This window comes from Watersipora subatra, chromosome 1 (genome assembly GCF_963576615.1).
Source record: "Watersipora subatra chromosome 1, tzWatSuba1.1, whole genome shotgun sequence".
Taxonomy (NCBI): domain Eukaryota; kingdom Metazoa; phylum Bryozoa; class Gymnolaemata; order Cheilostomatida; family Watersiporidae; genus Watersipora; species Watersipora subatra.
The window spans coordinates 24,719,391-24,841,286 of record NC_088708.1 but is presented as its reverse complement, the minus strand read 5'-3'; the positions used below and the strand labels follow the sequence as shown (position 1 = coordinate 24,841,286).

At 38.2% G+C, this 121,896-nt stretch overlaps 9 protein-coding genes across 11 annotated transcripts in view; 4 read left to right on the top strand and 5 right to left on the bottom strand.

The window, feature by feature from the left end:
* Nucleotides 1-322: 322 nt before the first annotated feature.
* LOC137392386 (uncharacterized) lies at nucleotides 323-7,167 on the top strand. Of its 3 annotated transcripts, none has more exons than XM_068079004.1 (6): nucleotides 323-405; nucleotides 2,864-3,180; nucleotides 3,317-3,596; nucleotides 3,957-4,098; nucleotides 4,244-4,392; nucleotides 6,638-7,167. In XM_068079004.1, the coding sequence occupies exons 2-6, from the start codon at nucleotides 2,877-2,879 to the stop codon at nucleotides 6,780-6,782; spliced, it is 1,020 nt and encodes a 339-aa protein (XP_067935105.1). In that variant the 5' UTR covers nucleotides 323-405; nucleotides 2,864-2,876; the 3' UTR covers nucleotides 6,783-7,167. The 3 variants fall into 3 exon arrangements, with proteins under 3 accessions (XP_067935105.1, XP_067935107.1, XP_067935106.1); XM_068079006.1 differs by having other exon boundaries at nucleotides 4,244-4,388; nucleotides 6,638-6,773; XM_068079005.1 differs by lacking the exon at nucleotides 323-405 and having other exon boundaries at nucleotides 2,649-3,180.
* A 150-nt stretch (nucleotides 7,168-7,317) lies between these two features.
* Nucleotides 7,318-19,626, bottom strand: LOC137392370 (uncharacterized). The gene is made up of 3 exons (XM_068079003.1): nucleotides 19,604-19,626; nucleotides 10,630-10,876; nucleotides 7,318-10,523 (listed from the first exon to the last, which is right to left on the bottom strand). The coding sequence occupies exons 2-3, from the start codon at nucleotides 10,789-10,791 to the stop codon at nucleotides 7,518-7,520; spliced, it is 3,168 nt and encodes a 1,055-aa protein (XP_067935104.1). The 5' UTR covers nucleotides 10,792-10,876; nucleotides 19,604-19,626; the 3' UTR covers nucleotides 7,318-7,517.
* A 239-nt stretch (nucleotides 19,627-19,865) lies between these two features.
* Nucleotides 19,866-22,992, top strand: LOC137385822 (bifunctional arginine demethylase and lysyl-hydroxylase psr-1-like). The gene is made up of 5 exons (XM_068072392.1): nucleotides 19,866-20,016; nucleotides 20,826-21,479; nucleotides 21,759-21,894; nucleotides 22,467-22,596; nucleotides 22,680-22,992. Exons 2-5 carry the CDS (start codon nucleotides 20,860-20,862, stop codon nucleotides 22,763-22,765), a joined length of 972 nt encoding a protein of 323 aa, XP_067928493.1. The 5' UTR covers nucleotides 19,866-20,016; nucleotides 20,826-20,859; the 3' UTR covers nucleotides 22,766-22,992.
* A 622-nt stretch (nucleotides 22,993-23,614) lies between these two features.
* On the bottom strand, nucleotides 23,615-35,216 carry LOC137385823 (ubiquitin domain-containing protein UBFD1-like). The gene is made up of 7 exons (XM_068072393.1): nucleotides 35,106-35,216; nucleotides 29,269-29,649; nucleotides 29,032-29,067; nucleotides 28,696-28,880; nucleotides 26,334-26,508; nucleotides 24,475-24,557; nucleotides 23,615-23,919 (listed from the first exon to the last, which is right to left on the bottom strand). Exons 2-7 carry the CDS (start codon nucleotides 29,645-29,647, stop codon nucleotides 23,809-23,811), a joined length of 969 nt encoding a protein of 322 aa, XP_067928494.1. The 5' UTR covers nucleotides 29,648-29,649; nucleotides 35,106-35,216; the 3' UTR covers nucleotides 23,615-23,808.
* A 368-nt stretch (nucleotides 35,217-35,584) lies between these two features.
* LOC137401231 (BUD13 homolog) lies at nucleotides 35,585-43,177 on the bottom strand. The gene is made up of 6 exons (XM_068087643.1): nucleotides 42,944-43,177; nucleotides 41,677-41,843; nucleotides 38,917-39,518; nucleotides 37,861-38,003; nucleotides 36,637-36,815; nucleotides 35,585-36,227 (listed from the first exon to the last, which is right to left on the bottom strand). Exons 1-6 carry the CDS (start codon nucleotides 43,057-43,059, stop codon nucleotides 36,052-36,054), a joined length of 1,383 nt encoding a protein of 460 aa, XP_067943744.1. The 5' UTR covers nucleotides 43,060-43,177; the 3' UTR covers nucleotides 35,585-36,051.
* A 183-nt stretch (nucleotides 43,178-43,360) lies between these two features.
* On the top strand, nucleotides 43,361-59,502 carry LOC137398671 (adenine phosphoribosyltransferase-like). Its single transcript, XM_068084858.1, has 5 exons — nucleotides 43,361-43,578; nucleotides 56,352-56,445; nucleotides 56,753-56,984; nucleotides 57,203-57,281; nucleotides 59,273-59,502. The coding sequence occupies exons 2-5, from the start codon at nucleotides 56,360-56,362 to the stop codon at nucleotides 59,407-59,409; spliced, it is 534 nt and encodes a 177-aa protein (XP_067940959.1). The 5' UTR covers nucleotides 43,361-43,578; nucleotides 56,352-56,359; the 3' UTR covers nucleotides 59,410-59,502.
* On the bottom strand, nucleotides 59,463-66,939 carry LOC137385492 (uncharacterized). The gene is made up of 7 exons (XM_068071965.1): nucleotides 66,651-66,939; nucleotides 63,276-63,360; nucleotides 62,483-63,116; nucleotides 62,117-62,252; nucleotides 61,568-61,659; nucleotides 60,250-60,290; nucleotides 59,463-59,613 (listed from the first exon to the last, which is right to left on the bottom strand). Exons 1-7 carry the CDS (start codon nucleotides 66,937-66,939, stop codon nucleotides 59,463-59,465), a joined length of 1,428 nt encoding a protein of 475 aa, XP_067928066.1.
* Nucleotides 66,940-89,441: 22,502 nt separating this feature from the next.
* On the bottom strand, nucleotides 89,442-117,908 carry LOC137408460 (DNA damage-binding protein 1-like). Its single transcript, XM_068095001.1, has 23 exons — nucleotides 117,774-117,908; nucleotides 111,682-111,830; nucleotides 110,768-111,048; nucleotides 109,638-109,976; nucleotides 108,578-108,689; nucleotides 106,830-106,913; nucleotides 106,338-106,515; nucleotides 105,815-105,929; nucleotides 104,793-104,901; nucleotides 102,708-102,883; nucleotides 101,381-101,538; nucleotides 101,194-101,301; nucleotides 100,425-100,632; nucleotides 98,795-99,029; nucleotides 98,030-98,129; nucleotides 97,762-97,926; nucleotides 97,498-97,607; nucleotides 95,518-95,643; nucleotides 93,773-93,927; nucleotides 93,009-93,181; nucleotides 92,603-92,705; nucleotides 90,451-90,577; nucleotides 89,442-90,166 (listed from the first exon to the last, which is right to left on the bottom strand). The coding sequence occupies exons 1-23, from the start codon at nucleotides 117,832-117,834 to the stop codon at nucleotides 90,083-90,085; spliced, it is 3,456 nt and encodes a 1,151-aa protein (XP_067951102.1). The 5' UTR covers nucleotides 117,835-117,908; the 3' UTR covers nucleotides 89,442-90,082.
* Nucleotides 117,909-118,276: 368 nt separating this feature from the next.
* Nucleotides 118,277-121,896, top strand: part of LOC137385483 (serine/arginine repetitive matrix protein 2-like) — a 35,588-nt gene continuing 31,968 nt past the window's right edge. Inside the window, exons 1-3 of the mRNA XM_068071954.1 lie at nucleotides 118,277-118,370; nucleotides 119,392-119,491; nucleotides 120,475-120,569. Of these exons, the coding sequence (XP_067928055.1) occupies nucleotides 119,434-119,491; nucleotides 120,475-120,569 (153 nt within the window). The 5' untranslated portion in view covers nucleotides 118,277-118,370; nucleotides 119,392-119,433. The remainder of the gene's footprint in view (nucleotides 118,371-119,391; nucleotides 119,492-120,474; nucleotides 120,570-121,896) is intronic.

The window sequence follows — 121,896 nt, the reverse complement described above, 5'->3', positions numbered from 1 at the left end:
TAATAAAAATTTACTTCAGTATGTAACCTATCAATAAAAGTCACTCTTAAAAACTTGACGGTATTTCTATGACTGGCGCAAATAAATTTACCAACGGAAATTTGTGTGTTTACGGTTGCTGTTTGGATCATAGAGTGGTTCCCATCATATAAATGGTTTGGATATTCTGTGAAATGATAAGTTCTTGTTAGCTCTTGGTATCGAAACCTCGGATTTATTAAAACCATCGTCTGCATAACATTCTTTAGAATATTTCTAGGACTCTGAGGCTACATATATGCATTCACTCCTAGCGATTAGAATACGTATCCTTCATCGGTTATAGCTGGTCCTTCACAGTTTCATTTTAGGGAAGAGGCAGATAAAACTTTATCAGGTTATGTGAGACGTGTGCTTAGTTTTGAAGTGAGTAGTTGAAGATTTAACCATTTCAATTATAAGGGCCATCGCAAAACGATTTTGCGGCATTTGTCTAAAAGTAGTAATCCTAAATAAGTATTTGAATAACTTGTGCTTGGACAATTAGCACGGTTTATAGAAGCACAATTATATAGCACAAGTTATAAAAACACTACTTAATAATTTGATAATAATTAGATTAAAACCACTAAAGATCTTTAAATAGACTAGCTTACAATTGAGCATCTTATGTTTAGTTCTACGTTGACTTGTTTTATTGCAAACGAGAGCTTTCTCTTACTGCTCTATGTTTTAATTATGTGAGCAGGTTTAGGTAATAAACTATCTAGGTATTGTGCTAACTGATTGATGAAACTTGCTACCCTGCAGCTGCTATAGATACCGAGTTTACAACAGTATTATTACTCTGCACAAAAACACTGATAAATAAACGTCTGAATTTTTTATGTATTTCACAGTGTACCCAGGGCTTTCCTCTCCATTTTATATAAGACCTTTTTAAATCGTATGCCATCCTTTGAAGTGGTTGACTGCATTTTTATTAGACAAAATTTTATATTTGCTTCACTATAGTTTTTTTCTAAGGGATACAAGCCTTAAATTTTTTTAGATATAGGGCAACTTCTTTAACATTCAAACATTGTATTTGAAGGCATTGCAACAGTTTTGGATGAACATTGTTTGAATCGCAGTACTTTTAGCATTTGCAATCTTGCTTGACATCTGAATTAAGTGTCAATAATCAGGAAAGCAGAATGTTAACAGTAATAGGATTAACAGTAAGCATTAACAGTGATAGGCTTAACAGTTAACGTTAATTATGTGGTACCCCTGAAAAGAGATGTCAAGAAAAAGCTAACACAGAGCTAAAAGCTATACCATTTTGTGAAAGATTATTAGTTAAACTGCAGGATGTTGCTACAGCAATTTAAGCTAGTATTGGCTTAGATCTTAGATTGTATACAAGGTAATATGGAGATGAAGGGCTTGTGTAACGGCATATTGAATCTTGCTAAAAGTGCGAAACCTCATTAGTAAAAGACCTTAGGGTGAAAGTTAGTAGTAGTAGATAATAGTTAGTAGATAATATGTACTCTGCACTCTTTGACCTTTTTTGCTAAAACAATAGGCATCACTGTCTAGACTTTGCTATCTACCAGTAATAAAGACCCAACCTTCTTTAAGTTGTGAAAGCTGATTGATTTGGTGGACACTCAAGCAGTACAGAACCATGATTGTGACAGAAAAGCATGTCAAAGTTCAGCAGTATTTATAATATATTTTTTGTTTTCGTTGCATTGTTTTCATTATTTGATTCAAGCACTATCCACCTTACATTAATATGAACCTTTGCCTTTTAATTTCACGGATGTTTGTAAGCTGTTTTTTAGTTATGACAAGAGCCCACATTATGTGTATGCCTGCATTAACTAAATGAGAACAATCAGTCCAGATTGCAAGGTCATCTAGTCAAAGTATTTTTTTCCATTGTCATGCTTATTCATATTAAAGGTTGACTTGCAACAAAATTCACAATACAGTTATTTGATACCAAAAAATTCACTCTGTTGTGTTGTGGGTGCAAAATATGTGAAAATGTGATTACAAGCTCTTAAAAGCTAAAAAACGAACAGTTAATTGCAGCCACGCGAGACCGCCGTAGTTTGGATTCTCTTTCCAAAACTGCTCAAATGAGACGTAGTTGTTACAGGATGGTTTCTGTCTACGCTTTCATGCAACCTCATTCGTCGAAATATTTTCACAGACATACTTCACGCATTCAATAAAACCAGGTCTATTGTTCTTAAACATCTGTTTTATCGTCATTGTAATGCTGTCACTTTTACCACTGATATCTTATAACTTACCGTAAAAATTCGTTAAACTTTTTAGCCTTAGCTCGAAGGAGTACATATCATTGTCTGATAATCATGATGAGCCTGTTGGTCAACTGTGATAATCGAAAAGTGCTGCAAAAATTATTTGCGAAGTAGTGGGTCACATGATCAGATTACGACTTGACGATTAGACCAAGCCGAAACAAAACTGTAAAGTAGCGAGCATCTATATTTGATACGGGATCTTCGGTAAAACCCGAAGGGTTTGCCATAAACTAGTGCTACGATAAGTTAATATTGAGCTTTTTATTGGCCTTTGAATTCACGTGAGAACATCACGTGACAAGACAATAACCAAACTGTAATGACTACGTCAGAGAAATAAACAGATTCCAATCTACGGCGGCTTTTCGTTTTTGAGCTTTTAAGAGCTTGTAATCACATTTCCACGCATTTGGCACCTACAACACAACAGAGTAAGACATGGTGAATCTTTTGATACCAAATAACTGTAATGTGAATTTTGTTGCAAGTCAACCTTTAAAGGCATTTCTTTGAAAATATACCTTTTACCTGTATGCACTTTCATTTACTCAATACTTCAGCCTTCACTATAAGATGACAACAAATGCGGTTCCTGTCACAAACAGTCATAAGGTAGAGGAGATCAGAGATATCATCACCTGCCCTATTTGTCTTGAGGTGCTAGAGAATCCAAGAGTGCTGTCGTGTTCACACACTTATTGTTTTATGTGCCTCGTGGCACTCATTGAGGAAGGCTCGATTGGCCCTACCAGGTGCCCTCAGTGCAGAGCCTACTCAATTCCTTCCCAGGAATCTCTCCAGCAGCTGCCACAAAATTCATTTGCTAAGCAAATCGCTGACCTTATTCGAGAGCAGGATGGTGTGCTGAATGTAACAGGTACGGCTCATCTACTATGCCAAGGGCTCACCTTTCTTTTTGTGGCAAGCTACAGATCTGTACGCTTTATTACTCTAAGCAGATACGGTCTTTTATTTTGAAACAGTCATCTAAAGTTGGCGTGGACACATTGTAGAAGAAGACAGTGAAGAAATCTATGTAGGAGACTCTGTACCTCCGGTTGAACTTGAAATAGACAAAAGGTCAAAGGGGAGCAGATTTGCTATCAATGTACTAAAAGGGGCTGCGACATTGGCAACGGCAGGTTTAGGTGGATTATATTTTCATGCTCAAGCGAAAAAGAAGAAAAGAGAACGCCAGGCTCTGCTGGCTGAAAATCCATTTGAGAACTTTGTCTGTGGGGGTTGTAATACCCGACAGTTCTACTCAGAAAACGAGCTGCGATATAAGTGTGGGTAAGTCTATGCATCTAAAGAATGTAATATTTTTCGTGCAAAACAGTCTGTATTGAGGCGCTTTCGGCAAAACTTTGGGTCTTCTCTGGCTCCTCGTCACTTTTGAAGCAAATGTTGAAAAGACTCATCTAATTTTTGATTTTTTAATAGTTTTATTTTTGCTTCAAAAGTTCATTAGCTCATGTTTTGTTTCTGTCAACCAATACCATTGATGGGTGTATTTTTTTACATTTATATGCTCGGTACTAGAGTTTGACACAAGGTAAAACATCATAAAACAATCTGAAAAAGAAAAAGGTATTAAGGGAAGCAATACTTTAGCTACAATGTATTGCTACTATAATTCTAAAATGATTTTAGATTATGTGAAGACTTTAGTCTGTGTGAACCATGTGCGCTTGAGTGTTCTGCACGAGTTCACCCGCAGGATCATATATTTGTGAAACTCAAATTTCGGCAAAATCGCCGTCTTCCTCCCGGTTGTCTACTCAAATTTAGAAAGGTGAGGCTTTCTCTTGTCCTTTTTTATGTTAATTATTTTACTTCCTTAGTAGCCATTGGTTACAAATAAAAAACAAACTTGATTTGATGAGACATGCCCAATAACTAGAGAGAGTAAATAACATAATGTTCATCGATTGCACTAGACGCGTGACATGAGCGATGAGATAGACTTCAGCACGATTATACACAGTAGAGCCTACTACCATACGCCCGAAGCAATCGAGTGGACTGATGCTATTTCCTGTTCTTTTTGTGGAGAGTCTCCAATAACAGGCATTAGATACAAATGTGGGTGAGTATGTTAGCCTTGATTGATTTTACTAAAAAAACTAGCTGTCATTACAGATGATATGCAGACTTGACTGACCACCTAGACCAGGGGTCAGCAACCCGCGGCTCTGGAGCTGCATGCGGGTCTTTCACCCTCTCACTGCGGCTCCCTCTGACTTAGGATTTTTCCCGTTTTTTTACTACATGCTGAGTAATTAATAAAAATATAAAAGTTTTATCACTAGATTTTGTAACATAATTTAGAAAATTGTAATTATGGTGATAAATCAAACATTGTCGCTTGGTATGTGTCATTATTTATGCGCCAATAAAAACACCAAAATTACACCAGCCAGCAGGATACTTCTTGAATTTTTATGCCCCAGGTAGGCAAACTATGTCGAATACTAAGGAAAGAAGTGACAAAGGAAAATAGAACATTCAAGCCTGCGGGGTAGGATTTGTTTGCTTTAACTGCTGATGAGTCTGGTTCACTAGTTTGCTTAATATGTAAATTGAAATTTGCAAACAGAAAGTCAAATGTCGCAAGACACTTTCAGAATAAACACACAGCCTTTGCTCAAAATTATCCAGAAATATCGAGAAAAAGGCCATTTCGGAAGTATGTGTAAGACTAATTTGAGCAAAAATTGCTGCATGAATGATATTTGCTGCAGTTAAAATGTAAGTTCAGCGTTTTGTTAAAAGGACTGAATTAAACATGAAGTTGCTATTTTTCTTGAAAGTAACCTTATGAACAACGTAATATTTTCTCGTTATGATCAAGTTATTATTAGCTGTTTTATTGTTTTTTGCAAAAATGTAATTTTTTTCTCAGCAGGTAAATCATTATACATGCCACACCTTTTTGTTTTATGCTGTAAACATGGTATAAAAGCAGTAAAAGCTAAACAAAAATTTTACATGTAGTATTTATGTATTTTTTAATTTAAAATATTGAAGGGGTTTGTGGCTTCTCCCATTGCGTTCTTTCCTGCGGAAAATGGGTCCTAATGGCTTTTTGAGTGGAAAAGGTTGCAGACCCTTGACCTAGACAGTGTTACCTGATATTTTGTTAGGGCAGCTGCACCAATGCTTCAGGCTTGTGGGTTTTATCTGTTAGAATTATCAAAGCACGATTCTTCCCATGGACTATTTTGGGAACAGTTTTGAAAATCTTCTTACATAAAGGACATGAAAGCATTTTTAACCTCACAAGCACGATTTCATCAAATTCATATGAAAAAGGATAAAAATTCAGGATCTTTTACCCAATAACTAGCTAAACCGCTAACTATAATTAACTGCTAAAATTTTCCAACAATCAGAAGAGTCAACTTGGCTACTTTTTCATAATATTGCTGGTTGTCGTAGTTCAACCTGCAATCATTGAATCATCCATAGCAAAATAATTTTAGAAATTTTTCTGTTGATTTGGAATTTTATATATTTTTGTTTAATTATTTCTTGTTTAGAATAATTCGAGTTGATAAACATGTATGAAAGTTCTGTACACTTGAATAAACTATTTATAAATAGATTCGGAGTTGTCTTCTTTGCATATTCATGACAGCTAACCTAGCCAGAGTGATTATGTCCTAAAGTTCTGTATTCAGCAATACACTAAATCATTGTTTTTCTAAGAGCCTAGTTAATTCATTTCACTCAATTTTGATCTCTAATTTGCTGTACTGATTTTATCAGCTTGAAATAACTGATTTGATAATATCAATTTATTATTACATAATTTAAGGATACCGTTTTGAAATGGTTATTCAAAACTTTACTTCTGTTAATGTTGATTGTCATTAAGCAAGTATATTGATGATGCTATAGTGTCAGGGAATTATCTGCATGCATGTAGAAGAGATGAAAGCTCACCATGGCCATGATTCCCGACCAGTAATAAATATGATACTATGCAAGTTGATCTGTACACTGCAGATACATCTGCAATTACACTACAGATACGCTGCAAATTTGAACGTACATATACATTTTACATTATATGTGGTTAGAGTTCTTTGCAGCAAACATAGCTCCCCTGGAAAACAGTTATGTATATTTCTACAAGTTAATCATGTTTGCATTTGAGCTAAAATGATGAGCCTTTGAAGATACGACTAGCCTCACAGAGAATTCCGCCTGCCTGTAAATATGGGCCTACTATTTTTCAGTATACACTAACTATAGCATTATTCATTGCAAGATCACTACGGTACTACATTCTGTGGTTTTAACACAATCTTTCATTTCATTGGTCAAAGGATGTGCAAGGATTACGACTTGTGTGAAAGATGTGAAGTGCACTCGGAGAATATACATGACAGGAGTCACGTCTTCCTTGTCCTCAAGCATAAAGTCAAAGTAAACATTATTTCTGAACCTCTAGTGAAAGCCCTCCTTTACTGACAGTCTTACGATCAAGAAAAACGCCGTGCAGTTTATGTATGTTCTGCTCATAAACAACTTGTCTATGCTACTTGAACAGCTTTTTCTAGGTTGTTGTGCTGCTCTTGATTTTAGAGTACAATCTGCTTTTTCTCATGCATTTACGCATATGGTGTAATCATGTGTTTTATGCTGCATAGCCTGTGTGCGTATGATATAGCCATATGTATGTGGTATAGTCATGTACTTTATATGTATTGGGTAGAGCGTGTGCATAGGATATAATCATGTGTGGTATAGTCATAAATTTATACTGTAGTAATATGCAAGTGGTATGGCTGTGTGTATATTGGTAATCATGGACTTTATGAGAGAATGATTATGTATGGTAGTCCTGTGCTATAGCCGTGTGCATATGGTATAGTCAGGTGTATATGGTATAGTTGTCAGTGACACCACTATCATTTACAATGACATCACTTTTGTTCTAAATCCATTTTGTCTTCAGTTTTGCAGCGACCAAAATGTTTTACTTTGTATTAAAACGGAGAGACACTCACATTTGAGCTGTGATATATTTTTTGATTAATATATGATATAAAAATAAAATTTTTATGCATGAATAAAACCTCCAAATACATACAGTTATAAAAAACCAAAGTTTATGTTGGTGTCTCCAGCTCAAGCATTGTCAATTTGACATTATAAATCTAAGTAACAGGTTGAAGTGGGAATGTGTAGCTTGCCACTGTCCGATCAGTTTTCTATTGCTGCCTGGCAAAGACCGGCCATCACATCACGCAGTTGCTCGTACTGTGTGATGATTGCATGCTCTGCATCTGCTCCATAGACTCTTTTAAGCATCGTTACGGCCTGATTTGCCAATTCAAAAGCCTGAGCATCCTGCCCTTGCATGGCTGCCACCTCAGATTTTATGTGAAATATTTCAGCCAATTCAGGCCGTACACAGTCTTGTCCATATAGTTGGTATAGGCCTGACAGTGCTGTATCGAGATGACTCTCGGCAGACCTGGTCTCATAGAAAGACAAATAAACTTTCGCCAACAATATCTGAGAAACTAAAACATCTGGATGAGGCTTTTCTTTTCCTCGGGCTTCAAGCGCCCCGTCAAGACATTGAAGCGCGATGCTCCGCGCTTGTTTTGTCTCACCAAGGTCGAGACAAATCTGTGCATTCAATCGTTTTGCTCTCAAAATCTGTGGGTGACTCTCTTTCGATTTTTTATCAACAATTTCTCGCAATGATTGTATGGCTTGCTCAAGGTATGTTTTAGCTTGTGTGATTGCATCTAGCTGCTGGCTTCTAGGCATTTGAATGGCCTGTTGTTGAATAAGCCGTGCATGAGTTACTTTCACTAATGCAGCCCGGAGTACAAATTTTTCTGTTATTGAGCTTTCCATGACAGTCAAGCATGATCTGATATGTTCTAATGAGCTCTCTGGTTCACCTCTTTCCAAATGAACTTCAGCGAGTGAGTGGTGACATGCTAGAAGAGCAAATGGCGTACTTTGGCCACTTCTAATTAAAATGTCTAACGATTTTTCGCAGAACTGTTGGGCTTCGGCATATTTTGCACGCATCATTGCAAGAGTGCCCAGGTGAAGAAAGATAGAGGACATATCACTCACAGCAGCCGAGGCTCCAAATGCATCTTTATAGATCTCATACGCAGATCGCAAGCAATTTTCTGCTTGCTCAAATTCAGCAAACTCCAAGTGGTACAGACCGAAACTCACCTTGAAGTCAGCGACCACCAGATTCTGCGTTGATAAGTCTTTCATTTTATGCTGCAAGTAAAGAAAACTGTATGTCAGATTCTGGAATGAATTTCGAACCTTGTGGTATCTACCTTGATGATATCGAACCGAGTCTGCAAGAAATCTGTTGTTGATGCATCCAAATAGGACAATGTCTGTTTGCTCTTTAGTTGGTTTCCATTCAGCAAGACTTAGCAGAAGTCGGGGAATATCTTTTTTTTTGCCCAAGCCAAATAGATGTTTAATACGGCCACCTGCTCCATCAAACTCTTTACGAGAGTCGTCATATCGCTCCATCATCACTAGGCACTGGCCTATGGCTGCTTGGAAAGATGCCAGCTTTATGCAATCATTGTTTCCTAGTTTTTCCATGTTACAAAGCTGTTGAAAGAAACCAATGGCTTTGTCAAATTGGCCATCATGGAATAGTAGATACGCTACAAGCTTGACAGCGTACTCACAATTCTCTCCTACTGCATACACAAATTTCAAGGCATCATCCGTTGCGCATTCGTCTCGCAAAGCTCTTTGAATACAGCGTAATCCTCCCTTGTGGTCTCCACAAATATAGTGCAGTCTCGCTTGATATAAGAAATCATCATTTGTCGTTTGCAGACTTTGTAAGACCAGCTGAAGATATTCTAAATTGGCCGGTTGGCTTACCCTCTCTTTCAGGGAATTGATGATCTTCTGCTTGATGGGGGTTAGCTTGCAGGTCATGGAAATGTAGAGTTTTTTTGGAGCATAGAATCTGTCATTTGCTACTTGAGCATCATACATCGGGTGAAATGTAATTGTCTCTTTTTGCTTACCTGTATGAAGGTAAGCAGAAGTTCGTATCCAGATTGCCGACGTGAGTATAAATTGCAGAGATGCTAGCAAATCTGCACTTATGAAGCTTCGCTTGTGTAGCTCTAGGAACACATCCCAAGCAGAATGTTCATCAAGATTTAATACTATCTTCAAATCATGTGCTAAGATGGTTGGATAACGAAAGATATTTGCTTTGATTGCAAGTGTTCGCATATCTACTTGCAAATCTTCTGGACGAAAGTCTTCGCTGTATTTTTCAATGTCTCCTACTAAAGTTAGCAGATTTTTTTCCAAACATCGATTCTCATTGTTGACTTTCTTCTTTTGGTCTAAGAACTCCTGAATCAATTTTTTTCCAGCAATGCTATGATGTACACACTCTATTGCTGACAGCAAGTCTGCTAGGCTTCCTATTCCTGGAGCGCTTGGTGGTGCTGTTAGACTTTGACGATATCTGTCAACAAGTTCACCCACAGTGAGCATCAAAGTTTCCTCGGTCAGGCCATTTCCTGTCGGGATGTTACCAGCTTTTGGTGTAAGACCATCTATCCTGAAGCCACACGGCCCTGTGTCCTCGAATCCTTGGAGCTCCGTAATGTGGTAATATTTTAGTGTTGTCTCCCCTAAATTGGACATTCTGAAGTATGTATCAACAGCTATCTGCTCAAAGTATTTTTGATGAGAGCTATTCTCAATTAGAAAAGCGTATTCAAGGTCCGAATATGGAGTAGCTTCCCCTCTAGCTATTGAGCCTAACGCAATAATTGCATAGTCACATGGCAATGGCCCCTTCGCAATGCCAACGATTTTTTCACTGCTGTCACATATAAGTTTAGCGAATTCAATCATTTTCGCAGTACAGACTTTACTTTCCTTTTGCACGCCATTGGCGAAGCGTGCTTCCAATTGCTTGTTTTTATCTCCAAAGAGCGAATCCATGTTAATAGATTCTATTTCAGTTCCACAACCTTGGAATCTGTTTTGACAGTCAGTTCTTATTTCCGTAATACGGCTCCTATGTTCAGCCTTCATTTCTCTCCATTTTTCAATGGTTTTCAAGGGATGTTTTCCCCCGTGCCAATATTGCTCCAACAAAAAGAGTTGATTTTCAAGGATAGGAATTTCTTGTGATGAGCAGCGAGCTAGACAAGAGTTGATCAATCCGTGGGCCTGAAATAGTAAATTTTCTATAAACAATTTGTCTGGTAGATAGTCTTGGCTAAGTTAACTGCTTAGGGTAACGCAATACTAAGTGATGTGTTATCAGACAACCAACCTTAACATACGGAAGCCATCTTTTTTCTGCTCCATGGTTACTGTGTATTGCAGTTCGTTTGTAACTTTGCGCCAGACTTCTCAAATGCTTTAGCTGTTTGTTGATATCCTCCAGTCCATATTTTTTGATATCGTCATCAAACAGTTTTCTATTGAACTCCATAATATTACTGCGTTTCCTGTTGTGTGCTGGTTGTGATGTGATGGACTCCCTTTTCTTTAGCTAGTTCATTCACGCTTCAGTGCTCCTGTAAAACTAAAGAAGTAATGCAACCATGAAAAGATCTTTGAAAAAGAGTTTACTATTGTTAGATTAACAAGTTGACTACATTTGATTGTATTAAGCAATTGTCTAAATCACCTCAATAGCATATTTTTGAACTTTGTGTAACAGTCAAATTTTCTGCTCCAAGTCACACATCGATACGGCAATGCTGATACATAACTCAATCTCTCTTTAAATCAACTCTAGACTGTTTCAATAGAGCATATATGCTGACACACCCAAGTGGGCTGCATTGAGTGAGTGCACATTCTTCCTTTATTATTAGACCAAAAAGCCTGAGCCGAATGTAGAAAGTTTAAATATGCAGTATGTTTTGCCTGTTGACAAAAACTGAAATCTACTGTAAACGGTTGTTTATATTTAAACAAACTATAGTTTGTCACATATTTTAAGTAACCCTTGGCCAAGATCGCATTTACTGTATGTATAGCAGTATAAATTCTAAATATTTCGGTTTACTGAATCAGTAACAAATCCCTGCTGCATTTGTGAAAACGAGATCAAGCAAAGGTAACTAAAAATCACTACACCACTGATTTTAAAATATTTGTGCATTTAAATATTCCAATATACTGGCTAGCAAACAAGAAGGGCAATTTCTTGGATCACTGGCAAGCTTTACAAGTTCTACAAGTGCATTATGATATTGGAGTTGTCTGTTCGCCATTGACACGGTCCATCAGCAAAGGCTCCACACTCCTTCAAAATGCATCTTTTGCGTCGCAAACTCGTTGGAGGTGCGTCGTTTCAAAACGAACAATGGTTCACTTCGGTAAGAAGGAAAACCAATGCAAATTGATTTGCTGATATAGTTTGTTCGCGAGTACTGCGGGCATTGAAAAAGGGTTTGTTTTCATCATCTCGAGTTGAGTAACTTTTCTTCATTTTCAAAGCCAACCGATTTCACGGCTGGCTTTTGGACGACGAATGGGTTTCACACAAACAACTAAATGTTACTATATATATATATATATTTCTCAAAGTTTGTATGTGTATTATGTGTCTGTGTATGTCCAGCTTAATCTACTAAAATCTTGGAAATTAAAATTACGCATTATGATGGATCTGAACTCACGGATAATGCAACCGCTAGTTTTCAACCTACTAAGCCATGCAAGGCGTATTGAAAGGCACCATCATATACGGTATACCGTATGCACATGCTAAATGACAAATTATTTGAAGCTCTATTAATACTATGAAACATGATGCTTTTTCGTGTTTTATTGAACTTCTATTTTCGGTTTTTTGTAAGGTTTGATTGTTATATTTGCGCTCAAGGCCAATTCTTCTCACACGGACGATTGTGTTATCTCCGTGGGAAAAGTCTTGATATTCTCTACCCGTGAAGTCAGACAAAGACACTATGATATCTCATTTTTACATTTGTACCGGTATCGAGAGGTACCAGTGTCGTCGTATTCAAAGTTTTGATGAGTAGTTTCTTGTGGAACAGTAACCTTTTTATACACACACGCACACCTCTATGCAAGAATTGTTATTATTAATTCAACATATTCAGGATTTTTATTTTGTTTTCTCAGTTTGTATTAATTGTATCATTACCGAATCATCTTCTATTGTAATCATAGCAACACAGACTCAATTTAGCTATTACTTGCTAATTATTTCACATTTACCTCTAAATCCTTTTATAGTCGTTTTATTTTTTTAAAATTTACATGCATTTGAACTGCACAAAATATTTTACTCATATTATGAAGTTTGAAAGTTACAGTTGTTTGTCATAGTTTGAAAACCTGTACAGTTGCTTTTATTTTCTCTCTTGATTCATTTCAACTACTCAAAACACTTTTCTCATAATTTGTAGTTTGAAAGTTAGAATGGAAAATGTTGTTATAAGTTAAATACAAATAAATTTTCTGTCCAAAGACTTTTTTATTACCCGAACAATGCCGGGTTGTACAGCTAGTATATATATATACTAGCTGTACTACCCGGCTTTGCCCGGGTAATAAAAAAGTCTTTAAACAGAAAATGGATTTGTATTTAACATAAAACAACATTTGCCATTCTAACTTTCAAATTACCTACTATGAGAAAAGTGTTTTGGGTAGTTGAAATAAATTAAGAGAGAAAATATAAACAGCTGTAACGGTTTTCCAACTTTGTCAAACAACTTTTAAACTTCATATCATGAGAAAAATGTTTTGTTCAGGTCCAATAAATTAAAAAAATAAAACGACTTTGAAAAGGTTCAGATGTAAATGTGAAATAATTAGCAAGTAATAGCTCAATTAGGTTGGTTTTGCTACAATTACAATAAAAGATGATTCGGTAATGATACAATTAATACGAACTAAGAAAAAGAAATAAAAATCCTGAGTATGTAGAATTAATAATAACAATTCTTGCTATCCATCAAAACTTTGAATACGATGATACTGGTACCTCTCGATACCAGTAAAAATGTAAAAATGTGATATTATACTGTCTTTGTCTGACCGAACGAAGAGATAATGTCGAGGTTCTTCCTATGGAGCCAATATAATTGTCTGCGTGAGAAGAATTGGCCTTGACCGCAGATATAGTAATTGAACCACACGAAAAATATTTCTTAACAAGAGCATCATAACGCGTGGCCACATTGGTAAAATAATCAGCCTGCGCTATGGCCAGAATGACACACATATCCACATACTTTAAGAAATACCCTAGGACACTTATGTATTCGTGTCATCTAACTTTCGCGTTTTCGTGGAGTCATCCTCTCGCGAAAATTTCATGAGCAAAACTAAACTATCATAACGAACGAGCGAAAACGCGAAATTAAATAGCTTTGTTCATTGATATTCACAATAAAATCGTCATATTAGAAATGCAGGCAATTTTCGTGTGTGGTTGGCTCATTCGGCGATTTCTGCTAAACCCATTATAGCTAATACACCGACTGAGCAGCATGGCAAAGCAAATTAAGATAACAAGTTTTTTTGTAAAAGCCAAGACAAATGAGGAAGATGATGATATTAGTTTAGTCACTGAATTTGTAACTGATGAGGATGAAAGTCTGGTAGGGAAAGTCATAAAATTGAATAATAATTATTGTAGTGATGAATTTTATTACCAACCAAAAACAATAACAACCCGGAGCCATGGCCACCGCGTGCTATAAATACTTGAGATCTAATATTGGTACCACATCAGTCACGGCGGCAGGGACCTTGACGTCATTGATAGTCCAAGAAACGAATGGCAGCAAGCGATCAAATCGCATTATCGATTTCGCCCACACATTTTTACCTGCGGTTCACAAATACAAACTAGTCCCAAATTGAAAAAAAATTCGTACTAGTGAACTGGACCTGAGGAATCTAATTATGTTTGTTCCACTGCATTTATTTCCACATCACTATATTTTCGCACTCATCAGAGCTGCGAAATTAAGTTGCAGCGAAATTTTACTCTGATTGCTACTCACGAAACTAAATACTAGCTAAATAAGTGTCCTAGGGTATATATATATATATCTATATATATATATATAGATATATAAGTGCTCCCAACAAGGCAACTCCAAACAAAGATCTATCACACTAGAAACGATGCTAGATGCAGACTGTGCAAAGATGCACCTGAGATCATCCAACATATCATCAGTGGATGCAAGCACCTAGCCGGAAACGCATACACTGAGCAACATAATCATGTTGCAGGTGTTGCGTACAGAAGTCTATGTGATGAGCATGGCCTTAATAAACCACAACATTAGTGGAAAGCTCCTGGTAAGGCCAATGAAAATGATCCTAAGATCCTTTGGGACTTCTACATCCAGACTGACAAGCATGTCCTAGCAAACCAACCAGATATAGTGGTTGTGGACAAGGAGAACAAGAAAGCTACTATAATAGATATAACAGTACCCCATGACTACAATATAGCCAGCAAAAAAAGTGGAGAATTATCTTCTTGGAGAAAAGATTGAAAAATTCTGGTATGTAAAAACAACTGTTATTCCAGTAGTCATTGGGGCACTGGGCGCAATAACACCCGTGCATAAAATGTGGCTTGCCCAGATACCGGCAGCAATCAACTCAAGTGAGTTGCAGAAAGTGCGCTATTGGTAACATCGAACATTGTGAGGAAGTGCTCAAACTCCTAGGTCTCTAGTAGGAGACCCGAGTTAGCGCAGAAATTCACACCCATATGGATTAATCGAGGTGAGGAAACAATTATATATATACAATTGTTTCCTCACCCCGATTTATTAAAATCACTTGAAAATTTATTTGTATTCAACATATATCAAGATTTGCAATTCTAACTTTCAAACTACAAATTATGAGAAGTGTTTTGGGTAGTTGAAATAAATTAAGAGAGAAAATAAAAGCAACTGTACAGGTTTTCAAACTATGTCAAACCACTGTAAATTTCAAACTTCATATTATGAGCAAAATATTTTGTGCAGTTCAAATACATGTAAATTAAAAAAAAAATAAAACGACTATAAACTGGTTTAGATGTAAATGTGAAATAATTAGCAAGTAATAGCTAAATTAAGTCTGCGTTGCTATGATTACAATATATATATATATATTTATAAGAATAGTTGTGTATGATCCGAGCCAAGGTGAAAGATTGAGATAACAGATCGTTTTCAATGGGTCTTTAACTCAAGACACTCACATCTGCACAAATCGACCCATACATGCCAACTCTCACACATTGGGCGTGAGACTCACGCAATCACCCCAAAGAAAAAAGGAAAATGCGTGAGATTTTTGCCCCAATTTCCAAAATTTTATATATGCTATCATTGATACATGAATTGCCCCAAAATTAAATCTCACGCATTGCCCCACTCTTGGGTTGGCAGGTCTGAATCGACCTCATTACCGTTTTTAAAAATAACTATGCAGATACTTATTTTCTGTGATTTATCGACACGCTTGACTATATCTGTATCTCTCTCGAGCTAGACTGCTAGATAAATATTACACACAAAGAAATATATGTTTGTAACAGCTCTCTGACAGATACAGATTGCAACTGTTCATAAAACATTTCAAACGTTTTTTTTGTAATTTAATCTATCAAAGTATTTTGCTTCTCTAGTTTCAATTATGTTATGAACTTGACGTTTCTGAGTTCTGGATCTGGATGATGTTTAGTCCCTAGAGCCTCATGAGAAGCAAGAAAGGGACCCTCCGATCGCTAGGTCTTTTTTTTTTGTTTTTTTTGTTTTGTTAGTCCGCTACAATCTCCCCAGTGTGGATCTCCCGAGATGTCCTGAGGATGAATCCCTGCAAAAACTGACCAGAGTCACAGGAGAGGGCGTTTAGATTGTTAGAACGTGTGGTCATGTAGTGAGTAGATGCGTTCATTTCGGTCAGTGTGTCATGGATGGATGGAAACGTATCTTTGTTTGATACGATATTAATGTACAAAGACAATCTCTGTTGCTGTCTTCTGTGTTTTAAGGACTTTAAGCCACACATGAATTTTTCTTCTGAGACAGACACCTCTCTGCCTTTAATATTTTTAATGAACCTCACAGCTTTATTTTGTATGCGTTCCAGCATGTCGAAATGCGTGGCTGTATGAGGGTCCCAGACCTCGGCTGCGTATTCAAGAACAGGTCGACACAGCTGCTTATAAGCAATCAATTTCACTGCGACTGGGGCATCACTAATAGTATTTTTTAACAATCCAAGGATGCGTGATGCTTTCATACAAATATATTCAATATGTGTATTCCACTTGTTGTCTTTTGAAAGGTACACACCAAGGTATTTTACAGTGTCACATGTGATTAAAGGAGTGTTCCCGAGAAGGTAATTTATGGGGTATTTGTCTGTAAGCGATGTTTTCCCGAATGAAACAATAGTGCTCTTTTTGGCGTTAAATAACATACCATTGGACTGTCCGCATTGAAATAGGTTATCGAGGTCAGTTTGTAATAGTGTCATGTCGTTTGAGTTTGTAATAGGGTGATATACTAGAGTATCATCGGCAAAGAGGCGTATAGAACTATTGGTAACACAGTCAACTATATCATTTATAAACAAAATGAACAGAGTAGGGCCTAGTACGCTCCCCTGCGGGACTCCTGATGTGACCTGTACTGGATCCGACATCCCACCTCCTACCAAAACTCGCTGAGACCTACCTTGGAGGAAGGATGCTATCCAACGTATAAGTATGGGATTTATACCGAAGCCTATAAGCTTAGTTAGGAGTTTGCTATGATTTACTACATCGAACGCTTTAGAGAAATCTAAAATGGCTGCGTGTACAATGGATCCGAAGTCATTAAATTTGAGTATGTCATGGTTTACTGTTATCAGTTGGGTACAACACGAGAGACTTTCTCTGAAGCCATGCTGGTTTGAGGAAATTTTGTTTGTAAGCTGCGCATTTAGCTGGTGAACGATTATATGTTCCAATAATTTACAGCATATACAAGTTAGAGAAATGGGGCGATAATTGGATGGTGAAGTTCGACTACCTTGTTTATAAATAGGAGTCACGTGGACAATTTTCCATTCTTCGGGCAAGGTACCTGTTTGAAGTTAATAATCAAATATGCTCGTCAAAATAGCGGCTGTTCCTTTGGGGTCAAGAGTGAGTTGATTTTTTCCAATCTTGTCTGGGCCTGCGGCCTTACCAGTTTTCAGGTTATCTATTAATTTTAATACTCCATTGGTTGAGATCGAAATATTTTGGGGATCGGCAATAAATGGCAGTGTAGGTAGAGGGGAAGGTTTCGAGAAGACGCTCTGAAAAAAGAATTTAGTATATTAGCAGTTTCATAATCATTTTCAGTCAATACTCCATTGTCTTGTTTCACCGACACAATTTTGTTTGCATTTCCTTTGAATTCTTTTATATATCTATTGAAGGGTTTGGTGTCACCCTCTACCAGTGGATTGTATAGTCTATTGGTCATGTAGTCTTTTTTGAGGTTTTTAAATAACTTTTTGTTACTTCGACGTAGTTGTTTGTATTTATTAAGTAATTCACTGTCTCCTTTTTTCTTATACAAGGAGTATAACTTACGTTGCTTGTTGCATGCACGCTTTGCAGATTTATTAAACCAGAGTGGTTCGTTCGGCCTTTTAGGCTGTCTTTGTCTGGTAGGAACATGATCATTTATTGCATTATGTAAGCCAAGTTTAAAAATGTTCCAAACGTTGTCTATGGTACCTCCAATGCCTATACACTCCGTTACCCGTTTTTGAATTTCAGCTAGTGACTTCTCAAAATTGGGCAAGTCAACTTGCTTGAACAGTCTAATAGGAGGTAGGTCTACATTGTTTTGAAGTTCCGCTGTCTGCGAAGTGGATATGTTTATTTCGATCATATAGTGGTCACTAAGACCAGGCTGTATGACGCTTGTATTCGTTATTCGGTAAGACAGGTCTGTACATACTAAGTCTAATGTGTTTCCAGCCACATGAGTGGGATCAGTTATTAGCTGGTCAAGTTGTAAGTCAAACAAATTGTCAAGGAAGTCTTTGTAGTGGGACCGGTTTGCCCCAACTATAACTTTTTGTTTCCAGTCTATGGCTGGTAAATTGAAATCACCAACGACTAGTAATTTGTCTGCTGGGTATGTTTGTTTGAGCTTATGTATGTGAGAGAAAAGATCATCAATACTGTTTTTGGTAGGAGGTCGGTAGTAACATAATAAAGTACAAAATTGTTTTTCATGTATTTGGAAGGCAATTGATACTACTTCTGCATCAACAGTTGTGGCAACGATTTTGTGAGATATATCAGTTTTCACAGCTATGAGAACTCCGCCCCCTTGATCATCTCTATCCCTTCTGTAAATTACCTTATCACTTGGAAGGAAAAGTTGATTATTTAAAAATGATTTATCTATGTGTGTTTCAGTGATACATATATCATATTCTGAAGAAAGAGCTTGGATTTCGGTGAGCTTTCCTTTTATAGATCGGGAATTCACAGAAAGGAGTCTGATTTGATCTGATAACTTTAATTCTTGGGGCCTGTCTTTATTATTTTGCTGTTGAAAATCTTGTAATTGTTTTCCGGGTCCTGATCTTTCTGCTCCCTTAACTCCTTTCTTAGAAGGAAATCCCTCTCTTGCTCTTCTTTATTCAAATCAAGGCGAGCAAAAACTCCAGTTATTTTTTGGGCATTGATTCTTTTCAATAAGTCCCATTTCTGAGTTTCAGAAGACAAGCACACTCTAATAGGTCTGAATTTGCTCTCTTTTTTAACACCTAAACGGGTGGTGTTTGACTTTGACACCTCCACGTTGAGACTCGCCGATCTAAGGAGGTCGGAGAGTCTCTCGATAGATTCCTCGAGAGTAGTGTCCTTATCCTCTTCCACTCCAAAAATAATGACATTTTTAGCACGGAATTCGCTGGTGATTTCGGTTTTGAGAGATTGCATTTGAACTTCTTGTACTCTTAACTGATTGTTTAGCACACTTGTAGACTGGTCGACTTTTTGGACTATCTGGGCATACGTTTGTTCGTGTTTTTGAGACTGCGTTTGAAACTGCTCTCTAACTTGGGTTTCAATGTTTTCCATTCTAGAGTCAAGCGACTCGACAATTCTAAGAATAGACTCTTCTATTCTTAGAAGAGTCTATTCTAAGAATAGAGTTACAACATATAACCATGTATATAGCTGTACAAACGTTAAATCTATCATAAATCTTTGCTGAACAAGCGTACTGGAAAATCCAACCAACCTCCATAGCTCAGTGTCGTATAGTTTCACAAACTTTTCTTTGTGAAAGTTTTGTGAAACTATACGGCTCTGCCATAGCTCTTACATGTACTTCCTGCTGAGTTATTATAAGAGACATACAGAGATGTAGCCAAGGCTACGTCAACTTGAAGGGCTCGTCATTGTTTAGCATAGAGCTATTCCTATATCGATAAAAACGTCATGCTTCACTCTATAAATGATGCTAGCCTTAATGTTCTTAGTCTATTTATTTCTGTAATAAAAAGAGTAACATTTAGCGTTGGATGGGAAGCGATAAGACGTTCACTTACTTTTGTGATTGTAACCATTCTAAGGGGTTGGAAGTTTTAAAACCCTAAATATAATAAAAGCTGATTGGACGACATCTTTCCTTTCACGCTGATATATTGACCAGTACGTGTCCTTACGGAGTTTAGCTTTGATATTCATCAAACATTTTGCACTTGTTTATACTCGATTCGATTGTCGCGGATACATCTTACTAAGATAGAATAGTTACAGTATATTTTGAACGATATTTTACACGCATTGTTTGATTTTAGTTTTGCTCAGTTTTTGTTGACAATTAAAACATTAAGACCTAGTCTGAGTCTAATTTAGCTATTTGACGTGGCACAACTTTATGTTGCTTAGTACCGAAGATAAATGTGCTGTAACTTTCTCACAGTGTGTCTGTAGATGAACTTCTCACTTTGTTAGATTTTAACTAAGACTGTAGAATGGCTGTAAGCAGTTTAAGCAAAATAGCTTCTGAAGAAAGCAGTCTTTCTGTTTTCAACGCCTATCAAATCTTTTTCGTAACTAGTTTTTAGCAAACATAATTTCTGCGAAGACTAGCTATAATATAAGCACTCGCACTTCTTGTGATAGGGCTCAAGGCGGGCCAGTAAGCTGCACATTATTGAGTTGCTGGTTATTACTGTTTTGTTGAGTTGCTGGTTATTACTGTTTTAGGCTGCTTTTATTGTGGTTATCGTATGCACAAAGTTAGCATTAATTTTTTCCTAACATTTATTTTGTGAATAACTAAATGATGTCATGTGCCTAACTATTAAGTTGCTAAGAGCATGCTAAGCAATTTGACTTTCTTGTTAATATTTCAATAGCATCATTGTAGTGAAAACTAATGATGACCCTTGAAAATGTCAATTGAAAAATCAGTGTTAAAAATATGATCACTTAATATTGATTCATTTTCACAGGTACTTTTTCTGCTGTTTCTCTGACTGAGTCCCAATGGGGAGTTCAGCTACTCAAAAAAGATTAATATCAAAGATAAACTCAGTCTACCAAAAAGCATTAGATGATGGTTTCATGGATGCCAAAGTTCTAGAAATCTTGCTCGCCTCAAATCTCAAGAAACATGTTGAAAATGATGCATCTATGCGAAGAACAAGAAGTCGCTTTTTTTGTTGTTCCGTATCAGTTGCAGTGATTGCTATGATGGCGACGACATATTACATGACACTGGACCCCAGGTGCATTATAGCTAACAATCTTGTGCTTCAAGAGTTAGCTAGACCCGCAGTAAGCTGTGATGTATGCAAGGACATGTTCCAAGTGCCTACTGTAAACGGAGATACATTTACCCGAGAGGAATTTTTAAAGGATTACGCATATAATGGCATTCCTTTGCTGGTCAAGGGAGGTGCTAACAACTGGACAGCTCTTCAAGTATTCAGCTATAATTATTTGAAAGATTTGTTTGTGAATACAGAAGGAGCTCTTGAAGCTGTTGAGTTTGACTGCCAGTTTTTTCCTTACAAAACTAAGTTTTTAACATTGGCAGAAGTGTTCGCTATGTCGGAGGCGCAAAGTCGAATTGATGAAGGCGAAGAGCAATGGTATGTTGGCTGGTAAGTTAGTTATCTTTCATATCATGCTTTCTCTGTGTATCAAGTGAAAAGTTGATTTTCACCTCTATTTTACGCAATAATAGCCTAATGTTGGCTACCCATATTTTATAGAGTGAAGACCTCAAATTGGTCTCCTTTTTATCGAGTAGGAATTGCTAGCTAGTTTGCAACAAACCGTGCAACTGCTAGATTGCATAGCTTAATCTTCATCCAGCACATCTGTTAAACAATGATTTGCTGAACAATGATGTGTGATTACATCTAATTTATGTCTAACAGGAGCAACTGCAATCCTGATGTTACAAAGCAACTTCGCAAGCATTACAAGCGCCCTGAATTTTTGCCCGACAATTCAGAGTCTAGTAATCTTGACTGGCTGTTTATGGGTGGATTTGGCGGAGGAGCTAATGTACATGTAAGTAATAAGAACGACTTCCAAGCTCTTCAATGACTACTGCTAGTTAAACTTTAGTAACAACCAAAGATTAGACTGCTGTTTTTTCATGTAACACGAATGCAAAGCCTAATTCGTAGACTATTGCTTTTAATACAAAAGCGCCCTAACAACGCGCTTACCCTTTTCATCAGTAGAGCTAATAATTATGCGGGTAGCTTGCTGTGGATTCTTGTTATTTATGTTAAGAGGTTGCCAGCACATTCCTTTTGCAATGGCGCTACGGACCATGATTTGGTTACACGTATAATGTAAGTGCCATTTGTCATCTACATACAGCCCTAGCCAACTGTTTTAATTGAGCAATGCTTAATATAGGATTTATTTGGTTATCCAACCTTTTATTATGGTCCTGCAATACTCAAGTGGGGGCTATTGATATCTTAACATCTGTTTCCTCCCTGGCTTAGGACTGATGATCGTATCACTGAATTTTTTTGCCATTCCGCTCCTAAGCTGTGGGTTGTTTTAGTATAAAATGTATTGGACCTTTACCTTAAGGCAATTTCATAGCTTGCACCGCCTCTTTGTAGATAGACTATGTGCAGAGGCCATCATGGCAAGCAATGATTGCTGGAAAGAAATCCTGGAGTCTTATTCCATCACCAGAGTGTGACTCTGTGTGCAAACCACTAAATGCAACCATGGAGAAGGGAGACATTAGTAAGTCATTCATTTTATTTATGTATATATTGTACCCCCCAGTTTTTATTAAACAAGTGATTCATCATTGTCTCTTCTTACAGTTTTAGTGGACACGAACATGTGGTATCACTCTACGTACATACATCCTGGAGAAGTGAGTATCACCATCGGTTCCGAGTATGACTAACTTGCAAGGCTGACAACCTGAACTGGGTGCATTTGAATATTCATATTTACTATGGACTATGACAACAAACCCAATTTATATATTTTGTTATTACATTTTTAACTGACTTGTTCTTATAATGCTGTTTTTCAATTATATGTATTTTGTGCTAAGGTTATGGTTGGATTATTTTACAAGCTGTAAATCAAGTGCTACTATATATGCCTATAAAAGGTAATACTATCTGATCTGGATCTGCGCAACAGCCTCAAGTATTACACAACAGGATGTAATACTTACCGGTACATGAGTTGTTGACAACCAATGATGTGACATTTACCAATGCTCATACGATTCTCCACATACAAGACTATATCTCTGCGTTGCTTTGTATAAATATATATTAGTGCTTGATACTACTAAGTTTTTTTTACAAGTGACAGTCTAGGTTCATCTACCAGCTCTTAATATATGTTGATGTTAACAAGTGTCAATTCAGACAAAACTATCATACAACAAATAAAAGGAGCACTCAAGGAAAGTAACCTTCCTGTTTTTTATAAGTCGAACATACTAACATTACAGATTGCAAAAAAGCTTATAGACCTCTAAATCTTTCTTGGCAGGGATGTTTCCATAGTAACTAGAGCACTCATTCCATCAGATAAGTACTTGCTTCCTTAATGTCAATAACTTGCCATCATCAATGCTAATTTGAGTTAGGACGTTCATTCTTGGCAAGTTGATCTAATTATGGGCATGACTATTCCCTCATGTGACCATACCATGTATGTAACTGCCTAGACGTGTTATGTGGTGTAAGACCAATGGTACTTCATGCTGGTGTTATGTGGTAAGACCAATGGTACCTCATGCTGGTAGCTAAATACGATGTTTATTAAATGTTTCATGCATACAATGCCTATATGTGCCACCTGGAGCGCAAAGTACTTGTATGTGCTAGCTCTACAAATGCAAATAAATACACCATTTAATGCTGGCCTCCAACCATAAATGCTTTACTCGCTCAGCTAAACGGGCAGCAGCGCAGTTTACCAGTCTTGCTAAAACTCTCCCCATTTTCCTAGGGCTGTGTCCTTGATTGCATTTATGTACTGAGCGGGCACCCAGTATATCCAGTATTTTGAGGCTTCAGTAGAACCCAGTTGGATGCCCTGGAATATGACAGGCATAATTAGCATAACCCAACAAAGGCAATTATTATGAATGTACAAAATCTATCTATTAGTACAACTATAATAATTGGGATACAGTTCAACCTTAGCTTCCAATCACTTGTACATACAAACTTTTTGACACAGTAAGTAAAATCTGAGAAAATAACGGTCTCGAAGTGTGAATAAAATTTCAACGTTTCCAGGTTTTCGCCCATTACAATGTTGTAAATAAAATGGTAAAAAACTAAAAACAAAGTGCAACACCAACAAAATTTGTGAATATATGGGAGGAGGTTATGGCAAATACAACACATCTTTGGTATTGAAATAACTACCACTACTTCTTCAATCAATGCGATGCATATGTTAACAAACAGTATTTAAATAAACAATTATAGCTAAAATGGTAAATAAATTGGCATATAATCAGAAAACTCTAGTTTTAAATATCTGGGAAAAGCTCTGGATGTTAAAATAGAATACCTCAATCACATAGCAAGGACAACCTGTTACACACTTTGTTAGACTAAAAATATAGCAAACATCCCATACCATGATGTGGTAGTCCTCATGGCCTTCTATAGGCTGAGACACAATATCTTTTATAGATGGCATCTTAATTTTCTGTGTCCTCTCTACAACAGATGCAACACATTCATTCAGGATGACAAACAGCCTCTAGCCAGCCAGGAAAAATATTACAGTTGAAGAATGTGTGAACGCGCCACACAAATCATCGGGCTCTACAAAAACTCATGCAAACCATATAACTTTTTTATATATCAAGACAGAATTAACCCTTGCAACATAAGAGCCAGTAAGCTACCATCTGCATTTTCCATAGCAGGGTTGGCGCAGTATAAATCCAGCGGTTCAAACCAGCCGAAAAACTGGTTTTTTACGATTTTTTTCATTATTTCTTGTGAAAAACAATATTTTAATATATGTAATAAAAATATAGATTTTCTCCTAGTAATTCCTGTGCGATAGAAATGCAATTCTATGTAATTATCAGCGGTGGAAGTTCATTTAGCACATAGTAGTACAAATCATAGCATAACAACGAATTAGTGAATTTCATTTTCAATTGCTTTTATCAAGTAATATAATGATGCCTTTACTGATGAAATGTGAAAACCATGAGAAATGTATTAATACCATCATCGTCTCTAATAATGAACGAAAACTTTTGAGTCTGGCCAGTGAAAGAGGATTGCTTATAATTAGAAATTAAAACAATAAAATTCTTTTGGGCAAAAGCTTCAGGTTTGCAAACTAATATTTCATTTAGTGGGCACAAGCCAAAGTAGTTGGATTGTTAGAATTCAGTTTAACAAGTTTTTTGTGTTTTGAAATGTTGTGTCTTGAATTTCCAACATGCCTCGCAAACAAGATCCCGTTTGGCAGTTTTTCACTCGAACTGCAGGAGGCAAAGGTTTTAAGGCAAAATTTAAAAAGTGTGCTGTCATAACGCAAGGCCATGATAGACTTAAAGTACACGTAGCAAAATGTCCAAGTGTTCTTCACTACCACACAATTAATCACTAAGATTAAAATTCCTACTTGTACATAAAGCTGTATACAGCTTTATGTACAAGTAGAAATTTTTACTTGTACATAATTCTACTTACAACTAGTACAAATTTCTACTTGTACATAAAGCTGTATACAGGTTTATGTACAAGTAGAATTTTCTACTTGTACATAATTCTACTTACAACTAGTACAAATTCCTACTTGTACATAAAGCTGTATACAGCTTTATGTACAAGTAGGAATTTTGAAAATGAAATTCACTAATTCATTGTTGTGCTATGATTTGTGCTACTATGTGCTAACTGAACGAACATACATGCAATATATTCACTTTATATCATAAGATTTCTGACCATATTTAACAGATGGTTCCACATATGTATGTTCAATACTCAATTATGCAGCTATATTAAATGATGTTAATTAGACTTGAAATTGCAAAAACCTTGGTCAAATTATATAAACCTTAAAAAAATGTTTAAACCAGAAAACCTGGTTTATTCAGTTTTTTGAAAAAGAACTGATTTTTTCCAACCCTATTCCAAGTGGTTCTGTGAAGATAGAAAACACAATGGGCACAAGAAGTCTAAAGACCTAGATATAACAAAAGTAGATATAACAAAAGAAAATCACTTGGCACAGTATTTAATTGAACAGCATGCATGGGTACAATACAAGAACAACTAACCCTTTAAAAACTAAGGTAATATCTTATGTATGATACATGAATTACTTCGACGACAAGCATCACGACAAGCAACGAGAGATCACCATGACTCCTGAAACAGCTTTCACAGAATTATTACTGGTACAAGTTAGCAAAAAGAGAAAAGCCACATATCCTAGTTAGAGTCAAGAGAAGCCAATTCCACTACCTTTGGTGCCTATCCACAACTCATCAGAATCGAGCTTGAATGTCAGCCTCGTTTTGCCTCCATACTTGTTGTACATGCCCGAAAGAGGTGTGTTAGGAAGGGGTAGGGCTGCTCCCTTTATGCCAACCGCAACGTCTTCAGGTTTTCCATGTTTATCGAGTACCTTTTTATGTACCTGCAAAAAGCTTTCCAGGTTATACCCTCCAAGCGATAGTGATGACAAGGGTCAGGTCGATGCTCTAGTAAACAGCCGAATACAAATCTCTTTCAACAAATCATAGTAATGGAAAACATCAGATTTTTGTCAACAGAAGTTACGTACACCACATGAATATACAGGATTTTAATTTCCATTACTTTAAAGACTGACTTGCAACAAAATTCACATTACAGTTATTTGGCAGAAAAAGATTCATCATGTTTTTCTTTGCTGTGTTGTAGGTGCCAAATATGTGGAAATGTGATTACAAGCTCTTAAAAGCTCAAAAACAAACAGTTAATCGCCGACATCACGAAAATGCCATACGTTGAAACCCCTCTCCAAAAAGGTTCAAATGGGACGTAGTTGAACATGATGTGCTTCTGTTTACACTTTCATGCAACCTCATTCGTCGAAATATTTTCACAAATATACTTCACGCATTCAATAAAACCATGTCTATTGTCCTTACACGCCTATTTCATCATCACCGTTGTAATCCTGTCCCTTTGAGCACTGATACCTTAAAACCTAGCCTAAAAATTAATTAAATTTTTAACCTTAGCTCGAAAAAGTGCAATCATTCTCTGATAAACATGAGGAGCCTGTGGGTCACCTGGGATGGTCGAATAATGCTGCAAAAATTGTTCGCGCCATTTGGCAGAAAGTATGTGTCACATGATTAGATTACGACTAAATTATTAGACCATGCTGAAATGAAACTGTAAAGTAGCATCTATATTTGATAAGGGCTTTCTGGTAGAATCAGAAGTTTTTGTCATAAACTAGTGCTACGAGACATTTTATATTGAGCTTTTTATTGGCCTTTCATTTCACGTGATAACATCACGTGTCAAAACAATAACCATGTCGAGTTGAGTACGTCATCGAAATAGAGGGATTCGAACCTACGGCATTTTCGTGAAGGCTGCGATTAACTGTTAGTTTTTGAGCTTTTAAGAGCTTGTAATCACATTTCCTGATATTTTGCACCTACAACACAACAGAGTAAGACATGGTGAACCTTTTGATACCAAATAACTGTAATGTGAATTTTGTTGCAAGTCAAACTATAAAGTGAGAGACTGATATGCAAATTAAAACCCAGTTGTCTAACAAGTTGTAAAAATGTAATAGCACTAATGGTACAATGATCACCTTCAAATTCAATGAAACAACAATGATTGCCGAGCCATATCATTATTTGCAATCGAATAGAATTCTTGTGTGACCCTTTTTGTATCCAAACTCTTCAACTGTCTCCGTTATAAATATTATCGCCCCTTTTTCAATCTTTGATCTAATATTTAATGGATATTACGGTGGACATATAATACCTAATGGATATTATTTGGATGTTAGTTTCTCTTAACAGTGAAAAGTATTTCAAACGCTAAATGAAATAAATGGCAAACCATTTATTTCATTTTGTTGACCAGCTGTTGCATTTTTTATTTTATGATTCTGTATGGTGTAATTTAGAAAACGCTTGTTTATAAGGATGTAATTTTCAATAAAGTAATAAATAAAGATTACTTCCTTTTTTACAATGAGGTCTAGCCAAAACACTGATTACCTTGAGTAAAGCAACACGAGGCTATGAATGGCATCACCTTGAAGATAATTACATTGTCAAGTGTTACGACAACTTGTCTTGATGTAGAATCATCCATAGATACACAGCATTGCATCCAGAGACCAAATGTTTGCTCAACATACCCAAGTCAAATAATAGCAACATCGATAGTTAACATGCATCTTCAAGCATAGTTCTTGTACGCCAGCAATCTCAGCAGGTTAGGCACTATTTTGAAAATCGTTAGGAGACAGGATACGCAAACTTAATTGAGATATGCTTCCTTTGGAGCATGTGGGTGATAATAACGTGCTAGTTATAAAAAAGTATTGATATTTATGACTGACTTACAAATTACTGAATGGCTAATGCCATGAGACTGCACCCAATTTGTTCTGATCAAGTCACTTGGATAGCTAAACACTCAATGCAACATAAATAAGACAACTCCTACTATAAATATTCAGCTACAAAAAAGTACAGTATTTGTAAGGCAAACTGGTCTATGGTGGTATAATATGTGGAGACTGATATTTAAAGTAAAAAATTGTGTATTTGCTTATTAAATTTGTATGCAGGTGACTTACAGTTTGTTTACAAAGTGGTTCTTTGCTTGTAGCAGTTGCTGTGCCTGCACCAGAACTGTTGGCAGCCTTTATATCAGGGGTTGCGACCTTTAGCAAATCATCCATAGTTGACCCGATGACCATAAACTTGTTGGCTGACTTACTAACCTTTAATTGTTTCAAGGTTTGGGTGTCTTGTGTTGAACCTAAGAGACGTATGCACTGCAGTATGGAAGCGAAGCAGTAGAAACCATCGTATCAAGACTTCGCAGGCTTTTGGATAGCCAAGTGCAATAACTATAATTGAACAGTGCCATGCAAAAGAATGGTGTAAACAGCCATATGCCCATCACTTACCCTTGTACATTACTTTTTGTGTAGCAACAGGCACACCTGTAACAACATAAATACATTCTTAAAATCCTGACTTCCATTACCATCTTACTAATAAAGAAAACTAATATTATTAATTCACAAACACAGCATGCAAGAGTCTAACATAAAATATATAAAAGAAATATGAGCTGTAACTTTGAAAAAAAACAAGAAATTACAAATTTCAAACCAAAATAATGGCAACTACAGTATTCTTACCCGTCAGCTTTTCAATATCGCATTTAAGCTCTAATATTGTGCAGTTAATGTCAATGAAATGGTCATATTTTTTTTTGTTGTAAATTATTTTTATATTGATTGGCTCGCGAGGAGGACGTTCTACTGTGGGCACAGTTGCATCACTTGTAGGCTGTAGATTTGGTTGTGAAAGCCCAGCAGGTGTGTCAGTTTGTTCACTCGTGACAGGCGTAACCTCCGCTGCTACCGCTATCTCAGCTGAGCTCGTGTCTATTATCTCTGACGGCGAGTCTGTGACAGCAGTCTCCATGTTTTTAGATGCATCTTCTCTTTTCTCGACGAATTCTTTATCTCCACTACTTTTATTTTCCTCATCACTGTTCATGTTTTGGTCTTCCATGTCTATGAGAGTAAAGATGTATGGGAATAATATATCCGTACAGATACTAATGATTTTGGACATGTCAAACATACGGTTTACTACAAAATGGTCAACTCAGATGGGTATGAATTCAGCCCATCCTAGAATCTTGATAAATCAGCAATCTAGATGTTCAATATAGAAAATACAATGAAAACTCTTAGAATACTCATAGTAGTACCTCTGGTCTTGTTTGTACCAACACCACGCTCTCGCCAACTAGCATTTATTAGCTCCCAATCAACTTACAAGATAGCTCATCCAAGATTTTATGAAATGAAGCGGAAAATAGTTTCCCAATGACAGCTTGTTAGTTCCTTATATGCCAAGCATAGCTTTAATAGCTGGTAAATTCTAAGCTTTTACGAAACCTTAGCTACCTAGGGAAAATAAAAGTAGCTTTAGTCGTCTTCCACAGAATTGTAAATGAATTACTCTAAAGTATGTATAATATGGTAATATTAATAAAACGTGTTAAGCAGGATTTCACTCAACTAATTGTAAGAATTCAACAAGGAACCTCAGTTCTACTTCAATAATATACGTTTAACTATGAGCTAGTAACAGTATTAACTCAACATGCTCGTGCTTTCAAACCATTCACACAGATCTAACTTTAAAATGATCCTCTGCTTTTTAATCACCTAATTTTTTGACAATAGTATTGTTTACATAAGTAGGCATTGCTAGCGTTAGTGTGACATCACTGCGCTTTACGTATTACACCAAAACATATAGAACTGCACATACACTACCCCAAGTAATAGCATGTAACAATTGGGTAGCGCACATACAGAGAATGGATGTTCCAAATTATGGATATACACGTAGCTACTTATGAAAAAACACCTCGATCTGTGCTGAGTAGATATTAACTCGCACCATTCAAATAATGCAAAGAAAAATAGCATCAATATAAAGCTAAGACCTGATGTGTACGCAACAAACAGCAGCTATCCAGCAACAGCAGGTGACATGACTAATTTTGAGAGCAGTCATCACAGTTGTTACGATTCCAAGCAGCCAATCATATAGCACCATATAGCAGCAGTCATATAGTACCATATAGCAGCAGTCATATAGTACCATATAGCAGCAGTCATATAGTACCATATAGCACCAGTCATATAATATCATATAGCACCAGTCATATAGTACCATATAACACCAGTCATATAGTACCATATAGCACCAGCCATGTAGTACCATATAACACCAGTCATATAGTACCATATAGCACCAGTCATATAGTACCATATAGCACCAGTCACACAAGAGCAAGGAAGTAGACACCCGACTGTTTCTGTAAATGTTTCTTAAGCGAAATTAGATACCAGGAATTCGATTGGGTGAAAAACTACAACAAATGATGATTAACCAATTCATAGTAAGCTTTAAATGTACAGGGCAGACTGGCACTAGTTAACTGTAAGCAAGGCAGTAGGAGTTGTACACTCATGATAACCATTGATATTACCAAACCATAGCTATTTTTAAGCAAGGAATACTCGGACAGTTAAAGACTCACCAACACTACACAGTGTGAACAGTGGGTCCGTGTTGTTTTATTAGCACTCAAAGAAAAAGTGGCAAGAGGTTTTTAAAAGTTTTATAAACCAATGACTTTTTTATTTACTGAAATATGTCAGCTCAAACTGTCTCCTTTACCCTATCTGTATGCTATGATGCATTCAAGCACTGGAGACCATGCATTTTGACAATTGTCTACATAATAGGTTTTAGAAGCCAAAAAATGTATATAGAAAAATTTTAAAATCAGGTTGCTTTCACAGAACAGCTAAAATGGAGAAATTCTACCTTTTTATTTACAAAATACATGGCCATTATGTTCCATAAAAAACAATAAAAATAACGCATGAAGAGTTATGCGGTGCCAACTTTAAAAATCTTCTAAAATGTAGTCGAGTGACATAACCGGAGCTACAGACGCGCTGGTTAAAAACACCCAAATGTGATCGGCATCACCATAGTAATCACAGACAGTGTTCCACGAAGACATCGAATACAGAAAAGCTGTTAGAGCACATCTACCCAGAACAATTGGAAAAAATTTCATGAGTTCATTACTCCAAATTAAAAACATAGTTGCAATTGTGTAGACGATATTTTTTAAAGAGAAGGATCGTTTAGTATATTTACAAACGATGGTCAGCAAGAATGTGATGAGGCATTGTACTACCAGACTGAAGTATTCATTTGCTGCTTCCTTAACTCCCTATTTAAGGCTAAATTTCAGCCTAGCAATTTACATGCTCTGTTGTGAAAGAGCCTATAGTCAGAAGTCTTGCTACCACACTACTGTTTCTAATACAAATCCAAATTAAAAAAACAGAGTATCGATTTGGTTGATACATTTTGCAACTTGAACTGATTTGTTACATTAAATGCATATATGACAATTGAATAATCATTCACAAGTAAATCTGACCCTATTTTCTAAATACTGTTTGCATTATGTCTGCCACCATGTTTACACTGAAGTTGAAGATATACATAATAATATGCTTTTTGGAGCATAACATTTTTACTATAACCAAAACTACGTCAAACCTTGATTTTCGACAATAATTCGTTACAGAAGGCTGTTTACAACGTGATTTGTTCAAAATCTGAAACTGATTATCCAAGTCGAGAAAACAACTTTTTCAAGCATTTTTTCCACTATTTTTTATCATAAACAGAACGCACATGTAAAAAGAAAGCAGGTAATATGTAATATGATTGTCTCACAAAAAATTATTAATACACTAGACTAGGTTGGGTAATGTACTGTACCCCTGTATCTGTAGCAACTCATACCCCAGCCTCGGTTGCTCGGTCTTGTATACTGTATACCATAATAAAAATGGGTAGAAATAGACCTTGTTTTATTTTGATAAAAGATTTACTATGATCATGAAACAAACAGATATTTTACTTTTACCAAGTTTAACGTAAACATTAAAATAGCAAAGGCTAGCCTATGCTAAAAAATTCAATGAAAGAATAGAGTAACGCACCCTAGTAAAGATTGTGTTAAATAAAAAGAGGACAACAGAAACATTTGTGTTTTATTTTTATCAAATGTAACATAAAAAAATTAAAGATTCCTTAAAGGTTGACTTGCAACAAAATTCACATTGCAGTTATTTGGTATCAAAAGATTCACCATGTCTTACTCTGTTGTGTTGTAGGTGTCAAATACGTGGAAATGTGATTACCAGCTCTTAAAAGCTCAAGAACGAAAAGCCGCCGTAGATTGGAATCTGTTTATTTATCTGACGTAGTCATTCCAGTTTGGTTATCGTCTTGTCACGTATGTTCTCACGTGAGTTGAAAGGCCAATAAAAAGCTTAATGTAAAACTTATCGTAGCACTAGTTTATGACAAACACTTCGGGTTTTACCGAAGACCCAGTATCAAATATAGATGCTTGCTACTTTACAGTTTTCTTTCGGCATTATTCAATCGTCAAGTCGTAATCTGATCACGTGACTCAATACTTCGCAAATAATTTTTGCAGCTCTTTCCGATTATCACCGGTAACCAACAGGCTCGTCATGATTATCAGACCATGATATATACTCCTTCGAGGTAAGGTTAAAAAGTTTAACGATTTTTTACGGTAAGTTATTAGATACCAGTGCTAAAAGTGACAGCATTACAATGACGATAAAATAGACGCGTAAAAACAATAGACATGGTTTTATTGAACGCGTGAAGTATATTTGTAAAAATATTTCGACTAATGAGGTTGCATGAAAGTGTAAACAGAAACCATCCTGTAACAACTACGTCCTATTTGAGCCATTTTGGAAAGCGAATCCAAACTACGGCGGTCTCGTGTGGCTGCGATTAACTGTTCGTTTTTAGCTTTTAAGAGTTTGTAATCACATTTCCATATATTTTGCACCTACAACACAACAAAGTAAGACATGGTGAATCTTATGATACCAAATAACTGTAATGTGAATTTTGTTGCAAGTCAACCTTTAAGGTTGATCAAAAGCTGAATTTTGGGTCAAAGCCGGGGTATAAAAATCTCAAATTTTCCTGTCAAAAAGGTTCCGGTCTAAAATTGTTCAAAATCTAAGGTCAGACTGTATCCAATGATAAATTTTCATGTTGGTAAGCTTGATTATTCGATGAATGTACTTGTACAAACATGTATGATAATCCAGCCAACGAAAAATGGAAACATCATGAATGTTCAGCATTTTGTTAACAACATACTCCCTTTTCTATATTAGATCAGATAAACTCGGGTTGCAAACAAATGTTCAATTTATAGCGCATTTATTTTACCAAAATTAAAATAGCTAATCTTTCCTTTTACCACGCGGTTTCCAAATGGGAAAACCATGTGTAACAGAACTTCTTGAGACTAGCACATTCACTTCAGTTTATGAGAATTCGGTAGTGTATGCCGATTAGTATTTTATTCCTAATTTAAACAGTGCTCAGATATAAAACTGAAGTATTACCTGAACGCCGATGAAATAAGTAGCAAATAGCAAGAAATGATATCGGTAGTTTGTCATCCTTGATAAATGATGCATTGCAATTCAGGGTAACATAGTTTTGCTGTAGACCATAACCATGTTTAATCCTTTGGTAATTAATCTTCAGTTGGCAAAAATTCAAAGCTTATGTGCAAGTAATTACTGGCTATCACCCAATTGTACATTCATTTCGAGTGTTAAATTATCTGAAAAAATGTTATATAAACTAGTCATTTTAGAGAAAACAGATTCTTTTCGTGATAAACCAACTAGAGATAGGTAATAGGTATCGGTCTATGATCTGACAACCATTACAATTGCTTTAAATATCACAAACTTGGGGGAGTCTGAACTTATGATACTACAGGTTAAATGAAAATAAATCTATCTCCCTGCCCAAATGACATATTGCCAGATATCTATAGTTTTAATTATGACAGTATTAGAAGTTTGAGCTTATAGATACAACTTATTTACATTCATTTATTAAACCCTTAATATTACAATGGAATGCTATCATCTTTTAATTAATAAGGCTTATATGGCACCAGCAATGATTTTAACAAATTGCAATATGAATTTTGCATAGGTATCCCGTTCTTTCCTTAAAAAGTAGATCTATATTCGTTTTCTAGACATTATCCCAAACTATCAGCGTACTAAGGCCCATTCGGTTATTCCACATATTTTAGCAAACTGTAGCAATACTCAAAATAATGCTGAACTTGCAAATGAGTCAGCTCAATAATTTCCTCAACATTTCAACTGTTTTTTCAATATCACCAAGTTCTTTTTTATGTTGACATGCGCATTGTTTAGATTTTAATAAATAAATGCCTACTCCAATACGTAACTGATTTGATTGCCACCATAAAATGGCAAAAATTAATTCTATAAAACTTTTAATTAAACGTTACATTAATGATAATCCACACCTTTATACTGTTTTGTTATAGCACTTTTGAACGACACGTCCCTAAAAGCAATGAAAAATGTCCACAAAAACTTTGCTCGCTTTCCTCGGAAAGACTAAAAATGGAAAACTCTTTAAACCATATGACCTTGACCATGCAAAATGCTTCCAACGTATCTGTGGCGAGTGCCAACCCAAACAGTCGTTTTATTAAATCAGATATCCCTATAGGAACTGCTTACTCAATGTATAAATTTTTACAAAGGTGCACAACTCCGAGTTATTCATCATAAGTTTGTTGCAACCGCATCGCCTTAGCCATGTTATATGGTGCCAGTGGTATGTACGTGTACACTACGAAATTTAAATTTTATAACTCTAGAAGTTTTAAAGTGAAACATATGAAAGCCTAGCAGCTTGATTCTATTGCACAGAATTTTAAATAATTTAAAAAACCTTCAAATTATGGCGTGAAGTCAGCATAATTTTATATTTGGACAGCCTAATTATCAGCTAACTATACAGGCAACTGATTTACAACCCTACATGAAACATATTTTATAAACTGAACTGCCATTATATCCTAGTACAACAACTTAAGTGATCAGTTGCATGTACAAATATATATAATGCTACGTTTGTAACTAAAAAATCAGAAAGACAAAGAAACATAAAATGTTGAACTGTACATGTATGTGCATGCAGTTACACAGCAGACATTTGTATTCAGCGTATACCACATAATATAGGAATTACCGTAATTACATACTGTCCTATAATTGTTGAGTATAAAATACTTGAGCTTTGTACAAAACAAACTACTAAGAGATAAGACGATAGAAAGAAAATCATGTACAACAATCATCATCCTAAGCATACAACTATACCTTGCGAGGAAAAAGAGGTACATGTATAAACCTTGAACATTTCTTATAGACAGATTGAAACATATCTGCCATGCCAAGGCCCTACATATCTTCTGTACTCCATTTATATGCATCTGCACCAACAGCTTTTTTGCTGGATATTGACTGGAAATATTTCTTTTCAAAGCCATTTCCCCGGTCAACACCATCCCATCGGTAACCTGGCTTGATACCAAAACGATTTGGTTCAGGAGCAGGACCTTTGTACTGCGGGTATTCTGTATAACAAGAGCCAATGATCTCGGTGAGGACTATGCCCTAGACCAATACATTAGCTTACTAAGGCTAGCAAAGATGATTGAGGTAGATCACAGCCTGATCTACCTCAGCAAACTGAGGTAGATCATCTAGTGAGAATCAACAGAACTTTCATTGACTCCTACATGTTAATATAACTGCACTTTCATCCACTTTCAAATTCTAATATTGCTGCACTTTCACTGACCCTACATTGCTGCACTTCAATCCACCCCTACATACTAACATATGTAACTGCAACTTCATACACCCTACATGCTAACATCACTGCACTTTCATCCAGTCCAACATACTAACATAATTACACTTTTATCAACCCCTACATGCTAATAACTGCACTTTTATCCACCCTTATGCTCTAATACTTACTGGGCCCTTTGCGTTTAGATTCTTTCTGTTTGATAAACTTAAGCATTGGATCACCCTCTCTGTCCAACTGTTTTAGATGTGTATCCAAGTCAGCATCATCTCGAGCTCGAGCCAAAGGCTTGCTCATCTCATGCACCATATCCGCAACTCGCTCTTGCTCGGCAGCACCCTGAGCAACACTGCAATAAGAAAACCTTCAATCACCCGAGTAACTTCAACTAATGGCAGCATCCTCAACCTAGTAGACATGATACTACCTGAGCCTGTCCGAGTTATCTTGTATTACTCTCCAAACTGGTGTACATTCATTATAGGCTAATAATGTTTTAGGAACTCATGGTTTCTGAAGCAGCAAAGGCACCGTACAGTATATAAAATAAATAAACTGGATTGGGTCTTATGACAGATCTTCAACTAACTGACCTGATGGTAACAAGTTGGCATGAACAAACAAGATTCCTGCTACACTCGTGTATATGCTAGAAGCAAAAAAAATTCAGCTCATATTGGTCTAAGATATTGTTACAAAAAGTTATAAAATAAAAAAACTGACTTGGTCCAATAAACTTAGCTGAAACAACTAAATTCATTTTAAAAGAACCTGCTAGAAGTGTCGAACTATCAATTGTTCACTGCACCCGCACGTGTATAGCAAAAACAACCAGATAAAGCATATAATTTGTTTTATCCACTTTAGAATAACATTCCAAAACTCAGCTTTGCCTTCCTCTAACCCTTCCTCTCCATCTTCCCTTTCACACTACCTCCCTCTCACACTACCTCTCTCTCACACTTCCTCGCTCTCGCACCACCTCGCTCTCACACTACCTCCCTCTCACACTACCTCGTTCTCACACTACCTCCCTCTCACACTACCTCCCTCTCACACTACCTCCCTCTCACACTACCGCCCTCTCTGTCACACTACCTCGCTCACATTACCTCGCTCTCACACTACCTTGCTCTCACACTACCTCGCTCTCACACTACCACCCTCTCTGTCACACTACCTCCCTCTCTCTCCCTCCCTTTGAACCTCCTCTTCCCTCTCACCCTCCCTATCTCTTTCTTCGTCCCTCTCACCCTTCCTTCCCCTTTCTCTCACCCTACCTCATGCCCTCTCTCTCCATCCTCCCCTCATTCTACCTCTCACGCTCTCTCCCCTCTGTTTCTCCTCGCTCTTTCTCTCTACTCAGTTCCTTGCTATATGTGTCAGTTCTTTACCCTCTGCCCCAGTTGTCATATTTTTTCTTCCATTCTGCCTCCTTCACATCAGATGCCTCCTTTTCTGCCTTCAAGTCTCGCTTCTTTCCAGATTTGTCTCTAAATACTGCCTCAGCATTCCTGCCTAACTTCTCATCACCAATCTGACATAAAACAGTGCATGAAGAAAAAATGCTTTCGCTAAAAACCATGTTTTATAAGCCTTGTAAACACTGAAAACCTTCTTGGTTTTCATAAAATAAATTGGTTGGTAAATTTAATCAATAAGATTAAAAGCCAGTAAAATATATTCCCATATTGTCTATGCCACCGACCATCATACTCCAATTGACCATCTTTAACAGCACTTAGTTCTATTTCATTCCATGTTTTATTCTTCAAATACTATTAGAAAACGCTGTCCGCTGTAAATCCGACTAGATCGCGATCACTATCTAAACATTTCCCATATCGCTAAATAAAGAACGGCAAAGTAAAGGATTCCAATTTACATTTTGTTGGACAGCCATGATTGAACGACACATTTAACTCAAAGTGAGCAGCGTAATGCAAGGTGAAGCAAACATAGTAACAAAATTTGTAGCTTGTTCACTAAACGCTCAACCAAATTCTGACTAGAATGTCTGTTTGAGCCAGTGTTCGTGTCCATGTAAATTCTGTGAGCGCCATGAAAATATTATATAGCAAGTTATACGTTTCTTTTCCAAAGAGAGTTATATAAAAAAAGGAGACAGTCCAGAGCTGATATATAAAGTTGCTAAAAAGGTGTTCAGTGAGCGAATCATGAATTTTCTAACAAGACTGGCACTCTAGTAGCATGTGAATGTCAGCTAACAAGAGTGATGGTCAGTGAGTTATTAGTTGGAAGATGCCTTATATGTAAAAGAGATTACGTTCAAGTTTCGGAGCCTTTTTTACATTTACAAACTTATTTGCATGATAAAAAGCACATCTTGTGAATGCCACGGATCATATTACACTAAAATGGGAAAAAGCTACTGCGAAAATTCTTACGCTACTAATTATTATGATTTTATGCAGTAAACTTATACTAACCTTGTTGAACATCTCTATCTCCTTTAGTTTTAACTTTTCAGCTTCTTTTTTCATTTCCTGAGCAGAAGAGAGGCCAGCAGTTTTACCAGAAAGAGTCTTTTTTGCAGAAGTATCGAGTGCTCCATTTTTGTGTGAGGATTTATCATGAATATTTCTCTTCCTCCTTGGAGGTGAACTATCAGAGCCATGTCTCCTTCTCCTAAGTGGTGAGGTGTCAGAGTCGTGTCTCCTTCTCCTAGGTGGTGATGTATCAGAGTCGTGTCCCTTTCTCCTAGGTGGTGATGTATCAGAGTCGTGTCTCTTTCTCCTAGGTGGTGATGTATCAGAGCCGTGTCTCCTCCTAGGTGGTGAAGTGTCAGAGTCGTGTCTCTTTCTCCTAGGTGGTGAAGTGTCAGAGTCGTGTCTCTTTTTCCTAAGTGGTGACGTGTCAGAGTCATGTCTCTTTCTCCTAGGCGGTGAAGTGTCAGAGTCATGTCTCCTTCTCCTAGATGGTGATGTGTCAGAGTCATGTCTCCTTCTCCCAGGTGGTGATGTGTCAGAGTCGTGTCTCTTTCTTCTAGGTGGTGATGTTTCCAAGGGCTCCACTGATTGTGAATTTTCATCTAAACCACCAATCGAAATAATGAAAATCTGTTTGAATATAAAATTGCTTCTGAATTACTGTAATGTTGATAATATCACAATTGAGTAAACTCATCAACTCAATTTAGTATTTTCATATACAGTGCAACCTCGGTTCTCGAACGCAATCCGTTCCAGAAGGTTGGTCGAAAACCGAGTTGTTCGAGATCCGAAACAGGTTTTCCCATTAGAATTAATATATATAAGTTTTAATCCGTTCCAACACCCTGAATGTTTACCTTTTTAGTATTTTACACATTATTTTATGCATGATATTGCACATTAAAATGCTGACCAACACATAAAAAGCAATGTATATCTCAGAAAATGTTAAGCAAAATGGCAAAGACACAAATAACATAAACATAAATGTAACCCAGGCTAATCGTACGTTCGCGTTGTCGTAATCTTCCATACGAAAGATTACGTTAACATAAACGTGTACAAATAAAAGAAAAGGATAAAGAAAAGAATTATGAATAGGATTTTTTACTCGGCTACAGGATGTTCTTTTCTCTTAAAATATCTATCCAATGACACTTGCTTATGCCTTCTTTTTAGCACTTTTCGGAAGTGGTTCATAATAGTGTCGTTAAAGTCATTGATGACTCTGGTGGCTGCAGCTTTATCTGGGTGGTGGAGTTCAACGAAATTCTGTAACTCGGCCCATTTGCTACACATTTGTTTAATCTCGGACAATGCGACAACAGTTGGTCACAGAGGGAGCAATCTACACCTGTACGCCGCTCAGCATCCCACCCTCATGCGTTGTACCGGCGTTCGAACTCCGATTTTTGTTCGAACTACGAAGCAAGAATTTCTTGAATTTTTTGTTCGGACTCCGATTTGTTCAACTGCGAGTCGTTCGAAAACCGAGGTTCCACTGTACAGTTACAAATCAAGTAGGCTTTCAATCACAACTAATTGTCACACAGTCTGCAGTACATCATTTTTTAAGTTTGTAAGCAGCAAGTAATCTGAAAAAAAGTTAATATAAAAGTACAATAAAAATATTAACATATAGAACTTAAAATGCAACGAGAAAAACTGCTTTAATAATTTTCTGCTGATTTGTTTGACCAAACTACAATCTTAAGTAATGGAGTTTATATCTTAGACAAAAACGATAGGGGTGTTGAAATGTCATTTCAGTAGGTGCCCTTCTTCGCAATGATTATATTCCCTACAAAAACTATACTTGTTCTAAGAATGATTCACCTTTTCCGAGCCAACGTTTATTACAAACGTGCTAAATCTATTGCTTGAGAAATTGCTACAAGATAAGTTGCACAATAATTCCAGGTTATATGGCTGTACTGTACGCACTCGCAAAGTTATATGGCTGTACTGTATGCACTTGCAAAGTAAATCCTGTCATGAGTGAAGCACTTCTGCAAACTAATGTTTCAGTGTCAAATGACTTGAATGAGTAAGCTCATCTATGATTGCCATGAGTACTCGAGTAGGTCACAGAGCTATTACTTAGGGAATGTGATGAAACTGAAACTGCTTGATCGTTATAAAGAAAGCAACTCCAAAATACCTAGTCATGCATAACTTGTGCTCAGCTCTGCTTACCCAGCTTATTTTCTAGCCTTATTGAAGTGATTACCTACAGAAAAGAAACTGGCAATTCTTTAACACATTAATACTTTGAAGAGAAAGATCCGAAAAGGATAAAACTCCAACAACAAGAACATTTGCAATCCATAAATCAAAGGCAGCGCATGACGATAGCTGTAATATAAATTATGCGTGAGTAGAAACGCTTACAGAGGCAATGCCTTCTAGACTTCCTTTCTAGCAAAGCATTTACAAACTGTTATATAAACAAACTAAACTACTATTGACTAATTCTGAAGGAAGGGAATAAATACTATCAAATGATACTATAAATACCACAAGTGTGTATCATAAAAGCCTTACTAAGCATAATACACAGCGTGTGCTTTACACTGGTCTAGTCACAAAATAAAGACATGTATGATAGACAACGAGAATAAATTGAAGCAATCCAAAATAGCTGTGTAACTGTGCTGACAAGAAACCAATTAATTTAATGTCTTTCGTCAAGGCTACTCTTTAGTATCGTCTTAATTTATAAAATAATTTTTTTTATCCCAAAATACTAAAACAAACCTCCAACTACTTTTTTCCATTTATCCGTTGACAAATAGACTTCCATCTGTTTGACTGAATCAGGGCGGTCATCAATAATTTCTGCAATGATTGGATTTTCTTCCTCTGCATCATCATTTCCTGCTCCAATCTTACTGAGGTCTAAATCTTCATCAACAATCTTGAAACTAATTATAAAGAGTAAGAATAGTTTATTAAACAAACTTGGAAGATGATAACCAAATGTGAGACAATACTCCGTAGATATGATTGTCAAAATACAACTGTACCAAAAATAACTCTATGATAATGTTCCGCTCAAATATGTTTGGCCAATTAAAGTAACAAAAATATGGCATTAGATTTCTTGTTGCTTGAGATTACCTTGCATATCCTGAATAGGCCTACCTATTCAAGGTATGCAAGCAAGAATAATTGTAAACATATAAAACGTTTGCCTGAATCACTGCAGTCAAAAGCTGAAATGCTTTTATTACAATTACAATAAGAGAGTTTAAAGTTCGTTGCAAGTTGTTGATTGAAGAATTTAGATTGTTTATTTTAGCTCTTTATAATGTAAGGTTCACTCAACATACAGAAGTACAGTACTGTAAACAGAAAATAAGCAATATTACAAGCACCGCTAGTGATTGCACATAACCCAAGTAAGCTAGCAGACAGGTTATCAATAGGCAATATAACAGAACAGCAGTTGCCAAGCAAGCCTTATAAAGCATTCAGAATGGTTTACATCGCAGTAAAGATAGTATAAGATATAACCCTAGTTTCTACATGCACTGAGCTGTAAGGTTAATTTAATACTTACCTAAACATCTTATAAGGCAGCCAAAAGGAGTATGATACTTGCAACCGTGATGTATTACACTAGGTGAAGGATGTGAGCAGTGACCACAATGTGAGTCAACTGGTCTATGGGTAGGTCAATAAGTGAGAATTTTCAATGATTATACTTGCTTACTATTACTCCAGCGTAACTACAATACCGCTCTGTATACAAAAATCGTTTCATCACCCGGTTAACTTTAATGGATGGTAATGTCTACTCAAGTCTCTTACCAGAGACCTAAGAGTTTGAGCCTCAGATCTTAGCCGTTCCCAATAGCGTGCTGTTTTGCAACTCACCTGCATTGTTGTCACCGGTATTTGAGCAAGCCAAATTTGATGTACAGGTGTTATTGCACCCAATTCCTACCGAAATTACAGTTGTACTTACATGCAAGCACTTTTCAATCTGTTCGATATATTATACAATTTAGTAAAAACTTACCCTGCACCAGCTTTGATTTTTTTAATTTTCCTGCGCTTTTTCTTTGTAGTCTTTTCTTCATCTGGATCTGCAGCCATATAACGTTTGAGATACTCTGCTTTTGACATTTCGGTCATTGTAGCTGAACAAAAAATATTTATTTTCCAACAACCAATACAAAAACTTAGCACCAAACTAGTTTAACAGCTCTGAGATATATTTTTCATTAAGCTTGACAAGAAAAAACGCAATAAAACGAATTGGCTCGGCATGTAACAACTATCGATAATGCAGTACACGGAAAAAATCGTAACTTTATCCTTGACATAACCGCTTTCTTTACTCGAGCACTAATCTAACCCCACGAATCGTAGCGCAACATTTAGTCTATTTTACGGTCAAGTCCTTGTTTCTAGATTGGCGAAAAAGGTCGAAAGGTCGATTTTGCGGAAATTCGATTGCAAATAAACTGTTATTAAACTTTGATCTATTGTTAAATATGTAGAATGACCGATGTAGATTTGTGTTCAATATTACTGACACTCATCTCCCAATCCAACGACCTACTTTTGCCTCGTATCTCTAATTGTTAACCATCTTTATTATATTAATGCTATATATGCTAAATGGCCAAGAGTTCACACATTCAAGCAAAAGTAAGCGAACAGGCAAAACAGAACCAAGTAAAAATCACGGATGATTGGTTTGACAGCAGTGCATGATTTACAATAAGCGATAAGTCTGTGATAAATAGAAACAATATGCATGTTGGATAGAATGATTAATTATGATAATAAATGTACATGCTATGCTGATACCTAGTAATGTGCAAAACCATTACATTGCTGTTGATATCAAAATCGATATTAATGCAACTGACATAAATCGACCAACATGAAGGTCTGCCAGTCGTGTAGGTGGCCTTCTGGCTCTGTTTGGATGTGCTTCTGCCTCCATTTTCACCCGGTCATCACCTCCACTAGAATCATTACTATCATATCCATCACCCTGTAGATCAAACTTTTCATGTAGCTCATATTGACTGACCATGTTGTCTATAGATATATTGACTCTACCATCAGCAGCATCACGATCAGTCTGCAACACTTTGGTGTACACACCGGCTAGTCCCAAATCAGCCTTGTGCCTAGTGACTCCATCTTTCTCAAGCACCTTATGTGACACAAGCTTCATGACTGCTTCTTGCCTCCATTTTGTGCCACATTTTGCCCTGTCAGGCTTTACTCAAACCCATCCACGGCCCAGTAGGGGTAAGTTTTTTGTTTTGTTTTATTGTGGCAGGTTCTCCTTTTCAACTTCAGCTGGCATACAAAGGTGGCTGCAGCTGGGATGATGTTGGCGGAGTTTGGAGTGTTGTTATACCAGAACACCATGTCTTCAGGAAACTTCCCTGTCCTTGCTACAATCTGCATTTTTGTTTTATGGTTTCTTTCCGCAATACCATTGTGGGAATGTTTGCATGCACAATATAATAACAGAGAAACAGCTCAGTTCTGGATTTACAGCGCCTAAAACATTGTCTATAATCACACAGCAGCTCTTGGTGTGGAGCTCTTTTAAAGAATATTCTGTGCAGGCGTTTGATTGCCTGGTTTGCACTCTCATTACTCACCGCCAACCAGATTTCAGGCCTACTTAGTTTACAGTCATATATGGTTTACCATTGATAACAACTACATCTGCTGTTATTCTCTGCCAACTTAGATCTACATCTAATTGCCCATACTTCTAAGAAACTGGTGTGAAGTCTACCTGCCTGCACACCTAGCAAGACTTGACCATTTTTAAAACAACCTCCTGGTCTACTTGTAACTGCATCCTGTCTATAATGTGCATTGCTCACTCTACTGCTAAGTGATGCTTGTCTTGTAGTTCAGTAAGAGCTTTTTGTTCCTCTCTGGTTCATAGTACAGCAACCTTGTCATCATCTCCAGTTTTTCGTGAGAGCATCGGATTTATTTTGCTGTGATGGAACCAGCTTAATCGACAGTACTAGTCTATAGTACTTCAATCAACCGACTACCAATTTCTAATCTCTTTATGATGACCATTCCATTTAGCCTACTGACCTTTGGTGTCTTCGTGTCCTCCAAAATTGAGCGGAGCTAACCACAAACACTTGCTGAATTTGTTGATAACTGTACCTCCATCACTTTCCACTTCAGTGCAAGGCTCACTCCCTTGGTGGTTGCTTCGAGCTTTGCTACATTGATGTAAGTCTTCAACTAGATGGCCTTTCAACTGCAGACAACAATAAATTGACAAACTACTGGCATCAGACTACACTTTGCCAGTTTTGCCATTCTCAACTTCCCACACACCCTCACTAAATCCTCATTGGCCACTTTCTGCACCACCTCATTGATAATATGCTGTGCATAGTCTGATATTTTCTCATCCCAGGCAGCATTTGCAGTCTTAACAAAATTACAGGTAGTCCTCAGCCAGCCAGTCACAGCGTAGTGTCCAGCTACCTTATCACACACTGAGAACAGTTCCCTTTTGGCCATATTTTCTAGTAGTACAGAAATCTCCATCTTGGCCCCACATAAACTTCCCATTGCTTGGATCGCTCTCTGTCGACCCTAGTCACTAAACCATATTTACGAAGATGCTAATTAACTCTTACCACACTTTCATTTACCCATGCATCATCCAGTGGTTCTTCTACATCATGGTTATCAGTTCCCTTTTGACCTCAGCATCATGTGACAGTACTGATAATTTTTGACAATCTTTGAAGCATCATTTAATCCCAACCCTATTCTCGGCATCGCATACAGCTGGCCTTCATAATTCAGTTTGAAAGCACTGGAGATCTTTGCTGACATCGACTTACTTGAAAGTTTGGCTTCCTCAAATCTTACACCGAGGCAACTGTACCTTACCTTCTGCATTCACAGCTTTCTCCTGACGCACTGTTATACCTTGCTTGGGCTTACTTTGAACATGACTGTTCAGTTCGTGTCTATCATAGTCTATCATAAGGCGAACTTTCATGACCTTATTTGGCTGGCTGACAGCCCTCAATGGGATAAAACCATCAATATCTTTATGGATATGCCTATCAAATGACTCACACCATCCATCAGCCGCCCATTGATCCAGCTCAGTTCATATTCATTTTTGCGTTCTTTTGGCACTGCATACTGCGCACACTTGTTGCTCAATAGGGATTCACAATCCTGCCACATTCACTCTACTGCCCATCTCTACATCTAATCTTGATGTCCATCAAAATCTGCCTGAAAGTCACCATTCTTTATATTAATCTGTGGACCTTCATTATTCGTAACACACTTGCGGTGCAGTGCTTACTGTAATGTTTACAAGTGAAGAAGCGATCTTTAGTAATTGCTTTAAACGTGTATTATGTTCAAAGGCATGTTAGCTATACAAGCTCACCGTGACAAGTAACAGTATGCAGCAAATCGTGCAAGTGTTAAAGGTAGGAAAAGGATGAGTCAACAAAGACTACTAAAAGAAACTGACTAACTAGATAAGAATATATGACACTCCTCGCACACAAGTTATGAGCTTATGGTTGGTATAGCTCAGGTGCTTTCTTAACACGAAGAGGGTATCGTCTATCAGGTATCAAATTACTGTCAGGCTGACCAGAGGGCTTTTTATCCAGGTCAGCCGATGCAAGTATAGCACTAGATATGCTAGTTGCTGACATTTGAATTTGAAGTTGGTTTGAATGCCTTTTCCAAAGTCCTTTGTCAGTAGAAATCATAAAGATTGTAGAACACACTTTAAAAACTACTTGACCTGGAATCCATTTAGGGCTAGATGATTAGTTGTGAGCGTACATTAAAGAATCTACGGCGAATTGTTAAGTATTTGAGATGGTCGTGTTCTTAGGTACATGAGCAACATTATTTTTTGGATTTAGCAGGAGAGTAGGCATCTTGGTTGTCGCCCATGCAACATTTCAGGAGTTTTCTAGTTAAGGCATGAATGAGGGAGCATTCTGTAGGTAGCAAATGCAAAATGTACACTGTCCTTTGGCTGAATTCCTTCCACGCAGTTCTTTTCTACTGCTTTCTTGAATGTTTGTACAAAGGAGAAAAGATGCTTACTAAAGGCTCATAATCCGTTAGTAAAATAAACTTCCTTTCGTAGAGCAATTGACAGAACTGTACTACCATATATCATGGAGGGTGCTTCCCGCTTTATCTGTGAGTATCCTTTCTGAGAATCAGTGAGAGTCTTGGATGCATAGGCTATTGGTGTTTCATTGTTAACATTGGTGTCCTGCAATTTGAGTACAGCACCCACTCCATAAAAAGATGCATCAGTTGCAAGTACTAATGTTGTAGTTTGTTCATAAATGTGTTAGGTGAGTGTCACCTACAACATCATTTTTTAGTTGGATGAACGCTTGCTGGTATGAGTCACTCCAGACATATGGTACGTTGCCTCTAAGTAAATAGTACATTGGTGCTGCTTTGTCTGCCATATTAGGAATAAATCAACCATAGTAGGTTATTTTTCCTTAGAATGTTTTAAACTGCTGAGCATCTTGAGGCACGTGTAGCTGTTTAAGGGCAACGATATATTAAACAGAAGGTTGTTTACCTTGCTTGTCAATAGCAGGACTTAAGTTCTCCACGGGGTTTTGGAAAAATTGACATTTGTCAAGCCGTGCACAAAAACCGTGTTCCTGCAGTTTTGCTAATACCCGCTTTAGGTTATCCCAATGTTCTTTCTCTGTGCTTTCAGTTATGATGAGATAATCGAGATAGGCAGCTACACCAGGAAGTTCTTGAGTCAAAGCATCCGTACACTTCTGAAATTGTGCTGGACTTGAGGCAACTCCAAAGCACATAGTCTCATATTTGTAAAGACCAAATGGAGTGTTGATGACACACAGGTTCTTGGAAGCATCAACTAGCTTTAGTTGTACTTGTAGATATGCATCAGCAAGATCCAACTTGGTAAAATACACACCCCTTCGAAGTGTTTCCATTAAGTTACCGAACTGTGGCAAAGGATGCTGTTCTACAGATGTATTTTGATTGATTTGTTTGAAATCGCCACAGATTCTTACTCTACCAGATGGTTTAGATACAACGACTATGGCGCAGCCCAGTCACTGAAGTTGACACGTTTTAGAACACCTTCTGAGACTAGACGGTCTAACTCATCTTTAGTCGCTTGTTGTTTTGAGTAAGGTATGACACGTGGCTCAGAAAAGGTAGGCTCAGCTCCTTCTTTCAGATGAATGGAAATTTCATGTGATTTGTAACGGTCTATACCAGATTTGAAGATGTCAGGAAACTGTTTTGAGATTGACTCAATGAGTGATTTGAGAGCTTAGTGTGTGCCAGTGTTTGAAATAACATGTGCAACAGAGGAAAGACCTTGCTGAGATAACTCAAACTCATCACTCCAGTCGAGTCCAAAAAGGTTTATGCTTTGGTCAGAGTCAACGACAAGTAAACGCAAGTTTTTATAGAGTTTGACCAACATCTACATCAACAAAGCATTGTCCTTTTACGTTGGTAGCGGTGTTGCCATAGGCATGAAGTGACATTTTTTAGGGTTGATATGAAGGAGAACCTAGCTGTTGATACCCTTTTAACCCTACCATTGATCAAGTAGCGTGTATGTCCCATTAAAACTTAGCCTGTGTGCTATTTACAGTGACGTTTTTCCAAATTTGTTTGTCTTTGCGCTCATGGGTGTCAGAGATTTGGAAAACATTGCTTGTTTCATCGATTACATCATTAGAATTGTAACCGTTACTTGTATTAGTCTTTCTTAGATGATTTCTTGCACGCCGAACTAATATGTTCGAGGCCTTGCCAGAATTTGCATTGCTTGTTGCAATGCAGACACTGTTTTCGGTCATGCTGTATGAAACACTGTGGGCAAGATTTGAGTTTAGATGTCTTGCCTATTTCTGGCGTAGTCTTACCAACAATTATATGTCATTGTGTATATTACGCTCTAGGGTTAGGGTGTTTACCCTAGTATGACGGCGCCATTTCATGAATGGTTGGTTCCACTACTGTCTTACCTTTCACCACTCTGTCAGAATCTCATGTAGTAATGAAAGTGGAAGCTTTTATAAGCACATTTTGAAAATTTGGATTTGCATCTAACAGACATTAACATCTTATATCAGCGTGAGGGGTCTCTTTTAGTATGACATTTCTAATCTGTTAGTTGACATAGCTTTCGCCACATCCTGTATTTTTCCAAATACAATGACGGTTATGGGCGATGCTTTGCGGATCAGCTGCCCAATCTGAGTAGGACTGAGTGGCTTCATTCTGCAGTTATAAAATTCATATCTAGCTGCTGGTACATGTTTCTTCACCAGCCAAGTGTTCACTGAGCTTTGTGATAAGCTCATCAAACCCTTTTGTTGTTGTGTCATTTTGCCCGTACCGCTTTGTTAGTAATTCGTAGGTTTCTGCACCAAACCATGACAACAAACATGCACGTTGCTGAGTACTGTTCGTTATGTTGTGTACAGTAAAGTGTTGTCTAAGGTGCTGTAAGTACTGTACCCAAGATTCCTTTTTTCTACAGTAGTCATCAAACCTAGGTACATTTACAGATGATGGTGCTGCAGTTGATGGTGCTGCAGTTGATTGTGCCGTTTGGTTCGTAGCAAGATGTCCAAGAATCACTGTAAACTGTTCCATCTGTGCCTTTTGTTGTACTTGCATTTCTGCCATCGATTATTTAAAGGTTGACGTGCAACAAAATTCACATTACAGTTATTTGATATCAAAAGATTCACCATGTCTTACTCTGCTGTGTTGTAAGTGCAAAATATGTGGAAATGTGATTATAAGCTCCTACAAACGCAAAAACGAACAGTTAATCGCCGCCATCACAAAACTGCCGTAGATTAAAATCTCTTTCCAAAACGGCTCAAATGGGACGTAGTTGTACAAGATGGTTTCTGTTTACACTTTCATGCCAGCTCATTCGTCGAAATATTTTCACAAATATACTTCACGCATTCAATAAAACCATGTCTATTGTTCTTTCGCGTCTGTTTTATTGTCATTGTAATGCTGTCACTTTTAGCAGTGATATCTTATAACTTACCGTAAAAGTTCGTTTAATTTTTTAACCTTAACTCGAAGGAGTATATATCATTGTCTGATAATCATGACAAGCCTGTTGGTCACCTGTGATTATCAAAAAGTGCTGCAGAAATTATTTGCGAAGTATTGGATCACGTGATCAGATTACGACTAGACGATTAGACCAACTCGAAAGAAAACTGTAAAGTAGCAAGCATCTATATTTGATATGGGGTCTTCGGTAAAATCCGAAGTGTTTGTCATAAACTATTGCTACGAGAAGTTTTATATTGAGTCATTTATTGGCCTTTCAATCCACGTGAAAACATCACGTGCCAAAACAATAACCAAATGTAATGACGCCGTCAAAGAAATAAACTGATTCCAATCTACAGTGGCTTTTCATTTTTGAGCTTTTAAGAGCTTGTTATCACATTTCCCATATTTTGCACCTACAACTACAACACAGCAGAGTAAGACATGGTGAATCTTTTGATACCAAATAACTGTAATGTGAATTTTGTTGCAAGTCAACCTTTAACATTCTCTGCCATGGTTGTCTTTAATAACTATGATAATCCCAGTTCTGACACCAACTGTTACGTTTCCAAGTGAAGAGCCGATCTTTAGTGATTGCTTTAAAGGTGTATTGTGTTCAAAGACATGTTACCTATACATGCTCAACATGACAAGTCAAAGTATGCAGCAAATCATGCAGGTGTCAAAGGTAGGACAAGGATGAGTCAATAACAACAATGACTACTAGAAGAAAAACAGCAATTGACCGAATTGCAAACTATTTGCAATTAACTACATAGGAATATATGACACTTACCACCCCAAAGATGCCATTGTTTTTGCTAGTGCAGTCTCCTTCTAGCCACCTTACAATGTCCATCCCTAGGATGACATCAGCACTACTAACCAGCCCTGGTGCAACCAAACAAGAATCGCACACCAACACCCCATCAACCTGTAAATCCACAGGTGCTTTCCCTTAACATTCTATCTTCTCACCATTCTACATAGTCATTACTTGTTTTGGCCCCCTTGGCCTCTTTTCACTTTTGATGCAAACAGTCCGGCTAAAAGCATTCCATTGACAGCTGGAATTCACCAGTACTCTTAATGACAGATTACAACATGGATTGTTTTTACAAATGAATGGAAAACCTTCTGCTACTAATTGCTCTTTGCACCCATTGCTCTTCTGAACCCATTGCCCTTTTGCACAACAGTAGCAGAAGAGCACCCATTGCTCTTCTGCTACTGTTGTGCTGAAGAAGCACCCATTGCTAATGCTTCTCTCTGCTCTTTTTTCTTCCTTGTTTGGGCAGTTCCTTGCAATGTGTGTGCTGTCAATGTATCAAAGCATTTCTTCATGTCTCTCGCATGGTTTGGTCTACGTGTTAACCGGGGGCACTCATGGGCTAAGAGCACGTATGAGCCACATGCAAAACAGTCATACTTTTGTTTGTTATAACCAGCTGCACAAGACAGGTCTGTGTTTGTTTTGAACGCATAACTCATCTCATACTCTTGAAACCAGCTCATCTAGTCCTAATTTCTTTACTGCAGTCACTGATTTTAGTTGATCGAAACCATCCGACAACAGACCTGCCATAAATGCGCATTTATCACGGGCTCTGGTGAGTTCGATCCCATCAGGGTTTCCAGCTTTCGTAAGTCAACTAAATAGACATCAACAGTCTTTCTGTCTTGCAAGATTCCCCTTTGAAAATGCTCATAAGCTACTTAGCAGTTCATGGCAAATGCCAACAGTAACGCTGCTTTCATTGTCTCATAATCATCCTTCTCTTCATCGCTTAATTGTTTACAAATAGCGAAGGATATCTTAAAACTATTCAAAGGTTACTTGAAAGCGGCAAACAGTGGCAGGAAGGATTTAAGCTCACTTGCTTTTTGCAAGTTTGCAACGAGTTCAAGTTTTTTGAGCCATTCAGCAAAATCTTTTCACTTGATGTCCTCACATTTGCTAATATCTAAAAGTTTTACTGCGGCTACTATAATTTTACTAGAGCCGAAATAGCTTGTAGATTTTTGTTCTAAATTACTGTCACTTATTTTTTAATCCATTGACCTCCTTTTGCCTCACATCTGCTTTGAAATAAACAACTTTATTATATCAATGTTATATGTTAACTGGCCAAATGTTCACGCAAGCAAGAGTAAGCAAACAGTCAAAAAGCGTACAACAGAACCACATATTATTACCTTGGCAGTAGTGTGTGATTGACAATAAACGATAGTATGCGACAAATACAATTAATATGTGTAGCATAGAATGATTAACCGTGATAACAAATGTACATGCTGCGCTGCTACATAGTAATGTGCAAAACCCCACAACCATCATCTAGTCATTTTTAATCATTCATTGATGAAGATCAAAACATTGCGTTCTGCCACGATTAGAAGCAGTTCCTAATCGATATGACAACAATTCATCTGCCCTTAAAGATGTGATTGCATCAAATTTTAGTTGAATTTAACAAAAAATATTGGTTTTTTTCTATCGGTTGTTTTGTTGTTTTAGGCAATCTCATTGTCAAAATATTCAAAGATTAATTCGACAAACGCTAAAAAAAAGATGTGCCCAGACTCACCAAAAATGATGTATATAGTAAAACAGTCTGTCTCTATTCCTCGTATTCACATCGGCTATTGCGATAAAAGTCTAGTCCTACGTGGCTCTATTGGCATATACATGTATGTTCTCTGTATTTGCTAATGATTGCTAGGATATAATTTTAAATCTAGTTGCGGATACATTATTATAAACGTCTCAAATATCTCAATTATAGGAGATTAAAAATTTGTCACATTATTTTCCTCTAAATTCTGTGTAAACATTTGAGTACCGACAACGATTCTGCCAGTCTACGGTAATTAGGTCGTCGAGTTAACTTATTTTATTGCGGCCTTTGTATCAGCGGAGTTCTCAGTTGCTACCCACACCGAAAACTAGATACTAAATAAAATAAGTAAGCCGCATATTTGAGAAAAGAGTATGTTCGAATATATGGCGAAACCAACTGCATCCCTAAAAATTCATGTATAGTCAACATTATCATGTATTATTAGTATCAATTGTAGAAAAAAATTTAGTGGTCACATTTGATTAGTTGATTTAAGTACAAAACAAATGGTTTTATGAGTTGACCGAAATAGTGAACGCAAAACAACGTCAATTTCTTTGAAATCAATCTACTCACCGATTCTAGCAAAGAGCTAATAAAGCCATTCTTTCACCTGGTTTGCGAATTGTAGACTCATCTGTTCTCAGTTAGTTGCGTGGAGCATAAAATCTTTTAAGCTCTTAATATTTCGTCCATTGGAATTAAGTCGAGCTATGCAAAAGTACTTGTCACTGTAACAGCTCTGATTACACTTCATGCATTCATCTATCAAACAAGATTTCAGCACAGGTGGCAACGAGGCTATGATGTATTCCGTATGTACTGCAAATCGTATTTTGCATTACCTTCAGCATTATTATTTTATTATATAATTTTTACAAGCCAAAAAATTTTCATCTCAACAAAAAGTTTTTATTAAAAACATCCATCCAAGTCGTGGCCACTCACATCGTTTCAGCTCATATAATAGGACAAATTACTCTACTGCAGTAAACTCAATCAAAACATCATATTTTGTGCAGCACACATTCGTGTCTCTCTTTCCCATTTATGGCAGGTTCTAGACTGATGGAACTGCTCTGTTGGTGACGTCACATAAACATCCTGTAATCAATAAAACAAATGTAATAAATATATATCATTTATAGATATGTCGTTTTAACGCGTAGCTACCGAACGCTTTCAACTTGGGAGTTAGATAAATTGCAAGTGTAATTTTCAAAATTAATCAATGTTTAATATAAGCACAAAGACGCCAAGCCAATGATTTGAAGCACTGTTTCTGGGAGTTGAAGATGAGTGTTGATCAATCAATTTGCCTCACCTTCTACAAGTGAGGAGTGAACATAAATTCTTATCGTAAATCAAATTTACTAGCTAAAACTGCCGAAAAAATTGAAGCAATTCTAATAGCTAGGTGAAACAATAAAAAAAAGTTATGACACGATAATCGGTAATAGCCAAAAGTTATAATTCTATTAATCAGTAAAAATGTATTCATGAATACTTGAAGTATTACCTTTAGTATATCTAACACTTTTTCATCAATCTAAGCCATTATATTGCTAGATGCTATAGATTAATTAAGAAACCGCTAATTTAACAATCAACATTGTTTATTTTGTAGCAATAACTCACTGTGCATCAGTATCACGCACGCATGTGCAGGAAGCTACATTATAATCTCAAACAGGGAAATATAATCTGAATGTAAACACAACAGTGTATATAAAGGAGACTCAAAGTTAAAGATGAATTTACCTTCATTCTCTTATCTTCATCTGCAGCATAACGCTGCTGACACCTGTCAGCTCTAACCATAAGCTGTCTGCCCCAATCTTTAACCACCTGATACTCAAAAAACTCTTGAGTCACCTTCGTTGAAACTGGAAGCATTGTTACAATTCTGTTGTTCGCCAATGACAAGTGTCAATGCAGTAATTCAGTAAATTAACGATGCCAATTAATTCAGTAAATTAAATAATGATGTTGATGCACAGACTAGTAGTTGAGTAAAACTCCTAACTTTGAGATCACAGACAACAGGTTTTACGATCGATAACATTTATTATGACCTATATAAAAATTTCGTGCTGATGATTGGCTAAAGAAGAGATCTTATATTTATCGCTCGTGGACTCTTTTCACATGTACCACTATACATGTCACAAATAAAGCACCCGCTCCAATCTGAGTGTTTCAAAAAATGATCTCATTCAAACACTTATATTTCTGGACAGGGTTAGTCTATGAAGACAAAAATGGTATCCAATTGTAGCTGATGTTTTAGCCTTTTATTGGTCTTAATGTCATTTAATCGACTTTTTTGACACAATCACATATTTAAATGTTGTCAAAAAGACGCCTTGTTGCAGTCTTTTTCGTAAATTTTATTTAAAGTTCAAAAAGGATTTATATTAGATATTTGTTTATATATTGACTATTAGAGCAATACTATAAACTGTAGATTAGCAGACTATAGATTAAATAAGAATCTTTAAAAGCTGTATGGATGAAGCGCGTGTTTACGTAAAATCGATTTTTGAACGCAGTTGAAAATACAGTTTTTTGTTACTCATGTCCCTACCATTTTTTTAAATTTGTCACCATCTTTGGCAGAAAAAACTGTTGGGAAATGTTTTCGTTTGAAACGGGGCATTGATTCCGAATATGAAAAAAAATGGTCGCAAATGATCAAAGTATAAAAAGTTTTGAACGGAAAAGGATGGAAAACAGTAGAAGGGGTAACTGCGACGTCATGTTGGCTTGAATACTGGCAAATAGTTAGCTGGCTTATGTAGATGAGTAATATTTTAAACAAGGTTAATAAACAGAGAATATACTAACCAATGTTATACTTTGTTTGTCGTATTTTGAGAAACGATGCAACAGCATACATTATGGTCAGTATTTTATAATGTCCATAAAGGTTTTATTCATCTTCACTAATAACTTCCAGAACTCGACAGCACTTTAACAGATGCCCCCAAAATCAAATTTTATCACAAGAAGTCCTTAGAGAGTGGTTATGTAAACTAGGTCGTTAGAACTGTACAATATCTGATGATTGGTTTGGAACTGTTCCAATTCTAACTCACTAATATACATAACACTAGATTAAAGTTTACTCAAGTTTACAAGTAGACAGTTTCTGTAGTTTTTAACATTTACTTATTGATGCATTGTACAGAATTGAACTCACCCATGTCACCAATTGTATTTAGGTGGCTTGGATAGTTTTTGGGTGTGTGTAATAAACTGTGACAAAATTAAAGATATCTCTTATATGTAAATGGTTGACCACTAAACTGTCAAAAATACTTAGCACTTTTTAATATAAGTATTAAAAATGTAAAAAGTAATTTTGAGTAGTAATCATATGAAATATAAATTTGTATTGATGACTAATTTTAAGACCATTTACTTGTGCAAAAATTATTATAAGTATTTATATAGATAGTGCATTTTATTGTAGACTAATCTTGCTTTAAGGATCGACAGGGTTGATGATGCATTGCATTAAATATTTTTGTTGCCTTTCTCAAGGTTTTGTTAGCTGTTTGCTATTGTTTTGGTGGGTCATTTATTTTCCAAATCAGGTAAGCTATAAATAACTGCATTCCTGTAATATAATTGTAGCATTGAATAAGCAAAGTGCTCACCTTTCTATTTTTCAAGGTATCATTATTGCTTTAGGTTGAGCAATGGCTGATGATCAGAGTAAAATAGAAAGGATTGCAAAGACTATCAAATCATTCCCAGACTTTCCAAAACCTGGGATATTGTTCAAGTAAGCTATTTGATATAAAGTCTATCACACAATATTATTGCACGTTTTATGATATATAAGTTAACTTTCAAATTCTTCTGACAGTTGCTGAAATGTTGCCGCTCAAAATAATCTACCCTGTGGTATAATTAAAGTCATATGTGAGGCACATACACACTTTTTCTATTCCAGAGAGTAATTTTTATTCGGGCATGATTTCTTGCATGTACATTAGATAAATTCAGTTAGCTCAAAATATGCACATCATAGAATATGCCATTCTTACTAGTAGATGCATATCATTGATAACAAATATTCTGTTTTGTAGGGATATTTTTCCTTTATTACATGATCCAGCGGTGTTCTCTGATTTGGTTGATGTTATGACCAACAATGTTCGACAGTTGAATGTCGATGTAGTTATTGGTTTGGACGCTCGTGGCTTTCTCTTTGGCCCAATCATCGCTTACCAGCTAAACATCCCATTTGTACCAATTAGAAAGAAGGGAAAGTTGCCGGGGCCAACTATGGCTGTGGAGTATAAGTTGGAATATGGATCGGTAAGATTTGCACTGCTTTTGTTCATTACTTCCATGCTAGTTGTTTTAGTCTATTAGCTAATCGGCTACCTATACAAAGTTGTGAAATTAGCATATTTCCGCTTCTTTGTCAGTGCTTTTTCTTGAAGATTAAGTCCCATCTAAAAATTTACTGACATATAAAATTACTTAGTCACTAGATTAAAATGTTTTATACATTGTATCATTAAACTCTACAGGACATCTTTGAAGCACAACTTCAATCCATCAAGGAAGGCCAAAGGGTAGTTATTGTTGATGATCTATTGGCCACTGGAGGTAAGAGATCGGTGTATGGTAATCTATCGAAGTTGCTGAGAATGAAGAATGATAGCTCGATAGCTTAACTATAATTTGATGTCCAATTGTAAGTTAGGATGTCTCCATTAGAACTTGATGTAACCTTATATTGATGTATGGAAATGAGATCTTTGTTTATACATGTAATTGTGTAATGTATTAGAAAGCTACATAATCTCATAATCTACATAAGCTATATACCCTAGGACACTTATGTATTCGCGGCATCTAACTTTCACATTTTCGCGCGGTCATCCTTTCGCAAAAATTTCATGAGCGAAACTAAACTATCATAAAGAACGAGCGAAAACGCCAAATTAAATGGCTTTGTTCATTGATATTCACAATAAAATCGTCATATTAGAAATGCAGGCAATTTTCGTGCGTGGTTGGCTCATTGGGCAATTTCTGCTAAACTCAAAGCTAATACACCGACTGAACAGCATGGCAAAACAAATTAAGATAACAAGTTTTTTTTGGAAAAGCCTAGACAAATGAAGAAGATGATGATATTAGTTTAGTCATTGAATTTGTAACTGATGAGGATGACAGTCTGGTTGGGAAAGTCATAAAATTGAATTATAATTATTGTGGTGATGAATTTTATTACCAACCAAAAACAATAACAACCCGGAGCCATGGCCACCCGTGCTATAAATACTTGAGATCTAATATTGGTACCACATCAGTCACGGCAGCAGAGACCTTGACATCATTGATAGTCCAGGAAACAAATGGCAGCAAGCGATCAAATTGCATTATTGATCTTGCTTACACATTTCTACCTGCGGTTCACAAATACAAATTACCGCACTTTTCGGACTATTAGCCGCTACTTTTTCTGATGATTTGAGTCATGCGGCTTATATAAGGGTGCAGCTAATCTGTGGCTTTTTCTTTCACCGCTAGGGCGCACTAACGGGATTCTCCAATTAGTGTGCTTCGAGCGGTGAAAGAAAATACGAAACAATGCCTCACGGTACTGTCCCGTTAGGAACTAAGTTAAAAAGCGTTGGATAATATGAAATTGTGCCGTTCTGCACTGTTCCATTTTAAACAGCGAACTTGCTGCCGCGTTAAAAAGCAGTCTTGAGTTCTGCGGCCTATACAAAGGTGCGGCTTATATATTGTTTTATTATCGTTTTTGGAAAATAAAACAGATGCGGCTTATATAGAGGTGCGGTTTATAGTCCAAAAAGTACGGTAGTCCCAAATTGAAAAATATTTTGTACCAGTGAACTGGACCTGAGGAATCTAATGATGTTTGTTCCACTGCATTTATTTTCACATCACTATATTTTTGCACTCATCAGAGCTGCGAAATTAAGTTGCAGCGAAATTTTACTCTGTACGTTACTCACGAAACTAAATACTAGCGAAATATAAGTGTCATAGGGTATATTCTTAATATGTAAAAGCTGTAAGTATTGTGTGCAATTGGCAATAGATTTTGGGTGCGTAGACGCGCAGAATAATAATAAAGGACAATTTATTTTGCTTAACCGCAGTGACCGAAAATATTGAAAACTTGAAAAAATTTAAAGTGAAGTAGACTGTTGCTTGAAAAAATGTACATGTAGATTGTTGATAAAATCTTTGTGCCGGAATTGAAAGAAACTTGGGAAGAAACTTTTATTAATTGAAATAATTTGTACAGGTGCATGTTTTATTACAGCAGTGAATAGATGGACTTAATAAATTTTTATGATTGTTATATTGAAGCACAAAAGAACAAATTTAAAAATCACAATAGAACAGATTATTTTAGCATAATCATAAAATTGCAAGATTAAATTATACTGATAGTCATAACCTACTAGCTTAAAGCTGTAAATATGTCATAATTTAAATGAATGAGTATGTAAGATAGCGCGTATTATTACAATACAGCATATGACATTACCGTTAGACAAAAGTATAAAAAACATGTTAATTAATTTAATGTGATAATTACACATTTTTTATTGTAGGTACTATGTCAGCAGCATGTGAACTGGTTGAAAAAATGAAAGGAAATATTGTTGAGTGTCTAGTAATCATTGAACTAAACGACCTTAATGGCCGTTCAAAGATTACAGGAAAAGTGCATTCATTGGTGCAGTGCTAGAACAGTCAGTTTTATGTATTATTTGTATGCACACACACATATATATATATATATTATGGCTCATTACCAAAGACATTAAATCTGTGTAATGAATTGTTACATGTCTGAATTAGCTTTGAGGCAGAGGATTTCTCATCATCAGTTGCTAGTCTTACAGACACACACTGAAATTTATCCCAATGAGGCTCCATTCTGCCAACTACCCTGCAACATTGCCCCATTAATATGTATAAAGATTGCCCAAACCAAAATGCCTTGCAAAGAATGGTTTAGGCTAAACTGATTAAAAAATACATATAGAACTCATTATTTGAATCTATAGTTCAAATAGCTGCTCGAGGTTCACTTAGTGATTGCAGCGTATTTAAATTTTCATGTCAATTGAGATTATGTCATCGAAACACATTTTCAGTTTAAAAACCATTCCAAATGATACAAATAAACGGCAGCAGTGGGATATAAACACAGTTGAAACTCAGAAAGCCCTTATAAAAACCTTAACAAAAGTTTCTTTTGGAATCGAATATTGAATTTAGAGCAGTAAAAATTAATCCTATTCCAAATTTAGAGCAGCAATACAGATTATGTAGACTTGTGTTGAAGATATTGACATTGTTTAGCTTGGTGAAATTGACAAAAATATATATGCAATGAACTCAAATCTATTGGCATGTAAGTCGAGTGAGCTTCAAGGAGTTGACTGCTTATAGCACAAGCAAGACGTCGCTTCCACTGCATTTCGAGATAGCCATTGTTGCCATATTGTGTTATAATGCATTTTGATAGACTATATTTTTAATTTTTAAACAAACCCTGCCTAAATATAATATATTAGCATACCTAATAGTCATTCCATCGGTTAAGCCTAAAGGTCCTCGATCCTACAAAATGCAGCTTGCATGACTATGGCAACATAAAACATTCAATATTGCATGCATCTGTGAATACATATGATACAAACATAATTATAGTAAACAGATAACTAGCTCATATAAGTTACCAATAAATTAATTACTTCAATACCAGAGAACAAATTTTCGTTGGTATTAATTTGGACATCTTAACTACCGTAAATTTGAGCACGCAAGTCAACCCGGAGTATAAGTTGAAGTCTAAAGTTTGTTTTTAAAATCCTGGTTTTGAAATGTACCTGCTGTATAAGTCGAACCTCTTCTCTAGTCAAATTGTTTGATCGCTAATTGTTCAGATGGCATCAGAGGGCGGGCGATGCGTTGCTGAGGAAATGGCATGCAAAAGCGGCCATGTTTTTTGTGTCGACGACAATACATATAACAATTAACAAAAGAATTAGGGACAACATTCTTAGTGAAGACCACAAGGCATGAAAAACATAGTATTGGCTCGCCTTGCCAATAGAATGAAACTGCCATCTTTGATAGTATGTACGTTTTTAACAGCAAAGCTACGTCGCGAGAAAAATTTCTGTCAGGAATCGTGATTTATGTACAAGAAAAAGGATGAATGGACGATAGTGGATGCGTCAAATGAATTCCCGAAGTGTGGGCTTGTAAGTAAATACTACGAATAAAAGCATTAAATTCGATAGAACATGTTATTTGAGAAGAGAATCATAGCAGTCACAATTTGAATGGTTAGGAATGGGACATTATGTTTGATCCGTCTCATGTTGAGTAGGATTACTAGTATTTTACTATTCTATAAACAAGGCCCTATATGTCATATCATGTAATTTTGATTTGCGATGGTTTTTTAAGTTGAATTTTGCTAGAATTCGTGCCATGAGAAACGTGACCGCTGTATAAGTCGAAGAGGGAATTTAAGCTTAAAATTTGACGTCAAATTTTCAACTCATACACTGGAATTCACAGCATCATAATTATGAGACTAGCATGCCTGCAATATTTTTTAAAACAAATGCTTTAGTCATCAATCCAATAACTATAGAACAGATGAATTTTTTGAAGATTTCTATTTGTCGCTTCACACAACATTGATAAATTTCAAATGCCGTGTAACTTGTAGCTGTGCTAAGTTAAGCTAAACATCCTGAAGATTCGCACAAAAATTCACATAGAGCGAATCATACCTGGCTCTTTTCTTTATGTAGACAACTATGGTACCTCACATCACAGGCATGTATGTAATTCATTTTATATATTACAGAACAAATCCTCACCATACAAAAGTAGACACATCCAATGTGCAAAGATTTTCCTTTCAACTCAAAGCTTAATTTCAAGCCGTCATACTGAACGCACATAGCTTTTCCTGCAATAACAATTCATTCGACGAGTTTGAGATGGCAGAGCATTGCGCAATGAGCAAACAAAAATATATCTATTAAAAGCCTAGATTAAATTACTAACAAGGTTATCTAGCCCATGCTAATTTGAATAAAATTGGCTAAAAATGTGATAAAGAATGTATGCTTACTACTTTTCATTAATTATAATGATGGCATAGGCAGAGCTTACAAACTACATACATAACGCCTATGTCTACTCTAACATTCATCTTTCACAATAGCATCTGAAAGTGCCACATATAACCAAAACTATATGTATTGCATTATTTTCTAAAGATAATGAATCAATACAACAAATGGACATTACACAGCACTTTTTGGAATGGTTAAATACCTCTTCGCATGAGATAAATATTCTTAGAATTAACCATATTCTATGATAGTTTTTACTAATTGAGTTACTGATAACAACATGGGTACCAAAAAGTTCGAAGACAACAGAGGCATTATCACCCAGGGTGTTTCTCCACATATGCACAGCCTCAGTGCTGCAAGATACCATCCTCGTTGAGCCTTTTAGTCGCTTTACCAGCTGCGACTTGCCATACAGACTTCCCTGTGACAAACAAAAGGAATGATGGTGTTTTTTACAATTATAACAAGCTAACACTTGCAAAAGATACGGTAGCGACGTATGCAAGCTTTGTAAAATGATTCTAGCATTTCCAGCTTCATCATTCAAAAAGCACAATAATACAGTGACAGTATAACCATTTTTACTCAATCAGAGCTATAAATAGAGGTCCGTGATGAGAGGAAGGCAATGATAAAAACAATTGCACATACTGTAGATACATCCCGAAAGTCAGTTGTTCTGCTTCCTTGTTTTTTGTTACAATTTGGGTTGTAGTAGTTGCCTATAGCATTTAAGCCTACATTGAGAGGCTGCTGCTGTGAAACTTGTTTTTGGTAAGGTTGGTGATAGCAGCTCTCATCCTGAATGGTAGAATCATGGGACCAACTGTCAAGCTGACCAACAGCTATGTTGACAGGTTGGTAAGGATTTGTCCCTTTGGATTGAATTACATTTGGCAGAATGGCACGTGCTCGAAAGTTTTGTGATTCCAACTGAGCCCGAGGATAACATGCGTTGCTGATAGTAGCTACCATTCCATTAGATCTATCGTTTGAACTCCAATCGGGTATCATAGGTTGAGCCTGGAATGACTGAAAATGAGAACCATTTAGATTGTTAGTAGACTGTTGCAGCTGGGTAACAGTTTGGGCAACAGCTGGGCGTTTAGTTTGGGCATTAAAATTAAAATTTCCAGATGTTTGGTTACCATAGCCAACAGAGTTACCCCTGTTGGCTGGCTGCTCCTGAAATTCACTGTATGGCTGGTGCCTATGGGAATCTGCTTGTGTTAGTGCCATACCATTTTCCTGTCTCCAGGTGCGATAAGAATGATTTGGTAAGCTTCTGCAAAACATTGGAAGCAAAAAGTTTTTGAAGAAGACTATGAATTATTTTAAAGTATCACGAATACATACAAAATTAAAAAACTTCAAAAAGACCATTTGGAAGTTTACAGCGATCAGGGTTCAGCACCCATAAATAATATATTTAGATGCAGGTCACCTGTCATTGCCATCTTCCTCAAGCTGTTGAGTCCTACACCATTGGCTGTAACCTGGACCTTCAGGAGGCTTCACAAAGTGTTGAGCTTAAAAAGTGTTAATAAAAATTAAGACCTTAATGAGCATCAAACATGAAAAGAACTATCATGAAAAGAGTTACAAAAGCTGGTTGTGTTCTGCCGATTTTGACTAGTGCATACAGATAAAGCTGTTGCTAGTGATGAATTATTTGTAACATTGTTATGCTCATTCCAATCTAAAAACTAAACCAGATTATCAAGTTTGTGCAAAGGAATTAACCTTGGCAATAGCCATATACAGCCACATCTCGGCTTTTGAATGTTTCTGATTTCGATTAAATGGGATTTTAACCAAAAAATTCGAGATTTGTGCGCCTCAGACAGCTACTAAAAATTTGGCCTTCAACCAAACCCAAAAAAGAATTTTGTTATGTTACAATTGATAAACATTTCATAGAAGTTTTGTGTGTCTACGTTACTATAGCCTTTCATTAAAATGTTTTTAGATCGTAAACTTAGCGTATAGGCAAGGCTTTGCTACTTTAATGTTTATGTTAAAATTGGTAAAATAAAACAAACCTAAAGTTCTGTTTTTTTAATAATCTTAGATAGAATATCTTTTATTAAAACAAAACACACAGTTTATTTCAACCCTTTTTTATTATGGTATATAGTACACAGTAGTATACGAGGCTGAGATACGAGTTATTACAGGTACAGCAGTACAATACATCATAAACATAGTATAGTCTATTAATATATCTTTTATGAGAAAATCACTGTATTTTACATAATTAGTGCTTGCTCTCTTATCGCATGTGCACACAGGTTATGGTTTAAAGCAGTAAAAAAATATTTGAAAATGTTTTGGAATTATCATGGATTAAAAGAATTTACACTAATTATAATGCAAAAAATAGTGTTGGATTTTGAACGAATTGCTTTGTGAACAGCCTTATAAAACAAATTATGGTCTCTAAACCGAGGTTTGACTGCAAAAGCAGAACAAAATTAAGCCCTTTCTGAAAGAAAGCACGCTAAGAGTTTATATAGTATGTTTTATGCTGATAAATGCAGGAGCCATGACAGCTACACAAAAACGTATACAACTTTTTACTTGTATATGCTGTAGCATTATGTGACCAAATTATTTTTTAAAAATATATAAACTGAGAAAAAATTACAAATAATACATTACGCACTGCCAGAATCGTTGTTTGCCAAAAAGTCCCAAGGGGTATTCCAGCTCATTATTCAGTTGATCTGCTCTTTCACGGTACAGCTGTGTATATAAGGATGGCCTAAAATTAAGCAAATGCGTTTGTCGTTCAGTAAAATGGATGGCATAAGAATCGGAAATCTGAATGTCAGCCTTAAACTTTATCATTATTTGACTGAACCACTTATTTATTACTGAATGAATTGTGCGCTATTTGAATCAATAAACAGCAGATGGTAACTAAAAAGAAGCTAAGTTACGTGCTACAATACATAATGGAACAAATCATGAATCTTTAATATTACGCTTGAGAATTAAGACTTGTTGCTACAATTAAAATTTAACAATAGGCTTGCTTACACTGTGTATTTCTACTGTAGGGGTTGATTGTTTTCAAGGACAAGCAGAATCATTAGTACCTAATACATATAGCTATACCTACAGTGTAACGACATTTTCTTAAATAAAATGCAACTCGAATTCTTGCATTTTATGAAGGGTTGACGTATGCCTACTGCGAAATTCAATGCTTAACTACCATTGAAATAGCAGTTGTCCTGCTAGTGTAGGTAGCTGATACCTTAGCAAGCTTCTGCTCTCAAACTGCCATATATTACCCATGAGAAGGAGAGTCGTGAACTACCACAAAAGCCTGAAACTAAATAGCTAAAACGAGATGTGTAAGAGAGCCTAAGTTGGCAGGCTTTGGCTACAGCTGACAGTAAACTAATTGCAAAGTTTGCCAACTCCTTCGTAATAACACAGGTTCCGCAGCTGATTAGTAAAAAATAAAACCAACTGGTTGTAGGAGTGAGGCGCTGTAAGACTATATATGTTTAAAAAGAACAGTTTGAGTGGAGTCTAGGACTATGCCACTAGCTACTTTGCCGTCAGCATGGATATATTCTTGGATAAACAAAGGTCATAGCCAGTAAAACGTAAAGCATAGGAAATGCATAGTAGGACATGTAAACTTGTAGTTATGGCATGTGTGGCACTTTAAACAGGAATCTAGTAAGAAGGCACACTTGGGTCTAAAAAGTGCTATTATACCAGCCTAATATTAATCATACAGGTCATGTAGTTCAAACTAAAACAGTCACTATCATGAAAACCACACATCTCTCTATTATAGCTGGTGTTTTTACAAAAGTAAAAGTAAATAAAAACAGAGCTCTCTCCATGGCCAAGAGTACAGATGATTAGCCTCCCTACAAGTCCCTATAAGGTTCTTTAGAGTTAAAGTCAGTTTGAAACATTTTTATGAGGAACTAAATGGCTTTTTTTCAAGAAATGTTCAACCAGGCTATTACATTGTGTTCCCTATGGTAACAAACTGCCATTCAGGGCAACATAGACAGTGAAAAATGGGAGAACCGGATAGATGACAATCAGACTCTAGTACAACAATCAGAGATAGGAGGCCGAGTTGACTGAAGGGATGGAAATTTTAACACTTCAAAAATTATGTTTGTTGGATACTTCTATTGGTGAAGGCCTTCAAACTATGTAATTTATTAATTTGATTGATGGAGACCTGAAAAATATTTTTGCTTCAAAATAGGGAGTGGGGTTATATTATTTTTTTGTTCTTTTAAATGTGCCTGAAAGTGTGATCACTCAAACTTCGCGAGGCTGGCCAACAAGCACGCTGGATGCAGCCTACCCAGAGACAGCTACTTGAGAATATGCGGGTATAGCAGACTGCATGCCTGAAATCAGCAGCCTAATGGTTTGCTGGTTGTTGGCAGCATAATTTTTTGCAAAAATTGAATGGGTTACACCTTATGGTTTTTAATACTCTCATAAACTTTCACAATATGTTGCAGCACAGTGCCATGACCAGAGCCGTGGAGACCTGCTTCTTGGTCACCAAGGTCAATGGACTGAGCCTTCCTGCCATCGGAAAAGGCTTGGTCACCGATTAACACTTGAGCGACCGAGTACAACAAATAAAAGATCGAGCATAAATAAATAGAACAGTGGACAGAGCTTAATAAAAGAAGAAACATATGAAAGAAGGAAAACACTATCATTTTGGCAGTCGTGCTGCGTACATGCTCTCTGCATGTTTGTACTTGGCTCATTGTCTGTCATTCATGTATGCCTATATGTATTTATTAAATACATTAAATACTATATGTATTTATTGTAGAGAGGTAGAAAAAGATTTCCTTGAGCTCGGTAGGCTGTGTTGCACGAGCAATGCCGCCCTGAAGCTTGGTGAGCTTTTTCCAGTGAGAGAGAGATTTTCCTGAGCTCGGTAGGCCGTGCTGCTTGAGCAGTGCTGCTCGGAGTTTGGCGAGTCTTACCTCAGTAAAACATGGATGGTTGAGGCTCGAGGAGCTCAGATCAAGAGATGGACCAGCTGGCCGAGGTCCTTGAACGGCTAGTGATAGCACCCCAGGCTTAAGCCCTCGGCCCATCAGTTCAAAGCACTTAAATACTCGAGATCAGGGAACGCATAGTATTTTATCAGCCGGTTCCAGCAGATAGCGAGAGCTAATGCCTGGACGGAGGACGCTAGCCTGTTACACCTCCAGGAGACCCTGAAGGAAAAGACCAAGGACTGCGGAAAAACTGACCGCGTAGGAGCCATCTTCAAAGCACTTGAGCCCGGTTTGGCCTCTTGCCCAGGCACAATCTTAGCACCCGGAGACCGGCCGCAATGACCTACCTCAAGCAGCACACCTACCAGGTAAAGGGACTGGTACCGGTAAAGATTTGCTAAGCCCCTATAAGACCGACATGGCCAAAGAACTGTACTGCAGCTCGGTCAACCATGCCGGCCTGCAGAGACAGTTCCTGGCTATGCCGGCGGCTACTCCGATGGAGGTCAGGTGCACTGGGACAGAAATCTTACAGATCGAACCCAAAGACCAAGGAACTACCAATGTCCGGACCATGGCGGAAGTCTTTGAGGAGGGGCAGCTGTCATACATGACCATACAGTCAGCCAAATGGCCAAGCTCGTACAACAGGAAAAGAGTAAACACCAGGAAAAAAGAAACAGAAGCCCCTGGAGTGGTGGTGCTGTGGGGCTGTCGGGCTCTCAGGCACATGCACCAACATTGCCCCCAAAAGGTCAGCACACCGAAAAAACGGCAGCAGCCGCAACAGTAGTGCCGACTACTGGTTGCACTACGGCCTTCAACCTGTATTCTCCTGGCAAAAGGGAAACCAGTCGGCGCTGTGTCAGAGGCTTGTCACAATGGCCGGCCTAACCAGGCCCAAAATAAACAAGTCTGGCCAAGAGAGGCACCAGCCCGGAAGCACTGGTGGCAAGACGGGGAGCCGAGGAAGAGGAGGTCTGCCCCTGCCATGCCGGCAGTGGAAGAGACCCCAGCCATAGCTTTCCAGAACTACTACTAGTCTTTGGAGGACCCGGAGTCCGGACTCCTAAAGAAGGAACCTGTCATGCCATCATGCACCATGCTGCCCAGTTCGGAGCACGCTCAAAAACCAGTTGGAGGGAAGCCGGCCGATACAACATCGGAAACCAGCCTTTACGGCCGGCCCGACGTGTTTCCTGTTGCTTACCCCCACAGATCCAGCACTTCAGGAGCCAGCTCTAAAAGTGTGGGCTTCTGGGCCATGCCCCGACGCCGAAAGAGAGAATGACAGGCTGGTACACCGACGAAAGCTTGCCTTAAAGGCGGTAGAGCCGACTCACAAAATGCAGACTAGTCAGACTCTGCAGGCAACCCAGAGCCGTGCCCCAACAGACTCGGGAGTGCCTGGAACAAATAGATATGCTTGGGTTAGCGGCAGTGGTACCGAGCCAGTCCAAGTGCAAGCTCTGAGCCGGCCCCACCTCTCCACCTACTTCTTTCCCGAGAAGTTGGAAGGGTGGCCCATTCAGTTCTTGGTTGACACCGAGTGTACCACGAACTTGCTGAGCAAGCAGTTGTTGGCCAAGCCAACCCCGTGCCGCGAGACTTGGTGGAAGAAAGCGACAGCCACGTACTTACGGCCAATGGCACCAGGTTGCCTTTTTTACTGGGTCATGCTACTACTCGTGCGACGGCTCCAGGGCGTAAAGACTGAGGTATTTGTAGTGAGCCTGGTTAGCGAGGACACTATATTACGAATGCCCTCCTGGTGGCCGGCCAGGGTGCCATGGAGTTCTAGCAGCTCATAATATCCATGAATGGTCGTCCATTGACCTGTACAGACAGATATGGCAGGTTGCTGCTCAGTAATGTCCAGGTGATACGCGACATGGTGGGGCCAGCAAAGACCGGGATGGCTGTTCCATGCATAGAGACGACCAAAAATTACTGCCCGTTGGAAGTGATCAAAGGATGCCCGGATGGGCCGCTGCTAGCTATGAGCTTAAATCGGCTTAAAGCTTAAGCCTCAATCTTACAGACCTACCTCTCTACCTTTGAGTCAGTAGTACAGTGAGCATGTACACAGGAGTAGAGAATCACCAAGCAAATGACAAACCATTCCCTTCAGCTTGAGAGCTGCACCCCGGGCACAGATATGCCGAAGGAAGGAGTGCCAGCCCACTTGACGGACCTCTATGTGGAAACCCAATGTAACTGCATGAAGCTGGGACAGGTGGAGCGACTGCCATGGTTGCCGCGTGCTGCTATAGCACGTTCAGTACCGGGGATAGAAATAGGAGCCAGAATTTCAAGGTGGAACACTCCGTTCCACTCAAGGAAAGAACCTGTTTTATCTGCCAGCCACCGTATTGACTGGGCTCAGAAAAAGAAGCGGAACGTCAAGTTCAAGAACTGTTGGAAAAAGGACTCACCAAACCGGCCGACGGTGCATGAAGCTTCCCATGGTACTCATCCGGAAGAAGGATGGCTAGTGGCGTTTCTGCATCGATTATCGATCGATACATCCTTTCCTATCGATCGATAGGTCAATGAGAGCTTCAATGCGTTGTCCAGCAGTAAGTACTTTAGCACACTAGACCTGGTCAGTGGCTATTGGCCACTGACCAGGTCTATCAGGTCTGATCAGGCTCCAAGTACCCTTGGAGACTGATGCGATGCACAGGGAATGTTGGCATTTGCTACGCTTTCGGTCTCTAGGGATGGAAGGTCTTGCATTTAGTTCTCACCTTGGCACCAGCCACCTTCCAGAGGTTGATGGAGAGAGTATTTAACAGCTTGCATTGAAAGATGTTGCTGCTCTACTTGAATGAAATCACAGCCATCGCCACTGAGTTCAACACCCACTTGCAACAATTGGAAGAGGTGCTTCAGCGGCTGAGCCGGTCTGAAGCTAAAGCCCTTCATGTGCGAGCTCCTCAAGTCCGGTATTTAGGCCATGTAGTGAGTGCAGAAGGAGTAGCTACTGACCCCGAAAAAATTCAGAAGGTCCCTCAATGGATGATCCTCAGAGGACCCAGTAGCTCTTGAGCTTTTTGAGAACAGTAGGTTATTATAGACAATACATTCTCGACTTCCTCACCGTAGTCTGGCCTCTAAACTGACTTACAAGCAAGCGAGAAAAGTGGATGTAAAGCAAGGACAAGCAGGCATCCTTCAACAAGCTGAAGGAGCACCTCTTCTCAACTCTGGTGCTGGTATACTCGGATCCACACCGACTGTATCTTCTGGATACAAATGCCAGTGGCTGCGGAGTGGGAGCAGTACTTTCCCAAATACAGGAAGGAACCGAGAGAGTGATAGCCATCTTCAGGAAAACGCTGACCCTGCAAAGAGAAATTACTGCGTAACCAGGAGAGAGATGCTCACCGTGGCAAAGGCATTGAAGAGCTTCGGGCCATACTTATTTGGCACGCAGTTTCTCCTACACACAGATCACGCCTTTCTGCAGTGGCGGTGTCGACGGAAGAAACCCTCTAACCAGATTGTTAGAAATCTTGGGCAATTTCCAGTTTACACTGGAGCACCGAGCCGGTCTCAGCCACATGAACGACAATGAACTCAGCCGGCAGACATGTGAAACTGCCGGCAATGAGAGCTTATCGAGCTGAGAAATGGGAGACCGACCTGCAACGAACTTGCTCTGGAGAAACAGCACCTTTCAGAAGGACTCGAGGAAAGACCGTTCACCGTGCCAAGTGTCGCCAGGATCGTGCACAAACCGATCGGTTGAGTGGGGCCATTTGCTGCTACGGCAGCCGGGGGAAGCCAGAACAGGAACAACATAAACTATCCTGACACTCCACGACCCAGCACAAGTGAAGACTAGAAAAACCACCAGATAGGAGCTGGTCCAGATGCAAGTCATTGGCCATGGACTGGTCGCCATCAAATATCATGCTGTCGCGTGGGTTGAGGAGCTGAGTCGGGAGCATCTAGAGTTCAAAGACCAACAACTTTGCCAGCTGCATAAAATTCATCCTTTCCTCAGGCTACGACCCAATGTGAGACTAGAGGTTCAGACTTACTTGATGGTCAGACACAATGGTGCTCGATATCTCTACTGACTATCAGGGATATGGTCGTCTGAGAGACTTACGCCCTTTTTCACAATGGGGTGGGCAAACCGATCAGGTCAGGCTGCGACTGACCTGGTACTGGCTAAGGATGACAGCCACGGTGAGAAGACTGATAAAGAGCTGCGATGTCTGTCAGGCATTGAAACATGGGAGCACCAAGGCAGCGGGTGGCAGGTATAGAATTAATGCCCAGCGCCACTGGCAAAAGGTAGCCATGGATCTAGTGGAACCAATGCTGGAAACTCCGAGAGGAAACAAATAGATCCTAGTACTCAAGGAGGCAAGATGCCCTATTCCTCTCGTTGGCCATGGCTCCAGTGGTGGCGAGTGAGTTGGATGAGTAGGTGTTTTGTTACACGGAGTTACCAGAGCAGATCCACACGGACTGGGGTGCACAATTTGAAAGTCAACTGATGACCAAGCTGTGTCAAGCTGAGCGCAGCTTGACAAAGCTGAACTCAGTGCAGACTATTGCACTGAGCACAACAGTCAGCAACTGGGCAATTTTCTGCAAGCGCTGCTCATGACCTGAGGTCGGGAGTGGGACAGGTTTCTCCTTCAGCTGATACAAGCATATCGTAGCACGCCACACTAATCAGCTAACCTGCTAATGATCAGACACAAGTTGCAACTTCCTGACCACCTAGAGTTCAACTCACCAGTCCCCGAGGCCCAGCCCTCAAATGAGTACATGGTGAAGATGTTGAAAAGGCTGGAGGAAGCACAAACAAACCTCTGCCATTGGCAGCTGGCCATCCAATAGTAAGATCAAGATGAGCTTCCAATAAATACACATGAGAGCTTAGATCTGGTTTTTAAATAAAAGATGAAGATGGGGAGACAACCCTGAGCTACAAGCTAAGTTTGTGGGAGCTTTCCAAGTTATAAAGGTCTGCCAAACTATATTTGCCTGATAGAGCGATAGGACCAGTCCTCAGTGCAGAGTGAGAGCCGTCTGTAATCTTCCCATACCTGCCCATAAAAACCCCAGCCAAAATACAACTACGGAGAGGGGCCAACATTAAACGGCCAAGAGTCAGGAGCAACAGGTCAAGTTAGAACTGGCCAAGCAGAGAACAGAGGCTTAAATTTCCCAGGCTTTCAGCAAGGAGCTGGAAAACCGGCTGCAGGAGCTCCAAAGGAGAAAAGAGCACGAGAAGCAGCAGAAGCAAGAGCATGAAATTCCGGGAGGACCCTCTGGTTTCAGGACAATCTGGTTTTCTAGCGCAGCGAAAAACGCTCCTGGGGTCACCCGGAATAACCCCCAGCCAGCCCAGAACACTCGGCCTCCAGACCAGCATGGAGAGTGGGAGTGGCTAACCGGGGTGACAGCCAATCAGGATTGCTACAGGCATGGTGATGCAGGAGCCCAAGTGAGCAGGGGAGCTGGGACATTGATGACATAAGATCTTTTGTTTCTGTACTTTCTGGCGAATCAGTCAGCTCACGAAGGCTCAGCAATATTACTAAAAACACCACGCTCCATTCTGTTCAAAGTACTCTTGTCAACACAATGATGGAAAATTCAAGTGAGACTCTCCACTCTGTAGCCGAGATGTTAAGCCTGTTGAAGCCTGTGGGGACAGGAGAAGAGGCGTTGCTGGCAGGCTTTAATGAGCTCAGAAGAGGAGAATCCTTCCGCGCATCAGAGCACGTGCCCAACTGTCTTAAAAAGTAGCCACCTCTGCAGAAGCTACAGATTAAGTTAGCCAAACTATGGACCAAGAAGAAGCCAAAGAAGATGTTTAATAACGAATGTTACATCAGCGGTAACAAGTGGGAACAGGTGGAGAATGCCTTAAAAAAGCCTGCCACCTGCGGCCTATGTGGAGTTACTACCAATGCACACAGGAATGGACAACACATGGTGCAGCATTTCGCTGTATACATCTGCTCGTGCCATTTTCAACACATTTCTAAGGACCAGCTTACAGCCCACCGAAAGGCCGTCAAGCTACCGAGTGCAACAACACAGTATACCTGGCTGACCGAGCCCACTGGAGATTCTTTCTGCAGTCAGAGGATAACAGCTCGACCTGGAGATGTTGCCCTTCCAATTAACATTGACCGTGGTCGACCGCTCCTAGAGAGCTGGTGGCCCAGTCTTTTACTACCAGAAAAGCAAAGGAAAAGCGCAGGGCCTCACATCGGTTTTGAGCTGCCACGGCGTAGTCGAGCCCGCCACGACCAGGAGTGCTCGATTCCCTCTTAGAAAGCGACCAATGCCAGCCCACGCAGCGACACCAACAAAGGAGCCCGTGTCCACCCTCCAGGAGGAGTCAGAGAGCCGGATCGGGATTGACCCACCTCCTCGGAGTGCCTTCTGCAGATGATATCTTGTACAACCATCAAGAAAAAAAGCCCAGACGGTTATTGGAAGACATTCGCCACTGGCAGCAGATTGCAATGCGCATTAGTCAGCTCATAAGTGCCAGACATCTCCGAGGAGTCGACAGAACGTGTGCTGAGACCGAGGTGGCTCAGGTTGGATTTCGTGTTGTCAACAGCAGCAGCTCTGGTCAAAGCTGCTCTCGCCTCCCAGTTTTGAGTACACAACCTTCAGGTCTCGACTGAGGAAAAAAGTGTTGCGGCAGAGCGCCATGACCAGGGCCTTAGAGATTGACTTTCTGGTCACCTGGTTACCGGAGCAAGCTTTCTTGCCATCGGAGAAAGCTCTGTCACTGAAAAACACTCAGACGACCTAGTAAAATGAACAGAAGATCGGGCATAAATAAATAGAAAGTTTGGCGGAGCCTAATAAAAGAAGAATTGTATAAAAGATGGAAGACGCTATCGTTTTGGCAGTCGTTGCATGTTCATGTTTTCATTCACGTTTCATGTTCTGTGCATGTTTACACTTGGTTCATTGTCTGTTATACATATATGCCTATATATATATGTACATGTATATATATACATACATATATGTAAATGTATATATATGTACATGTATATATAAATATATATAAATATATATATATATATATATATATATATATATATATATATATATGTATGTATGTGTGTGTGTGTGTGCGCGCGCGCGCGTGTGTGTGTGTGTACATGCATATATATATGTACACATATATATATATATAATTTATATATATAACACTCGCTGTGTTTGTTTGACTGTCATGTGACGAGTAAAGGGGACCGGCAGTTTCTTTTACAGATATGTACAGTGTATGCGAAACCTTACGAACATACGTAACATGGGTTTTCAACAAACAGACAATAACACGTTTTAGTCTAAATTAACGCCTATGTTATATTCTAAAACTAAAACAGATCATTAAAATAAATATGCTAATGATAGAAAGTATATTATACAATTTGCATATACCATTTAGGTATATACATATGTATGTCCCACTATTATCATAAAATGTAGGCCTACGTGGACATACCTGCCAACTCTCACGCATTGGGCGTGAGACTCACGCAATCACCCCAAAGAAAAAATGAAAATGCGTGAGAAATGCGTGAAATTTTTGCCCCAATTTCCACAGTTTTATATATACTTTCATTGATACATCAATTGCCCCAAAACAAAATCTCACGCATTGCCCCACTCTTGGGTTGGCAGGTCTGTACGTAGATAATGTAGTCAATGGTCATTGAAATACACCTAGTCAAATTAGTCTTTCAGTAGTTTTCCAACGATTAAATCCAGTAATAATTATAACAGGTAAATGGTGGCAAGTTGAAATATTATACACCAAAGTTGAGATTTCGTTCACCTGGTGATACTTTATCGCAAAGGTTTCAAGGGCTTCCTTAGCCTTGACCTTATTTGTTGCAGACGATAGATACGCCCAAAAACCATGTTTTATAGTCAAACGGTAGAGACGATTGCAAAGCGCATCAGCGCGTTTTATCGCAACGTATGGCGCGAAGCCTATTTCCGGAAAGCATAGTATCGTATTGTATAGCGACACAATAAGCAAAACAAAAAGCTTTGTCAGGTTTTGATATGAAGCTGTGAACAGAACAGATTTACTAAAACAGAACTTACCAATATTAAAAATAATAAATTGTGTAATATTAAAAAGTCTATTTATAGTGAATAATAACTTGTATTTTATGTGTCAAATGACAGCAGTTAACTTTGAATGCAAATTGATATACATGTACGTGCACTAAAAATTACAGCAATTTTATGGCAAGTTTATTCATCATATTTAGTTTAGATTCTAATGCTAAGTTTACTTTGGATGTGATAATGCCTAATTGTCAATTTGGTAAAATATAAAAGATGAAAACGTGAGTCGAGAATATTGTCTTCACGTTGCACAGATCAATATAGTAGAGCATTTTTAGACTTCAACTCCTTAATCTTCATCTTGGTAAGAGTGTAAGGCTTTCTTCATCTAGTCCTAAACGATTAGATGATAAGATAGTAAGAACTCTGAAGGTAAATGATATTGAGGTTGATTTTGTGCTCGACACAGGGCCTGAAGTTTCAGTAATTACTGTGATGGAAACCTGCAGTACCATCTCCTTTTTGGTTATTATCATTAGAGTTGTGTTCTCTTGTGTTATTTTATATAGTCACGCCCCTAGAGGAGGTTGGCCCTAGCCACCTCATTTGCATATTCTGTTATATTTAAGGCCGTGTTTATCGGCCTAGAAGTTGTTCAATACATGCTTTGCATTTGGACCCACACTCTTCTGTTACCTTGCGCAATAACAGAATCACACTGAGCACTTATTTACTCCAAGCCTCAGTCTACGGACTGTGCTTTGGGAGTAGAGTATAGAAACACTGTCGACCCCGGTCGACCTCAGGTCGACCTTGTCGAACGAGCATAATATCACTCAGGGAGCAATTCCCCGTGTAAGGTGGTTGTAGTAGACCGGTGGTGTAAGCCGACTGAGTCGCCTCCGCGTGTTGGTCAACGGGCAGCACTTACACGGCCCCTGTGGAAGGTGAATGCAGACCGGTAGAGTAAGCCGACCCAGGTCGCCTCTACGTGTTGGTCGCTGGATCCAACACACTGGTGGCAGCGGTGGGATTGAACTGCGGTAATTAGGACTTATAAGACGAACCTAGTAACCTTGCCAAACAGCCGACGGAATGCTACCAGAGATCTGGCTGAGGCAGAGTTACAGCAGGTCGACCAGATTGGTCAACTGACAGAGGCTATCACTAGAGCCTTACAGATACCCCGAGGGGGAGCCAACTTCAAGCCTCCGAAGTTCGATGGGAGTGAGGATGTAGAGCTATTCATCTCCCAGTTCGAAGAGGTCGCGGAAGCAAATGAGTGGAGTGAGAAGGCCACGCTCCTCCACCTGCGGGAGACCCTGAAGGAAGGAGCCAGAGGATGCAGTCGAGGGGATTCACCTGCCTCCATCTTCTCGGCTTTACGCATGAAGTACGGGCTCTCCCCGAGAGAGGCTAGGAGTAAACTCCACCTAAAAAGAGAACCCAAGACGAGTCTCCAAGAACATGCCACAGAGATGGAGCGTCTGGTGAAAATAGCATACGCTGACCTCCCAGAATCCTACCAGTCCAGTATGGCCATGGATGCGTTTTCTCTGACACTGGGAAATACGCCCCTCCAACGCCACCTGTTAGCGATGAAGGCACAGAGCTTGGAGGAAGCAGTGCAGGCGGGGAACGAGTTCCTGCAAATCCAGCCCACTCTTCCTCGACCTGGTGCCCGACCCCTAATAATGACGGTGGAGGAGGAAGAAGTTACCCCCGCTACAGTCGCCCCCGTCCATTCGGAACCCCCATCAGCCACCTTGAACGACGTCCTGATGGCTATAAAGGGGTTAGCAGATGGACTGAGGGAAGGGAAGCTGTTGGGACAACGGGGAGTGGACAAAAGGGGACCAAATTGTTGGGGTTGCGGCCAGGCAGGGCACATCCAACGCCGGTGCCCCCAAGCCCCCCAAGGACAACGGCCTCAAGTCACGAGGCCGGGAAACGGTTACCATCCACAGCAGTAGGGGGAAGTACTGACTGTGGATCAAATATACCCTTGCAAGGACAGTGGCAACAGCCACGACGGACTAGGCGACGCAGGCTCCCCCCCTGCTCGCCACCGGTCCCCTTGCATAACCAATATCAACCCTTACCTGAGTGTACAGGTCTCCCACTCTCAGAAGCCAAGGATGAAACCTACGTCTGGCCAAAGCCGTCTCGGCCTTCCAAGAAGGGCCCCCAGAGGACTAGCAAAGCCAGACGGACCCACGGAGACGAATCATGGAAGCCGCATAATAGCAGCTATTTCTTGCCAGGTCGCATCGGAGGTCAGTCCGTCCAATTCCTCGTGGACACCGGGTGTACCTCTAATTTGTTGGGACGACATGTCTTTGAGCGGTTACCTAAAGACGTCAAAAGCAAATTGGAGGTCCGGGAGGACTATGGGCAAATGGCAGATGGTACCCGGCTGCAGTTCCACGGACTCATCACTCTCCCGGTCAGAGTCAGGAGTGTCCAGGTTACTGTGTCTCTCGTGGTGTGTGCCCTGAAGGAGGATGCCATCCTGGGCATGCCTTTCCTGGTCGACCACCACTGCGAGATGAACTTCCAGCAACCCACGTTGGTGTTAAATGGACAGAAGTTGACGTGCACTGACCGAGAGGGTCGACCTCTGACAAGCAGCGTACAGGTAATGCGAGCCACAACGCTTCCCCCTCGAACCGAGGTCCTGGTTGCCGGACGTCTCACGTCCTCCTCCTATCAGCCAGTCGGGTTAATTGAGGGAACGAAGAACGGATATATGGTGGCCGCCAGCCTACACCAACCCGGTGAGAAGGGGAGAGTGGCCATCCGTTGTATGAACCCCACCGACCATCCCGTCAGTGTGACGGCAGGAACGGTCGTGGGGCAATACACTGGGGTCGGGCCGGACGAAATAGGGGCCCCCTGGACAGCGAAGGGAGAAGCCGAGGCTTCCAAAGAAACTCCCCCTCCTGTCTCCAATGTACCACCCCACATGCTGGACCTGCTCCGACAGGCGGCACCACATTGCTCGTCCCCTACCGAGCACCGAAGAATGAAAGACCTCTTGACCCGTTATGCGGATGTATTCAGCCAAGGGAGCGAAGACATGGGGCGTACCACCCTGGTACAACACGAGATCCCCCTCCTCCCAGAGGCACAACCCATCCGTCAACACCCGTACCGTGTAGGACACGAGAAGGAAGCCGAAATCGAACGACAGGTTTCGGCCCTGGAAAAGCAAGGCATGATTGAGCCCGCTCACGGGGCCTGGAGCTCTCCGGTGGTCTTGGTGAGGAAGAAGGACGGGGCGTGGCGATTGTGTGTAGACTATAGGAAACTTAATAGTGTCACTCGCCAGGACGCCTACCCCCTCCCCCGGATTGATGAGAGCTTGGACGCCTTGTCTGGCAGTAGGTTCTTCAGTACCTTGGACATGATGAGCGGGTACTGGCAGGTACCCCTCTCCGCCGAGGCCCAGGAGCGGTCGGCATTCGCCACACGCAGTGGGTTGTGGAGGTGGAAGGTGCTCCCCTTTGGACTGACCTCCGCCCCAGCTACCTTCCAGCGGCTGATGGAACGTGTCCTCCAAGGGCTACACTGGAAAACCCTGCTGCTGTACCTCGATGACATCATCGTCATGTCAGCCGACTTCTCCAGTCATGTCACTAGGCTCGCCGAGGTGTTGGAACGATTGAAGCAGGCCGGGCTGAAATTAAAGCCCTCCAAATGCAGCTTGTTCCAGACCCAAGTCAAATACCTGGGCCACATAGTCAGCAACACAGGGGTGGCTACCGACCCTGAAAAGATTCAGGCTATAAGTGGATGGGCAGCACCCCAAGATGTGACACAGCTAAGGTCATACTTGGGTACCACTGGGTACTATCACAGATACGTGCCGGACTATGCCTCGGTCGCCAAACCTCTCACCTTGTTGACCAGCGAAGGGGTCCCCTGGAAATGGGGAGAAGAGGAACAGGAAGCTTTTCTTAGGCTCAAATGGTCGCTGACACACGCTCCAGTACTGGCATATCCCGACCCCTCCTTGCCTTACGTACTAGATACTGATGCTAGTAATGTAGGGACTGGGGCTGTGTTATCCCAGGTCCAGCAGGGCACGGAGCGACCCATAGCCTACTATAGCAAGACCCTCTCCTCCGCCGAACGCAATTACTGCGTAACCAGAAGGGAGCTGCTGGCAGTGGTACAAGCTGTCCGGCATTTCCGGCCCTACCTATATGGCAGAGAGTTTACCATCCGAACCGACCATGCCTCCTTGGTTTGGTTGCACCGGAGGAAGGAACCCTCTTGCCAGGTGGCCCGGTGGCTGGAGAGTCTGGCTGAGCACAAGTACCGAATTATCCATCGAAAAGGCGATAAACACGGGAACGCCGATGGATTGAGTCGACGACAGTGCGTCGACTGCCGGCAGTGTGCTGTTATTGAGAAGCGGGATCAAGGGCCAACGAGGTCGCAAGTATACGACTCCCTAATAAACCCAGGAACGAATTGGGACACTGCGGTGCCAGTGGACCAAGTTCCGGTACAGCCGCCGAGAGGCGTCGGAACATCCAGTCCCAACCCCCGCCAGTTGGATGAGGATGAATGGCCTCAACTACCTGGCAACAGACCGGCTTTAGGGCACGGCCCCCCGATTCCCACACCAACCAGTCCAGTCCCGGTACGGCTGCCGGGCGGGGCAGGAACACCTAGAGTGTTGGACCACCCTCCCAGAAGACCTCAGGATCCTCAGTCACAAGCCGTCAAGATAACTGGCGAAACCAAAAATTTGGATGGAACTGGTGAAAGTGTAGTCAAAAAGGGTCCAGAACAGCTGACGGTGGTACAAACCCCGCTGGACGAAGTACGGGCGCTACAACAGAGGGCCACTACCGACCTAGGGGTCATTTACCAAGCCGTCAGGGACCGGAAAGGAGTGGAAGAAGCCGTGCTACGAGTGGGCAGCCCCGAGCTGCAACGATTGGCCCGGATGTTTCACCAGCTCCAGCTCGACGAGTCGGGCGTGTTGACTCTCCATCTTACCCAGAATGGGCGAGAAAAGGTAGTGGTGGTATGCCCGAAAACATTGAGACAGGAAATCCTGTGGAAAGCCCACGAGCAAACACACTGCGGGGTGGAGAAGACCTTGAAACGCGTCCAATTGGACTGGTATTGGCCGGGTATGGCCGGAGATATCCGGAGAGCAGTCCTCTCTTGCGAGGTTTGCCAGAGGGCCAAAACAGGAAAGGGGCGGACCTCCGGGAATAGACAACGGCTGTACGCCGGGAGGCCGTGGCAACGCCTAGCCGTAGACTTGGTGGGACCCCTGCCTCCGACCCCTCGTGGAAACAGTTGGGTGTTGGTGCTCACTGATCACTTCACTAGGTGGTCAGATGCGTTAGCCATCCCCGACGCTACAGCCCCAACGGTAGCCCAGATCCTAGACGAAAGGGTATTTAGTTACTTCGGGCTACCCGAGATTATCCATACCGACCAGGGGAGCCAATTTGAATCCTCATTATTCCAGGAGCTATGCGACTTGTGGGGAGTCGATAAGTCTCGGACCACCCCGTACCACCCCGAAGGGAATGGGGTGGTCGAGAGAAACAATCGTGTGTTGGGTGACTCCCTACGAGCTCTCTTGCTGGGCAGAGGACAGGAAGATTGGGACCAGCTACTGCCACAAATCATGAGGACGCTGCGAGGGTTACCACACTCCGCGACTAAAGAAACACCCAATTATCTGATGTTGGGTCGGGAACTACGTCTTCCTGACCAATTGCAGTATGGGAATAGACTAGAATCATTCGCAAGCATACATGAGTATGTGCAGACTGTCCACGACCGGTTGATACAAGCCCATACTCTCCTCCGAGATAGGCAAAAAGATATTGTGTCAACCGACGCGAGAGAGCCTCCGTTATTCAATGAGGGTGACCTCGTGTGGTTGCTAAGCAAGCGGCGGAGAAGAGGGAAAAACCCGAAGCTAGCGGCCAAGTACTTGGGGCCCTATCGCGTGTTGAGGAGTCACGAAAACCACACTTACGAGATAGAGAGGTATGGACAGCGATCTATCCAAGCAGAGGGAAGGTTACGACTCTGTCGCCCCAGTCCGGTGCAACAAGGACGAGCCCCAGTTGAAGTCGAGCCTGCTCGCCGTCCCAACATGAGGGGCCGACCCAGAAGGCAAATCGCACGAGGAAACGATAACCCAGAAGTAGTTATTTCAGAGTTGCCCCTGCCTAGCCAACTAACGGAGTTGCGAATACCTCAGTCGCCAGGAAGGTCAGAAGCCCTTCGAATTCCCAGGAGGGACCCCTTGGTTCCCCCAGGGGAGCACAATCCTACCTTGATGATTGACCCCGACCCTGGCGACGAGTCGATACCCGAGGAAGAAAGAGCCACAGAAAATATGGGAGCCCAGGCTAGTGATACCGGGGCTGGAGATGCACCACGGCCCCAACGAATCAGGAGGCCTCCCGCGTACTTGGCCGATTACGACACCAGCACCGTCCAATCGGGAGAAGCCCTCGGAGTTCAAGGTCAGAAGGCGGCCATTTTGGGTCCCAGACAGAACGCGCTCATTACTTGTTACCAACTCGAGGCGCACACACCTATATCTTTTCTCAACATGGAAGTCACCAAAGAAACCGTGAAGAAGTCGGCACCGATTATCGGAGCTTTACCCCTGTTGCCAGAAGTAAAGATCCTGCCACTGGAGCTCCACCCAGCGCCGGGTGAAACCCTGGACGACTCAGAAACGGATTCTTTAGATAATCACGTTCCACACCCCCCACTACCAACCAAATGGATTGCGGCAGAGACAGCTAAAACGATCTCGAAACTATGTCGAGAGAAAGGTACTAACTGTCCATTGTGCCAACAACTACTCTCTACCCCTCGACGGCGCAGAATCCACATCGCCCAGCACTTTACACGCTTTTTTTGCAAATGTGGGAGAAATTCTACATCTCGAGATACTATTGCCAAACATCAGGCTCGGATCAAGGATGCCGAAGTAAGGAAGGCGCACGGTGGAAAGGGAATTACTATATACGAGGTCGACCGAGATAGCTACCCGGCCTGGAGCAAAAAGGTACAATTAAATAATCCTCCGGCCTTTGAAAAGCCTATACCCTACGGGCCAATTAAAACCAAGCCACCTACACGAAGAGGACCTCCGGCACCTCTCCCCTCTCCCCCGAAGAAGAAGTGGTACAGTCCGCCTAAGCTGGAACGACCGGTCCCAGCTCCTAGAAGGTTGACGACAATAGGCAGCATCCAGAGCCGGCTGGGGGACGTACGACCCCGGGTTACAGTGGACGCTTTACGAGAAGAGGCCTCCAACCTCCGACGGGCGGCTCGTCGCCTGGAGGACCTGGCAAATCGCATGTCGACCTCCTAGATGACCCGGTCGACATGATTTATCCGTATTTCTCTTGGTATTTAGTAATTGCGGTTTCTCATATTATTATATTCCCTTTTCTTTGTCTGTTTTGTTGTAGCTAGTTGGTGTGTTCCTATATTTCTTGTGTTTTTTTTCTTTTCTTGTGGTTTTTTTTTATATATATAGCCGGTAGTCGTCTATAGGGGCGGCGTGTGTGATGGAAACCTGCAGTACCATCTCCTTTTTGGTTATTATCATTAGAGTTGTGTTCTCTTGTGTTATTTTATATAGTCACGCCCCTAGAGGAGGTTGGCCCTAGCCACCTCATTTGCATATTCTGTTATATTTAAGGCCGTGTTTATCGGCCTAGAAGTTGTTCAATACATGCTTTGCATTTGGACCCACACTCTTCTGTTACCTTGCGCAATAACAGAATCACACTGAGCACTTATTTACTCCAAGCCTCAGTCTACGGACTGTGCTTTGGGAGTAGAGTATAGAAACACTGTCGACCCCGGTCGACCTCAGGTCGACCTTGTCGAACGAGCATAATATCACTCAGGGAGCAATTCCCCGTGTAAGGTGGTTGTAGTAGACCGGTGGTGTAAGCCGACTGAGTCGCCTCCGCGTGTTGGTCAACGGGCAGCACTTACACGGCCCCTGTGGAAGGTGAATGCAGACCGGTAGAGTAAGCCGACCCAGGTCGCCTCTACGTGTTGGTCGCTGGATCCAACACATTACCGAAAAAACGGCCAACAGGCTAGATTTACAGTTAAGAGCCCCATCAACTGTTTTGACTGCAATAGACGGTTTTGAGCTAAAGGTAGTGGGTAAAGCAAGGGTTCAGTTGAGAAGTAGACACAGGTCTATGGTCACTGAGGTTCATGTTATAAAAGGATTGAGCAAAAACTTCTTGGGCATAAATGAGTTGAGGCAGCTGAAATTGTTGGCTGTTTTAAATGCATTGTGTACAAAAGGTTTTAAGTCAGTTACATCGTTGCCTCCTAGACCTATTACTGCTGGTCTATGTTGGCATCTTTCAGATGATGACAAGTTGGAAAACTTGACAAATCAATCTGATAAAAAACATGGTAAAGGTCCCAGAGATGGGAAAGATAAAGTTCTGGGAGATGTTAGGCTACCTGCTATCCAAGCTAAGGTAAAGTCACCTACAGACAACCAGCTGTCTGTCGGCGACGAGGCTCTTTTGGCTCCCCACACCTCAAATCAGGGAGGTGCAGAGGATACTGTCTCGACAGCAAGCTGTACTAGCCGTGAGGCTAGCCGTGCCGAAACAGGTGGCATGGTAACCCAATAAAGAACTTCTTGGGCTGAAGGGATGGATGCACAGAAGGCCATGATAGAAAATAAGCCACTCTCAGAGAAGGAGTTCAGGATCCATCATCTGTATGGCTTGGACTACCCAAAGAAGTCCGTAGGAGAGAATAATCTGGATGCCTAGTCAAGGCACGGGAGCAGATAAAAACAGAGGCAGGTATGTACTTGGAACTCGCAGGTTTGAGCCCAAGACAACAGGTTCGGCTAGCAAGAGCTGATATGACCCGAAGGGTAAGTATGGGAAGAGAATGACCCAACCCATACAGGTAAGGCCAATTTCGATTTTAGTACAATGTTGACATCTGGTTCACAAGCTAGCTCTATGCTCATGTATGTTTACCAGGTTTCCATATAACACCTTTGGTTAAGCTTGCTAACTTATCCCGCTCCCATTGTGACTAACACTTGACGAGCTCATGATAACTGCAGGCTTTACTAGTGTGCTAGCAGATAGTATACATGCGTGTTAGACTCCGTGTCTGAAGCTTGCTGCTTAACACGATCTCTGGTGGTAGTGAAACCTATGTCTGAGCCCCAATAGCTGCAGTGTCCATGTTCAGAGCCCAAAGAAAAAGAGGGGGCATGTTATATATGTGTCTATGCATACTACAGGTTGTGAGGCTATTATAGAGACTCGCCAATACCGAATCAAGACTAGGACGTCATAGGACGTAAAAGGGCTAGATCGCTGTGCATACATATATATGGAGATCGCAGATGAGAACGCATTATTCAAATCTTCTTCTTATACTGGTAAGTGACCAGTAGGAATATAACAGCATTCCTCTGCATTTGCGGCAACCTTTCTTGTTTTCGCTATTAAATCTCTATTTGAATCATGTCTAAATTATTACAGCATAGGCCTATATCATAGTAGGCCTACGTATTATTATTGTACAGGGAAAATAAAAACATACTGTACTTGCTACAGTAATCAACAGTAACACCAACACATATCATGAATGCTATGAATAAATGTGATGAAGATTAAAATTGCTCACAAGAAAGCTAGTGCTCATGAGTTCAGGTTATTTTTGTAAGTCACTAAAAAGAAGTTTTATAAAACATATTGTTTGCGTTTTTTATACTGAGCAACTAAAATGACTTATTTAGATGAAAGCTTAAGAGTCCTAATTATCACTTGTTTGTGCTCTTTAAGCTTGAAGCTGCGGATTGCTAAACATGTAATTCCTATAACATTAAACCATAACTGTCACGAACAACTTTTATCGTATTTACTAGGTAAATAAGACACGCCGATTCCAATTTTGTACTCAAAATAAAGACTAGTTCACTAACTTTCAGAGTAATGAAGGCTTTTTTACAGCGTTTTAATATCGGTCTCGAAAACAACATGATCGGCATAACAAGCTCCGCCCATAAATACGTGACGTAACCTAGCTTTTTAGGAACAGAAGTTACGTAGGGATGTTTAGACCGATTTAGAATAATAGAGATGGTTGATTTAAAATCCATTAATATCTAAATTCAGCCTTAAAAATAATATCAGTCTTTTCTGAAAGGTAGATGAGCTATTTAACATTGCATGTTTAAAAAGCGCGATAACAACGCTAGCTCGTGATAAAACCGCGCTTTTTGAGCTCATTTTTCTCGGCGTCCAGCCCATTTAAACGTCATGTAACAAGCTACGAGCAATTTTAAATAGTTTATATACCTTTCATAAAAAACTGAAATTATTTTACAGGCTGGATTTAGAAAATAATGGGTTTTAAGACACCCATCTCTATTACTCTAAATCGGACTAAACATTCCTAACTTTCGTTCCTGAAAAAGCTAGGTTTCGTCACATATTTATGGGCGGAGCTTGTAATACCGATTGTGTTGTTTTCGAAACGGATATTGAAACGCTTTAAAAAAGCTTAAATGACTTTGAAGGTTAGTGAACTAATCTTTATTTTGAGTACAAAATCGGAATTAGTGTGTCTGATTTACCTAGGAAATACGATAAAAGTTGGTTGTAACAGTTATGGTTTAAGGACCTCTGCTAGTTGTCACAAATGAATTCATGCTTACAGAAAACATCTTCAACCTTCTTTACAAAAGCCTATCAGCAGAAGCTGTCAATAATGATTGTTAGCTTAGTCAATATAATTGTTCAGTTCACTGTCAAAAATTTCTAACGCAATGTTAGCTAAATTATACTTCAGTGTAAATATTTGCTGTTACTAACATTGTCACAATGACATGACATTATAGCATAACATTTTAAAATCACTTTATTATACTCACTAACAGTATCATTCAAAAGTTAGAAAGGATAGCTCTGTGCATGGTACATAGCATAACTGATCCACCCATTGCAACTAGTTCATATCATGTTAGATATATAAGCCACTACAAAATTAAATGTGGTTGTTGAGATTTAAGGCTTCAGAGGTCATAGATAGCAAGCCACCATGTGTGCGTAAATATAATATTGAGCTTAACATAACTTGAGCAACAATATGCCACTGTTAAAGTTTGTATCTGACGCTCAACAACTTTAGACTTTGAATGTTAAACAGGTCAGCTTACTGCTGTAAATGTTTATAACATTTTACAATAGATCTAAAAAAAATGCGAACAAGAGCTAGATCTATTTTGGCTCGATGACGCTATCAGAATTTTTTTTGCTTTCCATGACATAAAATCACAAATTAGTCTTTATCTTTTCACACTTCATCTTACTCAAGCATAGTATGCATATAAAATAAATGTTTGGAACTGTCTTATAATCCATTTAAACTTTTATCTTCCATGCTCATACATGCTAAAACAGCTTTTACTTTCTGGTTTGAATAAGTATAGAATTGGGCTGAGGTTCTACAGCTTAAATTTAGAAGTCATAATAATTTGACAGTAAAAATTTTGAGAAGAAATTGTGTGATTACCAAATACGAGCATAATTGAAGGCGGATCATTTTGAATGCAGAAGAGTTATGAGGCTCATCTATGGGATGGCTGTAATAAATACGCTAAAGGTACTTCTTAAACTCTCTGCATACGGACTGCACGTATGTTGCTAATGGATCTGTGTAAAACTAAAGTTGCTAACCTTATCTAAACAAAAGTAAAACAACAACAAGAAGTTAAGTTTATCACGTGTATTGGATAAAGAAGATTGTCAAAGGCTAACTTGCCATAGTCGTATCAAACTATCAGCAGTCAAGTGGGCCAATCAATAATATACATTCTTTGTCCATCACATTGCCACATGTCAACAGGTGTTTGCAGCAGATGCCGGCTGTTTTATCCAATAATCTTCAGTACATTGTAATCTACCATACTCTATTCAACGGAATTAATAGGTCTCCTAACAGGCACAAAAGCATATTTATAACGTTTTTTTCTAAAAGATAATTGCAGACTGCGAATCCTATGTATTCAAGAAGCGACTATAAAGTGTGAACACAGCTTCTGATTATTGATCTTTGTATACCATGCTGTATGTCGCTCACACTCACCGTGAGTTCAATAATCAGCGTCGAATAGTCAGCACTCACTTTGTTTCTATAAACCATGCCACGATCATTTCTCGTCAAGAAGAATAGATACTATGAACATGCATCTTCGTATAAAAGTACCCGACATGAACGTAATGGTGTCAGTCACAGCACAAGTGCCAAAGATCTGGCATCATTTAAAAGCGCGGAGTATGTTAGATTTCAAAAGAATAAGGAAGACAGGTCAGCTGGTCAGATGGGTGAGTACAAACATTTTCCATTAGTTACAGATTAGCTAAAACTCTGAAGAATTAAGCAACATATGAACTTTGTTAAAAATAATACGATGACTTTTATGGGTATGTATTACAGCCTTCAAGTTTTATATCTTATCCTAACTTAGCTGTGTGACCACGACATGCAATACACTATGTGGAGGTTATCAACTTTCAATGGCAGTGATGTTGAGTGCTTTCATCGTAAGAGTATGAATATTTCTAAAATTAACCTGAGCAAGTATTGGGCTAAAACCTTGAGCTTTGAAGTACTGAGATTCTGAAGTAACAACATGCAGCTACGGCTACTCACTTTTAGTTCGTTCAAAAGTAAGAACTTATCTCAGTATAAGTTGAAGTTCTCTTAACATTTCAGTACAGTATTTGATAGTCACTCTTTTTCTTTTCATTATTTTTATCGATAATGAACCTACAGTTTTTCCTCATAAATCAACTTACTGAAATGCAAAAATGTACTGACTTTTTAACATTTCTGTACTTTTCATGTTGACAATACTTGGCACTTTGTATTTGCTGTAACAGTAGTTATAAATAAAAGTTGTAAGCAAAGTTTTATCGAGAGAATGTCGTAAAGTATCCACTGATGCCAGATATTAATGCATAGCCATGCATGCTAAGCTTGCATTACAACTAGTAATATTGATTATCTGGAATCCCATTATGCTTTCCCAAGCCTTCCCCTTCTGCTGAGAGTTTGTTGAGCCAATGCTCACTATCGATTTCGTGAGCTCATATATTTCGCCGTGCCGTAGCAAATCCTTGTCGTCATTTCAGACGCTATATATATTTTACTGTGCTTGCTATCAAGGATGCTTTAGGCTTATTTTGATTGTTTCTAAATAGTCAATACCTCACAAGTAGTGACTAGCTAAACATGTTTGCATTGAAAAGATTAATAAAAATAATTTCTGAATGCAATAAGGCAATGTTGATTGTCGACAAAAAAGGAAATTTATGTTTTATGTAATACATCACTGGTCTTTATAAATTTTCCTCAACAATCCAATATTGCATCAATGCTATACATCGAATATTGCACATTTTGTATTTATATTATTCAGGTGTAATGGATGAACCAATTGATTACAGTGTAAAGGAGAGTGAAATATATGGAATTGCATATGGTTATCCAAACATTGTTGGAGCTTCGGCGCAATTTCATGATAAACTGACAGTGAATAGGCTGCCATCAGCTAAAATGAATATACTAAAAACCATATCTGATGGACGTTCAAAGCATGGAAAGCACATAGCTCCTACAATTACTGAAGCAGCGAAGTACACATGCCATGAATGCGGCAAATACTATGCAACTTCATCTAATCTCTCGAGACACAAGCAGACCCATCGAAGTTTGAATAGTGGGCAAGCAAAAAAGTGTCCCCACTGCGAAAAAATATATGTGAGCATGCCGGCTTTATCAATGCATATACTCACCCATCGGTTAACTCATAACTGTTCATTCTGCAGCAAATCTTTCAGCAGGCCATGGCTTCTGCAGGGGCACATGAGGTCTCACACCGGTGAAAGGCCCTACACTTGTCCCTATTGCAATAAGCGATTTGCTGATCGTTCGAACTTGAGAGCTCACACACTGACTCACACTGATCACAAAGAGTTCATATGTAAACTTTGTGGCAAAGGTTTTGCTGTAAAATCATATTTAACGAAACACAATGAGTCAGTATGTGAGGGATGAGCCGACATGCTGGTACGGGCAGACGATTGTTAACTCAACACCTCTAATCACTCCAAGTACTTGTTGTATCTTGACCTCAAGCTATGATTCTACGACTATATTGTGATTGTTCAACCATTCTCAAAATGAAGCTAGCGTATCGAAAGCTGTTGTTGATATGCTGCAATTTTAGCTGGATGTCGTGTTAAAAGTTCATATCATTGCATTCTTTTAATGCGTTACAGCAACAACAATTACTAATAGTGATGAATGTGCGATGTTACTATCATTAACGAAATGCTTGAAACAAGAATCTGATAATAAAATACTTTATGTGAAGATTTCATCTAGCAGTCTGATATATTACTGTTGTATCAAAAATAAGACAATTTCCATTCCATATGCAATCAATTTTATTAAACAATGTTAAAAACCACTTGCTGAAGTCGCAGAGAAATTATGGATATTTCAATAAAAAATGCAACTGAGCAACTTTGAGAAAGCCTTAATCTGAAAAGCGAGTAATGGTATGATGTGAGAGCGACTAATTATTGAGAAGAGCTTAACATCTTGACTTACAGCTCAGTAACTTGAAGTGCTTAGGGGACTCAATTATAACACATTAAGAAACTGAGGGTAACCAATACTATAAAAATGCATTTAAACAGAATACTTCAATGCGATGACCAGTTCTTGTGGGTGGAGTATATATGTCAATAGTTTACTATCACCTAGACAACACAACAAGACGCTAGATTGTATGTTGACAACATCTAACATGTGACAGATAAATTATTTCTCCAATAGTAACATATTTTGTACAATTTCCATATCTAATCAACAACAATTCGTATCTATTGTACAGCAGGCATGTTCATTGCACAATGATGTATTTAGTGCACAAAGGACATATCTATTGTACAGTAAACACATCTATTGAGTAGCCGACAACTCTATTTTACAACAAATCCCATTATCAGCAGTTATTATAGCGCTAAGCGTAAGAGTTAGTAACTAAAATATTATGTACAGTTCAACTCTTTTAGTGAATTCGTGTTAGCTCTTCAACTAACTTTACCAAATCCTCAACCACTGCTTGTCTCATCATACCACTACCATCATCGATCTAAAAAAAATAGCACACTGATCGTTATTGTTTGTAATGCAATGGTGAACGCTGGCATAAAGTGAAATATATGTACACACAACAAAGTTCAAAAGCAAAATTTGCAGCTCATAAAAAATGAAAAATACAAGCCCTGTTAGTAAAGGTTAACTGACATCTAAATTTATCTTCAATAATGCAATTATGATATTATGTTTTAGCAATGATTTTAGTGTAAGGAAAACAACAAAAAACAAATTTGGATTGATATTTTCATTAGTCAATATAGCACCAGAATGACAGACCTGCAATCCATCGACAACAACCTGCATCTTTTCTTTGCTGAGATCAAGAAAGCTTTCAATAAGGTCACCATCAATGAAGCCTTTGCAGTCCTGGGCAACCTTTCTTTCTGTGTTGAACTGGCGCCAGGTGCAATGGAATTAAGGAAAAAAGAACATTGAATTAATTTTAAAAGTTAAATTAAAAATTTTAAAGGTTGACTTGCAACAATATTCACATTACAGTAATTTGGTATCAAAAGATTCACCATGTCTTACTCTGCTGTGTTCTAAGTGCAAAATGTGTGGAAATGTGATTACAAGCTCTTAAAAGCTTAAAAATGAACAGATAATCGCCGCCATCACGAAACTGCCAGAGAGAACCTCTTTCCAAAATGGCTGAAATGAGACTAGTTGAATGAAATGGCTTCTGCTTACACCTTCATGCAACCTCATTCGTCGAAATATTTTAACAAATATACTTCACGCATTCAATAAAACCATGTCTATCATCCTTCAGCGTCTATTTCATCATCATTGTAATGCTGTCACTTTCAGGACTGATATCTTATAACCTACCGTAAAAATTTGTTTAATTTTTTAACCTTAGCTCGAAGGAGTACATATCATTCTCTGATAAACATGGCGAGCCTGTTGGTCACCTGTGATAATCAAAAAATGCTGCAGAATCTATTCGTGCTGTTTGGCAGGTAGTATGGTCACATGATCAGATTACGACTAGACGATTAGATAATGCCGAAACAAAACTGTAAAGTAGCGAGCATCTATATTTGATACGGGGTCTTCGGTAAAACCCGAAGTGTTTGTCATAAGCTAGTGCTACGAGAAGTTTTATATCGAGCCTTTTATAGGCCTTTCAATTCACGCGAGAAAATCACATGTCAAGACAATAACCAAATGGATTGACTACGTCAGAGAAATCAAATGATTCCAATCTATGGCGGTTTCGTGATGGCGACGATTAACTGTTGAATCTTTTGATACCAAATCACTGTAATGTGAATATTGTTGCAAGTCAACCTTTAACTGACAGCTCATAAAATGAATACATATCAGTACTACATAGCACATAACATGACCAATTGGTGTTTCAATAGTATTTGTGAGTAATGGCATATAAAACTTAGTTCTACCAACATTTTGCATCATGAAAATGAACAGAAAAATTCATGATAGCTGTAAAATATCGACTGAAAGCAGCTGCGACACTATATAATGATATAACACACATTCAGTTTTGAGCGTATTTATCTAAAAATTGTCTGTTCAAAATTTTTTTTTCATGAAAGCAGAACATATGTTGAAAGATTTTTAAGATGACTTCTGAGGATCGCTAATTTTTATGTATAATTTTTTAAATTTCGAGTTTGTGTAAAGGAACTTAGTTTTAACGCAATGCACAAAACGAGACAAGCAAGTCGATTGGTGGAATTCTATAAACGCCACTTGAAAACTAATGCGGAATATATACATATGATACAGACGATACAGACTTTTTCAGTATTTATGCAATAGACTTTGACCTTGCTTCGCATGCGCAGAAGATTAACGTTGCGATGCAGTAACCTAATCACCATATATTCATCTACAGACCGATAACTTATAACAGTGCTCAGTAAGTACTGCTAGTGATAATCTTATTTTAATTGCGAATTTTAATTACTTTCAGTATTTATAAACTTGCATGTTGCGATGCATTACAAATAAGTGAAAGTGGTGGCCAACATAATTTAATTTGTCCCATGTTCACCCAGTGACTAGTTCGCAGTATTGACATAGGTACTTCATATGTTAACAATGCCGGAAAAAATGGCCTTGCGTCACAGCCAAGAGCTTTACTCGCAAGTTTTTTATTTCTAAAACTGGTGGTTGTTCTACTAACATCAAACTCATTGATGAAAAATGAAATATCACGATGATACTGTTATAAAAAAATCAACTTTTAAAATGCTGTCAGTTGAACTTCAAGATATAAGCTACCCTCAAGGTCAAATCACTACAAGTGCACACACACCACATGCACACGCTTACCACATGCACACTCACTATGCACTCATACTCACCACTGACCCATGCACAAGCCCGCCACATGTACGCCGTCAAGACCCATACACCAGCTCTATTAAATCAAGCAACAAGTAGAACAAAAGGATATAAATTATGTTCGATTTTGCCTATGCTTCTGACAACTCCTGCCATTCTATTCTGAACATCCTTGAGGAAAAGGAAGAAATCCATAGGTATCTGTGCCACAAGACCTGTCAATACATGACCAGATATAAAATCAATCTCAAACGACAAGAAAAGGAGAAGTATCTAATCATGAAGTATAACCTGCAATAAATTAAACAAATATGAGTATTTTTCATCGGCAAAAACCAGGGATTGTTGCAATATTTTCGTAAATCATACAGTCTAAATCTATTTACTTCTGACAGCAAAACAAGGCAGCACAAGTGCATTACGCTTCAATACAGCATCTTCATCCAGTAACCTAGACAAGCACCAACATCGTTCTGTTGCAGATATTTAATCAATATAATAAAGGTACCAGTACTCACCAATGCTACCATGAACAGAGCCGTAAAGAATAGGTTTACTGATAGGACTGCTGTTCTCAGCGAGGTGGTGCTCCATGACAAGAGATCCATGTCGGAAAACGTTAACAAAATCACCAAGATGGTAGAGACCAGTAGTCTGGAGATGTTGCCGATCTTCATCAGATGTTGAAGCACTGAAAAGACATGAGATCGCAAAATGCAAATAATAAAATGATCTAGGCAATAACAAAGTTATGGCGAACCTAAACTCGGTCTACCTAGAGCCCCGATCTGCGAATGTCGTCAGTCTGCCGACAGTATTTGAAATGGTGTAATTGGCACAAATATGCAACACCCATAAAATTCCTGTCATCGCAATGGCCAACACACCCATTACAGCGCTACCACACTCACCGTAGGTCTATTGTGGCCACAACAAACCTGTCACACCAGCCATACGCCTGCCCCATATGTCACATACCTGCCACATCTACCAACAAAATGTAACAATCATCACAAACAAAAAACATCAATAACACATGTTATTCTAAAAGTAAATCCACGGTTATTATCTAATACTTTAAACCTTATTTTACTAAATTATTGACAGCTCAACTCTGGCTAGCCTGGATTACTCCTGATCACATCTTAGAAACAAGCGTTCAATATGAGTTTTAAACATGGTAAAGATCCTACAGATAATGCTTGCAGAAAGAAAAATATAGTTGTTTCTGGCAAGACTTACAGATAGATAGGTAAAAAAAATCACATAAGAGATTAGGTACCTGTCTTTTTGACAAGTAAACATGTTCATGTTATTCTCTGTGCCAATAAATATATCATCATCAATAATTTCTATAGCTGACATCCAGTTGGGGTTAAAATCTCGTGCAATTTCTTCCAATTGGCCTTCGGCTGGCTTGTAGACAAGCAAAGTCATCTACAATGACAACAATAAGAGCGTTCATTCAAATCCATGAATGCAATTCATTCCAGAACACAAAACGAAACTGACAATAACACTTAATAGATGTTTCTCGTAATTAATTACACAGCGAATGAAAACAAATGAATGATGTAAAAATGCGAAAAAATATTAAATTTTATGTGATAAAATAAATCTATAATAAGTAAAGAATGGTTTTCATAATTGCTGTAGCTTGAAGACATGCGAATGAATCCCGGATTTGGCAATTCAAGGTCACAGAGGTGATAATACAGATAAGCTGTGTACCTTAGGGTAGGTTCAGAGGTGGTAATAGAGATACACTGCGTAACTCAAGAAAGGTTCATAGGTAGAGGTGGTAATAAAAATACACTGTATAACTTAAAGGTTGACTTGCAACAAAATTCGCATTACAGTTATTTGGTATCAAAAGATTCACCATGTCTTACTCTATTGTGTTGTAGGTGCCAAATATGTGGAAATGTGATTACAAGCTCTTAAAAGCTCAAAAACGAAAAGCCGCCGTAGATTGGAATCTCTTTATTTCGGTGACGTAGCCACGAAATTTGGTTATCGTCTTGTCACGTATGTTCTAACGTGAATTGAACGGCCAACAAAAAGATCAATAAAAAACTTATCGTAGCACTAGTTTATGACAAACACTTTGGGTTTTACTGAAGACCCCGTATCAAATATAGATGCTCGCTAGTTTACAGTTTTGTTTCGGCATTATCTAATCGTCAAGTCGTAATCTGATCATGTGACCCAATACTTCGCAAATAATTTTTGCAGCACTTTTCGATTATCCCAGGTGACCAACAGGCTCGTCATGATTATCAGACAATTATAAGTACTCCTTCGAGCTAAGGTTAAAAAGTTTAACAAATTTTTAAGGTAAGTTATAAGATATCAGTGCTGAAAGTGACAGCATTACATGACGATAAAACAGACGCGTAAGAGCAATAGACATGGTTTTATTGAATGCGTGAAGTATATTTGTGAAAATAGTTCGACGAATGAGGTTGCATGAAAGTGTAAACAGAAACCATCCTGTAACAACTACGCCCCATTTGAGCCGTTTTGGAAAACGAATCCAAACAACGGCGGCCTCGTGTGGCTTCGAATAACTGTTCGTTTTTTAGCTTTTAAAATCTTGTAATCACCTTTCCATATATTTTGCACCTACAACACAACAGAGTAAGACATGGTGAATCTTATGATACCAAATAACTGTAATGTGAATTTTGTTGCAAGTCAACCTTTAAGGTAGATGGTGTTTACACTAAATTCACTTATATAGTTTTATTGTTTTCCATTTTCTCGTTAATTTGTCTTCATCTTACTGATGAAACTACGAAGCTAAAATTACTTTCGGTCAAAATTAAATATTTGCTGAAATTTTATATCGTACATTGGAAAACTCACGCTTCATGGCAATCGCAACTAGACTTTGTACTGTATAACATGAAATTGAAAACAGAAGCTAGAAGAATATATAGAGTAATTACAAAGACAACAATGGAAAGCTACAGCACCAATGAAGGACTAGCAGAGGCTTCTGTAAAACAGCATACAAAGACCCACCGATCTCATCATGTCTCCAACAAGAATAAACTCTCCTTTCACTTTCAGAAACAAACAGACAATGTTGTTGGAGTGCTGGCATTCTGGTCGTAATTCTTTATCTGATGTCCACTCAAACAGACGAACCTGTGCATTCAGTTTGTAATAAACTGCAGTCGATGAGTCATAGAAGACGCATGCAAGTGCAAATATAAGCAATGAAAATACAAAGCACAAATTGAATGCTTCTCTCAGCACATTTGCAATCCAATATGATATACTGTACATGATGTGAGTTTTGCCTAAAATATTAAAGCGTGTCAGTAGAAAACGCGTAATTAATGTACAGTATATCCTATAGCCCATGTGATGTCTTATATACTGATCCAGAATGGATGAGTTACTCATGCTGTTAGTGATCATGGTAAATTTAAAAATAGAGACATTGCACATAACTTATTTTAACCAAAAATAACTTCCTTGTAAAATAATTGATAATCAGTTAGCTCACTGAATCATATTATTATTATGATAAAGGTCGGTCTATCTAATTAGTTGGATTTAAATTATCATATAAATTAAGTTCATCATGTCTCGCTGGGCATCAATACTTGCACCACTAATATCTCTTGCACTAGCTCCTTCAGAAAACTCTATATTATTAGTTGAACTGTAATTCTGTTTTTAATAATACCGTTTTTTTAATACTTGTTTAAAAACTTGAACTTGTGTTTTAGAACTCGTTTAAATATCGCATAAAGAGTTCATGTAAACTTTCTTATTTCTAGCTGCATCATGAATACGAAACAGCCCATTTTTCATGATAGATGCATAGTTGCACACATGAAGTATTGTATAGACAGCAATTACAGCAACTAGCTGTCAGCACTTTAACATTCAATTGCAAAAAGGTCAGCCCGAAGAAAAACAATGATAATTATGTTCGGCATAAATCCGAGCATGAGGAAGTTATTACTGTGTTAAGTTGCTAGAGCACTAATGTCACATCTCTAAGTCTGTAATGGCAGCAAACTATTGTGGGAATTCAAACTTCATATCAGATAAACTGCTAGTCTAAATCAAGACTAGTTGATTATAATATCTAGCTAGTTAAATTAGAGCATGAGACCACATCCTTTAAGTCTGTGTTTCTGTAAATTAAAGAAGCCGTACAACAAAAAACATGCTTCACTGAATAATAAAAATTGCATTCAAAATGAGTAAATTACACTTACTTACTGTTTGGGGTTGTGCAACATAAATGTTAAGCTTTCAGTAACAATAATTAACTCATTATTCACCGGATAAAATGATAGATGAGGTAGTGTGTTCAGATTTCCTATACATATACGGCATGCAGACGTCTGTCCAATGTTACTCGCAATTGTTGGAAAGTTTTTTCACCATCGGGATAGAAAATGATACACAAGCATCAAGTCATAGATGTCTAGTTGATACATCATTAAAAAACAAGCTGAAATCTCCGTCAATTATTAATTTTGTCTGTAAGGAATTATAATTGCTCGCTGTCGTACAACACACGCATTCAGAAAGTAATAAAAATTTAATAACCAGACTCGTCTGCAAATTTTTCAATAGCCATTTGAATAATTAAGGTGATGATCACTTATTAATGAAAACGGCATTCCGAGGACAACTCCAAAACTATGTATAGGTTTCAATGATCGCCCTTCGTGTACTCTAGTCAACTACAAATAATTTCCGAGTCTACCTGTGGAGTGGTGTATGAAGGAAACACAAAAACATCTTGCATCCTAAAATATCAATGTTTTTATGGAGCGGTAGGGGTATATATGACAGGCCAGCAGCAAGGAAAAAAAGTTCACCTTTAAAAACAAGAATGCTCAAGCTGAGGATTAATCTGTAACCTAATTTTTAGCCAATCATAAGCTCCAATGAATATCTCAGTATAATGACGAGTGAAAAGAGAGCGTGACTCCATTATAATGCTACTACAGACACTCAACACTCATCACTTACAGTACTGTTGATGCCTGCAAGGAGTTTGATGCTACCATCTGCCATGGCCATAGGAGTAACTGCATAAGGAGCACCTTTGATCTCTTTTTCTGCCACAGTAGTCAGCTTGCCTTCATAAAAAAAGTGGCCCACGGTTAAATGAAATGGACAATATTTACATGATATGGCAGCGATAAACAGAAAGTAGATGACCTTTATATGATATGCATATAAAAAAAATAAACGGGTATGAAAAATCACAAAAGAACGCATCGCTGCTGTTACCATCAGAGTATGAGAAGACAATTATCCTTCCCTGAGATGGCTCTGGTTCTTCAGCAGATATAAGAGCTGTTCCAACAACATAGTACGGATCAGGGTCATTACCCAACTTGGTTGACGTGATGCTAACAGCGTACTCATTAAGCAGCAACTGGTGGGCGTGTGTTACTGAAAACAACATATATTTATAATGAATGAACCTCAAAATGGTGAAGGCAGAAGCAAAACTGACCATGCCAAGCCGATATGAGAGCAGACAAATGGGGTTTACCAGAAAATGTTTGCTGGTCTAAGAAAAGGAGAGAGTAGATTTCCACTTCATCACCGATGTTATGGTCACCCGAACCGGCCGAGGCGCCTGATTGCCAAACCTAGACAGAAAATCAAGTTACATAATGGTGCATTTACCTTAAATAACTTATGCTATTTACCATTCAGGTGTCAAAGGAACTGAATTTAGCATACCACTGAGCTGAATTCATGTCATATTTAGTTAAGGTAAGATGGCCTACATGACTGTTAAACACTGATTAGCATAAGGTAAATTAATCTGAGCACTCTATGAGTCACTCTTGGTATGAGTCACTCTTGGTACGAGTCACATTTGGTACGAGTCGCTCTTGGTACGAGTCACTCTTGGTACAAGTCACTCTTGGTGCGAGTCACGGTTGGTACGAGTCACGGTTGGTATGAGTCACGGTTGGTACGAGAAGCAAAGGTCTCAGTTACAAAAATGACATCAAATTAGACTAGAAAGATGTTCATGGTAACAAGAATCCCTGCTTTTCAGTTACATACAAATGGACGATAAGCATATATTATTTCAAGTGGTACTCTTGACACATGTATTATTCATAGAAACAAATTGTTTTGGCAATAACCTCACAAAACACAATATAACTTTGCAAAACTTCTTCTGGTGCTTCTCGAAATGTAACCGACTGTTTATGCTAAAAACACTCCAACTATAAAGTGAATACTTTGGATAAAGTGAAGATGAAAACTAGCTTTAGGAAAATACATGCAAACATCACACCTTGCTAATGCTTGTAGAGCTGTTACTAGCTAAAACACTAGCGCTGCCACGCACGGGCTCTGGTCCGTTTGTCCCTTGCACATCTATCCTCATTGTGATTACACCGAAGCTCTCTGTACCCTCTTGATAAGCTATACGCCGTGGTGTCTCTTGCAAGGCGACCGTGCGAATGTGCAACATTTGTATCTCATCTATGGTGCCAATAGTAAGACTTGACTCATCAGCAATTGCCAGGCTATAAATTAGATAAATCATTAAGTAACAACACATATAGTAAACAGCAAACATTTGTATTGTTCTAGTGGATGATCAGTCAAAAATATCCGTAATTATTCGTAAAAATATGTATCTGAAATAGGGCTTACTTAAGGCAAAAGATTTCTACCTGACACTTCTCCAACTGAAAAAATTTAAATAGAAATAAAATAAAAAAGCTTGCAGCTCACAAGGTGTTAACATAATTTAAAAGTTGTTAACATAAGCGATTGAAGCAAAAGAAAGCCACAAAACAGTTAACCTCAGTTACCCTCAGTTGAACAATCTGCATTGTAAGCCAAGCCATGCATTGTGCTAGAAATGCTGACCAGCATTTAGATTGTGTATGTATAAGGCATTGAGCTTGTCATAAAGCTGCCTGTTATAATAGGAGTAATACTCTAACCTCGAAATACAAAGTAAATCCATCCTGAACTTTGCTTCGTGTATCAAAACAGTTGTATGTCAAAACAAATACCATACTTTTCGAACTATTAGCCGCTACTTTTTTCTGATGATTTGAGCCATGCGGCTTATATAAGGGTGCAGCTATTCTATAGCTTTTTCTTTCACCGCTAGGGCGCATTAACCAGAATCTTCGGTTATTGCGCCTCTAGCGGTGAAATAAAATACAAAACAATGCCTAATGGTACTGTTCCGATAGGCACTAGGTTAAAAAGCATCAGTTAATACGAAACAGTGCCGTTAGGCACTGTTCGGTTATTAACAGTAAAGTTGCTGCCGCGTTAAAAAGCACCGTCCTGAGTTCTGTGGCCTATACAAATGTGCGACCTATGTATTGTTTTACTATCGTTTTTTGGAAAATAAAGCAGACGCGGCTTATATAGGGGTGTGGTTTATAGTCCGAAAAGTACGGTATGCTTCCAAGAATACATTGAATTTTGTCCGATTCGTTCCAGGACCAACAAACAATGACAAAGACTTACGGTTTTTGCAAAGAGCATTAAAATAAATGCATTAATGAAAACCAGATAATAAGCTGAACAGAAAAGCTTAAATTATATGTAAAAAATAGGTTACTAAAGTGATATTAAATAAAGATTTTTGCTACTTTAACTTAAACAAAAGTGTAAGCTCAACAACGCTGGTATACGTAGTGTAACTACAAATTACTCTAAAGTTTGCATCAATTTAATTTATATAATGTTTATATCTTAACGTTTTATTTACAATTTTATTTTTACATACAAACCGGTCATGATTTAAGAAATTCTGGATGTTAAATATTAAAAAATTTTTCATGCCACATGCCATTTTGTATAATTATGTCATATAACCTATTGTAGAGGTGATGGCAAGCGGAGGTTTAATGATGTTCAACTAAAACCCGCTAGGAGAACAGGAAAAGTTGTACCTGTCTTGATAAAGGTCAGCATTGAGTGCACACATGAAGGTTACATCCTTGAGGTTGACATTAGAAAAAACTAGCTTTAGGTTGCTGGAGAAGATCACTGTTGGTCTGTCACTACATGCAAAGACGTAAGTCGCTGTGCGAGACTTGAACGTTTTAAGCACCGTCGGTTTGGTGCCCAGAGTTACCTTCTTTTTTCCTGTTACAACTCCTGCAATCAGCAAGTGGTCAGGCATCAACAGAATAGGGGAAATTATTCATATTTATACTAAAAATATTAACATATAACAGTAATATTAACGTAAGACACCGAAATAATGGTTTTGAATTCTCAAACAAAAAAATTTAGAACCCATCAGCAGATAACGGGTCGATAGAGTAACATTTCTCGAGCATCCCAGTTATTCAAAGTGATTTAACTAGCCTTTATCTCACTAGAATGAAGTTAAAAGAAACTTAATAATGTTGGAAATAAATGGCTACATCAACAAACGATAATGAGAAAAAAAGACTCTCTGGCTATCAGATGCCACAATTGCTGTCTCTTAAAACCCAGTTAGACAAAAAGCTATCAATAACCACAATCGGTTGATTAAAGATTGTCATGCAGCATATTAGCAAAGACTTAAACCCATGTATCGATAATAAACAGCAAGAATGCAAGCAAATACTTCCGAAAGTAGAGAATTGTCTCCGCTACATTGATACATAAGATACGGTAACTCTTTATTAAAAACATTTCTCCACTCTCGTTCTCTGATTTCATAGATACCTGAAGGCTTGCTTAGATTAAAGTAGAATAGCGAACCATCTCCCATGGCGCAGAGCAAATACGGAGTCATCTCAAATGTCGCGATGAGAATAGAACGAGGGAGGATTTCTGAAACAAGCCTAAGTATGAGTCACACATATACACAGACAATAATTTTTAAACTTACACTAAAACAAACTAGACTTACCTCCTCCCAATTGTTCTCGATGCAGCACCTGCAGATCTTCTAGATTGATAGTAAGAGCGGATATATCCCATAATCCCACAGCGCACATGTCGGCCTTTGGCTCCCCACACAGAGGGGTAATATCAAGACAGGCTACTTCAGCCGACAGATGAACAGATCTAGAACACAATTGGAATTGATCTTAATCTTAATCCCACCAATAAAATCAAATAACCAAAGGTAGTTAGATGCCTAGTAAAAAATAACTGGCCAAAAGCCCTGTGAATAGTCATACAGCATTATTAATGCATTATCGGACTTAGCTCGTATCTCAAAGCAATGGTTTCTATATAAAATAACCAAATACAAATTAATCTATTTCCATAATACGAAAAAACCACCTAGAAACAGGATATTACGATGGAAAAATGTTTTACTTGTTCTAATTCACTATCTACACTCACAAAGTAACAAATACCTATCTAGTGGATATAATCTGCAATAAAATGTAACATTACTATGCACAGTACTGTATGGAGTTCTCACATTCGAGACAAACGTAGCAGCTAAAGGGGGATTACAGAAAGACTTCGCGGCAACGCATTCGGTAAGCTAAACTTTTGTGACACTACGTACCATAACCCAAGTTTTAATTTAACTTACATGAATTTAGCTGACTAAATACACACACTTACAAATAAGTTTAAATCTTACATTTATCTTAATTCTAATTTTGTCTTCAACTTATTTTTTTGATTATCTTCTTCAGGCCCGGCGCTTTTTAGTCTCGCTTTCACTATCACTTTTAACTAACCTTTTTTAAAACTTTTAAAAACTGATTCGGTGACAAAGACTGAGCGAGGCTGGTCTCGAAAGCTGCCTCCCACATACTTGGCCACCTAGCAGCCGCATCGAGAACCGTCACATATGCTCATATCTGAAAGTTGTCTCATATCTCAAAGCAAAATAATGCTCAAAATGCTGCTCGTATCTCAAAGTTTTCATAGGTTGGGGCACTTGAGTGTCTAGGTGTGACTGTATACCATATTTCAATGTTCATACATACCATACAGTAATAGATGATGGTAGATAGATGATCAGTCACTAGTCTATAGTAGCATTTAAAATTTGCTTCAAAATGAAGATTTCAAAATAAAACCGTCATTGAACTCATGACCAACAGTTCAACCATACAGGACCTGTTCGCCTCCAGTGTATTTTAATAACAGAAAAAATATTAACGCTACCAAATATTTATTGATGAAATAAATGCGATGTTTTACCTACTAGTTAGTATAAGTTAACTGCATGACAAGCAAAAACATCAACAATGTGAAAACAGTCTTACCGAACCATAGTAAGCTTTCCTTCCTCAATAGCCAAGTAGAAGAGCTGTTTACCACACGAACAAATAGCTTGATGATCATTGGCTGCTACCACATTTATAGTGCGTCCATCATCTGGTCGCCATTCGGCAACCTGACCTCCAAAGCAGGAGATAAGACGAATGGCAGAAACTGTCATCTAAAAAATATCTATAATTGAACTAATGCATCCAAAGGTATACAGTTACAAACATTGCTATAACCTACACAGAATGCTAGGAATTGATAAAGACTAAGCGATCACAAAGGGGTACATGGCTGAACAACAATCAAAACAATTCAGAGTGCAGCTTATGATCGCTTGTGATAAGTATTAAGGGAGACATGACAGCATGGCCGATTCTTTCTAAATAGGTCTGAATGTTCTCAACTACGACCAATCATATATAGATCAAACCATCGATACGGTCAAAACACTGACTTGCAATCACCTCTACAAATAGTTTTGTGGTCATACAGCATAACATTTAAGCAAAGATTTGTCTCGACATTCCAAGTAATTTCCGAAACCCAAAATGTAGCAGTTTTGAGCGTGAGGGTAAAAGAACCAGTGAAAATGAAAAACAAAACATAGAAATCTTTACTACAATAAGAGTGGTGTCAGTCTGTCCGTCTATCCGAAACCACGCTAAGAGTGTTAGGAAAAAAATTGCCTTGCTCGAGAATTAAACTCAGATACTTCAATTTACAGACTGGCACCCTAACCACTACACCACTCAGCAACATTGCCTTTTCACTATTAATTATGCACATAGCGACTACACATTACAATCTCTCACGGTGCATGTGACTGCCAAAGGTACAGCGATAATAAATTACACTGAGTTGAATCATAAGTTGTAAGTTAGTGTAAGTCACAGAGTGTATTTCTATGACCCAATCTAGCGATGAACCTACTCATTGCTGAGCCTACATTTCATTCACATATCTCTTAAGTACAAATAAAAATCCTTTCTACTAATTACTACAGTATGTATTCGAATATAACGCGCAAAATTTGGTACTTATTTCTGACTAAAAGTTAAGGTTGCCTGTTACACGGGTTAATATGGATAGTCACATAGCTTGCTGTTGCCCAATAAATCCTTATTATGGCTACAGAGTGCAAAGTAATCATTATCAAAACAAGATGTCCGGCAAAAACAAGAAATCTTATGAAAAAGAGTAATCTGCAGGAGCAAATAGTACAAAGCCAGCCTTATCTCTTGTGACATCCTGAGTTAAAACATCAAAAGAAGTCATCAAGAGTTTTCTAAAGACAGGTATTAGGAATAAAAGATACAGAAGACACTCATACAAAGGTGAAGAAACTGACGTCCCCACGTGAAGGGGACACTAATATAAACATAACTCCAGAAGATTTTGCGCAACTGTTTGGTGAATCCAGTGATGAGCCAGATATTGAAGATATTAAATTGTAAATTTCCTTTGGGTTTGCACTCATACTGGCAGCATGCTTTACCAGTGTAACATATATTGCCAATAGATTGTATGTCATAGCTGCATGTCTTTTACACTACCTGCTATTTTCTATTCTAGGTCTCATCTGAAAAAACACAAAAAAGGATTTTTATACAAACTTTCAGCCAAAAACTTCCATTCATCATTAAAGATGTGCGTTATACTCCCGCCATTCCCTTTTGCTTTGTTTAAACTTTTTGTTATTTGCTATGCTTCACCTAAAGATTACACACAATAAAACAACGGACACATTCCTAAATTCCTCCACATACTACTTAACACACGCATTAAAATAAAGACAGTACTTCACTGGTTTAGTTTTATATATAACTTGGACTTTCATCTTTAATTTTATATAAATTAATGCATTCTTTTTAATACCATATACCACAACTTGATATGTTTATCATTACTTTTTTATCTAGAATGAATTAAACAAGATACATCGCAGTTTTATAAGAATCTTTAATCCAACATATGAAGGTTTTGACATAGCAAGCGAATATCGCAATGGATTAATTTTGTACATCATTTAAATACAATGGGCCAACAATGACCCAACGAGTTAACGAAGTTAACAAACTAACCTGAAGTATCTGATTGTGGCAGACATTGCTACAGTAAAGACTCCTCTCTCCTGACTGGAAACCAGCAATCTCTGTTTCCTCGACTTCCTCTCCAGCTAACTTCAACAACCTGAAATATGAGAGAATGCATTATAGGCGCTTAGTAATAATAGTCAGTTGTGGAAGACATGATGCCAAATGATGAAATTCATGTCGTGTAATTTAGTGTTATGTGAATCTATATGCAATGGACCCTGCCATAAGGCATTAATTCATTTCAGTGTTGGCATCATAAGGAAAAAATATCACATAGAAGGCTATAGAAACCCGTGGTAATCATCTAATGCAAACAGCCCCTTGGTAAAAACATCAAAATTTTATATATGTAGGCTACAGTACATATTAAAAATTAGTAACAATATAGTATATTAACCTTAGTAAATATAGTTACCTACAGTAACTTTAATGCATTTAGTGACTATGATCTGCAATGAAATGTGAAAATGTGAATATATTTGCGAAAAAACTGCAAAACAGGGACGCCATAACCTGGGAGATGCACTGTATATAAATCTCAGCGTTTGTTTGTCGTCTGTGACTTGTCATCTGAGCGATTAAAGTCTAGGAATAAAAAATAAGTTTCGCAATGGAATTGAACTCAGAACCACCAGTTTTGCAGACCAGAGAGCTAACCACAACACTACCAGATAATTGCGCACATACTTATTCAGCGTTTGCGAAAATACAACTGGTTACTATTAGAACGCTTCAAGATCATGATTATGTAAAAGATCATTAAGCAAAATGTAATGATTATAAGTAGCCTTATTAGTACAAGCTGGCTTCAGACAGATGAACACAGTTATTAGTATAGTAAAGATTTAGACTAGCTCATGTTACTAGCTTAAGTTACTCAAATTTACTGGATAATTATTTTATTACCCGTCATTTACCTAGTACATTATAACAGGAACTTTTTTATATCAGCAGACATTGCAAAATGTAGTTCCAAGCAACCGCTCATGCACTTTACTCCATCTAACCTTGTTTCTCCGACAAATGACAGAACAAGAACATTGTCTGTTTCAGTAGCTTCGATTTTGAGTGGCCACAGGCCCTTTATTCCCATCATGTCAATACTAGCATGCTCTTGTATCCCTGGTAACACAAACAGACAATCGGTTGTACATACTTTTTTACGCCATCATATCCTATGGATCGTCTCCCCTCACTCTGCATCCCCACAGTGCACATCCTCTCAACTCTGGCACCCTCAGTACCAACCGATCAATAATAATAATCTATTTATAATATTATCAACGTTACATCACCTCAGCAATATTCCTGCCAGTTGTATTTCGACACTAATGAATTTACACCAATGGTACATAGAAAGTAGGAGAGTAAAAATCTCTCCATCTAATGAAGATATCGAGAAAGCAATGTTCCATAAAACAATAGCAGCAGCATCAGTCTAATACAAAAAGTCATGCATACCAGATGTTCACAATAAATTTGCGAAAAACCATAAAAAAAACTTATAGATGGCCACTGCCCACTACATACCGATTCCATTTCTAATGATTCTAAGAGAGCCATCTCGATACGCGCCTGAACATGTCACAAGCTGTCCTTGACCTTGACGATCAAGGTCAACAACGCACATGTCCACAATTGGTCCGAGGTTTGTGTAAGAGTCCATACATTGCACATAAGAGCCCTGTTCATCGGCAGTAATATCCAGCTAAAATATTCAACTGCTCTTAAATCTCAGCATATGACAGCAATTACAATCAGTATTTAGACATACTGTAAAGGTTGTCAATACTTGAGCTCTCGTAGACAAGTTATATATGTCTGAATATGATTACACTTACGGATGCGTACAAGACACCACGTGAACTAAGTTATTATATACATCATGTGCATAGTTAAAATCCAAAGGTACATGTACAATAAGGTAATGTATCACATGATACGAGTATCACAGCACTAATGTAGAGAGAGCAGGGCTAACAGAATCAAACTACAAGCTAAGAGGAGAATCAGCGTACTCACGCGTATCAATTGAGAGTCGCCAAGCTTAGAGCCAACAAATACGACGGCATTATCCAAGTAAGAGAGAGTTTCTGGAATACTAGTCTGGAACATAATAACAAGAAGCCTACAGCTTTAGTTATATGTTAACATAGTTATAGCTGTTATAAGGCTTGATAAAAATAACATCTGTGAATGTACAACTCGAGAATGAAAACAATGCCAATAGTTTGTAATGCCAACCAAACTGATGCTATGATCCCAGGTGAAATTACAGCACCAAATGAACTTGATTTAACAATATCAAGGAACTGATGCTATGATCACAGGTGAAGTTACAGCATTAATGAATTTGATTTAAAGAATAGAGAAAGCATAATATTATTATGCTTTATTATTCATCTTGAGGTGTTGACTGATGTTCTAAAAAAAGAATCAAGGAGATTGACCAACCAGAAGCTGAGATATAGCCAGCCAAACACAGGTCTACCAAAAAACAAAAGTGTTTTGGTAATCATCAATATATGACGTATGAAATCGACTTGTGTGTCATTGGTCAATTAAGCCAACTAATGCGCTCTCCTATAACAATCACGGCGTTTTAATTGGTTTAATCCCTGGAAGTATAGAACAATCAAATTGGGCCTAACAATCATCGCTCCTAGAATTCCGAACCAGTCCCTCTGACGTGTAGATTAGTTTTAGCATAAAATAATTACACGCATCTATTATTTCGCAACATTTCGCTTTCTTGCTAGTTCAGCTCAGTTTTGTTGTTCTCCTACTTAGCTTCCCTATTCAGACTCATCTTTAGCGTTGTTCAGATTTTTTTAACTATAGCTAATAAATAGAATCAATTAAATCAATCATCAATCTCGGTTATCATTTGGAATTTTCTACAAATTATATTAGTTACATCATTTATTCTATACGCAGTTATATTATTATTTTGTATAATATGCATTATGAATATTATATAAATCATAAAAAATAATCATAGATAAGATAATAGATCAATAGAAAAATCAAAGCAAAAGTTATCGTTTTCTTTTCTTGTAGCAAGAGCAGCACGGTCAAGTTAGTCTTTTTAAGATTATGGCTGTAGTGAACTTCCAGTCTGTTAATAGTGACGATAATCATGAAAATCAACTGAATGCTGCAGTAGATACACAGTAGAAAAATGATGAAGGAACAAAAAGTCCCATTCCTATTTCGTATTCTAAACAAACTGCAATCGCGGATATCGCATATAGACTATACACGCGCCGTTCGTTGAACAGATGATCTTCGGAGCATATCCGTGGAGATCGAGTTAAAATTTGAAGCACAATAGTAAAAATCTGCTCTTCTGCTTTAAAAAATCATGGCGAGGGGTTGTGGGCAAATGCCTTTACCACACAATGTTTGGATGATTTTCCTGAGAAACCAGAGCTAGTATGTAAATTATTTACTATCGCGAGAAGCGTTTCACATCTCGTAGCCAAAACAATCATTATAAGTAACGGCGGTAAGGGTGCGCAACTCCGGCACATGACCATTAAGTCGATTTTATACGTCATAGTTTTCGGGATTTTCGAAGGGTTTTCCTCTGATTCTTTATTAGGTAGACCTGTGTTTGGCTGTCTATATCTCAGCTTCTAGGGGGTCAATCTCCTTGATTCTTTTTTTAGAACATCAGTCAACACCTCAAGATAACTAATAAAGCATAATAATATTATGCTTTCTCTATTCTTTAACAATATAAAAGAGAGTACATTGGGAAGACTCACCTCACCAAGGAGCTCAACCTTAAGGTCCTTACAAGTGACTGAGCCATCCATCTTCTCAGTTTTCTCTAGTAACAGCATGAAGAGATGTCCCTGCATATCTCCCATCAGATACCTACATACAACCGAGGTATATAAACTAGCAGTGAAGGACAAGGACTCGGCATCACAAGAACCATGCGTAGTCGGCAGCATGACACACCTGCATGGCTAGCAAAAGGCGACATTATCACCACAGAATGAGGGCGGAGTGGACACCATAAAGATGAGCTTTTGTTCATATAAGATAAAGGAAGGGTGTAAGTGGCAAAGTCGAAACAGTGTATGAAAATGGTTACAGTGCAGACAACTTCATTTCAAGAGTAATTTACTAGAAAAATAATGTAATCACTCAGCGTGCTTGTGTGCAAGCAGTAACATAGATCAATGGCAAACACAGTCTTGTCGGTATAGTTATGTAGCTGATCCTCGACTCGATTAAATAAAAAATTTAGCATTCTGGGCAACACTCATCACTGTATTGTTATCTACTGTTTGAGGCTTTTGAAGAAATTTGTTTCGGATAGCACAATATCAATCAGGGAAACAAATTTTATTACTAATATGATAATGGTAGCTCTGTCATTCCACCCAATTCTTCTCATTTGCATTGTATAGAATTGTAGACTATTTACAGAAGCTGTATTATATCACTATGACATTCGTTGGCAATGTTAAATAAATAGCAGATGAGATTTTGTATAGTTTTTATCAAGCATCTTCACCTATTACAAAACTCACACAAGCATAATCTCCCAATTTTCGTTGCAATAAAAATATGAAAACTGCCTAATTTTAATTGTTCAATATACATTCTCATATAGAGTATTGCGTAGTCAGCAATTAACGCGTAGACATCAGTAGTTCGACAGACCATCGCACAAGGTCAGACAAAGAGAAGCAATCTACAATTAGATTTTGCATAAATGAATCCTAGCATGAAAAACTTATTGTATAAATTCGTCAAAATTAATGTGTCATAGCTTCTTTACGGCTGATGACTGAGAGAAAAATCGTGACCAACCTTGACCCATTCTTGTCCACTTCACCACAGCAAGTAATTGTACTCTGTTTTATAATACTTGGAGCAACGGTGATAGGCTGCCCGTCTCCCCCATGGTAGGTGATAGATTCTTGGCCTATTATTAATGCCCCACCAAATGGCGATGGAACAGGCTGCAACATGAATGCTTCATTCTCAACATTGTCTTGCTTCCACGGTCCTTTTTGAAACTCTTTCTCTCGTAGATTGATTTCATACGTTTTAACATGCCTGCCGTGTGAATCCTGGTGGATAAGTATAATAGTTGGGGTGCTGCAGCCGTGCAAAAACTTCATGTCGATCACGTTTAATTCCTCGAGTCTGCAAAGAGAAAATCAGATTGTCACACAGACCTGCTTCAGAGAGTAAACAGTTACCAGTAATTTATATACAGTAACGCAACTAAGCTGAAGAGTTGATTATCTTAATTCATACCGGAGTAATTTAGCAATTCAGAAAATCAATGATATGTTGCATTTCTTATTTACTGAGATAAAAGCATTCCACTACATTCCTAGCTCGTGATTGGTTGTAATAATTTATTTGTTGCACGTATGAAAATAAATTAAATTGTTTTCAAATTTTTTCTATTACAAATTCTAACTAATAAATTTATATTTAATTATATTTTTTATGAAAAAACAATCAATTATGCAACGAAAATATATGGATTTACATGTATATCTAAACAGAGTTAACTTTCAGTGAATTGGTACTTGATTTGGCTGTTGTATTTTGAATACGACAGCATCTTTAGCATCAATAACATGTTTCATAACAGTTTTAAGAGTAGATAGTAGGCTAATTATGGTAAAACCATCAGTCTAATTCAAGCTGTACTGCAGCACAGCACATAGTTTCCAAACGCTTTACAATACCCATATTTACACAGTAAAAGCTAACAAAATGTCTGCACGTGAAAGAATATGTGAAATCTATGATGACGAAAACAACAGCAAGCAGTAGTACAAAAATTCAGGCAATAATTTTGGCATAACTGTTTAGATCATCTTCTGTGCAACCTGTTAGGATCTCACTGTCTTTTGTTACTCATAACTTTGGTTAGAAAAAAGGTCAACTCTTCTATTGTCTTGATGAGTATAAACACAAACCTCAGATTAAATGCTCTCAGTTCCTTCTCAGGTGGATTGTATATATCTTTAGATAAGGGAATCACCTTGAATAGCCCATCATAAAGACGCAAACCAATCGTCTTATTCATTGGATCGATCATGCCTATTATTCCACTCTCCGGAGTTCGTCCGATCTTATCTTGTACGTTACCCTGCGCTCTTGTCACTATTTCAATATTGTTTTCATACTTTTCGCAACCAAGGATCATGGCATTGTAGCGACTTGTAAGAATAAACAGCAACTCTTTGTCAGAGAGTTCCTGCAACAGGCAAGTAAATTTACTTAGAAAGCACACGAAAACTGGTTGTAATAATCAAGAACACAATTAAAGATGGGCTTGCACAAAAGTTTAGTTGATTTTATCACAAGTATCAGAAATTTTCTAACACTTGCGATTGTTTTTGATGTTGGAGGTGATCTGACTGCCAGGAGGATGTTTCAAGACCAAAATTGAATCGACAAAATTCTGTTGATCTCTTTGCAAATATAGACCTCCTTTAGACCCTCCTTTACTATCAGACCGTTTTAACCGCAATCGAGTTTTGTCGATTTTAATCTTGAAACATCCTGGCAGTCAGATCACCTCAAACATCAAAAACAATTGACACTGATAGAAAATTATCAATAATTTCTAATAAAATCTACTAAAATTTTGAGCAAGATCATCATTAAGGATAAGGATGACACCAGAAACCAAAGGCAAAACTTTAGTAATACAACAAATTTAATAAATATCAAGTTAGTGACATATATTTCTCAAAACTTAGGTGAGTTGTTTTCCAAGCAGACCCAACTGCTGCTCAACCAACCTGAGATAATATGAGAGAATTCTTTGAATACTGGAGTGACCAATGTTATTGGAATAAATGATTTTAATAGGGGAACTACTGACACTTTGCTTGAAGAGTTCCATAACAGCAATCCTTCCATAAATCTCTACGGCTTTTTTAGGCTTCAGCCCTTCTGGTGATACGAGGTAGATCTCTAGTAATGTGTTCTTTGCTACGATCAAGTTAAGATCATCTTTGCCAGTAAAGTGACCTAAAACAAAGAAATGCTAATCATTAGCCATTTTGGATCATTTTCATAATAAACACTGTCAAAAATACCACAAAAACCTCTATTTGACCGCCACCTTAAATTGAACACTATCCCTATTTGGCCGTCACCTTGACATTCTTTGAACTTTATGAACCCATAATAGCAAATGATCAATAGAAAATTGTCCACAAAATGGTAATAATGAATCGGTTACATAATTATCAATTAATTCTTTTGCGGTTGCTGTCCGTATCGAAGTCCATTTTTAACTTCAAAGCTTACGGTTTTTTTTAACTTTAAAGGAAACGCCACAGAAATAATTAATAACTGTATCAGGTTAGCAGTATTTCCTTGTTTAACAGGGTCTTAATACTTCGACGTATCTAGAAAACGGTTACCATGTATGATAAAATCTGTACTACTATTTTCAGGCTATAAAAGTTGTGCTTAGCGCGCATGCATCTAAAAGTTAATTATTTTCGTGAAAAGCTTTTCAAATAGCAACGCATAAAAGTTTTGCTCTGCTAAAAAAATGTCTGTACGCTAATATCGATTATTTCAGCAATGCAAAAAAAGATTTGAGGTCAGGCGACACTGTAGAAAGTATTGAAAAGCCAGAAGATGAAATGGTTCTAAACGAATGCAACTGGGCGAGCAAACGATGCAAATATTTCTGTTTCAAAAATATTAATTTTTGTTTCTGGATGTATTATAAGTATGATTTGTTTACGTCATTTGTTCTTGAATATATATATTTGTAGCATTTGATGGTTTATTATTGTATAACTTACAAATTTTTAGGTTGATAACATATCATTTGATAGCATCATAGCGATTGTCTAAACATTATGGGTTTACAATGGATCGATGCTCATAACTCCTCTTCTATTCCACATGAAAAGCCAGTTTTGGCTGCAAACTGTAGCAAAAAAATCAATGAGTGCAATGAGCTTTTATGCAATTTTATTAAATAGAGTTATAAATTAAAAATGTGCCTTCAAATTTAAAATAAAAAATTGAAGGTTCTAACAAATTGCAACACATCCTATAAGACACAGGCAGGACACAGGCTATAATATCATCGCGGGTTAATTACAAGCAATCAATATCAACTGGTAGAGACATTTCTCAGCTTCCCAATGCATATTTATTTAGAGATCTTCGACAAGTTTGAAATTAGAACAGATTTATTGTATTCAAAAGGGTTAATGTCACGCCGCTTGAAGGAGAGTGAAAAATATAGGCGACATTCGCTTCACCCATAAAAGAGTTCAATTTAGCTTACGAAAATTCTGACGAGCTATTTACAATGCAATGCAATACAATGCGACCCACTAATTGAACGTCACCTCTAATAAAACGCCACTATAGAGGAAAAGTTGAAAAATAGAGTGCCATGGCATTTGAATAGAAGTTTTACGGAAACTATTTTTGTGGATTTCTTCCCAGTTTCTGACCTTTTTTCTTAACAACATACTGAAGCAAGTGGTGCAAATAAATGAACTTCAAAACATAACTAGCTTGTAACTGAGAAGTGATTCACTGGAGCTATTTTGCACAATAGACTATAAGTATATACGTTATGATAGATCAATATCTCAATTTTGAGTTTTGTTAACCCACCATCTAATGCTGAGAATCGTTAACACAAACAGATTTCTCAAAATATGTTATAGTAAGACCATTACATACATACTGCTTTAACAACTACAATAATACAAATTCATTTATCTAGCTTTTCATCATGTGCTGATACTAACAGTTTATGGTACTTCTAATGTGATAGCAAGTCATGAGAAGGGAATGCCTAAATTTATTTATCTGTTAGCTAAGGGTTTTCAAATGCGAATTCTGCTGATTTTTCCTTAATATTTAGAGGTAAATATAATCCTGCCTCAACTCTTTGACAGCCACATTACTCATCGCTCAATGTACCTCAGTGACACTTTTTTCACTCAAAAACATGTCATTTGGTTTTGGATCTTGCCCTCTTATTTTTTGTATCTAGCTAGCCCAAATGTACAATATATCATTAGAAGCCCTTCAACAAAAGAATACGACCAATAGTACCTGACTTGAGTGATCTTACAGCAAAGCAGATGATGCCGAATACATAAATTGATGTTTTTTTGAAATCATAAACAACTGTCTGGGCTATAGTTCATCGCGTATGAATGCTAGAATTTTATGTTGTTGTTAGAAGTGTTAAGATAACATAAAAGCAGTTTGAAAAGATAGAATAAATAATGCAGAGTTATATAACGCAATATGAATATAAAACAAATCCTGAGGCGGAGCCCTGGAAAAAACGTTAAATCGACTAACAAACAAATTCGTATAGTACAAAATAAACAGTAAAACCTCTAATTGAACGCCATAGCGTTCTATTTTTTAACCCTTCTTCTATGGTGGCGGTCAATTGGAGGTAGCGTTCAAATAGAGGCTGATGGTCTATTTTTCAAATAGCTGTCAGCATTTTCTATTATTATTATTACTATTATTATCTATTATTTTCTATTACGGGTGAAGCGAATGTCACCTATATTTTGCTCTCTTTTTCCGGTGGACCGATATTAAACATTTTGAATGCAATAAATATGTTAATTTTCCTCTAACTTGTCAAATATCTCTTAATGAATATACATCAAGAAACCGAGAAATATCTCTACCAGTTGATATCTATTGCTTGCAATGAACTTGCGATGATATTATAGCCTGCGTCCTTCTTTGCAATTTGTTGGCATTTTCAATTTTTATTTCATTCGAATTTTGAAGATATTTTCATTTTATATCTATATTTAACATTGTTGAATAAACTCTCATTGCACTCACTGATATGTTTGCTACAGTTTGCAGCCAAAACTAGCTTTTTATATGCAATAGAAGTGGAGTTATGAGCATCGATCCATTGTAAGCCGTGTTAAGATAGCTGCAAGGAAGCTATTAAATAACACGCTATAAATCTGCATATTAATAAGTTATACAACAATAATCTATCAGATGATACAAATATATATTCATGAACAAGTGATATAAACGAACCATACTTATATTACACGCAGAAACAGAAATTAAAGTTTTTAAAACAAAAATATTTCCATCGATTGCTCAAATAGCTGCCTGCGTTCACATTGTTGCTTTTGATGGAACGAACATCTTCTAGTTGTCCAATACTTTCCACAACATCTTCTAGCTTCAATTCTTCTTCTGCACTGCTAAACCAGTCGATATTAGCGTCCAAACAATTTTTCGGCAGAGCAAAACTTTCACACACTGCATTTAGCAGTAATGCAGTGCTAAAAGTTTGTTCACTAAACGTATAACCTCTGGTCCAAAACTTGCAAACCAGTTTATATATGCATGTCCTTCGAAGTATTAAGACCGCATTAAACAAGGAACTAATCTTAGCCTGGGAAAAGTTAGTAGTTATTTCTATGGCGTTGCTTTCCATCTACCATCGTAAACTTAAACTGTTTTTTTATATGTACATGCACTTCGAAGTATTAGGACCGCGTTAAACAATGAACCACTATTAGCCTGAGACAGTAATTATTTCTATAGCCTTGCTTTGAAAATTCATCTACCATCGTAAATTTAAGCCGTTTTGTTTTATATATGTAGGCTACTTCGAAGAAGAAAGACCGCGTTAAACAGAGAGCTACTACTAGCCTGAGACCGTTATTGATTATTGCTACGGTGTTGCTTTCAAAGTTTTAACGAAAAAAAAATGACAAGCTTTAGAATTGGACAAGAGAATTACTTGTTATCGATATAAACGATTCATTAATACAATTTAGTGGACACTTTTCTACTGACCAGTTGATATTATGGGCTCGAAAAGATCAAATTTTAAAGTGGCGTTTAAATGGAGGTGGCATTCAATTGGAGAGTGGCAGTCTATTTTTTAACCCGTGTCTCAGGGTGGCGATCAATTGGAGGTTGCGTTCAAAATTCAAATAGAGATGGCGTTCAACTAGAGGTTTATGATAATTACCGATAGCAGAAGCCTTATAAAACGAATAACACGGAGTGATCAAATACAGAAAGGTTTCAAACTTAAACCAATAGCCATAACCTTAACCTAGCCATCGTAACAACAATTGACAGAAAACACCATACAAAAATATAGGTCTTGTTTGTAGAAACGCAAGGTTTCAGATTATTGACTTTTCCAAGGCATCGCTTTTTCTATTAATATTTTTCTACTCAGCAATAAACAACAAATATTGCATTTCTTATTAACATTTTACAAATGGACAGAAGTTATGAAGAACATTAAGGATGTTGTCACAAAGTTTTAAAATTTTGGTAAATAATTAGAAATCATTTAAAAAATGGTAACGAAATATGTATTATTTTGTCGTTATCCATTTCTTTTACCACTATTAATGAAATAGTTGTCCTAACTGTTTAAAACTGCTATAACTGGCAATCTAAACAGGTTTCTACTGTGAATATATTAGGTTTGTAGATATTTTGTAAACATTATACTCATTAACCAGTTGTTATGTTTCAATGGTTCTGAGCCACTGCAGATTCACAGAACAGCGAAAATGGAACTTTGGTAACAAAATTGTTTGCGCAAAAATACGAAAATGGCACCCAAAGGGTTAAAGATAAATTGGTTAACTGTCTTGTACAGATGCAGCATTTTCTATGCAAGATCTTCACAGCTAGGAAATTGTGCTAAGGAAAGAAGATTATGAATCTAACTAATCATGCTCAACCAAATTATAGCTTCTCCAGTTGTCCTTATTGTTAGTGCACTTAAGATCTTACCAAGATATGCCCCTAAAGTAATCAGTTCTGTACGATATTTAGTGTTATTCCATTTAAAATGTAATTAGCATTACCAAGTGATAAGGTTTGGTTGAAAGCTAGGACAGAGCATTTTTCAACATTTAATGTCATGCACCAGATTTCTGCCCATTGTTATAATGTACTTGTACTGTTAATGTCATTGCTAACCAGCTAAAAGAGGAGTGTTATCAGTTAACAAACTGACATCACATAGATTAGGTGATCCATTAATATAGACTATGAACAGGGTGGGTGTCAACAGGGAACCCTGCAGCACTTCGAAAGTTACTGCAATTGACAGTTCAATCAGTTGAGCAAATTATAAACCCAGTTTACCAACTAAATGTTTTTGTATGGTAGGCATGAAAGTTTTTATAACTGACCTGTTGGAAACTTTATTATATGCTTTGACAATGTCCAAAACATACAGCATGATCTGTGCCAAGTCTCAAATGATAGCCCTTTTCAAACTGATGTTATAGAAAATCCTATCTAGCACTGAATAAAAAACAGTGTGTTATAAATTTGCATACTAGATCTTTAAGGGTAGTAGAACAATAATTGGTAGACTGGTTTGTCAGTTCATGTTTGTGAAGAGTGGACATAAAGCGAGCTTCCGCTTCACTGGGAGCTTTGAGTTTGTCATTCTAAATCAACTTCGAAGATCCAAATTTCATCCATGAAAGAAAAATGTTTATTAGGTAGGCCTATATTTCATATTTACCTTATGTTTATCATCTGAACCATGAGACTTTCCACTTTAGTTAGCCCCTTTGACAACTCCAGCACAAAATATTTCTTGAGATGAAGTCACACAATGATAATATGATTTACCCTGTAGTTGGTGCAATTTACAAAATGAAAACTAAAATGTTCGTTTATGATGAAGTTGTTATTATGGAAAGGTCGACACATAATTTGCAACTGCCAATTGGTTGTAGGTTAGCAATTTTTCACCAGAGAAGTAGGCCGATTCAGTGCATTATACGGAAAAAATGCAAAATAGGAAAACATTACAAAAATATTATGAACAAAAATAAATAATTGCCAAGTACAGATATGACAATGCTACGGGAGATATCTGCTTGCACGCTATAGTTGCAAACAGCGTTATAAACCAAAGTAGACGAGCATATCACATACCAGTCAACGACTTTGTCACTGCTGTAGGCTTCTGAGCGGTGACTACATAATTCGTTGCCATTCTGATTTTGTTGGTCAAAATAACTCAGAAGTGCGCATTTGTTTTCATAATGGACAATAACGGAGACTTTCGTGACAGTAAAGCGCTTTCGGCAATGGGCCTTTTAGGAGACGGTGTACGCAAAAAACGATTTTCTGATCAAATAATGAATTCTAGCCTGCAGTGTTAGAACTTTAGCAACTCGTTTAGCATAGACGTTGACATTTAATATTTCGAAAAATATCATATTCCGTAGACGCTTGCGAAATGAGCGCGGCGTCGAATACAAACAGTCTGGAGCATAGAGGAAGACATCTCTCTACCTCTATGCTCCGAATAGAATAATAATTTCACAGAGAGATTGAAAAGGTCCAACGATTGAACCTTGGTTGCTCTACTTGTTTCTGAATCGGCGTCTACACTTTGTAGGCTACAAACATTGAGGCTTAGCCAATAAATTAACGTGATTTTGTAAGTAAAACATTTTATCTGCACAAGCTGTAACAAATTTTAAAACAGGTTTCGAGATCGAATTTGATTATATTTTACCCTGCCAGGTAATACATATTTCTACCAGGCTAACTTTCAGTTAAGTTTGTTAATAATAATTGCCTTGCCTGTTCTTTTGCTATAGCACTTTTCTGTCCTCCCATCATTTTACTTCATTACTCATTCTTGTCCTGTGAGCACTCAATTTATACCTAGTTGTCTTCAGTTTTGTCAGTATTGTAAGCCAAGCATAAGATTACAGCATTGGCATACAATCATAAGGATAGCCAGCAAGAGCCGTGGTAGTTTTACCGTTGTTGCTGCCTTATTTTTTGTCCATATTCAGGATAAACAATAAAGGATATATACTCAGAATGATACGTTCTTGTATTTTGAAACAAGATTTCGCAAAAGAGATTCTTTGAACGCTTTTAAACTGCAACAAATTGGAAGGTCAGTGTTTGCGGTTAAGGTAAATTTAAGTTGCGCAAAGCTATATAGAGCCTTTCTATCTCTGATGCCATAATTTCTTGAAGCACGACAAACGCATTGAAAGAATACAAACATTAAACAGTATTGAGATGCTTCTAATTTATTTCTATGTAATTACTGAAGAGCATTACAAACGGCAAACAAACACGCACACACGTTAGTACTATGGCACTCTAGTATGGCAAACAAACACGCACAGATGTTAGTACTGTGGCAGTCTAGTATGCTGTGAGTCATCATCAGGTGTGCCGATAAAGCATAGAAAATAACTATCCACGAGACGCACATTGGCTCAAGTGTTAGTGTTGGTTCACTAAGTGGAGTGTAGTGAGTTTGAATCTCACTGGTAAAATTTTGTTATCTGAAGAGAGTGAAACACAGCCAACACTTGCGCTGTCATATTAATATTTAAAAATAGATCTGTGAAATTTTAGGCTTTTAGCAACTGTATAGCTACAACATAGACAGTCAGGAAAACTGCTATTTAAGCATTTTAACCAAAATGTTTTATCAAAGTATTGACACTTTTTAACTAATTAGAATTGCTTGGTAAAAATCCTAATGCACTTGGGTTTCATGATTCAATATGTGTTGCAGGTCTATGGTGATACTGCAGTGCGATCTCTCCTGCTATGAGCAATGGATTCAGAGTCTGATGTAACAGGTGTGGGAACTCATCAAGCATTAATCTTTACTGGTAGCGTTATTTCCATAATAAAAAGATTCATGTTGTAATAGAATAGAGCCGAACTTTTGTTGGGTTGACTGCTAGTTCAGTCAAACATTTTCCATATGAGGTTAATACATTCCAGTTTTGCTTTGTGTGTCAAAACTGTCATAGATTTGAACAAAAACATTTTTAAAGAATGCATAGTACTTTGTTTAATTTGTTCCATAGCCCGAAAAACAATGATAAAAACTTCAAGTAGTTACAAATAGCATTAAAATAAATGTGTTACGTTCTGTATGATACTATGTCAAAATTTAAATTATATGTAAGAAGTAAATTAATAAAATATTAATCACCAAAATGTTTTTATTGTTCCTTTATGTTAGAGCACATATAAGCTCAGTGGTGGAGTGAGTGATGGAAATATGATGCACAACTTTAATATACTCCAAATATAGGTACATGTAATTTCAATTAACATAATTTATGTATTTTTTTATTTGTAAATTTATTTTCAATTTTTACTTGCTCTTTTTGTCACAGAGCTAACATTTAAAAAAATCTTGGTGTTTTAGAAACTACTTCTTATATCAAGATGGTTCTTTTCTCTAATGTAATGTTGTATGCTGAAAAGTTTACATGTGTGAAGTGGGCATCAGCTAAGGTTTGACTATATGTTGACATATGATAAATTGGACTATGACAAGTTGAGCTACAACTAGTTGACCTACGACAAGTTGACCTATGACAAGTTGACCTGTGGTTAGTTGACATTTGACCAGTTGACATACAATGAGTTGGCCTATGACTAGTTGACCTATGACTAGTTGACCTATGACAAGTTGACCTGTGGTTAGTTGACATTTGACCAGTTGACATACAATTAGCTGGCCTATGACTAGTTGACCTATGACTAGTTGACCTATGACTAGCTGACCTGTGGTTAGTTGGACTGCAGCAACAAATTGTTTTTACTAGAACTAGTACAGGTTTTTTGGCGATTTTTGTAGAATATGGTGCGGATCTGCAGCAACTTGCCAACTCATTCAGCTCCGATGTAATTAATGAGGCCATATCAGAGATTGTTGCCGAAGAAGATGTGAAGGTACAGGAGTACGAGTGACAACGAAATAATTTCTTTGCTTTTTTGCTGTTTATAAATTTTCGCATCTTTCCTCTATGTTATTTTTCAAGTTGCTTCTTTAGACTAAGTAAGTTGATTACGCTTTTGCTAATTTGACAATGTTTTATTGATATCATATTTTAACTCGTTGCCAAAAATAAAACATCTGGTCTCTTCCTCTTCTAGGCAATACACACATGTAAGTGTAGTAGTTTACTGTACATATGTGTAAGTGTAGTAGTTTACTGTACACACTTGTAAGTGTAGTAGTTTACTGTACACACTTGTGAGTGTAGCAGTTTACTGTACACACATGTAAGTGTAGTAGTTTACTGTACACATGTGTAAGTGTAACAGTTTACTGTACACACTTGTAAGTGTAGCAGTTTACTGTACACACTTGTAAGTGTAACAGTTTACTGTACACACTTGTAAGTGTAGTAGTTTACTGTACACACATGTAAGTGTAGTAGTTTACTGTACACACTTGTAAGTGTAGTAGTTTACTGTACACACTTGTGAGTGTAGCAGTTTGCTGTACACACATGTAAGTGTAGCAGTTTACTGTACACACATGTAAGTGTAGTAGTTTACTGTACACACATGTAAGTGTAGCAGTTTACTGTACACATGTGTAAGTGTAGCAGTTTACTGTACACACTTGTAAGTGTAGCAGTTTACTGTACACACTTGTAAGTGTAGCAGTTTACTGTACACACTTGTAAGTGTAACAGTTTACTGTACACACTTGTAAGTGTAGTAGTTTACTGTACACACGTGTAAGTGTAGTAGTTTACTGTACACACATGTAAGTGTAGCAGTTTACTGTACACACTTGTAAGTGTAACAGTTTACTGTACACACTTGTAAGTGCAGCAGTTTATTGTATACACTTGTAAGTGTAGCAGTTTACTGTACACACATGTAAGTGTAGCAGTTTACTGTACACACATGTAAGTGTAACAGTTTACTGTACACACTTGTAAGTGTAGTAGTTTACTGTACACACATGTAAGTGTAGTAGTTTACTGTACACACATGTAAGTGTAGCAGTTTACTGTACACACTTGTAAGTGTAGTAGTTTACTGTACACACATGTAAGTGTAGCAGTTTACTGTACACACTTGTAAGTGTAACAGTTTACTGTACACACGTGTATGTGCAGCAGTTTACTGTACACACATGTAAGTGTAGCAGTTTACTGTACACACTTGTAAGTGTAGTAGTTTACTGTACACACTTGTAAGTGTAGTAGTTTACTGTACACACTTGTAAGTGCAGCAGTTTACTATACACACATGTAAGTGT

Coding starts and splice junctions, on each gene's coding strand:
- LOC137392386 (XM_068079004.1), top strand. CDS start 2,877: ATGACAACAAATGCGGTTCCTGTCACAAACAGTCATAAGGTAGAGGAG. Junction 3,597..3,956: donor GAGCTGCGATATAAGTGTGG/GTAAGTCTATGC, acceptor AAATGATTTTAG/ATTATGTGAAGACTTTAGTC. Junction 4,393..6,637: donor GGCATTAGATACAAATGTGG/GTGAGTATGTTA, acceptor CATTGGTCAAAG/GATGTGCAAGGATTACGACT.
- LOC137392370 (XM_068079003.1), bottom strand. CDS start 10,791: ATGGAGTTCAATAGAAAACTGTTTGATGACGATATCAAAAAATATGGA. Junction 10,524..10,629: donor GATGGCTTCCGTATGTTAAG/GTTGGTTGTCTG, acceptor TTACTATTTCAG/GCCCACGGATTGATCAACTC.
- LOC137385822 (XM_068072392.1), top strand. CDS start 20,860: ATGGGGAGTTCAGCTACTCAAAAAAGATTAATATCAAAGATAAACTCA. Junction 21,480..21,758: donor GAGCAATGGTATGTTGGCTG/GTAAGTTAGTTA, acceptor TATGTCTAACAG/GAGCAACTGCAATCCTGATG. Junction 22,597..22,679: donor CATGGAGAAGGGAGACATTA/GTAAGTCATTCA, acceptor CTCTTCTTACAG/TTTTAGTGGACACGAACATG.
- LOC137385823 (XM_068072393.1), bottom strand. CDS start 29,647: ATGGAAGACCAAAACATGAACAGTGATGAGGAAAATAAAAGTAGTGGA. Junction 29,068..29,268: donor CGATATTGAAAAGCTGACGG/GTAAGAATACTG, acceptor ATGTTGTTACAG/GTGTGCCTGTTGCTACACAA. Junction 24,558..26,333: donor GTTGTGGATAGGCACCAAAG/GTAGTGGAATTG, acceptor CATCTGTTGTAG/AGAGGACACAGAAAATTAAG.
- LOC137401231 (XM_068087643.1), bottom strand. CDS start 43,059: ATGACCGAAATGTCAAAAGCAGAGTATCTCAAACGTTATATGGCTGCA. Junction 41,844..42,943: donor AAAATCAAAGCTGGTGCAGG/GTAAGTTTTTAC, acceptor CTTTATAATTAG/TTTCAAGATTGTTGATGAAG. Junction 36,228..36,636: donor ATCTAAACGCAAAGGGCCCA/GTAAGTATTAGA, acceptor CTTGTTATACAG/AATACCCGCAGTACAAAGGT.
- LOC137398671 (XM_068084858.1), top strand. CDS start 56,360: ATGGCTGATGATCAGAGTAAAATAGAAAGGATTGCAAAGACTATCAAA. Junction 56,446..56,752: donor AAACCTGGGATATTGTTCAA/GTAAGCTATTTG, acceptor TCTGTTTTGTAG/GGATATTTTTCCTTTATTAC. Junction 56,985..57,202: donor ATAAGTTGGAATATGGATCG/GTAAGATTTGCA, acceptor TAAACTCTACAG/GACATCTTTGAAGCACAACT.
- LOC137385492 (XM_068071965.1), bottom strand. CDS start 66,939: ATGGGCCGAGGGCTTAAGCCTGGGGTGCTATCACTAGCCGTTCAAGGA. Junction 60,291..61,567: donor GATGTGTCTACTTTTGTATG/GTGAGGATTTGT, acceptor TGCATTTTGTAG/GATCGAGGACCTTTAGGCTT. Junction 59,614..60,249: donor ACCGATGGAATGACTATTAG/GTATGCTAATAT, acceptor GCAATGTTGCAG/GGTAGTTGGCAGAATGGAGC.
- LOC137408460 (XM_068095001.1), bottom strand. CDS start 117,834: ATGGCAACGAATTATGTAGTCACCGCTCAGAAGCCTACAGCAGTGACA. Junction 101,302..101,380: donor TCGAGAACAATTGGGAGGAG/GTAAGTCTAGTT, acceptor GGCTTGTTTCAG/AAATCCTCCCTCGTTCTATT. Junction 93,928..95,517: donor TTGGAGACATGATGAGATCG/GTGGGTCTTTGT, acceptor TTGTCATTGTAG/ATGACTTTGCTTGTCTACAA.